At 43.6% G+C, this 131,462-nt stretch overlaps 1 protein-coding gene across 2 annotated transcripts; it reads right to left on the bottom strand.

Moving 5' to 3' along the window:
* Nucleotides 1–68,220: 68,220 nt before the first annotated feature.
* On the bottom strand, nt 68,221–115,908 carry NDFIP1 (Nedd4 family interacting protein 1). Of its 2 annotated transcripts, XM_025389382.1 has the most exons (8): nt 115,365–115,908; nt 90,787–90,874; nt 90,339–90,469; nt 86,862–86,949; nt 84,848–84,972; nt 82,066–82,132; nt 77,955–78,060; nt 68,221–70,914 (listed from the first exon to the last, which is right to left on the bottom strand). In XM_025389382.1, exons 1-7 carry the CDS (start codon nt 115,425–115,427, stop codon nt 77,957–77,959), a joined length of 666 nt encoding a protein of 221 aa, XP_025245167.1. In that variant the 5' UTR covers nt 115,428–115,908; the 3' UTR covers nt 68,221–70,914; nt 77,955–77,956. The 2 variants fall into 2 exon arrangements, with proteins under 2 accessions (XP_025245167.1, XP_025245168.1); XM_025389383.1 differs by lacking the exon at nt 77,955–78,060.
* Between the last annotated feature and the right edge of the window lie 15,554 nt (nt 115,909–131,462).

Here is a 131,462-nt window from a genome sequence, read left to right as displayed (position 1 = left end):
TTTTTTTTTTTTTTTTTGAGACGGAGTCTCGCTCTGTTGCCCAGGCTGGAGTACAGTGGCGTGATCTCGGCTCACTGCAAGCTCTGCCTCCTGGGTTCAAGCGATTCTCCTGCCTCAGCCTCTTGAGTAGCTGGGGTTATAGGAATGCGCTACCACGCCCAGCTAATTTTTGTATTTTTAGTAGAGACAGAGTTTCACCATGTTGGCCAGGCTGGTCTTGAACTCCTGACCTCAGCTCACCTGAATCTTTATCCCCAGCCCAGCAGAATCTCACTCATGCCAGTTGCTTTGTCAGTGGATGAGGAAACTCAAATATAGCGTCCACTGCAGGGCAGGACAGGTGTGGCGCTGCCCCAGAGGCACACAGTCCGAGGGAATTGTGAGACAGAGCCTCCCAGGGAGTGCATCAGAGAGGACTTCATGTGGGAGGCAGCCACTGAGCTGGGCCTCGAAGACTACTTTCTGCAGGGTCACCTGTTTAATCCCTAAAGAGATGCTCTCCACATCTCAAGGTAAAGCACCCAACGTCTTCACCTTCAACTAAATCCTGAGGCCCTTTATTTTCTTTTCAGCATCAAGGCTGAATGATGGGGCGGACAGTCTGCCTGTTTTCTCAGTCTCCTGGCAACCTAACCTAACAGATGTGTCCAGCATCAAATACTCCTCCTCACCCCCTGCCTTTGTCCCACAAGACCAGGAGCAGGCGCTGGAGTGCTCCTCCCTGGGGCTGGGCCACAGGCCTTAAAACTCTCTACTTCCTCCTCCTTGGGGGTACCCCTTCACCCTTTCCCGAACATCCTCCAGGCCTATGCACATGACGGAGAGCTGCGGGTGGGGTGTGGGGTGGGTGGCAGCGACAGGGCCGTGGAGAGGATCGGGGCTCTCAGGGTGCTTACTCAGATGCAGTGTTGCTCTTTGCCCACCTCCCCTCACGTCCTCCCGTGCCTCTCACAGAAGTGAAGATAGAACAGATGACTGGTGTAAGGAAGCCTGTGCCCATGGCCCAGGAATTCCTCCAGCCTAATTCACGGGCTTCGGTTCTAATGCACTAGAATTCTCCACTGGGCTGGGGCACCAAGAGGATTCTGGCCCGCAGCGGTCACACCTGCTGCTCACTTCCACCTCTCACATCTGCTGTGAGGCCCACTCCCCACCAGCTCCATCAGCCAGAATGCTGCTGCGGCTGGGGGTGCGAGGGAAGGGAGGCGGAACACTTCCTATCCCAGGGGCAATTTCAAAATCAACGCAACCCTTCCCGACCCAACAGCAAACCAACTGCTTGTTTAAGGAAATCAGTGGAATGTATGCAATTAATTACAGGGCAGATCTCAAGTCAGACTAAATACTGGAAATCAGGAACCAGAGTCCAAGTCCCTTTCGTGATCGGAAGGGGGAACTTCCCGATTTGATTGCAGAAAGCAATTTACTTCAATTAGCAGTGACATAAACAGAGTGATTGCTTAATAGGAGCACTGAATCTCTAAAAAATAAACAGCCTGAATTGCAACCTTTACCATTATATTAGTAGCATGGGATTGCTTTTCCCAAGACAGGTTTGATTAACTCTTTAGGAACCATCCTCACTCCTCAGCAGATCTCTTCAGAGCTCCTGAAAAGTCTTCACATCATGGTCCTGGCATTTGTCGTGCACCTTGGCCATACACGTTCATCAGTTTGCTTGTTGCTTTAACTTTCAAGTCTTTTAATCCTCTATAATCCTGTAAGATATGTATTATTATGCCCATTTTTAACAGATGGGGAAAATGAGGCTCAGAAAGTTCAAGGGAGTGATCTTTTCAAATACATACCTAATCATGTCATTCCCCTGCTTAATTTACCCTCAAAAGCCTTCCAAATCCCTCAGCAGAGCCTCCAAAGCCCTGTGTGATCTGTTTCTGGCCTACTTCTCCCACCTCTGCTCAAACCACTTCCCTATTTGCTTGCCATGTTTTATATTTTGAGGCCACTGCCTGTTCCGCAAGTGCGTCAAGCCCATTCCCATCTCAAGGCCTTTACATTCACTGTTCCCTGCGCCTGGAGCACTCTTCCTCCATTTCTAGAACTGACTTCTCAACTTCCAGGTCTCTGTTCAGATGCTACCTCCTCGGAGAGGAGTTCCCTGTCTGTCCCATGTTCCCCACTCCCTTTTGGCTTTTGACTAACACTTAGCATTATCCAAAATTATCTTGTTTGTTTATAGTTGATGTATTTCTTGTTTGTCTCCCTCCTGGAATATAAGCTCCAGGGCGGCAGAGATCCTGTCTCCTGTTTGTCTTGTTCATTTGCACAGGGTCAAGCATACGGTAGGCAGACAGAAGATATTTGCTTAATAAAGGAAGTATTGTCCCTGCTTTTATACAGATGAGGAAATGGAAGTTGGGAGAAGTTAAGGCCATTTCACAAGGTCAGACAGCTGGGAAGCAGCTCCAGGGGATTCACAGGATTCAGACATCGCTTTCTCCCACGTAGCTACACTACTTTTGTTCTGAGGACCCTCCTTTCCTCCTTATTCTCTTCCCCCACCACCTTCTCACCTCTACCCTACCACCCTAGCCCCAGAAAGTAGGCACTCATCCAATCAGCTGGGAGAGCATTAAAATCACAACCACAGAGCAAAATCTCCTCTTCCTGCTTAAACTGCCTCCTGTGGTATTGATGCTTCTCAGCTGGACAGGGTCCCCCTCATTGCAATAATGCGAATTCTGAAAGTTAAAGGTCTTAAGACCCCTCTGCCTCTGGCTCCCCACCTTGAAGGGTTTAGGTACTGAACTGGGCTCCCCTTGGGAAATATATCCCCAGACCTGGGCTGTTGAGGCAGTGGGAAAGATGTTTGGTGAACCTTTTGCTGCCCTGTGACCCCACCCCACCCACAGCCAAATCCTACCCTTGGCCCAAGCTCCCCACACTGCCCAGTGAATTGGGGCTGTAAACTGGAGAGGGAAGGCTGGACAAGCCAAGGTCAGTGGCAGAAGAAGGGCAATGGGAGAAGACGAGGGAGAGGGTGAACACTGAAGAATTTGAGAGATGTGTGAGCACCCCAGAATTGGGCTGTAGGGAAGTCGGCCTCCCTGAGCAGGCAGCTGGGTCGGGGCTGACCTGAAAGCAGAGGTCTGTCTGTCCCTTAGACACTGGTTGGCTTTGGGGCTCAGAATCTTCATCTGGTCCCTCTGCAGCATCACCTTCAGGAGAAGTTCAAGTACAGCTGTCATTGCAGTCCCAGTTTCACTGTCCGTTTCTTTTGTCTCCTTGAACAGGGCTTAAACCTCTCTGAAGCCACTTCCTGCTTGATAAGATCACATCGCCTACTTTGCCTCACATACAGATTTTTTTTTTTTTTTTTTTTTGAGACGGAGTCTTGCTCTGTCGCCCAGGCTGGAGTGCAATGGCGTGATCTCGGCTCACTACAACCTCTGCCTCCTGGGTTCAAGTGATTCTCCTGCCTCAGCCTCCTGAGTAGCTGGGATTACAGGTGCATGCCACCATGCCCAGCTAATTTTTGTACTTTTAGTAGAAACGGGGTTTTACCATGTTGGTCAGGCTGGTCTTGAACTCTTGACCTTGTGATCCACCAGCCTCAGCTCCCCAAAGTGCTGGGATTACAGGTATGAGCCACCACATCTGGTCATATGCAGATTTCAATAGCTTTATTTATTTATTTTGAGACGGAGTCTCGCTCTGTCACTCAGGCTGGAGTGCAGGGTGCGATCTCAGCTCACTGCAGCCTCCGCCTCCCAGGTTTAAGCAATTCTCCTGCCTCAGCCTCCCAAGTAGCTGGGATTACAGGCATGAGCCACCAAGCCTGGCTAATTTTTGTGTTTTTAGTAGAGATGGGGTTTTACCATGTTGCCCAGGCTGGCCTTGCACTCCTGGGCTCAAGCGATCCGCCACGCCCAGCCCAGATTTCAGTAGTTTTAAATAAGAGAATGAATGGGAAAGTGCCCTGGAAGGCTTAAAGTATAAAGTATACTAAGGAGGTACTTTTGTTTTAGCCTAAATAGGAAAGAAACTTTAACATTCATTTAACATCTGTCAGAGGTGGCATTTCCTATGCTTATTGAACAGGTTTGGAAACTGAGGCTTACAGAGCAACTTGCCTCCAGTACAGATCCCTGAAGTCTAGGTTTTAATCATTGTCTATGCTGAATGTATACAACTGGGACTAGATCCACTCAGACCGTGAAAGGTGAAGGGCGGTGGGTGAGGGGCGTGGGGTACAAGGCGCAGATGGGGAAGAGCATGGGCCACTACGGCCATGGAAAGGGCTTTTGATGATTTAGTTCCAGGTTACAATAAGGATACATTGAGACAGTCTTGCTCTGTAGCCCAGGCTGGAGTGCAGTGGCACCATCTTGGGTCACTGCGGCCTCTGCCTCCCAGGTTCAAGCAATTCTCCTACCTCAGCCTCCCCAGTACCTGGGATTACAGGTGCCCACCACCACACTCAGCTAAATTTTTTGGTATTTTTTTTTTTTTTTTTTTTTGAGACTGAGTCTGGCTCTGTCGCCCAGGCTGGAGTGCGGTGGCCGGATCTCAGCTCACTGCAAGCTCCGCCTCCCGGGTTCACGCCATTCTCCTGCCTCAGCCTCCCGAGTAGCTGGGACCACAGGCGCCCGCCACTTCGCCCGGCTAGTTTTTTGTATTTTTTAGTAGAGACGGGGTTTCGCCGTGTTAGCCAGGATGGTCTCGATCTCCTGACCTCGTGATCCGCCCGTCTCGGCCTCCCAAAGTGCTGGGATTACAGGCTTGAGCCACCGCGCCCGGCCCAATTTTTTGGTATTTTTTAGCAGAGATGGAGTTTTACCATGTTGGCCTAGCTGGTCTTGAACTCCTGACCTCAAGTGATCCATCTGCCTTGGCCTCCCAAAGTGCTAGGATTGCAGGCATGAGCCACCATGCCCAGCCAAGGCCAACATCTTTAAAAGCCTCCCTGGCAGCGTGTGCACATGGCCTGGTGAGAACAGGAAGTGCTGGGCAATGGGGCTGGGAAAGGACAGATTTGGGGTACACTTCGAAGTAGAACCAGCAGGGCCTATTGAGTGTGGGTGAGGATGACTAAGAGGACTAGCGGTTGGCAATGCTCTGCAAAGGGGTAAAGCAAAAGTCCAGAGCTGTTTCTTGCTGGGGACATGTAAAGAATTTAAGAAGATCCTGAACCAAGGGGATAAATGTGAAAAACTCTTGAAAATGGGCCTCATGTATGCCCTCAGAATAGGGATGTTCAGCACCTCTAGCCTGATTGGCTAGAGCCATTCCATTTCTTTCTTAAATTAGGCATTTATTTATTTATTTATTTACTGACATGGAGTCTCGCTTTGTCACCCAAGCTGGAGTGCAGTGGCACCATCTTTGCTCACAGCAACCTCCACCTTCAGGGTTCAAGCGATTTTCCTGCCTCAGTCTCCCGAGTAGCTGGAACTACAGGTGCATGCCACCACGCCTGGCTAATTTTTGTACTTTTAGTGGACACAGGGTTTCACCTTGTTGGCCAGGCTGGTCTCCAACTCCTGACCTCAGGTGATCTGTCTGCCTTGGTCTCCCAAAGTGCTGAGATTACAGGCGTGAGTCACTATGCCTGGCCTAGGCTCCTCTTTTGTCCCTTCACTGTTAATTATTCCCAGCCTTTTGGGTGAGACAGGATCTTTAGTCTTGGGATTCCAGTGCAGCAGGGTCTTCAGAAATACCTTAACATGGCTTTACTTAGACTTTGATGCTTTGATGCTATGGATGCTATGATGATCCAGTTAGATGTTGCCACTGATAATGACTGCTAACATTTTTTGAGTTCTTTACTACACCAGACACTGTGCAAGCGTTTTGTCTGCATTATCACATTTAATCTTCCTAACAACCTCATGGGGCGGGCGGGGCGGGGGGCTGTCTTCACCCCTGTTTAGAGATGGAGACATACAGGTTATATCATTGCCCAGTGTCAAATGGCCAGTAAGTGGTGGAGCTGGGACACAGACTCAGCCATTCCACACTATGTCGACCCTCCAACCCACTGTCTTACACAGCCCCCCTGGTGAATGCAGTCAGAGTGCATTTCTTGGTGCCTGGTATGCAGCAAGTGCTCCATGAATGCTGCCTCTTACTCAACAGGGGGAGGCTCCCCATGCAAGACTTCCCAAGCTTCAAGAGTTCCTGAGGATTGGCCCGTGACCACTCAGCAGTCAGGTCCTCCCCAACCCATTCTTGTTGCAAGTCCCAAATCTGCACCCTTACAAAAGCTGAGATTGAAACAGACAGTGGCTGGAAGGCTAGCCTTTCCCATAATTTCCCCTGCAGTCCAATCACGGTGGCTACCCAGAGCTCAGTGCTGGCTGAAAACCCAGATCTCAGCCTCCCCGGAAGCCGAGTGACCAAGTTGGCTCAAAGACTAATTTTGTTCTCCTTGTCCCCTTCATTCTACCCTCTGGTCCCAGCCTGAATCAAAACAGCAGGGGCCTGGGAGGTAGCTCCGGGTACCACTGGGACAAGCGCAACTCGGTTCCAAAGAAAATGATAGTATGAGGTCACTCATTATAATATTTAGCTCCCAGAAGAAACCGCTGCGGGCCCCATCCAAACCACAGACAGCTTTGGCAGCCCCAGCATCCTCTTACGGTTACATAAGCTTTGCAGGGAAATAAATACCAACTCATCTCGAAGGAATTTTAAGGACTAATAAACCTTAACCAGTCTGTGCAGAGAAGGCTCCCTTCTGAAGGAGGGGCTGCGGTGCTAGAGGGGAAAGATTGAGAGGGCTCTGGGGCAGGGCTGGGAGGGACACCTTGTAGGCCTGGCTGCAGGACATTCCTCAGATAGACTCAATCCTGCAGCCTCATCTGCGGGGCAAACATCTCCAAGGTCAGCAGGTCAGCCATGTCCCAGGCCACCTCCTTCTTATATACTATCAGGATCCACTCTCTAGTTTCCTCTTACAGGTAGTGAGTTACCTGTCACTGGAAGTATTCAAGCATATTCAAACATAAACTACACGGCTTTAAGGTACCATCTAGTTCCAATATTTTATTTTATTTTATTTTTGAGATGGAGTCTCACTCTCTCACCCAGGCTGGAGTGCAGTGGCACGATCTTGGCGCATTGCAACCTCTGCCTTCAAGGTTTAAGTGATTCTCGTGCCTCAGCCTCCTGAGCAGCTGGATTACAGGCATGCTACAACACCTGGCTAATTTTTGTATTCTTAGTAGAGATGGGGTTTCACCATGTTGGCCAGGCTGGTCTTGAACTTCTGGCCTCAAGTGATCTGCCCACCTCAGCCTCCCAAAATGCTGGGATTACAGCTGTGAGCCACCATGCCTGACCCCAAGATTGTATTTTATATTATGTTTTTCAGGTATAGGAACTACCCTTGGCATCAACAAAAGGCAGGATGGTACAGTAGCCTCTACCTCTTATTCATGGTCTCCCTTTCTGCAGTTTCAGTTACCCATGATACAGTAAAAGATTTAGAAAGAGGCTGGGCACAGTGGCTCACATCTGTAATCCTAGCACTTTGGGAGCCCGAGGTGGGCAGATCACCTGAGGTCAGGAGTTCAAGACCAGCCTGGCCAACATGATGAAACCCCATCTCTACTAAAAATACAAAAATCAGCCAGGCGCGGTCGCAGGCGCCTGTAATCCCGGCTACTCAGGAGGCTGAGGCACAAGAATCGCTTGAACCTTGAAGGCAGAGGTTGCAGTGAACTGAGATCATGCCATTTATACTTCAGCCTGGGTGACAAGAGCAAAACTCTGTCTCAAAATAAATAAATAAATAAATAAATAAATAAATAAATAAAAATTAGAAATAGATCACATTCACCAGCCTGGCCAATATAGTGAAACCCTGTCCCTACTAAAAATACAAAAATTAGCCAGGCATGGTGGCCCATGCCTGTAATCCTAAATCCTAGCTACTTGGGAGGCTGAGGCAAAAGAATCGCTTAATAATAATCGCTTGTGATAAAGAGAATACTTTATCACAAGTATGTATGTATAGCAAAAAAAAAAAAAAAAAAAAATTACACACATATAGGGTTTAGTACTATCCATGATTTCAGGTATCCACTGGGGGTCTTGGAATGTATTCCCTGTGGGTAAGGGAAGATGACTGTATAGATAAAATAATTTGCGTTGGGAACCTGAAAACCTGTCATGTTGTTTTAGCTGCTTCACCTTTATGAGCCTTGGTAAGAAAGAAATAACAATGACTCTCTTCTGTCTACCCCATCTGATTGCTGGAAGGGGCAGAGAAGTTGTAGATGTGTAAAGATGTCTTGCAAATCACAAAGTCCTTCGCTAGTAAAGGTGAGATGCCCCGGGCACCCAGAGGACTAAGCAGGGATGGGGGCCTTCTGCCTGTGGTGATAGGAAAAGCACTAGAAGCCCAGCCTGATCATCACTCCATGGTCAGGTTCTCCCACTGCCCTGTGTTTTCTGGAGGAAGCAAACCAAATGTGTTAGGGTTAAGACTATAGATTCTGAGGCCAGGCTCCCTGCGTCTGAATCCTTGATCAGCCATTCACTAGCTGTGTATCCTCAGGCAACTCACTTGGCCGCTCTGTGCCTCGGTTTCCTCTAATAATAATAAAAATAATAATTTGTATAATAATGGTACCGGTCAGAAGTGGTGGCTCACGCCTGTAATCCCAGCACTTTGGGAGGCCGAGGCGGGTGGATCATGAGGTCAGGAGTTCGAGACCAGGCTGACCAATATGATGAAACCCCATCTCTATTAAAAATACAAAAGTTAGCCAGGCGTGGTGGCGCACGCACCTGTAATCCCAGCTACTCGGGAGGCTGAGGCAGGAGAATTGCTTGACCCCTGGACGCGGAGGTTGCAATGAGCCAAGAGCAAGCCATTGTGCTCCAGCCTGGGCAACAGAGCGAGACTCCATCTCAACATAAATAGATAGATAAATAAATAAATAAAATAATAATAAAACAAAATAATAATAATAGCCTATCTTAAATAGTTATTAGGAGGATTCAACAATATTTATCAAGGGCTTAGAACAGTGACACAAAGCATGTTATGAATGTCTTCCCCAGTTAATTGAGTTAATTTTCTGTTAGCCCTGTCACTGATCAGTCCTGAGGAACAGAACACAAGCTGGATAAATTTTGTAAGGAATAATAAAAACAATGACTACCATTTAATGAGGTCTTGCTCTGTTGCCAATCACAGCTAACTGCACCCTCAACCTCCTAGACGCAAGTGACCCTCCCACCTCAGTCTCCTGAGTAGCTGAGACTATAGGTGAGCAACATCATGTCCAGCTAATTTTATTATTTGTAGAGACGGAATCTCACTATGTTGCCCAGGCTGATCTTGACCTCTTGGGCTCAAGCAATCCTCCTGCCTTGGCCTCCCAAAGTTCTGGGATTACAGACATGAGCCTTTTATTTTTAATTAATTAATTATTCTCTTGAGACAGAGTTTTGCTCTTGTTGCCCAGGCTGGAGTGCAGTGGCGCAATCTCGGTTCACTGCAACCTCTACTTCTGGGTTTCAAGCGATTCTCCTGCCTCAGCCTGCTGAGTAGCTGGGATTACAGGCACCCGCCACCACGCCCGGCTAATTTTTTGTATTTTTAATAGAGAGGGGGTTTCACCATGTTGGGCAGGCTGATCTTGAACTCCTGACCTGCCTTGCCTCCCAAAGTGCTGGGATTACAGGTATGAGCCACCTTGCCCAGCCAATTTTATTTTTTTTAGAAATGGGATCTTGCTCTGTCAACCAGGCTGGAGTGCAGTGGCACAATCACAGCTCACTGCAGCATCAAACTCCTGGGGTCAAGTGATCCTCCTGCCTCAGCCTCCCAAGTAGCTGGGACTACAGATGTACACTGCCACACCCAGCTAATTTTTACATTTTTTTGAAATGGGGTCTTGTTGTGTTGCCCAGGCTGGTCTGGTCTCAAACTCCTAGCCTCAGGTGATCCTCCTTCCTTGTCCTCCCAAAGTGCTGGAATTACAGGCGTGAGCTACCACACCCAGCCTACCCATGTACATTATCCTATCTAATCTCCATAGTAGTTCTTTGAGGGGGTAAAGGAGAGGGGACTAAGCCTCAGCGAGGTTATATCACTTGTCCAAAATCACAGAGCAGGCAAGTAATGGTGTCAGGTTTAAACCCAAGCAGTCTGGAATGAAAGCCAATTCTCTTAAGCTTATTTGAGGTTTGGGGTATCACCCAGGCTTCTGGGAGGGGTAGTAGGGCACGACCTTGGTGATCCTAGTTCCCGCAGTGAGGGGTGAAAAGAAAATGTCTGGATGATGTGTCATGAACACAATGGGTGACCCTCAAGCCACACCCCAGTGCCTGGCCATTCACAGGGATTCTGGTACCTCTAGTTTCCAAGGAGGAGAAAGTCCTGCCTACAAGGCCAGATAAGACAGCGCAGTGTCAGGGAACAAGTCTCAAGTCTGAGGGAAGTGCCAAGTGCAAGAAGAGACAGGATCTCATCTTAGCTGGAGTGGCCTTCCTCCTGGCCCCCAGGCTGTGGACAGAGGTTAGGGAACACACTTCCAGAATGTCTCTCCCAGAGAGTGAGCCTGTGTGGGCAGAGCAAACTCTCAGAGGTGAAGCAGCCTGCTCGAGTCAGCCCAAACCCAGGGAGAGGTAATGAGTAACTGGGCTCACCCAGATAAAGCCTGCATAACCAAGGCCACCACAGGGTTAAATCATCCAATGACCACGGGGCTGGAACAGGACCCCCTGACCCAGAGCTGGCCAACCACACCCCCAGAACACCAGGGCCAAGGTGCTTGGGCTCCACTGCTCTCTCCCCACCAGCAGCAGAGACCCTGCCGGGCCCTCCCGCAGCGATCTGATTGCCCCTGGAGGCTAAAAGCAAACGCATTGTGATGTCTAAAATTCTCACTGGTTGACAATGCCCATGGAAGAAAGAGAACCTGCTTGATCCTCTCTCTCCAGACTTCTGTGCTTCCCAGAACACACGGCCAAGAAGGCCCTAGAAAGGTGAGGCCTCACCCCTCTGCGTCAGGCACTGTGCTAATCACAGCCAAGCTTCTGGAGATGTGGGTACTGAAGGGCATGGCTAGAAGACCGTGTGACCAGGAGACCTGGTGGGAGATGGAAACCTTGGGAGCCTTTTGAAAAATCCTGAATAGATGCAGCTATGAAATCCCACCTGGTCTACTACTCATTCACCAGCAGGCCAGCAGGTGGTTTGGGCCTCCCGCCCTGGCCTGGGAAAGTGTTCTAGGCAGCCAACCAGGAGGCTCACAGGCCAGCTTCATTGGAACCCGCCAGCACCCCCAGCCCTCAACAGCAAGGCACTCGTCCCACAGACCCTCCCCCACCGCAGCAGGCAGGAAGCTGGCAGGCAGCTGGCAGCTTATTTTATGAACATCCAAAATCCAAGAGGAACCGCAAAACCACACTGGGCTGTAGACAACCAGTCCTGAATGAGGCTGAGGCCGAGGATGCTACTTGCCCCCTCCTTCTAGGCTGGGCTTCTGCTGGGCTCAATCAGGGTCACCTCTGCCCTGTGCAGAGCAGCAGTGGGAACCCGCTTTCTGTCCACTAGCCTCTCCTGACCCCCACAACTCCTCAATCAGCTCTGTGGGCTGGGAATACCTGCTTTCTCCCCAGGTGGACTTGAGAATGGGGGATGGGGAGAGAGGGTGTGGGATATGACATAGCTCAGAGGGTCAGTAACCAATGGAGACTCTTCACTGCCCATGACTAACTTCTGAGAAAGAGGAAGGCATCAGAGGTATGGGGAACTCTAGCAGCTAAAGATGGCATGAGGGAGGGAGGGAGAAATGTACCACTCACTGAGCATTATGTTGGGGAGGTTCTTGTGTCAGGAGACGAGTTGTACTGCATTCCTTTTAATGATGGTGGCTAATATTTCTGGGCGCCTTTTTCAGCTGTGAGAGTTGGAGGGGGTAGAGACAAACAGATGGCTGGACCAATAGCATTAGAACTTCTCATCACTTCTCTTTCTTCATCCCTGTCACAGCCTCAGAGGTGGTAAGGTCTTAACTTAGACTTTATTTTCTCCTAAGTGCAGCTCCCTATGCATTTTGCACCCCCATCCGTTATTCTTTTTCTACTGTGGTTCTCATTTCTCTCAGATCTTTGCCATCACAATGCCAGCTAGATTCCTTCTTTCTTTCCTTCCTTCCTTTCTTTTCTCTCCTTCCTTCCTTCCTTCCTTCCTCCCTCCCTCCCTCCCTCCCTCTCTCTCTCTCTCTCTCTTTCTTTCTTTCTGTTTCTTGAGAAAGGGTCTCACTCTGTCATCCAGGCTGAAGTGCTGTGGCACAGTCACGGCTCACTGCAGCCTTGACCTCCCCAGGCTCAAGGGATCCTCCCACCTCAGCCTCCTGGATTGCTGGGTGCACTATAGGTGCACATCACCACGCCTGGCTACTTTTTGTATCTTTTTTGGTAGGGACAGGGTTTGGCTATGTTGCGTAGGCTGGTCTGGAACTCCTGAGCTCAAGCGATCCTCCTGCCTCGGCCTCCCAAAGTGCTGGGGTTACAGGAGTCAGCCACAGTACCTGGCTCTTTTTGCTTTTTCATTATTGTTCTTCTCCACTAGGTTATTAACTCCATGAGAACCGATGTATTCTAAGTACTTAGCATAATTCCTAGTACATAATGGGTACATAATGAGTATTCAATTAATATTTATTGAATGAATCAAGAAATGAATGAATGCTAAGTTCAGAGGGAGATGTCAAGAAGCATAAGATAAGCTGACCCCTGTGGCTCACACCTGTAATCCCAGCACTTTGGGAGGTCGAAGCAGGAGGATCACTTAAGCTCCAGGGTTTGAGACCAGCATGGGCAACACAGTGAGACCCCACCTCTATTTAAAAAAAAAAAAAAAGCATAAGATGTGATTCCTACTTTTACTCTTACTATTTATGTAGTGAAAAGATGGATGTGTAGGGTCGGGCACGATGGCTCCAGTCTGTAATCCCAGCTTGGGAGGCCAAGGCGGGCGGATCACGAGGTCAGGAGAGTGAGACCATCCTGGCTAACATGATGAAACCCCGTCTCCACTAAAAATACAAAAAATTAGCCGGTTGTGGTGGCAGGTGCCTGTAGTCCCAGCTACTCAGGAGGCTGAGGCAGAAGAATGGCATGAACCCGGGAGGCGGAGCTTGCAGTGAGCCGAGATAGGTCACTGCATTCCCAGGCAACAGAGCAAGACTCTGTCTCAAAAAAAAACAAAAAACAAAAAACAAAAACAAAAACAAAAACAAAAACAGATGGATGTGTAGAAAGAAGTAGTCAGTAAGAGAAGTCATTCAACAAATGGTCTTGGAATAATGGTTTAAGGCATTCCTAGGCAAAATGGACAAACCTGGAGCCAAACTTCACACCTTATCCAAAAAGTAACTCAAAATGGATTATAGATCTAAATGTAAAATATCAAACTTTTAGAAGAAAACGTGGGAGAAAATCTTTATGAATAGGGTTAGGCAAAGAGTTCTTAAACCTGACACCAAAATCACAATCCATGAAGAAAAACATTAATAAATTGGACTTCATCAAAATTTAAAATTTTTGCTCTGCGAAAGACCCCACGGAGAGGATGAAAAGGCAAGCCACAGGTTAGGAGAAAACATTTGCAATTCACCTTTCTGACAAAGGACTTGGATCTAGAATGTGAAAAGAACTCTAAACTCAACAGGAAGAAAATAAATCCAATAGGCAAAGACTTCAACAGGCACTTCATGAAAGAAAATAAACAGATGAGAAATCAGCACAAGAAAAGATGTTTGCCATCATTAACCAATTGGGAAATGCAAATTATAGCCACAATGGCATACCACTGCACACCTATTAAACAGCTACAAACAACTGCTGCTAAAACAACTGCTGCTATACCAAGTGGTGGGGAGGAGGCAGAAACTGGAGCTCTCGCACGGTGGTGGTGGGATTGTAAAATGCTGCAGCTACCCTGGACAACAGCTTAGCAGTTTCTTATAAAATTAAACACACTTACCATATGACCCAGCAATTGAACTCCTGGGCATTTATCCTAGAGAAATGAAAACTGTAGCCAGGGCGAGGTGGCTCATGCCTGTAATCCCAGCACTTTGGGAGGCTGAGGCAGGCGGATCACCTGAGGTCAGGAGTTCGAAACCAGCCTGCTCAACATGATGAAACCCCGTCTCTATTAAAAACACAAAATTAGCCAGGCAGCTGGGCACAGTGGCTCACGCCTGTAATCCCAGCACTTTGGGAGGCCAAGGCAGGCAGATCAGGAGTTCAGGAGTTCCAGACCAGCCTGGCCAATATGGTGAAACCCGGTCTCTACTAAAAAAATACAAAAATGTGCTTGGTGTGGTGGCGGGTGCCTGTAGTCCCAGCTACTCAGGAGGTTGAAGCAGGAGAATCGCTTGAACCCAGAGGCGGAGGTTGCAGTGAGCCAAGATTGCATCATTACACTCCAGCCTGGGCAATAAGAGCGAAACTCTGTTTCAAAAAAAAAGAAAAAAGAAAAAGAAAGAAAAGAAAAGAAAACAAAACTATGTTCACAGAAAAATCCATGTGTGAATATTCAAATCAGCTTTATTTGCAATAGCCCAAAAGTGCCAACAACCAAATGTCCTTCAAGAGGTAACCAGATCAAAAATAAAGTGTGGGCCGCAGTGGCTCACGCCTGTAATCCCAGCATTTTGGGAGACCGAGATGGGTGGATCACCTAAGGTCAAGACTTTGAGGCCGGGCGCGGTGGCTCAAGCCTGTAATCCCAGCACTTTGGGAGGCCGAGACGGGCGGATCACGAGGTCAGGAGATCAAGACCATCCTGGCTAACATGGTGAAACCCCGTCTCTACTAAAAAATACAAAAAACTAGCCGGGCGCGGTGGCGGGCGCCTGTAGTCCCAGCTACTCGGAAGGCTGAGGCAGGAGAATGGCGTGAACCCGGGAGGCGGAGCTTGCAGTGAGCAGAGATCCGGCCACTGCACTCCAGCCTGGGCGGCAGAGCGAGACTCCGTCTCAAAAAAAAAAAAAAAAAAAAAAAAAGACTTTGAGACCAGCATGGCCAACATGGTGAAACCTCATCTCTACTAAAAAAAAAAACATTAGCCAGGCATGATGGTGCACGCCTGTAGTCCCAGCTACTCAGGAGGCTGAGGCAGGAGAATTGCTTGCACCCAGGAGGTGGAGGTTGCAGTGATTGCACCACTGCACTCCAGGCTGAGTGACAGAGCGAGACTCCATTCTCAAAAAAAAAAAAGAAAAGAAAAGAAAAGAAAGGAAAAAAGTTGGGAGCATCTACACAAGGGAATACTGCCCATGGGTGTTATGCTGAATTCCAAAAGCTAATCTCAAAAGATACTTGCTAATAACTTCTTTTATATAACATTCTCAAAATGACAAAATTATAGAGAGTGGTGGCCAGAGGTAAGGGATGGGGCGAGGGTGTGACTATAAGGGTAGCCCAAGGGAGTGTGGTGTGGTGATGGCACCGTTTTGTATCTTGATTGTAGTGGTGGTCGCACAAATCTATGCAGGTGGCAAAGTTTCATAGAACTCTGCACACATACAAAAGTTCATGTATAAACTGGTGAAATTCAAATAGGGGCTGTCATCTAGTTAATGTTGCCATACCAATGTCAACTTCCTGGTTTGTTAATGTGCTGTAGTTATATAAGAGGTTATCACTGGGGAAGCTCAGGGAAGGGTACAATGCATGGACAGGACCACTGTGGACTAGTTTTGTAACTTTTTTTTTTTTTTTTTTTTTTTTTTTGAGATGGAGTCTTTCTCTGTCGCCCAGGCTGGAGTGCAGTGGCGCAATTTCAGCTCACTGAAAACTCTGCCTCCTGGGTTACAGCAATTCTCCTGCCTCAGCCTCCCGAGTAGCTGGGACTGCAGGTGTGTGCCACCACGGATGGCTAATTTTTGTATTTTTAGTAGAGACAGGGTTTCGTCATGTTGGCCAGGCTGGTCTTGAATTCCTGGCCTCAGCTGATCCGCCCACCTCGGCCTCTCAAAGTACTGAGATTACAGGCGTGAGACACCGTGCCCAGGCTTATTTTTGTAACTTCTTATAAGTCTGTAATTATTTCAAAGTAACTTAGAAAAAATAATAAGGGCAGTAAAGACTAAAGCCCCCAATGTGCAAAATAAGTGTTAGAAGCTCTAAGCGCCGCGGGAGGTCTGGCTCCCAACCAGCTGGGAGTGGAGGTATTCATTAAGTACCTACTCCTCGTTGCATGCCAGGCATCATGCTCCACACTAGGGGGCATTCAAAGATACTGGTCCTATTCTCCAGAACGTCATAATGAGAGAGAAGGCAGTTGGGAGGAGGATGGAGAGAAATGACCATTGTTGGGTCCGGGACCCAGTAGACCCACTGAAAGCTGCATCTTGGTCAGGACTCCATTTGTTACCTGGACCCCCACATCCCCACCTGACAGGGGAGCTGTGATGACACTTCAGGTCCTTGGGTGTCAATGTCAACCCAGACCCTGTGTCTGATGGTCCTCAAATGTCTAGGTATTGTATTCCCACTTCCCTAGTGCAGAGTGACCTAAATAAATGGTCATAGGTCCTGTTGGGGGAAGCACCGGGGTATCCCATGCCAGAAACAGGAGTTTTACATACCATGGTAATACAGAGTTCTTCTTTCTGGAAACCCAACCACCTTTCTTTCTGGAAACCCAGACAAAGTTTCACCATATTGGTCAGGCTGGTCTCAAACTCCTGACCTCAGGTGATCTGCCCGCCTCGGCCTCCCAGAGTGCTGGGATTACAGGCATGAGCCACTGCGCCTGGCCGGGAGCCAAGTTCTATAGCAGTATCTTTGCCCTCAGCCCTGGCCTGCAGAGGAGAGCCACCACTGAGTGTTTATGCTGGTGCCCTTCTCACCAGCACATTGTGTCCTCTGAGCCCTTTCGTGGACCGAATGAATAGACAGACGTTCCGGCTGGACATAGCCTATCCATTTTGGCATACTCATCTCCTTGAGCCTTTTAATCCTTTCCTCCACCAACTGCCACAGCAATTCTGGCATTTCATCTTTGCTCGGCAGGATGATTACTTTCTCCACACCTCTGGGGCATCCTGGTAGTGATGCCTAGTTAGTGCCATCTCCCTGGATGCTGCATCTCAGGAAAGCTCTTCCCTGTGTGCTGCGACGTTCTGGTCCTCTGATCGGCAGTCTCAGGTCCAGGCCCCTGCGTACTACCCTGGCCCCTGTGTGTGCTGCCGTCTGGCTTGGTCCTGCCACCCCTGGGGAACAATCCCTTTCCTCCTGTATCAGGCACATCACATGCCCAGCTGGATCATGCTGTGACTTAACCTTATTTTTAGGCCTAGTGGCCAGGAGGGGAGGCGGGGGCACTTCCTGAGACACACATCAGGAGAGTGGCCTTTGCAGTGATCTCCGGCACAGGGACAGTGCTAGCTTTCACTCGCGTCGGGTGGGCTATTCTGCATGCTCAGAAGGGTCAGCTGAGTCTGGGAATTCACAGGCTTCTGGAGCATCCATATAGATGTCTCCATCCCATATATCTATATCACAGCCAGGTTTTACTCACCAGGGCCTTAGCCTTGATGTAATGAAACTGCTTCAGTGGGCATTTCATCCTGCCCTCTGCTGTAGGAGGTTAGAACGTCTTTGTATCCAAACAAAGAGGCCCTCTGGCTTCACATGTGCCTTTCAGTTGCCTGTCACTGGCCCTCAGCTGTCTGTTCTCTTTCTGAAGGACATCAACTTTCTATGCCATACCCTATCCTTATGGCAACTGTGAACTCCAGACCTCTCAAACACCTCATGCATAACACCTAATAGTGCTTTTCTCCCCTTCTTCACCAGGAGAATCCATAATTGGGACACTGCCCTGATCCAGGGGCTGCTGTGCCCTACCCTGCCAATGCTGGCCCCATGATAACTGGTCCAGCTCCAAAACCCACCTGTCAACTGCTTGCTGGGACCATTCCTTGTACCAACTATCACAAGTTGGGTTCTCCAGAAGGCAGAGGCTGATATGGAGCTGAGAGTGCACGATGTTTATTAGAGATCAATACCTGTGAAAGGACAGAGGTGCACAGGAACAGATGTGGGCAGAGGGGAAAGTCAAGCTGCAATGCAGACCTGTCAAATACAGGGCCAGCCCAGTGCAGGGCTCGGGAGCAAATGTCGCAGCAGTTACCCTTGTCAGGCTGAAGTGGCCAGGCCCTGGTGCCCTCGCCTCACCCAGCCACCAGATGGGGCTCCCCTAGGGAAGCCATGGGCTCAGGCAGGACAGTCCCTGTGGGAGCAACAGCTGGAAGCTCCCTGCTGAGAGCCCCGGGCTGGGTACCACGTCTTGCCTTAAGGGAGAGCTGGGTGATGATGGAAAATCAAACTCCTTTTGGCTGATGAGAAACTTCTGGAGAGATTTGAAGTATGGTTGTGATTTTAACAGAAAAAAAGAGAAGGGAGAGACCTCAATGGAGAAAGCAACTGAGGCTTCCTAAAGATGGGAGAATGAGAGACTCTGGGAAAAGGTGGGACTGTCAGGGTAGCCTCATCCTGGAGGCTGTCCTCTGGGCCTGGAGACACAGTGTGGGGTTGGGGAGGGGGCCTCATGGAGTCACTTGTAGCAGACTGGAAGCCTCTTGAGGCTCACCATCTATTTGTTTCTCTCTCTTGAAAAATTCTTGTGACTATTGTTGCATAAACCCCACAGAGAACTGCGGGTGCCATCCACAGAGGGCGGCTCCCAATACTGCCCCAGCTGGAGTCCATGGCACTAGCAAAGTTCTTAGAAGAAATATCTGGCACGTAGCATCACTGTTGGGAAAGCAGAGGGATTTGCCTCCTCAACCTCCTGCAGGAGGTCCTGGTATTCCAACTGGATGTCATCACTTCTGCTGATTTCTGCCCAGGAGGGTCACCACCCCTCCCCCAAAGCCCGACTGGCTGCAGGCAGAGCCCTAGGGGTTCACCCACCTCTCAGGAGCAAAAGGCCAAAGCAATGTGGTAAAGCCTCGCTGCACTGTTAACGATTTGAAACAGAGAAGAAAGAAAACCACTAGAATAACCCTTTGACCATCTACACACACCTCACAGTGTCTTGAAATCTACTTCATTGCTCATTTTGAAAGAACTGCTTCATTATTTATTTTGAAAGAACTAAAAATGAGGGTCCTCGCAGAGGAAGTAAAACACCCCTGACTTGAGAAGAGACTAACACAGAGGGGATTTTCTTTTTGCTTTTTACGTTTGCCTTCAATTGCACTTGAATCCAGATAAACACAAAGTCCCCTTGACACCCTCTTCCCCAGTTCCAGTCCCCTTCTGGAGGTGACCATGGTCAGTGTTTACCTTTCCAAATCTGTCTCTGTGTATGTACCTATCTGTATGTGTACAGATAAAAATAATTTTTGTGGCAGCATTTTTTAAAAAACATATTTCCATAATAGCCTGAAGCTTACATTTCTTTTTTTTTCTTTTTCTTCTTTTTTTTTTTTTGAGACAGTCTTACTCTGTTACCCAGATCGCGCAGTGGTACAATTTCGGCTCACCGCAACCTCTGCCTCCCAGATCCAAGAGATTCTCATGCCTCAGTCTCCCGAGTAGCCAGGATAAGAAGTGCGCACCACCATGCCTGACTACTTTTTGTATTTTTAGTAGAGACTGGGTTTCGCCATGTTGGCCAGGCTGGTCTCGAACTCCTGACCTCATGATCCACCCGCCTCGGCCTCCCAAAGTGCTGGGATTACAGGTGTGAGCCACCGCACCCAGCCAAAACTTGCATTTCTTACACATAAATATATCTTGGAAATCTTTCCATATTGGCAGTGTGGTGGCATTGGAATGCATCCATTTGGGAAGGCCGGATTCTATCTTCCCTGTACGTAGCCAGTTAGGGTAGACCAAGAGACGTTTAGGCTGAGATTTGGATCTCCTGTATTGCTGTTCAGCTGCTGGCTGCAGCTGCTCCACCTGCCCTGTGTCCTCCTTCAGCAGCTCCATCTCCTGGGCCAGGTGTGTGTTTGGCTCTGTGATGAAGGAAGGGGTCAGCTGCTCCCTCAGGACACTTGTACCAACAAGTTGGAGGTGGAGAGAGACTCCTATGGATCTTGTGGGCTCCCGCTGGTTCTCACTCTTCCCTACTTACATCCCTCTTCTCTTCCTGCCCTGTGGATGCCAAGCTCCAGTGTCAGATGAGAAGGTAACGGCCTTCCCAAGACAGTTTAGCCAGCTCCCCGATTGTTTAAAGTCAAATCCCCATCTCTCTCTCTCTCCCTCTCTCTCTCCCTCTTCGTCTCTCTCTCTCTCTCTCTCTCTCTCACACACACACACACACACACACACACACACACACACACACACACACACAGTACCCCCTAGTGGTTCCACTTCTCCAATTGAACTGTTGAGAACACATAATGATCCTTCATTCTTTATTCTGTTTAACCACCATGAAAATGGCAATGTGATTTAGCCTCTCTCCTATATGAGACCTTGGGAAGTTCCATTTTGTTCCTCTAACAAACCTTGCTGTAATAAGCACTCTTGTTCATATTTGTTTATTTTTTTAAACCATATCTATAATTAGCTCTCCAGAAAAATTAAACTTATGTTTCAAAAAGTTTGCATATCTTACATTTTAGTAGGTAGGTCCAAACTGCAGGAAGGCTGCCTGGAACCAATGTAGATAGGGAACATTGATGCAGTGGTTTTAGTCTCCTCCCCCCAACAAGGATAGAGAAACATTCAACAACAATCAATTAGTCAAGATAAGCACTTTCCTTGAGTTCAGCAGTATGCTTGGCACTACACGTATCCAACATAGGAATTCCCAGATTGTACAGTATGCTCAAAAAAGTCTAAGGGACACAGAGAGTGTAGTAGGTTGAATCATCAATCTCAATTCTTCACTGCTCTGTTGCAGCAGTATCACACATCCACACCTTTGCTATGGTCATGAGAGGGCAAAGTGTGGCATTCACCCTTGAATTGGGGTTTGGCCTTGTGACTTGCGTTAAATACTAATTACAGATTTCAAATATGAAGTGAGCAGAAACTTGAAATATGATTGTGCAGCTGGGCTTGCCCTACTTTTTGGCCATGAATAGAATATGCCTCAGGTGGCCGGGCGCAGTAGCCCACTCCTGTAATTCCAGCATCTTGGGAGGCTGAGGCGGGTGGATCACCTGAGGTCAGCAGTTCAAGACCAGCCTGGCCAACATGGTGAAACCCCGTCTCTACAAAAATACAAAAATTAGCCGGGCATGGTGGCATGTGCCTGTAATCCCCGCACTCCAGCCTGGGTGAAAGAGCAAGACTCCATCTCAAAAACTGAAAAATAAAAAGAATATGCCTCAGGTATCTGCTGATCCAAGGGGGATGAAAGACATGTGGTACAGACCTCAACTCAGCCACAGCCTGGAGCCAAGACCCACAGATGCTAGCAGAGAGCAGCGGAGCCCCAGCTGGCCTAGAGACAGATCAGAATCACACATTGCATTTAGTCATCATCTCTCTTCAGTCTCCTTCAATGTGAAACAGTTCCTTAGCCTTCATGGCCTTGACACTTTTGAAGATTACAGGTCAGTTTCTCACAGAATGTCTTTCAACTTAGTCCTCATGACTGGATCCTAGCTATGCATCTTTGGCAAGAATATCAGAGAAGTGATGCTATGTTCTTCCCACATCCTATCAGTGCATCTCCTGCCTTGCTTTCCATTTGTCCCATTGCTGATGACGTTCACTTTGATCACTTGATTAAGGTGATGTCTGCCAGACTTCTTCACTGAAAAGTTACCCTGTTCCCCCTTGAAATTAACAGATGTCTTCTGGGGAGACTATCTGAAGCTATGTAAATATTTATTTATTTATATTAGTGTGGAGTCATGGCTTCCTAAATTAGTCAATGGGTTAGAACCATTACTATCATAATTTATTTTGGTCTTTAAATCGTCCCAGCTTTGCTTAATAGAAGCCCCTTCAAGCTGGCTTCTGTGTTAACATATCCTCATCATTTTTTTAGCACTTTTTTGCTTTCTGACACAACAGGATCTTCCAGGCTTTTCTTACACTTTCTATGCCCTAATATGGGAATCAGTCATTTCTGCAAGGAGCCCTGTTCCTGCTATAGGAAAATGGTATTTAGAAGATCTGGGTGCTGGGTGTGTTCATTACTAGTGAGGTGTGTCACTCTTCCCAGGCCATCAGAGCTAGTGGACATTGCTATCTCATTTTATTTATCCATCCATCTACCTACGTGTTGAAAGTCATGAGTTCTGACACAGATCTCAATTCCAACACGACACTACAGGGTTCACTTAAGTTCTGTCCCTCTCCATAATTGTAACTCTCTTCTCTGACTCTGAGAAATCTGGCTCCCATTATTCCTAATATATGTACTTTTTGATCACTTTCCCTGCTGTCACCCATCTGCCATCATCATCCTTTGCCCTGGACACGCTTCTCACCTTCTGACACTCTGTGCCCAGCTGCTCTCTTGCATGGACACCTTCTTCATCTCTAACACCCACATGGGGATGTTCTTCTATCTTCTCGGACTCTGATCCTTCATGCCAGGCATGTAGACAACTTCCTCCCTCTCTGTAGACTCCGATACCTGCCGCCAGGCCTCTCCTCCCCATGCACACTCTTCTCTCCCACCCAGGTTCTGTCTTCCCACACGAGGGCACGCCCTTGCACCATGTGGACACCTCCCTCACCTTTCACAGGCTCTGACATCCTCCTGCCCAGATGCTTCTCCTCCCTGTCTACTCCCCATGCCAGGCAGTCTTTCTACGCAGACACCCTCCTTACCCCACTCAGGCTCCAACACCACATTCTGGACTACAGCAGTCTCTCCCAGGTGTACTAGGTGCCTGCCTTGCTTTGTCCTAATGGTTTTTAGAACCATTCTGGTCAGAATGGGATGGGAAAGCACAGGAAAGGAAGTAAAAAAGAGAGGGGAGAGAGCCAGGCTGCTAAGTGAAGAACAGACTGTAGGGAGGCAGGAGGAGAAGGAAGACCAGGTGAGAGGTTATCGCAGCAATCCCATCCAGATGATGGTGACTCGGGTGGTGAGAAGTGGTCAATATTCTCGGTACATTTTTTTTTTTTTTTTTTTTTTTTTTTTGAGGCGGAGTCTTCACTCTGTTCCCCAGGCTGGAGTGCAGTGGCACCATCTCGGCTCACTGCAAGCTCCGCCTCCTCTCGGTACATTTTAACGGTAAAGTCAGTAAGAGATACTGATAAAAACACTTGGGAATTCAACCCAAGGACGATTTTTGTTGCTGTTGTTTTGCTTAGTTTGCTTAGTCACGTCTCAAGCGGGTTGCAAATAGAAACCCACTCTAGGCCAGGCACGGTGGCTCACACCTGTAATCCCAGCACTTTGGGAGGCCAAGGAGGGTGGATCACTTGAGCTCAGGAATTCGAGACCAGCCCGGCCAACATGGTGAAACCCCATCTGTACTAAAAATACAAAAATGAGCCAGGCGCCGTGGCGCTAGTAATCCCAGCTACTCCGAAGGCTGAGGCAGAAGAATTGCTTGAACACAGGAGGCAGAGGTTGCAGTGAGCTGAGATCGTGCCACTGCACTCCAGCCTGGGTGACAGAGTGAGACTCCATCTCAAAAAAAAAAAAAAAAAAAAAGAAACCCACTCTAACTTAAACAAAGAGGATGACTTTGTAAGGATTCCAGTGTATCTCTCAAGCTCTCAGAATCCAAAGGCAGGAGGAGCAGCCAGGTCTCACGAGGAGTAAGAACCAGGACCCAGAGAGGAGCCCAGTGCTGGGACAGGCATCCTTCCTCTATCTGACTCTCTGGCCACATGGTCGTTCGTCAGTGCTGGTCCTGCACACCTGCTCTATTCTCCTCCCTGGTAGACCTCTTTCCTCTGTTCCCCATGCACACAGCAGAAAATGGTGATGATGACCCACGGCTCCTGTCTTACCTATTCCTGTTCAAAAGACCAGTGGGAACCAAAGAGTCTGATTCCTAGTTCCAAGTTCTCAGGAGAGAGGTTCTGAGTGGCCCAGCGTGGGTCAGTGGCCCATCTCCTATGGCCTCCTAATAAATAAGTCAGTAAGTCAATACCCTATGTAGTGACCTCAAATTCAGCACCACCTGGACAAGTCAGTCAGGAGTGACACTCCCTAACATGTATTCCTTAAGGGGCATTAGTTCCAGGGAAAAAGAACCAATGATATAAAGGGGCATGGCAGGAGGCATATGTTTCATGGTTCCACAGGTTTGGGAAAAGGTTAAATGGGGACAGGGTTACATGGTACAAAGCTGGCTCCTGGGCCCATTTTTTGTCTAGTTGTTATATAATATTTGACCTATGTATGGGATACATGTGATATTTTGTTACATGGATAGAATCCCTAACGATCACGTCAGGGTATTTGGGATAGCCATTACTTCCAGTATTTATCCATACATTGTTGCTAACTATAGTTGTCTTACTCTGCTATCATTGAACATTAGAACTTATACCTTCTGCAAGGCAGGCAAATCACTTGAGGTCAGCAGTTTGAGACTAGCCTGGCCAACATATTGAAAACCCATCTCTACTAAAAATACAAAATTAGCCAGGCATGGTGGCATGCACCTGTAATCCCAGCTACTCGGGAAGCTGAGGCAGGAGAATTGCTTGAACCCGGAAGGCGGAGTTTGTGGTGAGTTGAGATTGCACCAGTGCACTCCGGCCTGGGCCACAGAGCGAGACTTCATCTCAAAAAAAAAAAAAGAACTTATACCTTCTGACTGGGTGTAGTGGCTCAGGCCTGAAATCCCAGCATTATGAGAGGCCAAGGCAAGCAGATCACTTGAAGCTAGAAGCTTGAGACCAGCCTGGATGACATGGCGAAACTCCATCTCAAAAAAAAAAGAACTCATACTTTCTAATTGTATGTTTGCACCCATTGGCTCAACCTCTCTTTCCTGGCCCCATTCTTGATTGAAGCAGGGACACTTCTAGGGACCAGGGGTCAATGACCTCAAAAGTGTCACTTACCTATCAAATGCAAAGGGTTGAGTGGTGGTTGTGAAGTACATGGAAACAGATGAGGCACAATCGGCCTCCTCAAGCCAACAATCTCTGAAGGGAACTAAGAAATGCTACAGTGAGAAATGATCCAAGACAGCAAGGATTGTGTGGCAGGCGCTCTGGAGAGCATTGGTGACTTTGGGTCAGTGGCCCATCTCCTATGGCCTCCTAATAAATAAGTCAATAAGTCAATACCCCCATGTAGTGACCTCATGGAATGAAGCCCACTTCCCAGCAGGCTGCAATCAGCAGCATCTCAGTTCACAGGACAGAGGCGGGGCGGGCAGGGAGACGGGAGAGGAGAATTCTGGTTATTCTACTGCGGAAAATGCAGGCCCAGCAGAGACCCCTCGAGCAACACTGCCCTCTTATTCTGCAGGCAGTGGGCCTCCACAGGGCCTTGGATCCTCTCACCGCTGATTTATGGCTTGTGCAGCCAGCAAATTTATACCCTCTGAGGCTTTGTTTTTGTAGTATTGCTCCTCCAAGTGCTGGCTTTATACCTCAGACATATAAATCTGTTAGAGGGTGGTATATGGCCCAAAAAGTCTTTACCAGGCAGGTAAGATTTTGTTCTCATCTATAGATTCTTTCAGAGTCTCCCCAACCTGAGTCCCCTCTTTATGTATTCAGGCTGTCTTTATTCACTGGAAAAACCAGTCCAATCTACAGTGCCAGTGGTTGGGAGATGGGGCCTGTCTCCTTCCTAATGCCTTAAAATGTTCACGGAGCCACCCAGTTCCCCACAGGTTGGAAGGGTCAATCTCAGTCATCTGCAAGGGGATTTTGCTAATACCTTTGTTTTTTTGTTTTTTTGTTTGCCTGTTTGTTTGTTTGTTTTTTTAAGTAGAGACAGGGTTTCCACCATGTTGGCCAGGCTGGTCTTGAATTCCTGACCTGAAGTGATCCACCCACCTTGGCCTCCCCAAGTGCTGGGTTATTAGCTCTGGTTGATTCCACCGTCTCTAAGACCTTGGCCAAAGGGGCAATACAACAACAAAACAGATGTGGAATCCTGTTACAACTAATTTCAGTTGTCATTTAAATCTTACATGGCTAGAATCATATTTGCAGTCTAAAGCAATATGGTGCTAGGGTGAAGAAGGAAGTGTCATGCAAATTCTTGAAATTCCTGCTCATTTCCCCCTCTTCCTTTCTGAGTGTTGTTTGGTTGAAGGAAAGTTCTAGTGTTTGATGTAGGGATGGTGTGGCAGGGGCAGGGTGAATGAAAGATATTTATTTCTTGTGGCTGAATAAGCAGAGCTTGGAACAGACCCTCTCCCACTTCCAAGCCAAGCAGCACATCCCAATAACCTTCCCCAGGAGTGGCCTGCTTCTAGAAGAAGCAGGAGGAAGCCAGTGCTGGCCTGGTTCATTTGTGGGGAGGGTTTGTTGGACAAGAGCAATGAAGGACTTGTTCCTGGGGCTCCACACTGAGCTTGGAAGTGGTTCCATCATGCAGGCTCCTTCTTTGATTCAGGGACCATAGATTTTGGTCACAAGGAAATACTAAGATAATAAGAGTTCCTTGCTTTCCCCTGAAAGGGAATGGTTCACTCTAGGTCAGTGCTTCCAGAGTAGGTTTCATGCAAAACTAGTCCCATGAAATGCTCATCAAAAAGTAAGTTTGGGCAACACTGTTTACAACAGTTCCACCCTGGGATTAATATAGTAGTTTGTTCTGTGAAGGGGCTGAGAAGCCCAGTAGTTAAAACATTTGGTTAGGATGGGCACAGTGGCTCACATCTGTAATCCCAGCACTTTGAGAGGCCAAGGCGGGTGGATCACGAGATCAGGATATCAAGACCAGGCTGGCCAACGTGGTGAAACTCCGTCTCTACTAAAAATACAAAAAATTAGCCAGGCGTGGTGGCGGGCACCTGTAGTCCCAGCTACTCAGGAGGCTGAAGTGGGAGAATGGCATGAACCCAGGAGGCAGAGGTTGCAGTGAGCCGAGATAGCGCCACTGCACTCCAGCCTGGGCAACAGAGCGAGACGCCATCTCAAAAAAAAACAAGAGCGAGAGGCCGTGTGGAACCCCTGCCCAGGTTTAGGACTGTGCCAGCAGTCCCCTGTGTCACCAGCCAGCTCACACCCAGGAGCAAGCACAAGACAGAGAGAGTCTTCCCCCAGACTAAGATTCTCACAGGTTCCTCCCCAGCATACCTGCTCAGGCTGGGGAGCAGAGACCAGCCTCAAGAGATTGTTGACACAGTCAGGCTCCATTATAAGTTGCACTGGGTTGCATTAGCTTTTCTTCCTGCCACCCAGGGGGTAGCAGTGGGGTGGGGGCTTCTACCAGGTATAGCCTTAAACAAAGAAGCTGCACTTTCTATGCATACCGAGAGTGATGGGAACAAAAGTTACAGCTCTACTGTAAATAAACGGAGGTGTTTCTTTTTGTTCAATAATGATGCTACCTCTCTATGGTACACAGTGAGCTAATCCAGAGAGGTCTCAGTCTGTCTACCTGTCTCCTGGGAATAAAGGATTTCTCCTATAAATCGCTCATTGCTCACTTTAAGAGAATATTTTATTTATGTATTTGAGGCAAGGTCTGACTCTATCACCACTGAAGTGCAGTGGTGTTGATCTTGGCTCACTGCAACCTCTGCCTCCTGGGCTCAAATGATCCTCCCACGTCAGCCTCCTAAGTAGCTGGTACTATAGGCATGCACCACCACACCCAGCTAACTTTCTATACTTTTTGTAAAGACAGGATCTTGCCACGTTGCCCAGGCTGGTCTTGAACTCTTGAGCTCAAGCTAATCTGCCCGTCTCAGCCTCCCAAAGTTCTGGGATTACAGGAATGAGCCACTGTGCCTGGCGAATAGTTTAAATTATGAACAAACTGCCAAAGGACAGGTTGGTGGCTTCACTGTGCCAGTGGCCGTGGTTTTGCCTAGGGCCTAATGCATGGGCACTGGAATCAGAAGGGCCTGGGTGCAAACGCTGCTTCCACCATGCCCCAACTTTGCAACCTGGAGCTGCTAACTTCCTCTCCCTGAGGCAAGTGCACACCTGTAAAATGAGGACGACACTCAGCCCGACCTCACAGAGCCCTTGGGAGGTATCAAGTGAGGCTGAAGAAGTACTAAGTACAGAGCTTGGTACCTGTGCACAGTAATTATTTTTCCTCATCAGTGAGGGCCAGTTGTGGTAGCTCATGCCTGTAATCCCAGCACTTTGAGAGGCTGAGGCAGAAGGGCTGCTTGAGGCCAGAAGTTTGAGACCAGCCTAGGCAACATAGAGAGACCTTGTCATTATAAAATAAATAAAAAGAAAGTTTTTTTTAAAAGTGAGGATTATTACTATTACTATTCCCATATCTCTCTGCTGCATTGTAAGACGTGACTATTGAGTGATTGATTTTCTTTTTGAACAGCAGAACTCTTGTGTCTGTAAAAGTGAATGCTGTTCATTCATGCTCATCTCCAATGGGACTGAGCTGGACATAAGGAGCACTAAGTTTCACAAGCGCCTGTGCCCTGTCCCCCTGGGACTGCACTAAGCGAGGCTCGGAAGGACACTGTGCACTTTCTCTTGCTTTATCGTCAGGGTTCAGCACAAGGCCTGGGAACACAGTAGGGACTACATTCATGCTTTCCCAGTGGCACCCTGCCCTTGTTGGCAATGTTTTCTGGCTTTCAGATTCTGAGGCATCAGCTCTGGCGTAACCTCAGTGGTGACAAGCCTTCAACTTTATGTCTGGAAACCATAGGCCATTTGGAGCCCAGACGGCAAATAAGGCGAGGAGGAGCTTGTCCAATGATGCTGAGTGAGACCATTTTTGGTCAAAAGTGCAAGGAAGCAGTTCAGCTTGCAGGCCCTGTGAATGGGGGTGCCCCGCAGGGCAGAGAATACGCCAGTGCAAGTAAACCTCTGGAAACAGCGCGCACACCTCAGTGGTCAGCAGGTCAGCTGGCTGGAGGTGAGGACTGATATGTCTCTTTAACTCTGTGGCCTTAACTCGGGCTTCCAAGTCACGGTGGTGGAAAATTCTGATTGTTTCATTTTAAAGAACAAAAGAATAATTTGTCCTTAAATGATGTGTATGCAATGCGATTTTCTATTAAAAAGGAGTCTATATGGACTATCTCAGGAGGGATACGATGGAAACCGGTAACAGGGCCTGCCTCTGGGGTGGCAGTGGGGGAGGGGCTGGGGACAAAGGTTCCCGGGGCCATGTATTTTTCCCATACCGCATTGTGTACCTTTTAGATTTTATACTATTTGCATGCTATTGCCTATTAAACAATTATGAGCAACAGAGCAGGAAAAGCAGGAGGAAGCAGCAGCATTCCTTTCCTGTATAATAAATATTTAACCTAAGTTTTCTCTCTAAAAAAAAAAAAAAAAGGTAAACCATAAAAGGATTAACAGGAAGCGAGTGACCCCATTGGGCCTGTTAGCACATCCCAGGGTTACTCTCCCAGCCTGGCAAAATAGAAGTACATTTCGCTTCCCCAAACTATGTAGGCTTGTAGTTGAAGACAATAAATACCCTTACCCTAGACCCCCATGGATAATTTGCAATAATCAACTTTACAAATAATAATCCTGTAAACTACATTTTGAAAGAAAGTGCTCGATCCACCAACTCCTGCACTCCTCTCTTTGTTGCCGGTTCACTGCTCAGACACTTCCCCTTAAGGGCAACAGGGACAAAGAAGGGTTAGAATCCGGCCTTTTCATCACCTCCTCCATGAAGGCTGAGCTCTAAGACCACAACCCGTGACTGAAGCAAGGGTCTTGGATCATTTGTAATTGCTCTTGGATGACCCACAATTTTTTGTTTGCCAACACTAGTCCTGGGAGGAAGTGAATTAGCTTTAACTGAAGACAGGTAGGAGTCCCATATTCCTCCCACTGTAGATTTTACATTCTAAATGAATGACTGTGTGACAGGCACTGGGGAGGAACTAGGGACAGTCACTTTTGTCTGTGACATGCCCAGACAACCCCCTCTTCAGGAAGAGCTCCCAGGGTTGATTTGGGATCCACCCTACCACCCTCAAGGTGAGGCTCCAAAACACAGCTATGGGGAAGAACACACATCCTAGCCTAAGCCAATCACTGTTCCAGATTCCCTGGGCCACGGGGCTTGGATCAGGAAAGGAAAAATGGCCCCAGGGGAGCCAATGGGCCACAGAGGCCTTTCCTGGAAATGCAGAGCCGGAGACCGGCTCTCTCTCTGGCTGGACTTGGATCCTGAGTCTCAGGGGCTGCTGGTGCCGCCCCATCTTGTCTTCACAAGGAGACTACAGCAAGGAGAAGAGAGCGAAGAGAGAGTCCAGGGTTGATGCTTGTCCTCTTTGGGCCCTGAATCCCTTCCATTCTCATCCCCACCCTCAGGCATCCTTGTATATGATCCAATAAATTGCTTCTTTTATTTATTTTATTTATTTGTTTGTTTGTTTATTTATTTTTGAGATGGAGTCTCACACTGTCACCCAGGCTGGAGTGCAGTGGTACAGTCTCGGCCTACTGCAACCTCTGCCTCCCGGGATCAAGCAATTCTCCTGGCTTAGCCTCCCAAGTAGCTGGGATTACAGGCACCCACCAGCACGTCTGGCTAATTTTTTGTATTTTTAGTAGAGAGAGGGTTTTCACTATGTTGGCCAGGCAGGTCTTGAACTCCTGACCTCCTGTTCTACCCACGTCAGCCTCCCAAAGTGCTGGGATTACAGGTGTGAGCCACTGCCCCCCGCCAAACTGCTTCTTTATTAAGCCAGAGTGGGCATGGGCTTTTCTGGGTCTTATAACCAATATGGTCCTGTGTGACATACTAGTGTGCAAACTCTCGGAGACTGAAGCTTGAATTGAAAGCTGGAAAAGCAGTGGCACTCAATTTGACCAGTGAGCATCTTTGAATTAAACCCTGGACTATTCCTTCAAAGTCACCATGGCTTATATTCTTTCTTCTCTTGGGAACGTGGACTAGCAGAGGGAAAAAGCCTGAGATGTATGTTAATAATAGGCCATTTAATGGAAGTTTACCCGCCATCTTACTACCGGTAGTCCATCCCCTCCCACTAAAAGGGCATTTTTTGCCTAGCCCCAGGGCTTAGAGTTCAGAGCTTCCTCACAATTTCACTGAGGAGCAGGACATTCTCTTACTGGGAATCACAGGGTCCTCTGAAAGCACAGGCCAGTGTAAGTAAGGAATGAGTCTGAAGATAACACGGGGTTAATAATCTGCTTGTCAACACTTTTAAAGTCTCTCTCAAAGGCAGTTCGCAGGCAGCAGAGCTCGCTGATGAAACCCTGAATCAAGAGTCCTCATATGGGATATTTCCTCCCCTCTGAGCTCCCAACTATCATTCTGTTTCTTTGATGGTATAGGAAATTCATGGACTTATTCCCAAATTGAACTCTCAGTAGAACATACTGGGCAACATAGCACGATCCCATCTCTTAAAAATTTGTGTGTGGGCCGGGCGCGGTGGCTCAAGCCTGTAATCCCAGCACTTTGGGAGGCCGAGACGGGCGGATCACGAGGTCAGGAGATCGAGACCATTCTGGCTAACACAGTGAAACCCCGTCTCTACTAAAAATACAAAAACTTAGCCGGGCGAGGTGGCAGGCGCCTGTAGTCCCAGCCACTCGGGAGGCTGAGGCAGGAGAATGGCGTAAACCCGGGAGGCGGAGCTTGCAGTGAGCTGAGATCCGGCCACTGCACTCCAGCCTGGGTGACAGAGCAAGACTCCGTCTCAAAAAAAAAAAAAAAAAAAAAAAAAAAAAAATTTGTGTGTGTGTGTATGTGGAGGGGGTGCACACCTGTGGTCTCAGTTACTCAGGAAGCTAAAGCAGAAAGATCACTTGAGTCCAGGAGTTCAAGGCTTCAATGAGCTGTGATGGTGCCACTGCACTCCAGCCTGGGTGACAGAACGAGACCCTGTCTCAAAAAATTTTTAAAGTGAAACATATAAAAAGATGCTCAGCACCTCTAAAACTAAAAACGAGTTATAATTTTTCATCCATGAGATGGACAATGATGAAAACAATGGATAACATCCAACCCTGGTAAGGGTATGGAGAAATAACCGCTCTTGCATCCTGTTGAGGAGAGCGTGTATTATTAGTACACGGCCCCCTGCAGGTCCTCCTCTCCCTGCACATGCACACATGCTGCTCCCCACATCAAGAGACAGAGCTTGGCTCCCACCCCCCTTGAATCTGGGCTTGCCTTGTGACTGACGTTGATCAATAGAGTATGGCAGCAGTGACATTCTGGAACCATGCTGCGAGAAACTCAAGCCACATGGAGAGACCAGTAAGAGGGGAGCCAAAGGCGCTCCTGGGGATATTCCCAGCCCAGCACCCAGCGCCAGCCAGCACCAACTACCAGCCCCAACTACCAGCCCCAACTACCAGCCCCAACTACCAGCCCCGCCAGTGAGAATGTTCGGACCCTCCCTCTCCAGCACCACAGGAGGCGGAGCCGCCACTCAGTCCACCCACAGAAACATGGGGAATAATGAATTGTTGCTTTAAGCCATTTAATTTTGAGGGATTTGTTACTCAGGAACAGATAACAGAAACAATATTCATTGTTATCTTGTATGAAATAGAGAAAAAAATGGAAGCAAAAATCCATCAATAGGAGGATGTTTGCCTAAATTATAGTCCAGTCATACCAGAAATGCCGTGCAGCCATTAAGAAGATCGCTGTGAATCTGAATGAAGTGACAGAGGAAGGCCCCCAAGATAGGTTAATGAAAAAAGCAATTCTTTTTTTTTTTTTTTGGGACAGAGTCTCGCTCTGTCACCAGGCTGGAGTGCAGTGGCGTGATCTTGCTCACTGCAACCTCTGCTTCCTGGATTCAAGCGATTCCCCTGCCTCAGCCTCTTGAGTAGCTGGGACTACAGGTGTGCGCCACCACACCCAGCTAATTTTTGTATTTTTAGTATAGCTGGGGTTTCACCATGTTGGCCAGGATGGTCTCCATCTCTTGACCTCGTGATCTGGCCTCCCCAAGTGCTGGGATTACAGGTGTGAGCTACCGCACCAGGCCAAAATAGCAATTTTTAAAACCATATGCCTAGTATGATTTTGTTATGTAAAAATATGTGATTTGGGTAAACATATTTAAAACTATCAAAAAGATATACACCAAACCATTAACAGTATTTACTTATTGGGGAAAAAAAATGGATTTGGAGCAAAAAAAGGGTATACAAACTTTTACTTTTGATTTCTATATAGTTTAATTTCTTCTTCTTCTTCCTCCTCCTCCTTCTCTTCTTCTTCCTCTCCTCCTCCTCCTTCTTCTTCCCCTTCCTTCCTTTTTTTTTTTTTTTTTTTTTTTTGACAGAGTCTCGCTCTGTCGCCCAGGCTGGAGTGCAGTGGCATGGTCTCGGCTCACTGCTACCACTGCCTCCCGGGTTCAAGCGATTCTCCTGCCTCAGCCTCCTGAGTAGCTGGGACTATAGGCACCCACCACCACGCCCGGCTGCTTTTTGTATTTTTAGTAGAGATGAGGTTTCACCGTGTTGGCCAGGCTGGTCTTGAACTCCTGACCTTGTGATCCACTTGCCTCGGCCTCCCAAAGTACTGGGATTATAGGCATGAGCCACTGCGCCTGGCCGGCCTGCTTTCCTGCTTTCCTTCCTTCCTTCCTTCCTTCCTTCCTCCCTTCCTCCCTCCCTCCCTTCCTCCCTTCCTTCCTTCCCTCCCTCCCTCCTTCCTTCCTTCCCTCCTTCCCTCCTCTCCTCCAGTGAGCATGTACTCATGTTTTATAGTTTTATAATCTAATAAAAGAGGACAGATTTCCACACTTTTTCAACCCAGTCCACTGGCTTCCTGAGAAGTTAGGTTGAGCCGGGTCTCATGTTAGCTGTCCTTTCACTGAGCACCTATGATAAAACCAGGCACCCCATATACTATTTCCAATTCTCACAACCACCATGCATTATTTTTCCAATTTTAGAAATACGCCCGTGTGGGTTCAGAATGGATAGGCAATTTTCTAAGTGTCACCCAACTGAGTGGCGGAACCAGCGTTTGAACCCAGGTGGACCCCACTCCAATGCCCTGGTGCTCTATCAGGTAAGACCTGGGCCAGCCTGAAGGAGCTGATGGTCTGGCCGGGGACAAGAACTCACACATGGACAGGAATTACTGGATGCAATGACTGCATACAGGGACCTGGGTTCAAATCCCAGCTTCACTGCCAACCAGGTGTGAGGCTGTGGACCAGTGACAGCCTCCTGTGTCTTAGCCGTTGAGCAAGCATCTATTGAGTACCTCCTAGGTGACAGGTACTGCTCACGCCAGGTCCCCACCACCTCAGGAGGGAAATCCCTGCCCCATGGAGTTCATGATAAAATACTTGAGCCAGATACGAAACAAGTAACCAGATATGAAACAAGTAACCAGATAAACACATAATGTAACCACAGAGGATAATAAAAGCTAAGAAAAAGACTGCCAGGTGCAGTGGCCAGACATGTAGTACCAGCTACTCAGGAGACTGAGGTGGGAGGATCACCTGAGCTCTAGAGGTTGAGGCTGCAGTGAGCTGTGATCACGCCACTGCACTCCAGCCTGGATAACAGAGCAAGACCCTGTCAAAAAGGAAGGAAGGAAGAGAGGGAGGGAGGAAGAAAGGAAGGGAGGGAGGGAAAGAGAGAGAACAAAACATAAAAATGCCTCATTTTCCTGTCTGTAAAATGGGATATTGATGATGCCAATTTCATAGGACCTTGTGCTAAGTCAATAAAATATTTTCTGTCAGATGCTTAGTGCCAAGCTGGGTGCACAATGAGTAAATGGGAGTGATGGTGCTGATGTGCTAAATTGTGTTTGTACAGGCTGTGATAAAGAATTTTTTAAAAGGTGCATGACAAATATTTGCTAAATGAATGCAACAAAGAGCAAGCAGCTGGGCTAGAGCAGTCAGGGAGGACTTCCCAGAGGAGGCACCACAGGAGTCTCCGCTCAAAGCTGGACCACACTTTGTAAGGCAAAGGCCTCCACCCTGCCCAGGAGGTTCTGGAGTGTCCAAACACAAGACAGAGGCAAGGCAAACATGCCAAGCACCCTGCTAATGTGGTTAGTTTGGGCCTTATCTCTGAAAGGAGCTGGGTCTCAGACAGCTTGTCGGGGCTGACCGCAGGGCCTGCCGAGAAACCAGACTCAGAACATGCGCTTGCTGCTGCCACCACCGCGAGGGCGGTGGGGGTGGGGGTGCAGGAAGGCCTGGGGGAGTGCTGGGTTATTTGTTATGGGGTGAAGAGGAAGCTATAAGTGGTCCTCTGTCCTCCATTAACAGCAGGATGGAGTCAGGCTGGAGCCACTGGCTTCGGAGTCAGCCTTGTTTTTTAAACACACATGGCTGGCCCAGGCCTTTTAACCCCCAAACACCCCAGGGTTCCTGCAGGAAAAAAACAGTAGCCTTTGGTCTAGAAACTCTGCAGCTGGGGTGTAGCTTCGGGCATTTCTTTTTAGCTCAGAAACAAACAGAAGATAAGAATATTGTGATAAAAGGAACTGTACTTTTATAATGGATTATTCAAAGTCAGGGAGTCTGGGATGGTTATAATTCTTTATACTTCAGACTCTTTAATGTACATCCACAAAGCTAAGAGCAAATAATAAAAATGGATTATCCTTGTCTGCAAAGAAACACAAACTATTTATTTCTGCTCAATCCTCCCCCACCCACTCTCATCACCAAAAGTTGATGCAAAGAAATACAAACTATTTACCGCAAAGAAATACGAATGATTTATCTCTCTCAATCCTCCCCCACCCACTCTCATCACCTGAAAGTATGAGACCCAGAACCATTTACACAAGTCTATGAGTACTTCAGCCCCTCTGAACCGCCCCTAACCCTGTTCACTGGGACTCATTCTATAGCACTCTTCGGTGGGGTGAGGGGTGATTGTACCAGTGATTCTTAACTTTTTGGAGAAGTCCCAGACAATTTGGGAAGCTCATGAAGGCCATGGACCCTCTCCCTAGAAAGATGCACACCACAGATAATTGCGCACCATATTTCAGGGGTCCCGAGACTTCTCAGTCTTGGAACAGTACTTCCTTGATGCAGTACTTCCCAGGTCACATGGATTGGTAAATTTCTTCCAGCTCTCATTCTACAATTGATTTGTTCCCATTCTATACATGAGATAATCCTTAGCAATCAGAGTCTGATGATAAAAAAAATTCTTAGTGGCTCAGAAACACCCAGGAAGTGTTTCTAAGGCTCAATAGTTAGTAGGGCGAGAACGGTTACCACTGTGGGAGGACTAGGGTATTTGCGGCAAGCACCTGGATGGCAGCTCTGAATCCCCACTTAGCGGAATCCCCACTTAGACTGGTGACATGAGGATAGGTCCCTAGGACCCTTATGTCCAACAGGATTTCCATTGCCTTATACCCACAGATGGGCTGAGAAGGTGAGGCTTCTCCATCCCCCCAGCGCCCATCATGTTCTCATGAGGTCTCACTCTGAGGCTATGCTCAGACCCCATACTCCACAACGGGAGTCTGCAAGACCTTGCTGCTGAGCAGGGGGCAGGCTGGGTCTGAGAGTCCAGTCCAAATGGGTTTGGGCCCCAGACCTCGGAGAAAAGGCAGAAGTGAACACAGATTCACCATGTCCTCATCCAGCCTCGATGAACGATGACCCAAAAGCTGAAGCTACAGTTCACCCCAACCCAACCAACTACTGTGGGGGGTGTGGGAGGTTGTGTCTTCCAGAGCTTGCAGTTCTTTATCTATCAAATCGGGGTTCTGTACCACTTCCCCTCTCCCTGCCACACAAGAATCATCCCAGCACTTCTGGAAAAGTTTCCAAGGCAAAACTGCTGCCCCGAAGGCAGTCCCTTCAGGAACTGGGGTGATCCGGACAAAGCAATTTCGGGAGGCAGGAAGATTAGAATCCACAAGCCTTTGGTCAGGCTCAGTGGGAGCCAGCTAGTCCCCAAATGCGGGAATGATTACTAACAGACGATGGTCCCAACCTTACACATGTTCCACATCCACAAACTGGAAAAAAATGTCAAATTAAATATGAAACAGGAAGTAGAGATAAAGACCCATGCACACACTGCGCACAAACTCACACACACTCTTCTCGTTAGCACGGGATGAAAGCCAGTGGTGACAATTTTTAATTAGAAAGGAGGACTAATAGCCGCCTCCCAAGGCCAAGGCACTCGGCTCTGAACACCAGGCCAGAGTTAACTCTTGCAGCTCCAGGGCGGTGCCTCATTATAAATGGCCTCGCACTACAAAAATTAGCCGGGCATGGTGGTAGGCGCCTGTAATCCCAGCTACTTGGGAGGCTGCGGCAGGAGTATTGCTTGAACCCAGGAGGCAGAGGTTGCAGTGAGCCAAGGTTGTGCTGCTGCACTCTAGCCTGGGCAACAGGGCAAGACTCTGTCTTAAAAAAATAAAAATAAGATAAATGGCCCCTGCTGGAAGTGGTGGCTCACACCTGTAATCCCAGCACTTTAGAAGGCCAAGACGAGTGGATCACTTGAGGTCAGGAGTTTGAGACCAGCCTGGCCAACATGGTGAAACCCTGTCTCTACTAAAAATACAAAATCAGCTGGGCGTGGCAATGCATGCCTGTAATCCCAGCTACTCGGGAGACTGAGGCAGGAGAATCACCTGAACCCGGGAGGTGAAGGTTGAAGTGACCTGAGATCGCGCCATTGTATTCCAGCCTGGGCAACAAGAGTGAAACTCCACGTCAAAAAAAAAAAAAAAAAAAAAAAAAGATAAATGGCCCCACTGCTAGAGGAAGCTCATCAAAGTTTTCTAAGCCTTGCTTGGTTAATTGAAGAATCATTAAGAAATGGGTGCATGGGACAGGAGGAAGAAAGGAAGAGAAGAGGAGAGGAGGGGAGGGGAGGGGAGGGGAGGGGAGAAATCAAGGGGAGAAGAGACTCTCATGGCAGCATCAACCACTCCACCGGGAGAGCGCTGGTGTGGAGGTTATGTCCCCTGAAGCCTGAGATAGACAGGTTAGACTCCCAGCTTTTCTGTTCACCAATTGTGTGACCATGGACTTACCCATCCTCTTGGTTTCAGTTATCCTTGTCTGTGAAATGGAAATGATAGCATGAACTTGACAAGATTGTTGTTAGGATTAAATATGTATGAAAAGCACCTGTTTGCTTAGAACATTATAAGTTCTCCAAAATGATGGCTACTGCCTGGCCATTAAATTAGTTTCATCATTTTTTTTTTTTTTGAGACGGAGTCTCGCTCTGTCACCCAGGCTGGAGTACAGTGGCCGGATCTCAGCTCACTGCAAGCTCTCCCAGGTTTATGCCATTCTCCTGCCTCAGCCTCCCGAGTAGCTGGGACTACAGGCGCCCGCCACCTCGCCCGGCTAGTTTTTTTTTGTATATTTTTTTTTTTTTAGTAGAGACGGGGTTTCACCGTGTTAGCCAGGATGGTCTCGATCTCCTGACCTCGTGATCCGCCCGTCTCGGCCTCCCAAAGTGCTGGGATTACAGGCTTGAGCCACCGCGCCCGGCCCTCATCATTATTCTTTAGTCTTCTGCTTAGAACATTATAAGTTCTCCAAAATGATGGCTACTGCCTGGCCATTAAATTAGTTTCATCATTATTCTTTAGTCTTCTTCTGACCATGTTTGAGGAAAATCTTTCCTCTAAATAAATACAAGGGGATAAACTACCTCCTATAGATACTGATTTCAAAGTGTGGGGATGGGGTAGGGAAAGTAAGTAGTTGCCTTTTCCTTGAACAGATTCGCCACTCCCCCCCACCACCATCACTGTGTCAGCTGAGAGTGAAATGTGACATCCTGGATGGGCGGGTCCAGCAGCTGTCCTTTAGGGAAACCAGCCCACCCCCCCAGAGAGAAAGACAGCGAGAGCTCTAAAACAGGAGCTAACGCCCCATCCCACCCCAACCCTTTCCCTGCCCATCACTCCTGAGTAGCATTTGACTCCAGCTTAAGTTGCTGCTTGAACGGCAGCTTACTGACAGCAATGCAGGTGCATGCTTCCCCCTTCCTCTTTCCAAGTCTATCTGAGAAAGAATAGGCAGGGGAAAGTGGGCTCGAGTCTTTCTAAAACAAAAATGATCATTTTAGAGAAAATCGTTATCCTCCTGAAAGAGCTCTTCACATCTCAATGACCAGTTAGTGCATAGGATAGTGCTGGGCACATAGTAGGTGTGCATAAATACCTGTCGGGTATCCAAATGGACAAAGTGACCCAGTTCTCACAGTGGCTACTCCTGAGGCACTCACATGTCAATAATAGAGATACAGAAAGAACTCTACCCCTAGCCCCTGAACAAGTTTCTAGGTACAGGGTTACAATATGCAGTTAAATTATGGCTTCCAATACATTTCTGATTTTACAAAATCAGTTTTGAAAAGAATTTGTTTCTCTCTTCCCGATCAACTTTATTCACCTACTCTTTCTAAGACATTGGATCCAGTACCTGACACATAGCTGGTTTGTAATAAATAGGTGTGTAATAAAAAGTAATTAATAAATGCATTACTGATGTCAAGAGCCACACTGCTGGCCTGATGTAATTGTCAGGAAAATATGGCAGCAGAGCTCCAAGCAAGCCAGCCATGTACATTGTCTTCTATTAGCATCCTGTACCAGATAGTATCTTTCTAAATGAGCAGCACTGCTGGCTCATCCAGTGACTCAAGCCACATGGTTTAGAAAAGAACAGCCCATTTTTATTAGTAGCAGTAGAAACAGTGCCAATAATCGACATTTTGTGAGCATGTATTAGCCAGACTCCATGCTGGTTGATTTACATCTGATATATCTTTTAATTCTCACAACAATCTTACGAGGTAGGTTATATTATCCCCATTATACAGATAAATAAACTGCAGCTGAGAGAAGTGAAATGACTTGCCCACAGCTGTGCAACTAGTCTGCGTGCCTCCAGAGGGCTTTCTCATCACACCTGAGCTCTGACTCTCCAACCTGCCCCAGCTTTTCCCTGCATTCCAATCCCACCCACCCGTGTCCATTCCTCCAACACCTCCAGACATCTGCTCAAGCATTTTCCTCAGTCTGGAAAGTCCTTCCTATCTTTGCGAACCATGGAAAGGCTCTCTATATTAGTCCATTTTAACACTGCTATAAAGAACTGCCCCAGACTGGGTTATTTATTTATTTATTTTTAAGATAGAGTCTCATTCTGTCGCCCAGGCTGGAGTGCAGGGGTGCAATCTTGGCTCACTGCAACTTCCGCCTCTCAGGTTCAAGTGATTCTCCTGCCTCAGCCTCCTAGGTAGCTGGAATTACAGGCGGCCGCCACAACGCCTGCTATTTTTTGTATTTTTAGTAGAGACAGGGTTTCACCAGGTTGGCCAGGCTGGTCTTGAACTCCGACCTCAAGTGATCTGCTCGCCTTGGCCTCCCAAAGTACCGGGATTCCAGGTGTCAGCAACTGTGCCTGGCCAGGACTGGGTAATTTATAAAGAAAAAAAGGTTTAATTGACTCACAGTTTCTCATGTCTGGGGAGGCCTCAGGAAACAGAATCCTGGCGAAAGGGGAAGCAGTCACATCTTACATGGAGGCAGGTGAGAGAGCAAGTGTGTGAAGGAGAAACTGTCAAACACTTGTAAAACCATCAGATCTCGTGAGAACTCACCCACCATCACGAGAACAGCATAAAAGAAACTGGCCCCATGATTCAATCACCTCCCTCCCTTGTCGCATGGGGATTACAGGGCCCTCTCTCACTTAACATGTGGGATTACAATTCAAGACAGGTGGGGACACAGAGCCAAACCATATCAATCCCCTTATCTCTCAAGGCTTTGCCTAAAGTCTGCTCCTCTCTAAAGACTTCCCCAGCCCTCCTCCCAACCTGAGGCAGAACCACTGCTCCCTTCTCGGTCTGTAGTTCAGAGCATCATAGCACAAACTCACTGTGCTTGCAGGGAAGAGTCAGGATCAGTTCACCTTTGCACCTCCAGCACCTAGCACAGTCACCTACCTGCTACTTGGCAGAAATTCAATAAATGTCTTATAATTAGGTAAAAGCAAGCACATCATTCCCAGAATAACAAAACGGAGAACAAAACTTCCAACCCCAGGACATTCTGGTCCCGCCTGCTCCCTAAGAAGTAGCTGACTGCTGGGGTTGGGAGGGGAGCAGAAAGAAGCTTAGAATTAGGCTGAGAGCCCCCCCAGGCAGCCCTGGCAGGGGTCCAGCTCAGAGAGAGCCAGGTGGGGCTCCTACAGCAGGCTTTGTGATAGTGAGGGGCTAGGCAAGCTCAGACAGGTAAAGGCCATTTGGCTGTGGGCGGTCATGGCCCTGAGCCTGCAGACAAGGCCTGCAGCACTAGCCCTGCATGCCTTGCGGTCCCTTTGGACCACCAACACTCACTGGCCTCCTCTCTTGGTTTCTGTGATTCCACCTCAGAGAGTTCTTGCCTTTATCACAAGGAAGCCAGGAGAACAAGTTACCTCCTGGGCTTATCTTCAAGCCCAAGGGTATCCTTGCTGCTGGAACAGGAGTCTGTTCCCCCTGCAGTTCCGGCTTTTCCCGTTTGCTCATCTCTCATCAGAGAATTCTGAGCAGAGGAGAGAAGAAGTGGACGAAGGAGAAATTGTACCATGGAGACACCTGTGAAGGGCTGGACTGAGGGATGGGCTGAGGCAGGCATGGGGCTCTTCCTGGACAGCAGGGTTGTGGGGTCTGCTTGTTGCCTTCCAGTCAACAAGACCCTTGGAATTAAAGACCCTTGGAAATCTCTTCCAGCCCCCACATTCTATAATCTTTCTGAAGATTGGTCACATGTGCCTGTGGGCAGTGTAGCCATAATTTATTGTTCTGAAATTTTTTTTTTGAGACTGAGTCTCACTCAACTGTTGCTCAGACTGGAGTGCAGTGATGCGATCATAGCTCACTGCAGCCTCAACCTTGTGGGCTCAAGTAATCCTCCCACCTCAGCCTCCCAAGTAGCTGGGACCATAGGCATGTACCACCACGGCTGGCTAGTTTTTGTATTTTTTGTAGAAACAGGGTCTTGCTATGTTGCCCAGGCTAGTCTCAAACTCCTGGGCTCAAGCGATCTACTTACCTCAGCCTCCCAAAGTGCTGGATTACAGGCATGAACCACCATGGCCAGCCCAAAATACTTTGAAAATGAAAGAAGTCACAGGCATAAACCAGGCCTACCCCCAGGCAAATGGGGAAGTCTGGTCTTTCTACCTAAGGTATTGAGGACAAGGAATGTTTACCCAAATTTTGGTAGATCCAAGATTGAAACCTGGAATTACTGTTCAAACTTTTCCAAACGAAATGGCCACTTCTCAAAGAGAGTTTGACAATCCACTTCTCTGAGTAACATGATAAGATAGACGATAAATCGTAATAGCATGGATCCTTTGCCTAATGTCCCCTGCAGCTGCTCTTCACAGAGGCACGTGCCCTAGGGCATTTTCTGGGGGAAGCAGACACTCCCAGGGGAGAGCACAGAGATAATGCTAAATGGCCTGTTGTACAGAGCGATTCCCGGCAGTGCCACTCCTAAGGGGGAAGCGCGAAGGGCCTTTATCTCTTCCCAGGTGGGAGAGGGGAGGGACGAGTCAGCGGTCACTGATCTCCGGGTAGAGTCCCCTTGTGTCTTGTCTTTTGGGCTGACACCACATGCCTCTGGGAGTTGGGGGCTGGAGTAAGAGGGTGGTACTTACCGTGCTTCCCCGAGACCAGAATGTGGGCACAGGGTCCCGGTTCCCCTTTCCTCCTTCCCGCTGGCTCTGCCATGGGATTATTTTTCAGCATAGGGACAGGTTTCAGGGCAGCGCAGGGCTTAGGGGCAGCCCACTCTTACTTGGGGTGTAATTCAGTGAGCCTACACAGAGGCAGGGTTCCTCTCCTAGTTCCTCAGGTGAGGTGAGCGAGTTTCTGGGATGAGGCCTCAGGAACCCCCTCTGTAACCTTGAGACATCAGAGACAAGTGTCCATGGGTGACCAAAAACCCTTGACCTCCCAGGAAGGATGGTGTATGTGTGAAGCCAGAGACCAAAGCATCAGGTGTGGAATCTGTTGGGAGCACTGGTTCCCTGAACTGCAGGCAGTTTTGCCAGGCCCTGCACCACAGTCCATCAAATCCAGCCAACCTTTAACTTCAATACGTAGCTTAGCTTTGTGCCAAAAATAAACACTTGTGAAATCATAGATTTTGTAAATACTTTATTACACAAAGAAGATAGTGGCAGGGCGCAGTGGCTCACGCCTGTAATCCCAGCACTTTGGGAGGCCGAGGCAGGCGGATCACGAGGTCAGGAGATCAAGACCACGATAAAACCCCGTCTCTACTAAAAATACAAAAATTAGCCGGATGTGGTGGCGGGCGTCTGTAGTCCCAAGCTATTTGGGAGGCTGAGGCAGGAGAATGGCGTGAACCAGGAGGCAGAGCTTGCAGTGAGCCGAGATCGCACCACAGAACCTCAGCCTGGGCGACAGAGCCAGACTCTGTCTCAAAAAAAAAAAAAAAAGAAGATAGAAGCACTTGATATATATGGACACGTGTATTAAAAAATACGTGACTATTAAACTTAAAAAAAATTTATCCAGCCAGGCACGGTGGCTCACACCTGTAATCCCAGCACTTTGGGAGGTCGAGGCAGGCAGATCACAAGGTCAGGAGTTCGAGACCAGCCTGGCCAATATGGTGAAACCCTGTCTTCATGAAAAATACAAAAATTAGCCAGGCATGGTGGCGGGCGCCTATAGTCCCAGCTACTCTGGAGGCTGAGGCAGGAGAATTCCTTAAAACCAGGAGGCGGAGGTTGCAGTGAGCTGAGATCACGCCACGTCACTCTGGCCTGGGTGACAGAGTGAGACTCGGTCTCAAAGAAAAAAATAAATAAATATTTATCCATGGGCCTCCCAGAACCATCTCACCATTTGGGAAAACAGGTGTAGTGATCTGAGCTCAGGCACCAGCAGGGGAGGGGAGGGAGAGAACAGAGTGAGGCTGGGGAGTTGGGGAGTTACTCTCCCAGCTCCTTCTCTGTGGAGTCATCCTGGGCTGGCTGTGTCCCTCTTTCAAAGCCACAGCGCCTGCCAGGGAGGCCTCCCTTATGCCAGCCCTTATGGGGCCTGGTGCCTGTTCCCTCCTTGCTTCTTCTTCTTCTTCTTTTTTTTTTTTCAATTGAGACAGAGTCTTGTTCTGTCACCCAGGCTGGAGGGCAGTGGCACTATCTCAACTTACTGCAATCTCCGCCTCCCAGGCTCAAGCGATCCTCTCACCTCAGCCTCCTGAGTAGCTGGGATTATAGGTATGTGTCACCATGCCTGGCTGATTTTTGTATTTTAGTAGAGACAGGGTTTCACCGTGTTGGCCAGGCTGGTCTCGAACTCCTGGCCTCACAGGATCCGCCTGCCTCGGCCTCACAAAGTGCTGGGAGTGCAGGCGTGAGCCACTGCGCCCTGCCAAAGATTTTTTTTTAACTGCTGCAATACATTTAATACCTTGCTAACACATTGTTCTGATGATTACCTAAAAATGGAGAAGTTAAAATTTCAAAAGTGACACATACCTTGTAGATAGTAATTAATTTGTCTCTCACCTTCTCTAAACTATGTCTTTTACCACCTGGTAACAGAGCAGCATGGTGTGAAGGGAGAGTGGGCTTTGATACAGACGGAACCAATCTCCTAGACTGAAGAACTGTGTGGCCTGGGGTAAACTGTGTAAGCTATCTGAGCTTCGGTTTCCTCATCTGAAATATAGAATGATAATGTCTCTCTGTCTTCCAGAGATATTAAAGATAAGTGCATAATAGTAAGTGACGAATAAAAGATTGCTATCAGGCCAGACAATATATTGGAGCTTATTTTTACAAGTCTTTTTGGGCTGCATTGTCCTCTGCTTGGTTTCTTGTGGGTACATGTCTCGCCTCCCAAACTAGACAGTGAGCACCTTAAGGCTGCCTTCTGTCCGCTCAGCCCGAGGACGCAGCCCACCAACAATGCTCCATGAATGTCAGGTAAGCAGTACATTGATGCACCTTTTGTCCATCGTTATTATATGAAGAGGGGAAAAAATAAACAAAGACTGGAAACATTTTTCCATTCAGGAAGAGGTTGGTGACACCAATGAGCCTTCCACAAGCAAAGTGTCAACAGGAGAGATAATGACACTACCACTTCCAAACGCCCTTCCAGCTCATTCCAAAAATGGAAAAAACACAGGATCTGGAGATGAAGCCCGCTGTTCTCACCTCCCTCCACAACCCAACCCCGGGCACCAGCCCGGAATGGAAAACATTCCATATAGAGGCTCAGGAGCATGGTCTGTCCCAGGCAAGGCCCTCGGACCCATTTCTAAAGAGTTGAAGAGTCACAGGAGAAAGAGGAAAGGGAGGAAGAGGAAACCTCAACCTTTCAGTTACATTCACTCTTCTGCCTCGTAAAGACCAAACACATTTTCCCAACTCCTTACTCCTTACTTATTGGAAGGCCGAGAAGGGTAGATTGCTTGAGCTCAGGAGTTCGAGACCAGTCTGGGCAACATGGCAAAACCCCATCTCTACAAAAAACACAAAAATTAGCTGGGCATAGTGGCATGCACCTGTAGTCCTAGCTCCTCAGGCAGTTGAGATGGGAGGATCACTTGAAATTGGGAGGTTGAGACTGCAGTGAGCCAAGATCACACCACTGCATTCCAGTCCGGGCAAAAGAGTGAGACTCTGGTCAGGCATGGATGCTAGAAAGCTCTTGGGTAAAACTGGTCATTTTGTGGTTGTGGGATCAGATATTCACACAAGGCCAAAATATCACCCTCCAAAGGCCACCTCCAGGTCCCTGGCCCTACCTGGCTGTTCTGTCCTTAGGCTACTACTTTGTCAGTGCTATGCCCTATTTTCTCCAGCCGTCAGCTTCTAGGCTTTCCAGTTTTCTCCATGGATGATGGGGCAATGAGTTGCCAGGCCGATGGGATTCAGCCCCAAGACCCAGACAAGGGGGAAGAGAGAGCAGTAGGAGGCCCCCAAATCAGGATAAAGCCTCATTTGTGGGCACAGCAGTGCTGCCAAGGCTATTTCCGGGTCAGGCCTGCTCCCTGCACATGTCCTGTGGGCTCTGACAGGATAAGAGCATGACAACGGCTGGGCCACAGTTTATTGCTACACACCTGGGTTTCCCCGACTCTCCCTACCAGCCAAATAACCCCTCGAAGACCTGGTGCAACTGTTATTCTGATTGAGGGAGCAGATGAGCAAATTGAAACCTCAGAAGCAGCACCTGTTCCCAAGGAAATACCCCTCCCCCACCGTTGGCGCTCCTGCTGGCCAAGATTTCATTTTCAGTGTGGGCAGGCTGCTCAGTGCCATGTTTTCCTCCTTCCTCCCCAGGGATGGTGGTAAAAATGCATGATTTCCAGGCTCCCACGTGGCTGCAATGACTCCTTGTGTTTTTTCACTGCATACCCTCATTGTCACAGTTTTGGCGTCCTATAACCTGCACATACTGCCAAAATCCATTCTTGCCTTCCAAAGCTTTTTCAAATTCTGATCAATCAGGTCAAAATTATTAGTGTCACAATCAAAAGAGTATCTGAAAATTTAAAGCTGAAAAAATTTGAAAAGCACAAAACTTGAATTCTATCCTTTTTTTTTGAGACAGAGTCTCTCGCTCTGTCACCCAGGCTGGGAGTGCAGTAGCACAATCTCTCTGCTCACTGCAAACTCTGCCTCCCAGGTTTAAGCCATTCTCCTGCCTCATCCTCCTGAGTAGCTGTGATTTCAGGTGTGTACCACTACACCTAGCTAATTTGTGTGTTTTTAATACAGACAGGGTTTCGCTGTGTTGGCCAGGCTAATCTCAAACTCCTGGCCTCAAGTGATCTGCCTGCCTCGGCCTCCCAAAGTGCTGGGATTACAGGTGTGAGCCACCACGCCCAGCCTCTATCCTTGTTTTTAAAGCTATACTACAACTTTCTGGTCTTTTTATTTCTTGCTGTTTTTGTTGACTTTTTTTTTTAAACAAAACAGGATCTCACCTTGTCGTCCAGGCTGGAGTACAGTGGCACAATCACGGCTCACTGCAGCCTCAACCTCTGAGCTCAGGTAGTTCTCCCACCTCAGCCTCCCGAGTAGCTGGAACTATAGGTGTGTACCACCATAGCCCACTAAGTTTTTAAAATTTTTTTGTAGAGATGGGGTCTCACTATGTTACCCAGGCTGCTCTTGAACTCCTGGGCTCAAGCTATCCTCCCATCTCAGCCTCCCGAAGTGCTGGGATTATAGGCATGAGCCACTGCACCCAGCCTAAAGCTGTACTCCAACTTTCTATAGTGTGTACTCGAGTTTGAGGCTGAACAATTCTGAGGTGATATGGTTTGGATCTGTGTCCTCACCAAATCTCATGTCGAATTGTGGTCCCCAGTGTTGAAGGTGAGACCTGGTAGGAGGTGGTCGGATTATAGGAGTGAGTTTCTCATGAATGGGTTGGCACCATCCCCTTGGTGCTGTTCTCCTGACAGTAGGTGAGTTCTCACAAGATCTGGTTGTTTAAAAGTGTGCAGCACCTCTCCTCTCCCTGCCCCTGCACTCCCGCTCTCCCACACCTTGCTCCTGCTCCTGCCATGTTAAGACGTCTGCTCCCTCTTTGCCTTCCACCATGATTGAAGGCCTCCTGAGGCCTCCCCAGAAGCAGAGGCTGCTATGCTTCCTGTACAGCCTGCAGAACTGTGAGTCAATTAAACCTCTTTTCTTTATACATTACTCAGTCTCAGGGATTTCTTTTTTTCTTTTTTTTTTTTTTTGTGACAGAGTCTCACTCTGTCACCAGGCTGGAATGCAGTGGCGCAATCTTGGCTCACTGCAACCTCTGCCTCCTAGGTTCACGCGATTCTCCTGCCTCAGCCTCCTGAGATACTGGGACTACAGACGTGCACCACCACGCCCAGCTAATTTTTGTATTTTTAGTAGAGACAGGGTTTCACCATGTTGGCCAGGATGGTCTTGATCTCTTGACCTCGTGATCTGCCTTCCTCAGCCTCCCAAAGTGCTGGGATTACAGGCGTGAGCCACCGCACCCGGCCCCCAGGCTCAGGTATTTCTTTTTTTTTTTTTTTTTTTTTTGAGACGAAGTCTCGCTCTGTCGCCCAGGCTGGAGTGCAGTGGCCGGATCTCAGCTCACTGCAAGCTCCACCTCCCGGGTTCACGCCATTCTCCTGCCTCAGCCTCCCGAGTAGCTGGGACTACACGCGTCTGCCACCTCGCCCGTCTAGTTTTTTGTATTTTTAGTAGAGACGAGTTTTCACCATGTTAGCCAGGATGGTCTCAATCTCCTGACCTCGTGATCCGCCCGTCTCGGCCTCCCAAAGTGCTGGGATCACAGGCTTGAGCCACCGCACCCGGCCAGGTATTTCTTTATAGCAATGCAAAAATGGACTAATATATATGAGGTTACACATTTATATTGATGGGGGTGTAGGAAATACTACCCCAAAATATGGCACTTTGGCGTACTGAGTATTTGAAGCTGAAAGAAATTGAGAAAATCTCAGAAGCAGAAGTCTTTCTGACCTTTTCTCTCTCTCTCTTTTTTGTTTTTTGAGACGGGGTCTTGCCCTGTCACCCAGGCTAGAGTGCAGTGGCGCTATCTCGGCTCACTGCAAGCTCTGCCTCCCGGGTTCACGTCATTCTCCTGCCTCAGCCTCCACAGTACCTGGGACTACAGGCACCTGCCACCGTGCCCGGCTCATTCTTTGTATTTTTAGTAGAGATGAGGTTTCACCTTGTTAGCCAGGATGGTCTCCATCTCCTGACCTCATGATCTGCCTGCCTTGGCCTCCCAGAGTGCTGGGATTACAGGCGTGAGCCACCGCGCCCGGCCTCTGACCTTTTCTCTTGAAGAGCCTTATTTGACAAGTGTTCTGCCCTACACCTGGAAGAAAGGACTATTACACAGACAGGCCAAGAAAAATCTGAACAAACAGGCCAGTTTGTTACCTTTAGATCATACCCTTTTGACCTCCAATCATATTTCTGCACAACTGTCCATAAAAATACAGTTTTCAACCAGGTGCGGTGGCTCACGCCTGTAATCCCAGCACTTTGGGAGGCCAAGATGGGTGTGTCAATTGAAGTCAGGAGTTTGAGACCAGCCTGGTCTCAAAGTGAAACCCCATTTCTACAAAAAATACAAAACTTAGCTGGGTGTGGTGGTGCACACCTGTGGTCCCGGCTACTTGGGAGGCTGAGGCAGGAGAATGGCTTCAACCCTGGAGGTGGAGGTTGCAGTGAGCCAAGATCACGCCACTGCACTCTAGACCGGGTGACAGAGAAACTCCATCTCAAAAATAAAATAAAAAATAATAAAATAAAATAAAAATACAGTTTTCCCTGGGTCTTTGGGTCTTCATTTCTTTATTTCTTTCTTTTTTTTTCCTTTTTTTTTTTTTGAGATGGAGTTTCACTCTTGTTGCCCAGGCTGGAGTACAATGGTGCAATCTTGGCTCACTGCAACCTCTACCTCCCAGGTTCAAGTGATTCTCCTGCCTCAGCCTCCTGAGTAGCTGGGACTACAGGCACCCGCCACCACGCCCGGCTAATTTTGTATTTTTAGTAGATACGGGGTTTCTCCATGTTGGTCAGGCTGGTCTCAAACTCCCGACCTCAGGTGATCTGACCACCTCAGCCTCCCGAAGTGCTGGGATTACAGGCATGAGCCACTGTTCCTGGCTGGGTCTTCATATTTGAATGCTCCTGTGTCACGTAAAACTTGGGTTAAACACATTCGTTGTTTTTCTATTGTTAATCTGTCTTTTGTTATAGGGGTGTTGGCCATAAACCTTGAGATAGGTGAGGAATATATATCTCTTTTCTTTCCTTATTCCTTTTCTTTCCTACAATATTCATTCAAGATACTCAAAATAAGAAAGTCAGTTCAAAATAATAAACTTTTGAAGTTGTGTCTTACCCCAAGATACAAACAGTTAATGTACCTCATTAGTTCTATTTTTTATTGTATGAATTCATACAAAACTATTCTGACAATGATCAAGGATGCTTCCAGGACCTGCTCTCACAGGTTCCCTCACCCCCACCAGCTTTTGGCAAAGATAGTTGTCTAAATAACACTAAATAGTGGCTTTTTTTTTTTTTTACGACCACCTTATTTTATCTTTTAACTTTATCTGAGTCTTATATACAGACCTGCACAACTGGAAAGCTTTTACACATGCTTCAGAATGCGGCAGTATTGCACAATGGTTTGGAGCACGTTCTGTGGTTAAACATGGGATGGAATCCCAGCTCCACCTGGCTCAGTTGTACGGCTCTGAGCAAGTGACTCAACATTCCTGCACATGGGGATCCCCACTGGAAAATGGAGATGGTAACAGGTACCAGCCTCATACCTGGGAGGCACTCACTTCATGCTCACTGCTAGGTTTCTTCTGTTTGTCCTGACCTTGCAGCTTTCCCTAATTGCAATTCCCTGCTACAAACATCACAGATGGAGAACACATGGAGGGAACAAATGTTAGGTAGCCTGCTGAAACCTAGGGCCAAGTTCACCAGTAATCCTGCTAGATTTTAGCATCATAACACCTCTATCTGGCATGGCCCCACCATCAAGGCCCAGATGACCAAAGACACCCAGGAAGGGAATGAAGACTTCTGTTCTTTAAAGCTGTCCTTCTGTCTGTACTTCACTGCCCTCAGCAAACTGCCACTCCATAGCCATATAATCCTGACCCACTTCCTCTGCTTCCACAGTCAACATCTTCTGAGCACCACAGAGGAACCGAATTTGCCCTTACTCCTGGGGTGCTCTCCATGTTGTCCTTGAGGTGCCTCGGGCATGGGCCACCAGTAAGGATTCACCCAGTGAGGATTCAGCTGTCACCTGGAAACTCAAAGTCTTCTCCCCATTGAAAGCTGTTGAGCTCACCTGAGCGGGATCAAGCCAGCTGACATCTGCCCTTTCAGCTAAAAACCAGCTTGCTGCAATAATCAAGATATTTCCACAACATAACTTAATGGGGAGGGGAGGGGGCATTAATCACAGATCATTAAATTATGGTACAGTCATGTGTTGGAATATGACTCAGCCACTTGAAATGATGTGACTAGAGATTATGAAAAAAGATGTTCAAGACAAGTGGAGTGAAACAAAAAGCAGAGTCAAAAGAGTTTGCACAGGTGCTCTGGACTGAATTGTATACCCCCAAATTCATGTGTTGAAGCCCAGGCCCCCTCAACGTGACTGTAATTGGAGACAGGGCCTGTGAGAAGGTGATAAAGGTTAAACAAGCTGGGATCCTAATCCCATAGGGTTAGTGGCCTTATAAGGAGAGGAAGACACATTGGAGCTCTCTCTCTGCCATGTGAGAAGGCCGCCATCTGCAAGCCAGGAAGAGAGGCCTCACCAGGAGCCAAATCAGCTGGCCCCTTGATCTTGGACTTCACAACCTACAGAACAGTGAGAAAAGAACTTTCTGTTGCGTAAGGCACCCAGTCTGTGGTATTTTGTTACGGCAGCCCAAATTGACTAATGAAACAGTGAAATGCAACTTAAAAGTTAAAAAAAAAAAAGTCCCCTGCATGTGTGTTTATCTGTTTTCTACCTGTACATATATGCAGGCGCTGAAAACAGACTAGAAGTAGATACACCAAAATGTTCACGGGGTAATCAGCGCATGGTGGAGTTAGGGATAATTATTTTATTCTTCATTTTGCCTATCAGTATTTTCAATAATGGCTACACATTACTTTTAGAGATGGGGGAAATTAACTCTAGAAGAACGTTAAGCCTTGCCTCACCCCCCGCGTCCTCTTTGGCTTGAGTCACATCTCACAGAGAGAAAGACCAAGGCACGCTGCACCAATGAGCTCCCCCAAGTCATGCTTCCCTTCCCATGTTGTGCTGGCATTCTTTCTCCGAGGAAGAGAATGAGTTTCTAGACAGCAGAGCGGGCCCTTCTCAGGGCCAGGATGGTCCTGGCAGGAGTCTTTCTCTAACACGTCACAACATGTGTTTCTAGTAACTCTGTTTGTGGCTGCTTTCTTCTCTTATCACTCCTCCTCCTGTGACCTTTGCTGGTTGCAGACTTACCGACTGGAGCCAGGTGGATTTGTTTGATTTTTGTTGATGGTTATTAGGAAGAGGAAGTGCCAGAAGGGATTACCTCAAGTTTAAACCTATTTCCAGCAGAGTCCCAGGGCCTTTAATTACACATCTTGGGTCTGTTTGGTAAAGAAGTGGTCAAAGATGTGCTTTTTATCTCCCTAGGAATCTCCTGCGACTGGCAGCATTCCATTTGTGCCTGATGTTCCTGTAAACTCCAGCCACAACTCCTGCGGGGAGGAGGGGCTGTTGTGGAGAATGGGATATGAAGTTGAAGCTGGCGAGAGACCTTTTTTTCCTTTTTTTTTTTTTTTTTTTTTTGAGACGGAGTTTCTCTCTTGTCACTCAGGCTGGTGTGCAGTGGCGCAATCTTGGCTCACTGCAACCTCTGCCTCCCGGGTTCAAGCAATTCTCCTGCCTCAGCCTCCCGAGTAGCTGGGATTATAGGCGTGAGCCATCACACCTGACTAATTTTGTATTTTTCGTGGAGATGGGTTTTATCCATGTTGGTCAGGCTGGTCTTGAACTCCCGACCTCAGGTGATCCGCCTGCCTCAGCCTCTCAAAGTGCTGGGATCACAGGCGTGAGCCACCATGCCTGGCCACATATCTGGGAGTTAAAAGCACCATATCTGGGAGTTCTTGGCCAGGCCATGTCATTTTGGGTACTGACAATAGAGGAAGATTAGAGCTGCACCAGAGAGAGTTGGAATTTTGTTTTCTGGACCGCACTATTGCAGTCCCCAGAAGAGTGTCACGGGTCAGACACTGCTGAACACAAGGATGAGGACAGTTGGAATGCTAAATGCCCAGCCCAGCCCACCCAGCCCAGTCCAAAAGCAGACTGTTTTTCCTTTTCCTTTTTTCCATTTTTTCCTCAGTGAAATAGTAACAGACTATAGGGAGGCAATAGCTGTGTCTGGGACTAGCAAGACACCAGCTCAGCTGCGCAGCAGACAAATGTCACTTTTCTGATACAGGTGGCCCTAATCAGAGAGATCCTACTACAGCTGGTGCTCAAAATAACCTTTTCCACACTCTGATTTACCCAGGCAGGTGAAAGAAGACGGACTCCAGCATTCTGTTCCCCAGAGCATCAGTATGTTGCTCTTCTTTATCTAACTTGCTGGTTAGAGGGATTGCCAAATTATAAAGTTGGTTAAGGTCCAAAATTAAAAAGTTTAACATGTAAAATGCAATTTTATTGGGGAGGATAATGAGGATGCTTTGTTACTGAGGGTCTTAGCCTATTTTGGAATAACAGTGAGGTTAAGAAATTAGGAACGATTCCTCAGCTGCTTTTATTAAAGACATAGCAAGGTAGGTCAAATGCACATACAATTTCAGACAATCAGACTCGAAATTTTCCTTCAGCTTATGCCCCAGAGGGTATGGAATTTAGAGAGGAACGCTGAGTTAAAATGGAAATATGAATAAGTAGGCTTTTCGTTAGAGACCTTTTTTATCCTAGGCTGAGGGACCTTACTGCACAATTCTGCCCCTGGAAGGTTATTTCTTCCATAACCCTCAATATCCCAGCAATATCCTTTCAGCAAAAGCACACAGAGCACAGATTCTTGCCCCAGTGCCTGGAATCCTTCAACCCCCTCCAGGAGAGCTAAGCAACATTCTTTTTCTTGGCATCATTGCCTCATTAGAGCAACTAAAACAGGTCCTGAAAGATACAGGGCGTGGCCTCCACCGTAAGAGTGCCTTCCCTGGAGTCAAACCCAGCCTCCTCTCCGATGCTCTTAGCACCACTCTTCACGACCCTAGCCTGTCCCTGTGCCAGAAGGGCTGCCTGGGGTGGGTGGCATGAGGGGGTATTTTAGTTTACCCACAGGTCTGCTGCAATATAGATATGTAGTCTTTAAATCATACATGAGGGTTTTTTAAAGCATGGCACCAATATACTGATGACACTCTACATGATATGAAGCAGTATTAATACATAGTATTTTTTTTTTTTTTTTTTGAGATGGAGTCTCCCTCTGTTGCCCAGCCCGGAGTACAGCAGTGCACTCTTGGCTCACTACAACCTCCACCTTCCGTGTTCAAGCAATTCTTCTCCACAGGCACACACCACCACACCTGGCTAATGCATTTTTCATTTTAATGGTTACGTAGTTGGTTTAGTGTGGATTTGAGGAAAAAAATAGCACATCAATGGTTATTCCATAGCTATTATTTAGGAATGAGGGTAAGAAATAACATTTAATTAAAAATTTTAAATGGTAAGTAACTTAATAGCATAGGTGATATATAAATAGGGCAAAATTCATGAAGGCTTCACTTTGGGGAAAAGATGTGTCCAGTTTGGGAAAAAGCCACCTATCCCACTCTGTGCCAGTTAGAGAAATTAACCAATGTCTATGAAACACTCGAATAAGTATATTAAAATGCCAAAGGCAGCCTTCCACAGTGCTAACAGATATGGAATCAGAAAGTTGAAGTTCTGATCATAGCTCTATCATTTACTTAGCTCTGTGATCATGGGTAAATTATAACTTTTTTAGAAATAAAAATTCCTATATTCATAAGATTTTCTGAGAATTAAGTGTGATAATATTTATAAAGTATTTAGCACAGCACCTGGCATATAGCAAGTGCTTAGAAAGTAGGAGTGATTATAATTGATGCAAAGGCCTCATTTCTAAGGTAGGCTACCCATGTATTTGCCCTGAAGATTACCCTCAAAGAAGATGCAGCCCAAATAGTACAAGAATATTTAGTCCTTTGATTCATAGGCCAGCTCCCAGAGAAATAGGAATGCAGAGACATTTGCAAACCCCAAAATTGCATACAATTTTAAGACATTAACAGGCCCCCAACTGACACCTCCTTTAACCATAACTATAGACCTGGTAAACTAAGTTGGAGAACCAGGGTAACAAGAGGTATCTCCAACTACTTCCACCATAGGGAGGCCTGGACTCATCCCACCTTCTGGGTGCATTCCTAAGCCAGACTGGTTCTCTCTGGGTGCCTCTTGGTACACAGGCTATCACAGCTTTATCCTCTATGTGGGGCAGAATGCAAATAAGGTCTTGAGGGCCCCTGACACCCTCATCCGCAGTAACTGGCTTGTTCTCCCTGCCCTGGCTCAGTGTAGTACAGCCCAGCCTTGCAATTTAACTCAGTGCTGATGGAGTTGGGTAAACTCGAGTGCCTAGCAAATGTACCTGGAAAACCATGGTCCCTGATAAGCTGCTGATATGGTGTGCTTGTGCTTCCGCCAGTTCTATTTAAACACTGATAGACCCTTGGGCAAACAAGACGCCTTTTGTGCTCTGAGCATCCACAGCTGCCATCCTGAGCCCAATCTGGACATGAGCAAGGCTCACAGTGGGTGGAAGTGAAGGTGGGGAAGAGACAAACTTTTCCTGCATTTTATCAAATATACGCACACAGGCAAAACCAAGCTGATCTTCAACCCTGGGGGTCCGAATCTTTCCCCACACTCCCTACCCTACCTCACAGTGACCTCTCAACAATGGAGATTTAGAAAACATTTTCTAGAAAATGCACTGTAGATCAAGATCATTCAAGCAGGACATGTGGGCTAACCAAAGCCATGACCCACCTGTCACACTAGTAGGAGACAGAAGACTCAACTCACAAAGGAAGGGAAAGCTAATGTGTTTTCCTGCATGCACTGATGCCATCAGAAAGGAAGTTAAGATCAAGCCCAAAGAAACTCCAAGAAAATAAGACTGCTTTGGAGCCTGAGGACAAGGTTTTTTAATTTTTATTTTTACATGACAATTTGAGTTTTGGCTTACTCTGTAAGTAGCGTTTGTAAAGTTATACTTTTTTTTTTTTTTGAGATGGAGTCTCACTTTGGAGTGCAGTGGTGTGATCTCTACTCACTGCAACCTCCACCTCCTGGGTTCAAGTTTCTCCTGCCAGAGCCTCCCAAGTAGCTGGGACTATAGGCATGTGCCACCATGCCCAGCTAATTTTTGTATTTTTAGTAGAGATGGGGTTTCACCATGTTGGCCGGGCTGGTTTCAAACTCCTGACCTCAGGTGATCAGCCCACCTCGGCCTCCCAAAGTGCTGGGATTACAGATGTGAGCCATCAGGCCCAGCCTGTAAAGTTGCACTTTTGAATTTAATTTTTTTCTTGAATATTAATGTGGATTAGAGACTTGCTCATGACAATTTAGTTCTGGCCAAGCAGTTTGGTTATCACCTGGGAGGTTGTTACAAACGCAGAATCACAAGCCCCAGTCTAGACCTCCTAAACTAGAACCTGAATTTTATCAAGCTTCCCAGGTAGTTTGTATGCATATTAAAGTGTGAGAAGGACTAGATTCGAGCATTTATCTATAAAGCTACTAGAAAGGTATACTGAATAACAGTAAATGATTATAGCTTCCTTTCAGATTTGCAACAGATTTTGATCTAAATATTGAGTATAAAAAAATAAAAGTTCAATTTAAAGGATGAGACTAATAACAATCATGACTTCTCAAATCTAAGTGAATATTTCCTACAGATAACTCAATATATATGACCTCAACTGGGTAGCTTTAGTCACTCTTTGCTAACATAAACACATGCTCTTCCCATGAAGGTTCACATCTGTATACATTATAATTGCTGGCATTTTAAGAGGCTAATGAAACACTCTATTTTGCGCTATTGACAGAAGGCAGATTTCTAAAAATCAGAGTTAAGATGTTCCATAATAAACATGGGTTAACTTTGTAAAATAAAAAGAGGAGGGGGCAGGGGTGATGGTAGGGGGAGAAGTATTGGTTAGTGGTCAAGAGTGCCTTGATTTGTATTCTTGCTCTATCCACTGTGTGACCTGACCCGTTACTGCACCTCTCTGGGAGCCAGCTCCTTTAGTGTAAAACAGGGATAATAGCGCTGTTGCTGTTCAGTTCTGGAGGGTTAAGAGATTCTGCATGAAAAGGACTGTAGCAGCACTTGAACACAATAAATATTGAATACATGTAAGCTATTAATATGAAATTAGAATTGAAATCCTGTCTCGAGATACATTTTGCTTAATTGAGAGAACTTGCCCTGTCTCTGTCCAGCACTTGATCTGACTCTTAGCTAGAAAGATGAATACTATCAGCTGTGCCTATCTCACTGGCTTAGAGAAAGGATTAAAAAAAACCTGCAGTACAAGCTGGGAGTGGCGGTGGGGGCACTGAAGCCATGCTCCAGGTGAGGTGGGGAGGCACACTGACGGAGGGGTATGAGCCCACCTCATGGGGAACATGCACAAAGAAGAAAACATCTCAGGCTGCTGTGGGAAGGCAGATGTCCTGTGCCTGCAGTCCAGAATCCCCCCCAGTTCCCACCCTCAATAAAGGGAACCCTGTGGGAAGAGAAAGGAATGTGTTAAAAGTGTAGATCAAGAAGGGACAGGAGAATAAAAAGAAATGGAAGCAGGTGCACACACAGGAAAGATGATGAGTGTTCTATTGTTAAGAATTCATGCTCTAACAACACAAACCAAATTAATCCCAGCCTCCCCACTTAAGAACGGTAAGGGGCAAGTCAGTTAACATGAGTCTCCATTTTTTTAAAGTATAAAACAAGGATCATAGTTTTATATCCTACCTCAAAGGATTGGGGAGATGATTAAATGTACCTGTGAAGAATAAAGCAGAGTACTTCGCACATGATAAATGCTCAATAAATGGTATTCATTACTGTCCATCTATGATATGCATCTGCAACACAAAAATATACATGTTTACTGTAGGTTTAATCCCAGGATCAAGGAATTTGACGTGAACTTCCAATCAACAGAGAAACCAGGTCTCTTTTGGATGCCCTATGGATGAAAGAAGACCACGGGTATAGGAAGCCTTTGTCATAATTGTTGCAAAAGTCTAATTAGTCCTCTTAGCAATGAAGCAATGGAAAAAAGAGGTATTAGAAGTTGGCTTTAAAAACACCATCATCGAGACCGGTTGTGGTGGCTCACACCTGTAATCCCAGCATTTTGGGAGGCTGGTGGGGGGGGTGGGGCGGATCACTTGAGGTCAGGAGTTCGAGACCAACCTGGCCAAAATGGTGAAGCTCCATCTCTACTAAAAATACAAAAATTAGCTGAGTGTGGTGACGGGCGCCTATAATCCCATCTACATGGGAGACTGAGGCAGAAGAATCACTTGAACCCAGGAAGTGGAGGTTGCAGTGAGCTGAGAAGGCAGCATAGCATTCCAGCCTGGGTGACAAGAGGGAAACTCTGTCTCAAAAAAAACAAAAACAAAAACATCATGCGGCATTTGTCAGAACGAGCTGAAAAGCAGAAAAAGACAAGATAATCTACAGTGCAACAAAAGACTATTTACAAAATTTAACATCTGACATAAATAGAACGGCTTAAGAGACCTCATCTCACTGGGCTGTGCCAGTATGCTAGTACTACCTATGTAAAAATAAATTCACAAAAACAAGTCTGAAAAAGAACAAACAGTTGATTTTCGGAGATAGTAGGATTAGAAAGTGACTTTTTAGATGTGCTCGTAACTTTTGCAAAATCAGGGCATTTTGAAACCCCTGTAAGATTGAAGGAGGAAAAAAAATGTATAATGGTCTAACAGTTTTAGGCAAAGTAAGAGATGAGTTGAGTGTTTACCTAGGGCAGTGGTTTTCAAGCCATTTTTTTCAGCTGCAGAACGCTTTTTATAAAACAAAACCTGAGATCCCAAATAAAGTACTGTGAGTAAATTCATTTATATATTGTTTTAGTATTTGTTCATGTCTGTAAATGAGAGCACAAATAACCACACAATTGAACACACATTTGAAAATATATTTTATTACATGATTAAGGCTGTTTTTTAAAGATAAAATTCCAAATAAAAGCTTACAGAATCCTAGTGTTTTGTGGAAGGTAATTCAGAAGCATCAAAAGGATTATGAAATTTGGGACTAGCCAGGTGCTTCTCCATGGAGGCCCGAGGGTTGTCACAGATTCATGCAGATGCCATTGGAAGTGATCTGTGTAGTAAGAGAGAGCAAAGAGCAGAGGATACCCCAATGCTTTCTGTTTAATGGCCAAGCCAAACTAGTACTGAAGGGGCATGAAGTGGTGAGCCTGTGAACACTGTGACAAATGCCACAACTATGAAAAGCTCCCCAGACCCCCCAATAAAGGGGAAAACAGGCAGGCCCTATCTGGACAGGCTTGGATTGGCAGGGCTGGGGTGGGGGGCACAGACACAGGCTGGAACCATCTATCCAGGGGCATTCAGGAGCATTCCCTGGAGAGCTTCAGGAAGAGAAAGCAGGTATGTGGTTTTCTTGTTGGATGTGGCTAGATGGGATGCGAAGATAGAAAGTAACTAGGGTTAGGCCGGACGCGGTAGCTCACGCCCGTAATCCTAGCACTTTGGGAGGCAGAGGCGGACAGATCACCTGAGGTCAGGAGTTAGAGACCAGCCTGACCAACATGGTGAAACCCCGTCTCTACTAAAAATACAAAAGTTAGCCAGGCGTGGTGGCGGGTGCCTGTAATCCCAGCAACTTGGGAGGCTGAGGCAGGAGAATCACTTGAACCCAGGAGGCGGAGGTTGCAGTGAGCCAAGATCGCGCCATTGTACTCCAGCCTGGGTGACAAGAGTGAGATTTCATCTCAAAACAAACAAACAAAAAAACTAAAACAAAACAAAACAAAAGAAGTAACTAAGGATCAAATGGCCCATGGCAAGATTTGGAGATGAGAAAGGGAAAGTGGCCACTGAGAAAATGGCCCTATCTACAGCTGTGTAGGAATTTATGACGGAGAAGTAACAAGAGTGATCTAAGCAGCAGTGGAAACAGGGGGATGGGGAGGTGTGGAGAGGCCAGCAAAGAAGACATGGAAAGGGCAAGGAAAGTAGCAGAGAATGTAAGGCCAGTGCAGAAAGAAACAAAGCAAAGGATAAGAAGTTCAAAGGCTGCTTTGAAGACCTAAATCCATACAAAGATAGTATATGGCAAGTCTTGTAATGTAATACAAATGGACTAAGCAAAAAAGAGGCCAGAGTTTCAGCCTATAGAACTCAGGAAAGGAAATGAGAATCAAAGTTTATTGAATTTATAGAGTGTTTTGATGTTGCTGAGTGTTGAAAAATTATTTGCCAGGGGAGGGAGACTTTGGTTGCTTGGTGGTAAAGAACGCAAAATAATCCCTTTTATAGTGATCTGTGAAGATGAAATGAACATGTATATAAGTTCCTACATAAACATATGATAGTTACCAGAAAAGCAAGAGTAAACCGCATTCTCATCTGGGCTGCAGGAATTTAGGAGGATAAGAACGGTCTGATTTATCAGGGATGGCCTAATGACATTTAGGAAAGAAGGAATGAGGAAAGGCAGGGTTTATGACAGCTATATGGTCCTAAGAAGGAAATGAATTCCCTTGATTTGAATTATAGGTTTGGGCTTTTCATGTCGTGCCCTTAGACCCAATACTCTAGCTGATCAGCTGTGAAGAGCTGTTAGCTAGATGCTGGGCACTTTACCTCCCTAAAAATGGCCCTGTGAGAAAATATTCCAGCACATGGATTAGAAAATCAAAGCTTGGATGCGGCATGCAAATGACCCAAGATTACACAACCAGTAAATGGGGAGCGAGGGCTCAAGCCCTAGGCTAACAGTCACAAGTCCCCTTGGCAGCTGGTTTTCTAGGTCGTGGCTGCATAGAACCCTGAGATGTTCCCCCTCCATCCTTTTGGCCCTTTTGGGGGTGGCCTCTTCAAGTGGTAGTAGTCTCTCCTTTGAGGGCATTTGGTTTTGCAAACATCTTTAAAAGTGCCCTTCTGGTGAAAATTAAGTTAGCAGCAAGCTTGAAAAGTGTAAAAAGCTTCTTCCATCACTATGCAAACAAAGCAGAAAAACATTACATATTAAGATTTCTTGGACAGGAAAGAACATTGTCTCCTACCAGTCTCCTCCCAGACTAGAACCTCCTTGTGTTCAGGGGTTGTCTTGTACAAACCTTTGTATATACTACATCCAGCATAAGGTCATGTATGTCATAACTGGCTAATAAGATAGTTTTTATCAAACAAAGGCCCAAAACAACTATATGCAAGAAGGCAGAGCACAATTATTTATAATATATAGAAACTATATTTTTCAAAGTAGAGCATCACTTCTAACACAGGTGATTATACAAATTCTAACTGCAATTCTTTCTGAGGGGAATAAAATACTATGGATGGAGGCAAAGCCAAGGATACATAGAATTTGAAGATGTAGGGAACGTTTCTTGGCTTCTCTTCAGCTGTCTGATGTCACCAAAGAAGTGGGCTGGCTTGGATAAACTAATGACCTCTGTTTGGCCCTGTGTTCCTAAAAATTTTATGGGAAGGTCACTAATAAACTAAGTGTGTAAATGCTCCACCATCTAGTTAAAAAATAACTGCTACTGGAGCTGACTTATACTACACATTTTCTGCAAAACACATTTACTTACCTTTCCTTCTAATAAAATACACCCAGCAATAAATAAAAGGCAGTAAAAAGTATCCATGGCTTGCTATTAAACTTGAAATATTTTTAATGACAGGTTTTAGTATACTGTTTTTGGAAGGATCAGGTATTTGAAAATAAGCACCCAATGAGGACATGAGTAAGATTGGCACCAAGGTACAAATATAATAATTTGTCCCAAGTACAGTGTCTGTACTCAGAGAATTTAAATGTCTACCCATGAGAGATCAGATTGCACTTTAAAATGGTCAATACACTTCTAGCAATGAGTCACTTGTATAAAAATGTCACTATAAAGCATATTATAGTCTTTTTGGGTTTTTTGGTTTTTGTTTTTTCAAGTTTAAACCACAGTCTAGGCCGGGCGCGGTGGCTCAAGCCTGTAATCCCAGCACTTTGGGAGGCCGAGACGGGTGGATCACGAGGTCAGGAGATCGAGACCATCCTGGCTAACACGATGAAACCCCGTCTCTACTAAAAAAATACAAAAAACTAGCCGGGCGAGGTGGCGGGCGCCTGTAGTCCCAGCTACTCGGGAGGCTGAGGCAGGAGAATGGCATAAACCCGGGAGGTGGAGCTTGCAGTGAGCTGAGATCCAGCCACTGCACTCCAGCCTGGGCGACAGAGCGAGACTCCGTCTCAAAAATAAATAAATAAATAAATAAATAAACTACAGTCTAGTGGATTTAGTTCTTCATGTTTTTGCCTAAGTGCTACAATGGCAAGGAAAGAGGCTTTGGAATTTCAGAATTTTTTTTTTTCTTTTTTGTAAAGAAAACCTCTCAAGAGGGTATCCAACTACTTTTTGGAGACATAAACATAGGTAAAGCAAAGTGACCCAAATAAAGGAAGAATGAATATATATATATATCTTCATTCTTAAATATATTCTTCAATTTAGGCCAATTCTCTTTTACGAGCTCCTTGCAATTAGCTGGCAATCTTATCCTGTGGGTCTGAAGGATTAAAGCAGGAGCAAAGAACAAAAGGAACTGATCTGCTCCACTCCTCCATCGGTCCTTTCTGAACAAATCAGACTTCATCTCCTCCAGCGCCTCCTTACCACCTCATCTTCTTTCCCCTACCCATAGTCCCTTAGGGGAAGGGCTGTTAACATGAGAAAATGCTACATAAATGAAATTCCTTCAGAATCAACATAGGTTTGAAAATGGTTCCAGAAACTAGAGGTGTTTTTTTTTTTTTTTTTTTTTTTTTTTTTTTTTTTTGAGACGGAGTCTCGCTCTGTCACCCAGGCTGGAGTGCAGTGGCCGGATCTCAGCTCACTGCAAGCTCCGCCTCCCGGGTTCACGCCATTCTCCTGCCTCAGCCTCCCGAGTAGCTGGGACTACAGGCGTCCGCCACCTCGCCCGGCTAGTTTTTTGTATTTTTTAGTAGAGACGGGGTTTCACCATGTTAACCAGGATGGTCTCGATCTCCTGACCTCGTGATCCGCCCGTCTCGGCCTCCCAAAGTGCTGGGATTACAGGCTTGAGCCACCGCGCCCGGCTTTTTTTTTTTTTTGAGACGGAGTCTCGCTCTGTCGCCCAGGCTGGAGTGCAGTGGCCGGATCTCAGCTCACTGCAAGCTCCACCTCCCGGGTTTACGCCATTCTCCTGCCTCAGCCTCCCGAGTACCTGGGACTACAGGCACCCGCCACCTCTCCCGGCTAATTTTTTATATTTTTTAGTAGAGACGGGGTTTCACCGTGTTAGCCAGGATGGTCTCGATCTCCTGACCTTGTGATCCGCCCATCTCGGCCTCCCAAAATGCTGGGATTACAGGCTTGAGCCACCGCGACCGGCCCTAGAGGTGGTTTTTATGGTTTTCTCATTTTGGAATTCTGGGCAAAGCACAGCTTTTTTGGATCACTGAATCTTTAAAAAAATATGTAGCAGTAGGTAATAAGCCACCCAAATTAAGTTTACAAGAAGTTTAGATGTACTCCTTTCCCTCTTGCAGAAAATTGAGGACAATGCTCCCAGTAGGTCACTACATTAAAGGAAGCATAGCCTGGGAATGGCACACATGACATCTATTGAACTTACTGTTCCATCTGTCACTGACATGGGCCACATACAAATCTCTAGAGCTCTTGGGGTCTTTAAGGGGCCTGCTAATCCATTGCTTTTCCTTTACCCTTAAGTCATTCCAAATAGGAGGATCTATTCTGTGTTTAAAGACTTCCAAGGAAGAGTCCACAATCAATTAACCAAATACTTAGAAATTAATTTCCCTGTGGCCTTTCCCTATTGCTCTGAATGCACATTCCTTCCTATAGTCCTGCCGTTCTGAAGAGGAACATATTGTGGCCATGAGCTTTGAGACCTATATAAGGACAAAATAATTCTCAATCTCACCCAACCATCAATTCCATGATTTTTTTTTTTTTTAAGATGGAGTCTCACTCTGTTGCCCAGGCTGGAGTGCAGAGGCACAATCTTGGCTCACTGCAACCTCCGCCTCTGGTTCAAGCGATTCTTCTGTCTCAGCCTCCCAAGTAGCTGGGGACTATAGGTGGGCACCACCACATCCGGCTAATTTCTGTATTTTTAGCAGAGACAAGGTTTTGCCATGTTGGCCAGGTCTCAAACTCCTGACCTCAGGTGATCCTCTCACCTTGGCCTCCTAAAGTATTGGGATTACAGGCGAGAGCCACCGCACTCAGCATTCATCAAATTTTTTTTTTTTTTGAGACGGAGTCTCACTCTGTCGCCCAGGCTGGAGTGCCGTGGCACGATCTTGGCTCACTGCAAGCTCCGCCTCCTGGGTTCACGCCATTCTCCTGCCTCAGCCTCCCAAGTAGCTGGGACTACAGGTGCCCGCCACCATGCCTGGCTAATTTTTTTTGTTTTTAGTAGAGACGGGGTTTCACCATGTTAGCCAGGATGGTCTCAATCTCCTGATCTTGTAATCCACCAGCCTCGGCCTGCCAAAGTGCTGGGATTACAGGCATGAGCCACCGTGCCCGGCAAAATTTTTTAATGAAAAATTACTTCATAATTTTTTTTTTTTTTTTTGAGACGGAGTCTCGCGCTGTGTCACCCAGGCTGGAGTGCAGTGGCGCGATCTCGGCTCACTGCAAGCTCCGCCTCCCAGGTTCAGGCCATTCTCCTGCCTCAGCCTCCGAGTAGCTGGGACTACAGGCGCCCGCCACCACGCCCGGCTAGTTTTTTTTGTATTTTTAGTAGAGACGGGGTTTCACCATGTTAGCCAGGATGGTCTCGATCTCCTGACCTCGTGATCCGCCCGCCTCGGCCTCCCAAAGTGCTGGGATTACAGGCTTGAGCCACCGCGCCCGGCCTACTTCATAATTTATAAAGTGTAGATACAAATGTACTGCACTCAACCTTCTATGGAAGTGAAGATGAGAGATAAGTACTTACTTACCCATTATCCTTGCCCTCATTTGGAAGCTCTGTGGAACTGCTATAGAAACTAAGTCTATCTATAATTCAATGAGGTGGACATTGGAGAAGAAGAAAAAAAAAAAAAATATATATATATATATATATATATATAATTCCAATACCTAAATCTAGAGAACTGCTAAATCAGAGAAGAGCTTACGGACAAAAACAGGTTATACAGATTCAACTCACTTCACACATAGTCTCAGGGACAAAATATATAATTAACCAAAAAGAGGAAAAAAAGATGATTTTTGTCCTACAGACAACCATGCGTATACAGATCTAGGGCTTGAGAGTCACTGAGTCAAACCTAGAAAAATATGTACTACTAATTTTGCTTCTTCAGGTCACCTGTGCCCACTATTTTCATCAACTATACAGTATCAAAGCATACCAGTAATAAATAAAAATACATAAAAAGTAATAAATAGTTGGTGAAAATGTTGATCCATCTGATTTCTCTGCAATCACTGATTTATCTGCAATCTGTTAAAATATAAACTGGAAATAAATCAAATACATGAAAATCTTCAGTGTTGATAATCAGAGAAAAAAGCAACATATTAAAATGACATCCAAACAGAGGAACTGCCAAATACGGCCTATGAAATGTTCTGTCAAAATAAAGATGTGGAATCAGGAAGCAGATGGCAAAATTCTTTCTAAAACCCCACTTAAGTAGCATTTTAGGCATTTCTGACGGTTCTGCAAATGAAAAGAGGGAAGTTTCATCAAGAATAACTCTAGCCCAGTTATGATGATAGGTTGCTCCAATCCTCTCCAACTTGGCACAGGAAGTATCTGGCTTAAATGGGGGAGGGGAAGTGAGAGGCAAAGCAGCTCTCAGCAGGGGACACGAATGCAAACCCAGCTATGCAAGGTGAAAATCACTCTAGCTTTGGCATTTTGGATGAATTTCATTAGAATCAGGCTGGGTTTCATAACCAGAAGGCAGAACTTCCTTAGTTTTATGCTTTTTCTAATAATGCTTTGTCAGGGAAATCATCTTCTCTATTTTAGAGATTTCTTTTAGATTTTTGACCTATTTTCTTGTTTCCCAGGCTGCGTATATCACTCGTGAACCTTCCAGACAACTGAAGAATGACAATGAATACTGCCATCTTCCCAGAGCTCCAGCACTAATCTTTGTTAAGACTTAGAGGAAACCACTTTTCTCAGTTTTGATGTCTATGAATCTGCAATCACTAATGAATGGGGAAAAGTCTGTGAAACATTTCCTACATAAATGATTAAAATTAGCTGCTTTTAGAGCAGAATGAACAACATACAAAGCAGGTTGGACGACTTCTATTTCACACAATTGCATCTCAGTTTCTGACCTAGGTAAAATCCTGCATAAATGCAAGAGAATCCTCTATATTCATATGTTCTGTATTCAGGTTTAAGAGATGTGAATTTACATTTACATTTTATTAATTCATCAACTGATAAACTTAAGAATTAAAACTCTCAAAATCAGAAGACAATGCTTTTTGGTAAAGAAAAAAAGAAACAGGCTTTAGTAAAAACAGGTATAAAAATTAACCCAAAGCCTTTGAGTAACGTATTTATCCTACAAGTAGAAAATTCCGAGAATAACTGGAGGACTGAGGGGATTAAAATGCCATGCAGTAGATGGACTATTTCAGATTTTATAGTCAGGGAAACTGGCCTTGGGAGGACAGCTCTCAATTCATATACTTTACATAAGAGCAGTTCTTTCCATAGGCCATAAAGTTGTAGGTGATACAATAAACTGGGTTATAAAATAGCTTCTTTTTAGAATGGAGATGATACAAAATCAATTTCTACAACCATCATTTCCTCCTGAAAACCTCTTTTACATTCAACCTAAACTTACTCTCCCTTTTGGGAATTCCCAGTGTATTTCTATGAGATGTCTTCCACGTTAATAGCAGGGCCTACAAAGAACCAACGTGCAGACGCTACTTGTCAAAGAGCGCTTTCTGTAGGTAGTCTAAAAGAACACAACTATACACATACACAAACGTGTACAGGTAAATGCAAAAGGAAAAAGGAGATGCAAGAGTACTGTACTACTGCTTTAACAAATGCTCTCACCCAATCCACCTTATCCATCTTATAGGCTAGAAATACTATTTAGGCTTTAAAATATGCAAAAAAAATTTTTTTTAAATATACAAACCATCTGTGGAAGCATATTTTGCCTTCTGCTATGACCCTCATCATCCCTCAGATCATATTCTAAAAGCCTGAGAGGTGAAAATCTTCTAAATAGCTGAACCACCCACAGAACCTGAAAATTATACATTTTGCACATGATTAACCTATATTCACCACTGAGGTTTAACCAAGAACCAGATTCAGGTAGGTAATAGGGGTCACAATTACTTTTTCATAAAATATACCCTCCTACTGGCCAGGTGAGGTGGCTCACACCTGTAATTCCAGCAGGCCGAGGCAGGCGGATTCCTTGAGCCCAGGAGTTCAAGACCAGTCTGGGCAACACGGCAAAACCCTGTCTCTACTAAAAATACAAAAATTAGCCGGGTGTGGTGGCACATGCCTGTAGTCCCAGCTACTCGGGAGGCTGAGGTGGGATGACTTGAGCCTGGAAGGTGGAGGTTGCAGTGAGCTGAGATCACGACACTGTACTTAAGCCTGGGCTACAGAGTGAGACCCTGTCTCAAAAAAAAAAAAAAAAAAAAATCTATTCATCCATCTCTACAAACACACATACACACACCCTCCTACTTTACATAAATGTACAATTCTATGTCTATTCTTAGCATGTTTTAAGTTAAAATTAGATTACTGATGTTTACAAGCACGGCCAAATGATCTTTTTCATTTTATGTCAGTGTTTACACACCAACCCTTCAGCAGGTTGGGACAATGGGAAGAGGGCATTGGACTGGATGTAAAGCCTGAGGCCAGGGGTTTAGTTTTGCTGGGGTCTAGTTTTGTCGATTCTCACCTCAGAATCTTGCCCCCTCAGGCAATCACTCAAATTGAAGTATCACTTCTATTGGTCCTGATACTCCACTTCAGTAATTTATTTCTTCCTTTGAATGTAAACCATTTATAGCTAAGTAGAGTATATTTTAGTAAAAGAACACAGTGAAGACCAAGCAAAACTTCATCTGTACTAATAATGACTCACGGTGGGCCAGAGCTCAAGTCAGATTTGTAGTAAGAAAGCAAAGGGGGAAAAAAATCATTTACTTCACTAAAAATTTTGTTGTTTCTTTAAAACTCTAAACAAAATCGATCCTATTAGTAAAGATATTCATTCTTATTGTTTTTTTAACAAGCAAATTTTAATAATGCCTTTTATTTCTATACAAAGCAATGTAACTTTCTGAAAAAAAAAATGACTATACAGAACCCTTTAAACATAGGAGTACAGAGTTTCAAATGGCAACAAGAAGTTAAGAAACACAGTCCACTGTGTCGTTACGGGTGAATCCTAGTTGTCCTGTAGCCCAAGGTCCAAGCTAGTTTACTCCATAACCTTAATAACCACGGTTCCTATGAATACCTTTCTAACACCATTTATTATAAAATCTCACCCTTTATCCATTATCAGTATTAACGTATCCAAGTGAGAAAGAAAATGGGAGAGAAAAATGAGAATCAACAATGCAGCATGAACATTTTCATCCTGAATACCAGTAAGGACTCCAGATGATATATGGTGCCAACTTTATGTGCCTCAAAAGATTTTAACTTTCAGAACATTTAAACGATTAAAGAGAAATCATCCTCTTGACTAGGTATTTTAAAGCACATCAAACTGTAGGTTTACATTTGACAAAGTCTTATGGACTACCAAATATGTAGAAATAGGAATTCCAAATATTTCAGTTCGTTGAATATACAAAACCAAATAAGGCACAAGGACCTGAAGAATAAACACAAAGCTAGTCTACAATGTTTGAGTTAATGTGATTTAGGACCCTTCTATTTTGTTCTGCAAGATAATTTACATAGTTCTCTCTGCTATATGTGTCCACATCTATTCAGATTGTTACGGACCTTTTCATTCTGGAACTTAAAACATTATAGGCCATACAAAATTCCAGACTCCATTGTTGATATAATCTGATTCAAAATGAAAAAAAAAAAAAATCTTCAAAGAAGCTTTCATAAAACTCCCTCCTCTATTATCAAATATAACTTCTGAACAAGAACACACTATACTATTATTCATAATAATCCATAAACTGGTTGGAAGGATCATTGAAATGTCAATCCAGGAGGCTCCTAATTTTCCTGTTTGGCTTTCAAACAACCCACAATTCTGTGCATTATATACTGACATCCTAAATGACTTCCTATGCTGATTCTGGATATTCACACACAGCAGATGAATGGACATTTGCAGCTATCAGACTGTGCTGGTGCTGATTTGTGTAGTAATTTGACCATCTTGGTGTATTTTTTCTTTATATTTCTTAAATAGAAAATAAAAAAAATCAAATGGCTGATATCATAAAAACCACTGGTCTCTAAATGTAACATGGAGACAAGAATAGAAATCAGGAGAAATGAGGAATCTTTAATTTCAACTGACTGAATGCTCACAGGACTCAAACTAGTTGGTGCATTCAACTGAGAAAAAGAACAAATGAGAACATGCAGAAAACACTGGAAATAAATCATCTAAAATTATGTCTAAAAATTGAAGCATAATTAGGAATTCCAGAATGATTTAAGATCTCTACAACTCCTCTCTACTTTTTTAGTCCATTATCTTTTACAGAACCAATGTTCATATACATTTTTAGGAATGTATTTAGTAGGATATGAAAGAAGAGGACTTCTTGTGCTGAAAATGAAGAAAAAAAACCTGATCCAACATTAGCTTTTTAATCACATCTACTGAATTATTCCCTAAGATTAGAAAAAATTGCCTTAGCAATCAACAAATGCAAGCCAAGAAATTAAGCACTAATCTACAGTAAAAGGTGCTACACAAGAGATATTTATTAATGTTCTGTTGTATTTACAGTTTTAACATAGCAAACCAAGATGAATTACCACTTGGGCAGAAAGCACATCATTCTACATTATAACCCACTGGTTTCTGCTAACACATTGTAAAAGCAAGTAGTACAGTATGTTAGGGATCATCTCAAAAGTTCCAAGCTACTTCTTTGCTCCTAAGTACCTAATCCTCTCCTTACTCCCAGCCTTTGGCCTAATCATCAGGAGATAAAAGGAAAATAAGGGGGGGTGGGGGTGGGGATGGGGGTGAGGGACTCTAATTATAGAGTGTCAAGAATTACATTTTAGTAATTAAGTTTCATTTGTATCCTAGTCCTTTCTATTTTATACAGTGACAACACGTTTAGAATCCCTTAGGTACAACAAAGTATTGCAAAATTGTGAATACAGGCTATAAAAAATTAACGCTTATTATTTACCAATTAAAGACATATTTTTGACCACACCCTTAAATGTATTTTTGCACTATGATTTTGCTTCCAGGTGTTCACACAGAATTGAATAAATTTCTAGATTAATTTGAACAGCAAATATGGATTATGTGCAAAAACACAGTAACAAAAGTTTAACTTTTGAGAAAACCCCTTTAAAATGGCCAGCATTATACATATCTTACAATAAAATATTTAATTCCAAGTTCACTTTGAGATGGAGGATGAATAAAGCAAGACTGCCCCCTACTGACTACAGGGACATGGCTCATGCTACTTAAAATGACTACAAACAATATATAAGGCATTATTAATACATCACAGACTTGATTGCAAGAGCTTTTTCAAACATTAACCACTAATGATTCAATGATTACAGAATTCTGCATTAACTATTAAAATTTTACACCTAGGAACAAATAGAGAGAAATGATCTTTTCAACAGTACTTTATTTTTTTAAAGCAGGTGATTATTCCTCTGTGTTCTGCATCTTGATTCACTTCCTGCAGGTGTTCTCTTGCTTCTTGAGAGAGAATTCATAAATGCAGGAAGGCCTTTGCCAGAAAACATCTGCCAGAGAAGGATATTGAATATTGAAACTCTAGTTAGCTTGTTATTTTGGCTAAGAGAAGGATGTAGTCACAAAAGAAGGCAGGATGTTTGGAGACACAAGTGCATTTTAACATAGTTTTAAGATTACTGTATACTGACATCATGGTATTCAATAAACATTAAAATTTCAGTTCTTAAAGTTATCAAGGCCTCTAGAACTAGAAAAAAACTGGAATGCTTTTTCTAAAAACTCCTGAAGTCAGGAGTCTCTCTTTCCAAACCTCTTAACAAAAGAATAGAATGGAAGCAGTGCTACTGCATCCCACACTTAACCCTGTCAGCAGTGACTGTAACTTGGGACAGAGAGCATAATCCAAGTGCACAGGTAATTTTCCTAATATACCTGAAGCTACTGTTTACCCTAACAATTCCACTAGATATTGCACAAGGAAGATTTCCAGTAAGGATGTCAACGATGTCATGCTATACCTCAATTGAGCATGGCAAAATTAGAAAACAAGGATAAACTCACAGGTACCACAAATACTTTTAAAAAACAAGTTTTCCAAAAAAGTCATTGTATTTTGGGGGCATGTTTCTCTTAAAATAATATATGTAGTTTCAAACTGATTTTAAGAAAAGAATGTATCCGACTGAAATATATGCTCTCAAAATAATGCCTATGCATTTTACTAAATGCAGTTTTCATCTAATACTTTGAGGCATTTCTGTACTAGCACATTGTTTTGGTTCTCATGAAAACAACTTGCGAAAAACTACAAGTAATTCCCTATATTAACAATAAAAGAAGAAATATTAACAACAAAAGAAACACTAAAGAGATACATTTACTGCTTAATAAATATTTATTGAGAAACTATTTTGTGGTACTCAGCAACAAGTAAGAGTTGGATGGGCTCACATATAGGTCCATAACTTACTTTTCTATCCCCCAGATTACTGTAAAAGCCACAGGAAACTCTTCTGTGTCTTTTCTTTCTTTTCTTTCGAAGACAAGAGTCTGTCACTCAGGCTGGAGTGCAGTGGCGCGAGCTTGGCTCACTGCAACCTACACTTCCGGGGCTCAAGCCATACTTCTGCCTCAGCCCCCCAAGTAACTGGGACTAACAGGTGTGCGCTACTATGCCTGACGTCTTCTGTATCTTTTCTGATTAATTACTGCATAAATATTTAAAAGGCTGCCAAAATGGAGAGACACTACAAACACACTGGAGGAAATTAACATATTTTAATATTATCAACATTTTTCCAAACTATAAATTCACTTGTATTGTGAATTGAAGTAAACCACTGAAACTGATACAAGGACATCTTTTCTTTAGATTGAGATATAAGAGACTGAAAGACCTCGGAAAGCACAGAGACAGAGACAGAAGAATATAAGGAATTCTTTTTTTTTTTTTTTTTTTTTTTTTTTTGAGACGGAGTCTCGCTCTGTCGCCCAGGCTGGAGTGCAGTGGCCGGATCTCAGCTCACTGCAAGCTCCGCCTCCCGGGTTCACGCCATTCTCCGGCCTCAGCCTCCCGAGTAGCTGGGACTACAGGCACCCGCCACTTCGCCCGGCTAGTTTTTTGTATTTTTTAGTAGAGACGGGGTTTCACCGTGTTAACCAGGATGGTCTCGATCTCCCGACCTCGTGATCCGCCCGTCTCGGCCTCCCAAAGTGCTGGGATTACAGGCTTGAGCCACCGCGCCCGGCCGAATATAAGGAATTCTAAAGCCAAGTAGAAGCAAAAAGAAAATTGGCAGATGAATATTAAATGAACATTTTTGCAATGAGGCCAGACTCATTATAAACATAAGTAATTTCTGTTTTATCAGTTTAATAGATGAAAACTGATGAAACAGTGACTAGTAGGTCAAAATAGAGTTTGCAAGAATATGCAATATGGTACAATTACCTGGTCACTACCTTAGTTTATGATGCTTTAGCAGAGGTAAACAGCTTTAATAGATTCCTCAAAGTCAAAGCCTGCCACCCAACAAACATTAAAAATCCCTTTGCTCGTTCAGTAAGAAAAGCAAAAATTAAATTAAATTAAATTAAAATCTCTCAAGAGGACCTAGATAGGTGACCAGTGGGTAATCTCAATCACCATACAATTTCCAAATGAAAGACTGCTAGCAGGCACTGCTGTCTGAGACTTGGAGGCTTGAATGGCAGTGTTACAGAAATGCTGGCAGTACGCAAACTGAAGGACAAACAGATCTTAGGGACTCTGGACCACATTACTAAATTGTAGATCAGATCACTTTGTAAAATAAAGGAATCCAGTAGCCTACAGATCATTTAATCCCAACAGGAAGACAACCAGTTCTTCTTGGAGATATTATGTAAATTTTGTTTAGCAAAAATTCTACTGGAAACACCATTTCTACTATCTTGCTATCTTATAACACAGTCCAATAAGTAAATCTTTACCTTGAGATGAATTTCCTTTAATAAAAGAGATATTAAGGAATAGGAGAAAAATTACAGAAAAGGAGAAATGAAAGTGTCTGTTATCACATGGAAAAAAATTAAAATATTTGATGCCTAATAGGTACAGGTCACTAGGTCACTTTTTAAATTATGAAGGCCCTAGTTCATTAAGGCTAGGGCTCAAAAACCTCCTCTTTTTCCTTCTATTTCAGATGTAGTTAAAATAAATAATTTTAAAATACATTATGCTTCGTATGTACAAGTGCTTTTGGTACCACACAAATAGTGTTATAAGACACTATTATAACCAATATATAACCAATCAACTGTGTTACCACATTATTACTGTAGCTAACTCCTCATTCACCTGGCAGCATCAGAGGAGGTGGTAATCCATAAAAATGTATTTTCCAGTGAACTGGTAAATAGGAACAAGTATAAACACTTTACATTTTTTACCATTTCAGGTACAGATGTTTATAACAGGTTATCTGTTTCTTCTGCCTCCTTGGTCACATACTTTTTTTTTTTTTTTTTTTTTTTTGAGACAGAGTCTTGCTCAGTTGCCCAGGCTGGAGTGTAGTGGCATGATCTTGGCTCAATGCAACCTCCACCTCCTGGGTTCCAGTTATTCTTCTGCCTCAGCCTCCCAAGTAGCTGGGATTAGAGGTGCACATCACCACGCCCAGCTAATTTTTGCATTTTTAGTAGAGATGGGGTTTCATCATGTTGGCCAGGCTGGTCTCAAACTTCTAACCTCAGGTGACCTGCCCACCTCGGCCTCCCAAAGTGCTGGGATTACAGTCGAGAGCCACCGCGCCCTGCCCAGTCACATACTTCTTGATGGCCACTGTGCACACCTTTAGCAGTTCCTTCTGGCATTTTGTTATGAAGTAGGAAAACAGATAACAGCTTATTAATACATTTTCCCTCCCTTAAGCTTAAACGGACTCTGAAAGGGAACCTGAGAGCTGCCCCTATGATAGTAGTACATGAGCTCTAATGTTTAGCTTTTGTAACATCTACTTGGCTGATTAGAAAGAGGTGTTTCAGGATCACTTCAAGATTGGTTTATTTGTACTATATTTTAGGTAGCCTGACTAGAAAAGTCACTATTCTTACACCCTTTTGTAGTAAATTGCCAAATCCTAGTACAATATGGAAAGTATTATTTTTCTGTTATGGTGAAGTTATTTTAAAAATTCTGTATCTGTATCTTTCCAGCAAAGTTATTTTAAAAATTCCCTACCTGTGTCTTTCTTCAGCTATCTTTTAACTGGTGACATCTCCATCAAAGAAGTAGAAGTCCATAAAAGAAAATAAAGCTTTTGGGAACACTGACCCCATCTTCTAAAGTTTGTGTTCTCTGATTGGCCATTCCCAGCTTTCTACTTGCATAAACTCTGTATTATGATCCTTTTGATGACTTCAGGTTGACAATGTCGAGACAGGCAATTTAGCAGAGGAGTCACTAATTTACCAGTGATTTTCCTCAGCAGGAGTTAGCCTAGGTTTTTTTAAACTACATTTTCCCTCTCCCCTACCCCTATCTCCCTAGAAGAATCACTGTACATGACAGTTAGAAATAAGATCAAAGTTATCCTTTAGTAATCTGACTGCCTGCTAGGCAAAAACTCAACAACCTTCCGACAAAATTCAGAGCTCACAATCTCTACAATATGATAACCGACAACGCTGCAACAAAGAAACGACTGGCCAGGTATGTAAAAACAGGAAAATGTAACCCAGAATCAAGAGAAAAAATCCATCAATACAAATAGACTTATCTATCTTGATGTTGGAATTAGCAGATAATGACTTTTTAAAAACTGTGATAAACATAATAAAGAATCCATAGGGAGGAAAAAAAATAAAGCTTTCATACTTCACATGACAGTTTCCTAGTATGTCTTCTAACAAAATTAAACTAAATGTCCTCTGAACTAGAGAAAGAAAGGATTCTACATCTGGATCTGGACATAGTTCTTACCCTTTCAATGGACAAAGGGAACTCAGTCCCATAGGATATTATGGCTTTTCAGGTTCCCTCTGGGGATCCCTGGAAAATTAGTGAAGTCATTAGAATTCTAAAGTCTGCTGTAAGTTCCTCAAATCCTTAATTTAGAGCTCTGAATTCTCTGGGTGTGCCAGGAATGATTTCAAATAAACCAGGGTATCACAGTTAAACAGAAAAGCAAATAAACTCTATTATGCCCTCCAATGGAGTGCATTCATTTACCTGAGTACGTTTCTGACAACTCTTAATGTATACTCCTGAAGCACCCGCAAGTTCATCACTTCAATCTCCCTTAGCAGTTCCCACAACATTATTATTACTAAGGACTGCCTACTTCAAATCACAACCCCACATGCATAGTTTTAAATTTAGAACATCAAAAAACATTTCAGAAATTTTAGAAAATCCAAACAATAACAACAAAATTTTCAGTAAAGTACCAAACAACACAGGAAAACCGAGACGTTCAGGCTTTCTGTCAACTGGACTGCTATTTCTTATGCTTAGAACCAAGATGAAGAAGGTATGCAATCCCCTAATAAAGATCCAAATTTCCTTCTAACTGAAGGATGAAGAGAATAGGCAGAGGTGTGATCTCAGTCCATTTAGAAATTCAGAGCTAACATTAAACTACACCTACAGAATCGATGACTTTTTTTTAAAAGAGAAAGAAATCTGTCCCCTCAGTATATTTTGGGTGTCAATGTATCAGGGGGAAAATATTAGGTGATTTCAGCATCCTTCATAAGGAGGACTTGTAGCAATCCAATAGTACTAACGTTTGAATCCTTGATAGGTAAAAGTTAAACCTAAGGCTAACTATAAATTCCAATCAGATATATAGATGAAAGATGACAATGGTAACTAAATAAAACTGCAAAGAATATCTAATAAGCCTCTTATGTTCCAGACATAAACAAAGACACATCGTAAGCATTAAGGCCCAGGCCAGTGGTGTGAATGTTCATCTACATCCAGACTGTGTGTGGCTGAATTCAAATTCATGACATGCTACACATTTTTAAACACGCAAAGATTCCTGTTTTTTAGTAACGAATACTAGTATATATTTCTTTGAAGAAACTAACTTTAAAAGCAGTTTAAGCCTTCTTTACTTACATACATTTAATTATCCATGTACAATGCTTATTATCTGACACATGGAAAACTCCATGAATGTTAATTTTAGTTTACTATATATACAATGCTTGAAAAAATGTTTGTTATATTCAAGATGGTCTCATTATATTATTCTGTTGCCTAAAGTTTTCAATGCTGTTCTATCACTTGGAAAATGAACTATCGTAGATGCTTTATTTTCTTGAAACATACCTCCTGAGACCACCACAAATCTTCAAAATTGAGAATCTGATTATTAGCGTATGATTGCCTATATAAACTGATACTCTGAGAGTACAGAACAAATTCGTGTTCCACGTGGGCTTAGTCTTGCATTGACTCAACATGTCATGGGCTCTATCAATTTGATGGTTCTACTAAATGGACTTGGTGCTCAAGGTTATTTCAGAAACCTGTTTCAACCTGACTTTTTAGCCTTGACCCTCAGTACTCCTTTATGCCCCAAATCAAACTACTGTCCTTTGAACAAGCTCTATACTTCCCTATTTTTGCTCTTCACTCTGCCTCAGATGATTCTGAAATTCTTCCCCACACTCTCCACTATCATGTAAAGTTATCTGAACTACTACACCTACCCTTTACAACGCTTTGCCTAAGACCTTCAACTGGACTGGCCTCTAGGTGGTGCTCAAGGTTCTACTCTATGATCAACACAGTCCCCAAAAGTCCCAAGGAACAAACAGCCAAGTCCAAGAAAGTCTATTAGAACTTGCTACCAAAGAGAGCTCTCTCTGGTGTACTCTTTCTCAAGATTCTCTACCTCTTCCTTTAGGCAGCCACTGATGTAAGATGGAATGTCAGCCTCTGGGGAAAATCATGTGTGAATCAAAGAGCCTTGCCAGGGCTTAGTCCTCCTGTTCTAGGCAAGGGAAAAGGTCCTTTCTCTTGTTTTCTTGGGTTTGACCTTCCTTACATTAGAGTGGTATCAGAATGTCAACCTGAAGAAAGCCATCAGGAAAGCCTCAATGACAATTTTAAGAGATGGAAGACTTGGTGGGCTTGTCAGCAGCCCAGATAAACGGAGTTCTTAAAGTATTACACAGTCTCTCCAGGTTCTGGGATTTAGGGGCAGAGACAAGTGATTAGGCCTGAAGGTTTCCTTCTGAATGTCATCCTCTGGAACTGGTACAACAGTAAGCAGGGGATTCAGGATGCTGGATTCAGTCAAGCAGCCAAATATCCTAGCTTTCTGATGACTGCTAAGACCCCTGCCTCTTTCACACTGTCAAAGCACAAAGTAACAATTTCTCCTATGGCAATTTTTCTAATTTGACTTTGTCAATAGCTTTTTGTAAAAATCCCTGTTACCAGACAAGAAACTGCTAAAAGGCAGGGACTGTGCCTTCCTTCCCTTCTCTATATCCCCCTACCACAGATACTTACTCTAAAACTGAACAGAAATCTACAATGTAGCACATGGTTACACTGGGACTAGAATAAATTTTTTTTCTTTAATACCTTTAATAAATAAAGAGAACTCTGGTCCTGGGGAGATTTGAGAAAGTTTCTGGCATCTTCCGAACTTTTGCATAATTGATAAATCCTCTGAGAAACAGGAGAAAGCCTAATTTAAAAAAGAAAAGTATGAATGAATTTATAATTTCCATGGTAAGTCCCCTCCCCAGAAATCCCTCTCCTGATAGCAATACATTGTGTTATTTTTCTGCTAAAGGTAATCAAAGCATGAGCAATTTCCTCCAGAATCTGCAAAGGATTTTCATACCAAATTATTCATCCTTCAATGAGAAGGTATAATGCAAGAATCAATAGTGTCTTTTGCACATTCAGAATTGAATTGGTCTAAAAAGCAAATAAGAGATGCGGCCAAACATTTACATACGAAAGTCTCATTGAGAAACATATTAAAATCTACCTACTGAGCTCCAAAAAAGCATGCCAATATAATTAACTCCAAACAACAACAACAAAAGAGATCATAACTGTGATTTTCTCAAGTAAAAAGAAAAAATGTAACCTTCCTTGTCATGAGCTGTTTTTTCTGTGGACAGTATATAATGTTGTCCACTAGATGTCAGGATCCCCTCATCTATTACAGCAATTCTCATCGTCTCAACTTGAAACTCTAGTTCTTTTTTTTTTTTTCCCCAACAGGGTCTTGCTCTGTTGCCCAGGCTGGAGTGCAGTTATACGATCACAGCTCTGTAAGCTTGAACTCCTGGGCCCAGATGATCCTCCTGCCTCTGCCTCCCAAGTAGCTAGGATAACAGGTTCACATCACCATTAGCTGGGCATCAGCTAATTTTAAAATTTTCTGTAGAGATAGGCGTCTCGCTATGTTGCCCAGGCTGGCCTTGAACTCCTAGGCTCAATTGATTCTCCTGTCTCAGCCTCCCAAAGAATTGGGATTATAGGTGTGAACCACTGCACCCAGCCTATTTTTCTCTTCTTAGTAAGACTCTTTTTTGTGTGACGACACCAGAATCTATAACATTCACAAAACTTTGTACCTCTTAAAACTGTCAGCAGAGAGGTGATATGCACCTCCAGTGGAAACTCGGATACTCTTCTTGGCCTTCTTCTTTCAGAGATGGTCTCTGAGCCCTTAGCACATTTTTTTAAAAAACACTTTTACTGGGATACTCGGTGGCAGAAAACTGTACTTGGACAGTTGAACTGATTTTTAGTAGTTACCAAGAGCTGTCAGCTCTGAGCTTGGGGAACATCATTCTGTTTGGCACCCAAAGCAACAAGTGAGTATTGAGCAGGGGTTACCCCTTCAAATACTAAGCTGGGGTATGGTGGTGGGATCTTACTGAACTGGAAGGCACATGACCTATATGGAGGAGACAGCAACAACTCAGCTTTAGCCAAAGGGTGCCATGGGGAATGTAGGCTAGCTTTGCTTGATATTCCAACTTGTAAGAAAAGTAAAAACATTCAGATGTTTTATGTGAAATAATTTTGATTTTTAAAATGTTGGCAACCAATTAAGAAAAACTTTAACAGTAACTGTGGAACAAATAAACTATAGGCTAACTATAGCTCATGAGCGGCCAGCTTAGGAGCTCTGCATACAGCTCTGCAAGAGCCATGAAACTGGTTCTCTTCAAAAGGGAAGTTCCCAAAATGACCCGAATATTGGGTATAAATGCTCATAAGTGTATCCAAACCCTTATTACTATATATATGTATTTTGAGATGGAATCTTGCTCTGTTGCCCAGGCTGGAGTGCAGTGGCACGATCTCAGCTCACTGCAACCTCCGTCTCTCAGGTTCAAGCCATTCTCCTCCCGAGTAGCTGGGATCACAGGCATGAGCAACTGCACCCAGCTAATTTTTGTAGTTTTAGTAGAGACGGGGTTTCACCATGGTGGCCATGCTGGTCTCGAACTCCTGACCTCAAGTGATCTGCCTGCCTCAGCCTCCCAAAGTGCTGGGATTACAGGCATGAGCCACCATGCCCGGCCAAACTCTTATTTTTCGCATACAAGCAAATGGTACATAGCAAGAATGATCAATGATAAAGTATTATAAAACCACCTCCCATGAAACTTTAATATAGAAAGAGAATCAATCCATTAAATTTCCTTAAATCATTTATGCCATAAGCAATCAATCTGAACATATGCTTAAGGGCTCTTCTTTGGTCCATTCAGGATTTGACTTGGGGAAAGAGGGGTGGTCAGCCTTTCTCTTAAAGGTACAGTTTAGAAAACAAGCAAGCCAAGGAACTATTTCTTCTAAATTATTCTCCTGTTGGTCATTTTTATTATTAAAGTTCTCAATAATCAAGAGAGGAAAAAAAATTACTATTTCTCTTTCCTTAGAATTCTAATGACCATTATGCACATGTACCCTAGAACTTAAAGTATAATAATAATAAAAAATAAATAAATTAATTAAAAAAAAAAAAGAATTCTAATGACCAATCATAGAGTAGATTATGCTGTTGAGGAGGTGGTAGACGGTGTGATGAATGATTTATATTTTCTAAGTAAAATGTAGGGTCAGCAATGCAAGGCTCTGTTAGTCTTGGCAAAACAGGTCCTGAACGGTTTTGTTTTTAGAGACACACTGTCTTGCTGTCACCCAAGCTGAAGTGCAGTGGTGCCATCATAGTTCATTGCAGGCTCCAACTCCTGGGTTCAAGGGGTCCTCCTGCCTCAGTCTCCCCAGTAGCTAGGACTACAGGCACAAACCACCATGCTTGGCTAATTAAAAAAAAATTTTTGTAGAGATGAGGTCTTGCTATGTTGCCCAGGCTGGTCTTGAAATCCTGGCCTCAAGGTGAAATCCTCCTGACTCAGACTCCCAAAATGCTGGAATTACAGGTGTGAGCCACCATGCCTGGCCCAGGTCCTCAATTTATTAAGCACCTGTCAGGCGTGGGTGCCAGGATGTGCTAGCCAGACCCATTAGCAGCACCACCAACAAGAATCTTAATTAAGGAGGCAACAAGAAGCAAAACAGGAGATAGGAGAAACTGATGTCACAGAAACACAGTGAGGCAATCGCATCGTCTTTAACAGCCACAAGATGGCCCTGTTATTCTTTTGTAGAAATGACAGAAGTGATGGTGGTCTCTCTTACTGTATCATATATATTTTCTTTACAAATAATCAAGAAGCCAACATTGAAATAATTTACTCCAATGTTCATCTCTTTGTTTTAATGTCTAGGAAAAAAATATTTAAAAATAAATGTTCAGAGTAAAAAAAATAATCCAAAGACCAGAAACCTGAAATACCTGGTATATATATTTAAAAAAAAAATTCCGGCCAGACATGGTGGCTCACACCTGTAACCCCAGCACTTTGGGAGGCTGAGGCGGGTGGATCACCTGAGGTCAGAAGTTCGAGACCAGCCTGGCCAACATGGCGAAACACCGTCTCTACTAAAAATACAAAAAATTAGCTAGGTGTGGTTGCGGACACCTATAATCCCAGCTACTTGGGAGGCTGGGGAAGGAAAATTGCTTGAACCCGGGAGGTGGAGATTGCAGTGAGCCGAAATCGTGCCATTACACTCCAGCCTGTGCGACAGAGCAAGACTCTGTCAAAAAAAAAAGAGTCCTCTTGCCTATCGTAAAATAATTCTTATTTCCACCAATGGTAAACTAAAGAATTCTGGAAATCCAGTGGTGGTTCTTTCAGAAGTTATGTCTAGTGAGGTTATATATCTTCTGTTTTCTACTGATAGACCCACCAAAGATGGGCCACCTGCACTTACAAGTTAGTTCAACTGGCTGCAGTAAGCCTATAAGCAATTCTGGTTTGAGTTTGTGAATGCTGTGTGGCAACAGCTCACAAGGGGAAAAAACTGACAGATTACAGAGTCATCAGTATACCCCACTGATCACATGGAGGAGAAGAATGTATGTATAGGTTAGGAAAAACCTACAACCACAAATAAACTGTTTATTACTCTGCATGTTACTCTGACGGTAACGAAAGACTATTCTTTAAGAAAGCAACATTTTAAAAATGTTTATTAACAATTATTAACATATTACTATACAGTAATCAAGATGAACATTTACTAAAAGTAATTTTACTTATAAAATTTAATGTAATATTTTCTTGCCTTTTCTTACATTAAAAACACTTACCTAAAACCAGGAACACCCACCAGAGCCAGTACTGACCATCAAAATATCCAGGGAAATAGGTGGAAAACTAAAAAATAAGGCAAAACACTTTATAGCAGCTTAACAGACACAATTTCTCATTTTAACTTAAGGGTACACAAAATCACAAAATGCAAGACTGATTCTTTTTTTTTTTTTTTTTTGAGACAGAATTTCCCTCTTGTTGCCCAGGCTAGAGTGCAACAGCGCGATCTCGGCTCACTGCAACCTCTGCCTCCCGGGTTCAAGCGATTCTCCTGTCTTAGCCTCCTGTGTAGCTGGGATTACAGGTATGCATCACCATGCCTGGCTAATTTTGTATTTTTGGTAGAGATGGAGTTTCTCCATGTTGGTCAGGTTGGTCTCAAACTCCCTACCTCAGGTGATCCACCTACCTTGGCCTCCAAAAGTGCTGGGATTACAGGCATGAGCTACTGTGCCCGGCAAAACTTATTTGTTCTACCAATGCCATCGCTTAGCCTTTAGAATAATTTTAAAATATAAGTGAAAGTATTTTACATATTACTGGCTTGAAATGGTTACAATAAATGCAAATCTATTTCCTTTCAGAGAAAAGCAATTGTTAAATATGATAGCTTTTAGCTTTATGAACTCCTTATTTTGAAAGTACACAAAAATTTGTTTTTTAGAAAACATTTTTTCCCCACATATTTGCTCTTCTAGAAATGTGTTTCAATAACGATCGTTTTACTTTGCTTATTCAGTGCCAAAAGCAATTATTATTATTATTAATTTTAAGAGACAGGATCTCACTATGTTGTCCAGGCTGGATTTGAACTCCTGAGCTCAAATAATCCTCCCACCTCAGCCTCCTGAGTAGCTGATATCATTGCCTTCTTTCTAATGAGGCCTGACTTTGTTCCTACTCCTCCAGCCTTGTCTTGACTTTGGAAGCTTTATCATGTATACCAGGGTAATCCCCTTCCTTTGCTGGCAACTGGTTTAGGAATGGGCACAGGATGCCATTCTGACCAATGGAAGTTGAGGGCTTCTGAGAAGCTTTCCTGGCTCTTAGAGAAAAAACAGTTCTTTCTAAAGGTGGTAGAAAAAAAATTTTTTAAATAGTTCTTTTTCTTCTCTTGAGCACTGCTGTGTTTCAATGTAATACTGATACATGAAACTGCCATCTTTTAACCCTGAGGGCATGGGGGGATCTGTGCCAATATGCTGATAGGTCAGCTGACCTTGATAATGTCAAATAGCCACTGAATTAACTAACCTCCTTGTCAGGGACTTGTTTTCAGGGGAAATAAACTTTCCCCATTTAAAATAACAATTAAAAATTTTTTTCTAGGCCATTTTGAGCTAGGTTTTTGTTACTCACAGTCAAAAGCATCCTAACTGATACAAGTTAATTCATTTGATTAATTGTTTTTTTTTTTGAGACGGAGTCTTACTCTGTCACCCAGACTGGAGTGCAGTGGCACAATCTTGGCTCACTGCAAGCTCCCCCTCCTGGGTTCACGCCATTCTCCTTCCTCAGCCTCACGAGCACCTGGGACTACAGGCCCCCGCCACCACGTCCCGCTATTTTTTTTGTATTTTTTTAGTAGAGACAGGGTTTCACCGTGTTAGCCAGGATGGTCTCGATCTCCTGACCTTGTGATCTGTCCGCCTCAGCCTCCCAAAGTGCTGGGATTACAGGCGTGAGCCACCGCGCGCAGCCCATTTAATCCACTTTGTAAATGCAGTTGAAAATTTAGTTAGAAAAAAAAAAAAAAGACTGGAATTAATTTTATTTCTCTTTTCCTTGGAGGCTTTGGTGTCCAAGAGTTTAATGTAGTTTGAAAATTAAAATACAGCATTTTATTTGTTAATAAAGTAACAATTAAGATTTAGGGAAGGAATGAAAACCTCTTTAGGGCTTGAGTTCTTAACCTAAAGTCCATTATTATAGATGAGTACATATTAGCTATGTGGGGGAAAAGCTTATAACTTTCATCAGATTCTCAAAGGATTCTAGAACCCTAAAAACGTTAACAAATGTTTTATAATAAATAAGGTGGCACTACTTAGAAAAACTACAGTGGTCAAGCAACACCCATTAGTCAAGTATGCCAATTTAAGATGGATAAATTGTTTTTGTTTATAAGGTTGATGATAGCAATAAATGTATCTGAAATCAGAGGATACTTTAAAAGCCTAGATCTTTTACAACTTTAAATTACTTCATGCAAATTTAACTAACTGGCAACTCTTAAGTCACTAAAGACATACATCTCTATAATTTACTTCAGAGGTAGGCTCCTAATGGAGCAATACTTGTTAAACAGTTTTGGCTCCCCAAACATTTTGGCATAAGCAATCCTGGAGGGGAGAGGGGAAGAGAAGGAGAAAAGAAAAGAAGGAAGAAGAGAGAGAGCTAGATTAAAACTGTAACAGAAATGAGAGGAATGGCTGCTTTTGATGAGACATCAAAGGGGTAAATATCCTTCCTTTTATTATAAGAACAACTAATTTCAGAACATATACATTATCATATTATAAACATTAAAAACAAAGAAAGCAGATGGTGAACAGTATTAATGATAGACCAGTATTCAATAGCTTTGACAACAAAACTTGTGTGCATGAACCATTTGCAAATGATTTTGGTTCGGCTTCATCATGAAATCACAGACAAACTAAAAATCATTTAACACGTTGAAATAACTTTTAAAAAAGCAAACGAAAAATCAAATATTCAAAAATATTCTAATTATTGTCCCTCTGTAGAGCCCATCTTTTCTGTTGTACAACTTACCCTGACAATCAGGATCCACTTAATTAGAGAGAGACCAAATCCTGAAATGGCCCCATACCTTCCTGCAGCTGAAGTGGTCAGGCAAAAAGACAGGAAAAACCCAATCCAGTTAAAGAGGAATGCCACTGCAAAAGCAGAGGAGGGGAAAGATGTTAGACATGTCCTGTTACCCAAGAACAAGAGTGCCTTATACCTGCCTCTGTTTTAATGACTTTCCAAAGGATAAAAGCCTGTCCTCCACAACCCTCACCATACCTCCTCTAAAACAACCATTCTTCTGTCTTTCCCCAAAAAGCAAACAAGAAAAATTCCTCCCTATCAGGTTTTACACAATTATGTCTACTGTTAGTTACTTTCAAAAACGCCTTAACAGGCTGAGCACAGTAGCTCATACCTGTAATCCTAGCACTTTGGGAGGCCAATGTGGGAGGATCCCCTGAGCCCAGCAGTTTGAGACCAGCCTGAGCACCACAGTAAGACCCATCTCTACAAAAACTGAAAGAAAAAAAAATTAGCTGGGCACAGTGGTGCACACCTGCAGTCCCAGCTACTTGGGAGGCTGAGGTGGGGGGAGCACTGGAGCCCAGGAGGTCAAGGGTACAGTGAGAAGTGACCACACCACTGTACTCCAAATTCAGTCTGGGCAACAGAGCAAGACCTTGTCTCAAAAGGAAAAAAAACAAAAAACAAAAAACAGCAAAAAACAAAAAGCAAACCTTAACAGTCTTCAAACTATATACTTACAACCTCTGCTTTTTTTTTTTTTTTTTTTTTGAGACCGAGTCTCACTCTGTCACCCAAGTTGGAGTGCAGTAGCATGATCTTGGCTCACTGCAACCTCTGCCTCCCAGGTTCAAGCGATTCTCCTGCCTCAGCCTCCTGAGTGGCTGGGACTACAGGTGTGCACAGCCATGCCCGGCTAATTTTTGTTTTTAGTAGAGACGGGGTTTCTCCGTGTTGGCCAGGCTGGTCTTGAACTCCTAGCCTCAGGTGATCCGCCCACCTCAGCCTTCCAAATTGCTGGGATTACAGGCATGAGCCACTGTGCCCTGGCTTTGACCTCTGCTTTTTTTTTTTTGAGACGAAGTCTCGCTCTTGTCACCCAGGCTGGAGTGCAATGGCACGATCTCAGCTCACTGCAACCTCCGCCTTCCGGATTCAATCGATTCTCCTGCCTCAGCCTCCTGAGTAGCTGGGATTACAGGCACCTGCCACCACACCCAGCTAATTTTTGTATTTTTAGTAGAGATGGGGTTTCACCATGGTGGCCAGTCTGGTCTCAAATTCCTGACCTCAGGTGATCCGCCCACCTCAGCCTCCCAAAGTGCTGGGATTATAGGCGCGAGCCCCCATGCCCAGCCTGACCTCTGCTTTTTACTCTGTGTGTTATATATATAGTCCAGTAAATAAAATAAATGCATTCAACATTAAATAAGTGCCCCCAAATAATCTGATTCAAGTCACTCGTCCTCCTGTTCTCTGAATTTTGACAACTTATATAACATCACCTCTAAAAGCATTGCATTTTCTTATCTTTCTAATACAACAAATAAAGGAAATGGTTGCTCACTTATATGTGAGGCACACAAAAAGATAAATGCAAAATAACATGAAGGGAGAAAATCAGGCTGACTTTGATCTGTCAGAAAAAAGAAGCTTTCAGAGCAAAATTCATCAAAGGCATTTAATTCCTATTCTACAGATTAAGGATGAGTAGCAGCAATGCAAAAGGGCCCCATAGACCTGGAAGATGAGGCTTAGCTCATGTAAAAATGCAGCATCCTCATAACAGCTTTAATTATATTTTCCACAGATATTCATGAAAACAGAAGGCAAAGAGAAGGGATATTAGAACAAAGGTATATTAAGCTTTGAACATTCCAGTAAAAGGCACCAAATAAATATAATGTATTAATACATTAGCTCAACTAGTTATTTTAATTCAGTCAGATTCACCCATAATCCAAAGCACTCTGGTTTGGAAGGGGTGGTTCTGCTATGCATACATACTTACTGAAAAAAGTTAACATGAAAATCCCATCATTTCCTATCCTCAGCTGGTCAGCATCATCAAAATCATCCCGACCCACAAAATCCTCATCCTAAATGAAAAGAAAAAGAATTATTTCTAGGCAAAGGGAAGATATAAAGAAAAATGAAGGTGTAAATTTGAGTAGCAAGGAAAAAAGTTATTGCTTTGGCTCAGTTCAAAATTATGAGCATTAAAGGCTCAATGTGTGTTTAAAATTCCATTTTGCATTATTAATATATAATTAGAAAAGAAGCAAATATTTTTTCTATCCCCAGTGTTCAAAATGAAATTTTCATCTGATAACCTAAGTTCTTTAACAATACACTTCAAACATTTAAAAGTTCACAAAGAACTATTTACTCTTCCTTTAAAAATATATACCTCAAAAAAAGACAAAAGACAAAATGTACTTACACATTTGGTTTAAATTCTAGAATATCAGTAATCAAGGACCTGTTTAGGACCTAAAATATTAGTAATCCAGGGACTATTAAAGAGATAAAATCAGCCAAGTGCGGTGGTGGCTCATGCCTGTAATCCCAGCACTTTGGGAGGCGGAGGCGGACGGATCATGAGGTCAGGAGATCAAAACCATCCTGGCTAACATGGTGAAACCCCGTCTCTACTAAAAATACAAAAAAATTAGCCGGGAGTTGTGGCGGGCACCTACAGTCCCAGCTACTCAGGAGGCTGAAGCAGTAGAATGGCATGAACCCGGGAGACGCAACTTGCAGTGAGCCGATATACCACTGCACTCCAGCCTGGGTGACAGAGTGAGACTCCATCTCAAAAAATAAAAAAAAAATTTAAAAAATTAAAAAAATAAATGCTTTATGAGGCTGATATAGGGGAAAAAAGAATAGTACGATCATACACGAATAGTCCACAGAACTGCCCACTGCTCAACTCCATAATCATGTATTTGTATTGGCATACAAGATCTAAAACAATCTCACTTCTAACCTTATCAGCAGATAAGACCTCTTCCATCCTAACTTGATAACATAATATTGCAGATCTAGAAATAACATGATCCTGAACAATACCAACACATGTAGGCTATCTTTTTAACTGATGTAGGTATGTGTTGAGATATTTAAAAATAATTGAATATATACTTAAAAGTGATAGATCTGTACACAGTTCAATGAGGGCTCCTCAAATGAAAAACATTTTAGGGAATATCAAAACTTGTTGTACACAGAAAAGAGTCTCGAAGACCCAAATTGTTAACAGTGGTTTCCCTGGGAAGTGGTAACTAGAGAAAGGGAGGTCGGTGGCAATGGCAGCTTCCTTTTCTAACTTAACGTACTTCCTCTATTGTGTGAAATTTCTATTAAAATGAATTGTTTTATAATTAATTTTTTAAAACATTAAATATCTAGTATTCTTACTTCATATTAGCAGAATAAGGTTTTGCCAAAATTAAAAGCTAACTCTGTTTTTTGCGTAACTACTCAAAGATATACTCCAAAAAACACATGCAAGTAACATCTAATAATATTACAAATGCCTTCTTCCTGTCCTCTTGGTATCTCTTCTACCATGATTCCTCCTAGAAATTGTTGCCAAGTTAATGTTTCCAGAACACCACACAAGTCCTCTCATACCCCTGCTCAAAAACTCTGAAGGATTCTCTAAAAGTTGGATATAGAAGTTTAAATACCCCCGTCTAACATTCCAAGGATTCTATAAACAGTTCTAGTCACAACTTTGTATCTCCCTTCACAAACTCTGTGCTCATACAAAGCCAATTACTACATACATAGAACTGCCCTCACCTGGCTGGATTCACATCTGCTTTCTGTGCTTTTTCCCTCTGGAATGTTCTTACTCATCAAAACTCCGGGCCCACATCAAATCACATCTTCCCCTATGATCACCCAATAAAAAGTTTCAGTTCGTGATGCCCCCTGCTCTTAAGTGTCTTAGTTATCAGTATTTGTGGGCCCCTTACCGTAGTTGGATTTTAGGCTTTTGAGTAACAATGAGGAACAGTGCCTTATACAAAGCTTTTTGCCTATCCACTGTAAAATACACTGCATCTTAGATTTTAAAAGTGCTTTAAACATGTCTGCTGAATACTAGAGCCCTTTAAGAAGTTCCTAAATATATACCTGTATCAAATGAAAGTATTCTGAAGAGTTCTGTGATTTATCAGACTAATTTCCATACTGATCTATTTACCATATATTGCAACAGGTCTGCAGAGTACAGTGAAACAAACAAGGACTTTGGATTCTAGAATATCTGGGTTTGGCTTTCACTTCTGCCATTTATCAGTCGTATGACTTTGGGAAAATTACTTTATCTCTCTGGACCTAAATTTTCACATCTGTAAAATGGAGATAATATAATCTCTACCTTTCAAGGTTACTATGAAGACTGGAAACAATATACAAAATACATAAAACCATCAAGCACAGTACCAAGCATGTTGTTTGCTTCCAATATACGGCAGTTACATTATGATTGTCTTGCCCTTAGACACTAGGGTTCTTAGTTTCTCCCTGGCACCTATAAGAACTGAACACACATCATCACCATTTAGGATCATCCTAGACTGCGCTCATAAACTATTTCTGCCAAGCAATGATTTTAGGAGCTCTGCTCCTCACAGTAGGTGTGGTCTGTAAACAGTCTACTATCTTCAAGCCAAGAGGGGAACTTCTGGGCCTATGCCATCACACTGCCTAGACTAGGTTTCTGTTCTTGCTCATCACTCACTCCAGTTTCTTGCTAGAATAGAGCCTAGAGAGGCTTGATGGTCGCCACATTTCTGGGGACTTACCCTGCTTCCATTCTCCCAACATCTGATCCAATGCCCTACCTGCATCAACCTCAATCTGGATAAATATTTACAGAATGACAAATACAGCACTTACATATCTGACATCAAGAACCAAGAGTGCCCAATAATCTCCACTGGTTTATATGGCATCCCAATCTCCACCTCCATGAATCTACGTCAAGCTAGATGGAATCTGAACTCACTATGTCCCCACAAATGACATGATCTGGACTGCTGTTAAGAATGGAGTTCATCTAAATCAATGTGAAGATCTCTTTTATGAGTTTAATTCTATAAATTTGAACATATTTATTATCTTCCTAGACCTCCTTAGCAGCTATCCACCCAACAGCAAAATATTAAGTGTGCAGAATCAAGGAAACGTTACTGTGCTCCTGCTTCAAGATACTTCAGCCATCCCAGGAGACTTGAAAAAGTAGTGGCAATAGGAGAGATAAAGGAAAAATGAGCAGGTTTGACTAGTAATTTACCTTGTCATTTTTAGGAAGAGATGAGTTTATTATCCCAAAAGCAAATATACCTGATTTTTTAAATTAGCTCTACTTTCACTAATCAATACAATCATAAGTAATGAATCAAAATTGGACAATGAACATAACTTAATTCCCATAGAGCAGCCATCAAGTAACATGGCAAATTATACTCACTCTCCCAGGAACCAAAGGGATAGTAGCTTCGGCCTTGGTCCGCTCCGCTTCATCATAACTGGGCAGTGTTGTAGCTACATTGTAAGATGGGGGCTTTGGAAACCCAGACTCATCCTTGTAGTCAAAATATGCTGCAGAATTTTAACAGTCACAATTTTTTGATGATTAGCTGAATTGAAATAAAAGGAGTTCCACTAACTCTAGCAGACAAAACCCAGCCATTCCCTTAAGAGTACATATATAACAATTGAACCAAAAGACATTTCTAGATGAACGTCTAAGAGACTGGGGGTGATTTTTAAATGTATCCACTTCTCAATTATTTAAAATCCAGACTCGCTTTGTAACCTTTCTTCCGACTGGTTCTGAAACTTTTTTTTTTTAAACTGTAATGTCAAAGCGCAGAGTGTTTTTAAGGATTCCGTAATCACTTTGCCCTGTTACCTACCTGCGCTCTCTGCAGAAATGCTGCTGTAAGGTGGAGGAGCATCACCGGCAGCCTGTTCAGGTTCTCCAGACTCTTCTTCATTCTGTAACTAAATAAAAATTTCGTATTTTAATGCAAGCATAAAGCCAATTAGAAAGATAAGAACCCAAAAACTGAAATAAATAGCCTTTCTAGAAAGCTATTTAGCAATGTATTTTGAAAACCTTGATACACAAATCCTTTAAGAATTCTACTCCCAGGAAGTTATTCTATGAAAATATTCAAAGAGGCAAAAAGGGTACATATAAGTGTTGTGTCAGCAAAAATTAGAAACAACCTAAATTCCAATCATAGGAGACAAATAAATTATAGTACATCTCACAAAGGACTACTAAACGGCCATTAAAAATTAAATTTTGCCATCCTGGCCAACATGGCAAAACCCCATCTCTACTAAAAATACAAAAATTAGCCAGGCATGGTGGCACACTCCTGTAGTCCCAGCTGCTCAGGAGGCGGAGGCACAAGAATCATTTTAACCCGGGAGGCGGAGGTTGCAGTGAGCTGAGATGGTACCACTACACTCCAGCCTAGGCAACAGAGCGAAACACTGTGTCAAAAAAATACACATTAAATTTCAGCCAGGCATGGTGGCTCACACCTGTAATACTAGCACTCTGCGAGGCCTAGGCAGGTGGGATCGCTTGAGATTAGGGGAGCTTAGGAGTTCAAGACTAGCCTGGGCAACATGGCAAAACCCTGTTTCTAAAAAAAACCAAAAATTACCTGGGAGTGGTGGCATGCACCTGTGGTCCTAGCTACTCAGGAGGCTGAGTCAGCAGGACGGCTCGAGCCCAGGAGGTCGTGGCTGCAGTGAGCCGAGATTGTGCCACTGCCCTCCAGCCTAGGTGACAGAGTGAGACCATGTCTTTAAAAAAAAAAATTAAATTTCATTACTCAAATAGGTATTTATGGTGTACTATTATTACATGAAAATAGCTAAATTTGCCAAACAATATGCATCATATATTCCTTTTTAAAAAGGCAGACATATAATGGAAAAGAGGCCTAGAATGAGACATTTACAGTTCAACACTGTTATTTCTAGGTAATAGGAGTACAGGGGAATTTTTCCTTTTTGTTGTGTATCTGCATGTTCAAATATTTTGTAGTGAATATTTATCACTTGTATACTTTTTTTTAGAGAGACAGGATCTCATTCTTGCTGCCCAGGCAGGAGTGCGGTGGCACAATTATACCCTGGCTTTTTTTTAATTTATTTTTTGTAGAGATGGGGTCTCCCTGTGTTGCCCAGGCTGGTTTCCAACTCCTGGCCTCAAACGACGTATACTTTTTTAAAGTTAGAAAAATAATCTGTTAAGACAAAAGACAAATCACAGACAAACCATGTTACCATTATATTTAGCATGCACACCAAATTAAATCTTAAATAATTGAGACATTTATGAAAACATAAAATTCTCCCTAATTCTACATATTATCTGTCAATCGATATCCCTTTTCCCTATCTCAGCAACTTTTCTGCCAATCAAATCTTCAATTTATTTATTTATTTTTTATATTTTTGAGACGGAGTCTCGCTCTCTCGCCCAGGCTGGAGTGCAGTGGCGCGATCTTGGCTCACTGCCAGCTCCGCCTCGCAGGTTCACGCCATTCTCCTGCCTCAGCCTCCCCAGTAGCTGGGACTACAGGCACCTGCCACCACGCCTGGCTAATTTTTTTTTGTATTTTTTAATAGAGACGGGGTTTCACTGAGTTAGCCAGGATGGTCTCAATCTCCTGACCTTGTGATCCGCCTGCCCCAGCCTCCCAAAGTGCTGGGATTACAGGAGTTAGCCACCGCGCCCAGCCTTCTTCAATTTTTTAAAATAATTCACACCAAAAGTGTCTGCTGTTGCTAGTCTGTATAGCCTACACAAGTCATCTTCACAGAATAAAGACATTTCATTTGCTTTTTCGAGTCCAGTGTGACAATGAACTATATTAATTTAAAAGATGAGCTGACTGGGACTAGGAGTCAATCTGGAAATTAGTAACAGAATATTTAGTGATATAACTGATGTAGGGGTCTAGTCCTGGCTTCAGTATCATCAGGATATACAGAGCCAACTGACATACTTGTAAAATACATACCACCTCTAAACCATACTGCTATAAAGAACTCTATCTTGAATTGAGACAGAAAAACAGAGAGGCTGAGGTGTACTAACATGAAGTAAGGCTCCATAATCCATTAAATTTTTTTTTTTTTTTGAGATGGAGTTTCACTTTTGTTGCCCAGGCTGGAGAGCAATGGCGGGATCTCGGCTCACTGAAACCTCCACCTCCCAGGTTCAAGTGATTCTGTTGCCTCAGCCTCCGAGTAGCCGTGTGCCACCAGGCCTGGCTAATTTTTGTATTTTTAGTAGATGTTGGCCAGGCTGGTCTCAAACTCCCAACCTCAGGTGATCCGCCTGCCTTGGCCTGCCAAAGTGCTGGAATTACAGGTGTGAGCCATTGTGCCCAGCCATAATACATTAAATTTTAAGTGATCATCTCAATCTCAAATACTATTCAAAAACAGATGTCAATAAATTTTTCTGACTAATACTACAAAAGCTTCAATTTCAAATGAATTCCTGTGTCAAATTCTCATCAGCATCTACCATCTGGGTACATTTTTTCGAATCCTAGTAATCTAATATTAAACTTAAGGTACGCCCAAAATAACTGTATTGTAACCTAAGATAATTTTTCCTTTTAAACAAATACATGTGGTCAAAATAGCTGCAGTAAAGCCAAATGCTCCTGGGACACTGAACTAGTGAATTATTTAAAGAGAGTTCTTGGGACAACAGTTCACCTAAAATACTGGTTTTAACATTATTTGAAGCTCTTGGCAAGGTATTCTTAGCCCCCTCATACCTAACCACTCTTGTGCTGTGGGAAGGTCACCAAAAGAAGCAGAAGAGTCAGCAGCAAGAACAGAGGCACATACGGACTTTTCGAAAATGTTCCCTTAATATACTGTAGCCAGTAATGAACTTCATTTAAATCTAGCTTGGTTTATATCTAACCCGTTTTATATTTCCTGAGCTTGGTGTCAAAGTAATCACATTACCTCTGCATAATTTAGGTCTCAGAAAGGAAGCATGACAATTCTAAGAAATACAGAAATCCAAAGAAGAGGTTAAGAGGTCTTCTATGACAATATTTATAAGATAGGCTGCCTGTCTCCTGGCAACTTGGAAACGTTAAATTCGATCATCCCCCACCACAGTAAAAGATGATAGTGCAAATAAATTCCAGCCTTCTTAGAAACGCCAATTTTCACTTTGATAAGGAAAAAAGAAACACTTCTATGTGAAGAGTTTGCTCCATTAAAATTCACTACTTTAGAGTAGTGTACTTTTTTCAATTAAAAAAAAGAAAAAGAAAAACAATTTAAAACACCATTATGACTATGGTATAATCCCAAGACCTCACTATACAGGCTTCCCACTCTGGCTTATTTCTATAATGCTGGTGTTAAGATTAGGCTCCATCAAGAAAGCTGTTTAAAACAAAACACTGCAAGGTAGGGGGATTGGGGGGAGAGGAAATCACCTTCAAAAAGAGGTATTTAGTGACCGCCATCTGCATGAATAATAACTTGCTGAACAATGGAATTCTTAAATATACATCTTTTTACACTTCGGGGGCAACAAGTCAGGCATTCACTAACAAGTGGAGGAACACGTGCTCTAGAACTAGAGTGTACTATAAAATTCATTACTTGGTTCCAAAACTTATTTTTAAGATTCCCCTTTTCTGTCCCTGGGAACTCTTCTGTGCAGCCTCCCTGCCATGTCCCTGGAGCTCAGGGATCTTCGGGCTTTTTCCTGACACTTTCTGAAAGAATACGTAGCATTGTCACTTTGGGGTTAGAGTTGGAAAGATGCTCAGTCTCTTCTATCAACTGGCCAGTGGAAGCCTGAGTCCCATTTAACTGTCACAGAATCTGGGTTGTAGGGGATACTCAGAGAGACAGATCTGGGAACTTCTGCTCTCAGTACACGGAGATGTTGGGCAAGGATAGAAGGGATATCCTTTGAGTGACTGTGATAGATAATAAATAGCTGTTGGACACTAGATTTTTTTTTTCCTGTCATATAATTTCTGTTAAAATTCTGATCAATTTTACTAACCTTCAAATATGATTTTATTTTTAATTTTTTTAATTTTTATTTTTTTGAGACAGAGTTTCACTCTGTCACCCAGGCTGGAGTGCAGTGGTACGATCTCGCTCACTGCAACCTCTGCCTCCTGGGTTCGAGTGATTCTTCTGCCTTAGCCTCCCAAGTAGTTGGGATCACAGGCATGTGCCACCATACCTGGCTAATTTTTGTATTTTTAGTAGAGATGGTGTTGTGCCATGTTGGCCAGGATGGTATCAAACTCCTGATCTCAAGTGATCCATCTGCCTCCACCTCCCAAAGTGATAGGATTACAGGCATGAGCCACCACACTCGGCTGAAATATGATTTAAATGGCATTTTTTCCAAATAGAGCTATACAATTACCTACACAGGCCATATAAAGTAGAGTTTAATACACAACTACCTATAACTACCTATGCCTCCATCACTAAGAAATAAATAATCCAATCACCTGAGAATTCAGATGACCTTTCACTTTCTCACACCCAGAGTGTGCCCTTATTCTTGTCCTGATTACCTTTTCTCCTCTCTATGTGCTGAGCAGACTAGAATGGCTCCCCAGAAGAACCCTAAAACTCTTCCATTGTTCCCACTTCAGATATATCACAATCTGCCATGGTACCTTTGGCCTTGATGACCTTCAATTTAAAAAAAACATTTATTTACAAATAGGTGCTACTAAGGTTTTGTTCTCAAGTCACACCTGTAATCCCAGCACTGTGGGAGGCCGAAGTGGGCGGATCACTTGAGGTCAGCAGTTTGAGACCAGCCTGGCCAACATGGTAAAACCTCATCTCTACTAAAAATACAAAAATCAATCAGGTGTGGTGGTGTACACCTGTAGTCCCAACTACTCGGGAGGCTTATGCACCAGAATCGCTTGATCCTGGGAGGTGGAGGTTACAGTAAGCCAAGAGCAAGCCACTGCACTCCAGCCTGGGCGACAGAGCGAGATTCTGTCTCAAAAATAAATAAATAAATAAATAAATAAAATAAGAGGGTTGTTTCCCCTCCTTATCACCTTCCTCTGTATCTAGGTACTATTGGTATTAAAAATAAATATGACATTTTTATGAATCTCCAACACAGAAATCATATATAGTTCTAATTCTAATAGAAACAAACTTGAATTTAACAAGTTTAAGACATTATACCCTACAGATTTAAACTATTATTTGAGTCCAAGAAAGCTTCATCACTGCCCTCCTCGCTAAGTAGTTCTAAAATGAGTTGTTTTTCAGTAATAGCAGAACTGGGGCTAGGATTAGGGATAAGCAAGGGGCAACATTTATAACTGTAGCAAATGGCAGGACCTAAAGGCACTTAAAAGTCATTCTTGGATTCTCTATATTCACTAAGAATGGGAGAACAACAAAAAACCCTACACTAAACAAAACCCATAAATCCTTATGTATAAGAAAAGGTATCCACATATACCTCAGAATTCATACAAACAAAGCACATGAAAAATAATGCTGAACTATCCAGTGAGTCTATAAAGTTGCAAGTATTTTCATTACTTCATTTTTTTTTGGTTTGGTCCTACTCAAACAGCAAGAAAATTCTTGTAAGTTTCAAGTCCCTTCCTTAAGTTATTAAAAATAAGTATCAGAAAGTTCTGGGTCAATGCCTGAACTCTAGCTTTAAATGTTATTTACCAATTCTATCTTAGAGTTAATTTCTAAAACTTTTTCCTTAAAATCTAATTTTTAAAGCTCTCATTACCAGCCCACTACTGCATCGTCCCTAAATCCTACCAAAACAAGACGGTATAATTACAAAGCACATTTCTTTTGGCAAACAGCTGAGTATGCTATTTTACTGTTGTTCAGAAATAATCATTAAGTTTGTGTGGCCTGTACATTTACTTTATATATTGTAAATATAAACTCTGTCATTCTAACATCACCAAATTATTTACATTCAAGAAAAATTCTCTAATTATTAATTAGGAGAAGATATTTTAAGTAATTCTGACAAGAGAAACTAAACAATAAAAAGGCAACCCAATTATAAAATGGGCAAATGATTTGAATAGACATTTCTCCAAAGAAGATATACAAAAGGCCAGCAGACACAAAATGCTCAATATCATTAAGTCAGCAGGAAAACATAAATCAAAACCAAGACTCAATACCACTTCATGCTTACTAGGATGGCTATAATCAAAAAGACAGACAATAGCAAGTGCTGAGTATGTGGAGAAACGGCAACTCTAATACACTGCTGGTGGGAATGCAAAATGGTGCAGCTGCTGTGGAAAAGTTTGGCAGTTCCTCAAAATAAGTTAAACACAGGCTGAAAACACACTGGCTCAGCCTGCAATCCCAGCACTTTCAAGAGGCTGAGGCAGGAGGATCACTTGAGGCCAGGAGTTTGAGACCAGCCTGGGAAACACAGCAAGATCCTGTCTCTACTAAAAATGTAAAAATTAGCCGGGCATGGTGGCACACCTGTGATCCACCTACTCAAGAGGCTGAGACAGGAGGATCACTTAAGCTGAAGAGTTCAGCGCTTCAGTAAGTCCAGTCCAGTCTGTTGCTCAGTCTGAGCAACAGAGTGAGATCCTGTCTCAAACAAAAACAACAACATAGATTTATATTAACATCAAGCAATTCCACTCCAAGGTATATACCAAGAGAACTGAAAACAAGTTCATACAAAAACTTGTACATGAATCTTCACAGTAGCATTATCCATAATTGCCAACAATGTTCATCAACTTACGAATAGATCAACAAAATGTGGCATACCTGTACAATGAAATATTATTCATCCAAAAAAAATGAGGTACTGACACATGCTGAAACATGAATGAACCTTAAAAACATTATAGTACAAGAGGCCGGGTGGAGGTAAACCCAGCATTTTGGGAGGTCGAGGCAGGCGGATCATGAGGTTAGGAGATTGAGACCATCCTGGTTAACACGGTGAAACCCTGTCTTTACTGAAAATACAAAAAAATTAGCCGGGTGTGGTGGGGGGCACCTGTAGTCCCAGCTACTTGGGAAGCTGAGGCAGGAGAATGGTGTGAACCCAGGAGGCAGAGCTTGCAGTGAGCTGAGATTGCACCACTGCACTCCAGCCTGGGCGACAGAGTGAGACTCCATCTCAAAAAAAAGAAAAAAAAAAATTATAGTACAACAAAGAAGCCAGTCACAAAAGGCCATATATTGAACGCTTCCATTTATTATAAAATGTCCAGAAAAGGCAAAATCCATAGAGACAAAGTATATCAGTGGTTGCCAGGGGCTAGAGAAGGGGGAGCAACTGACTGCAAATGGGTCCAGGTTTCTTTTTGGGGTGATAAAAAAATGTTTTAGAATTAGGCAGTGATAATGGTTTCACACCTTGTGAATATAATAAAAACCACTGAATCGGATGGGCGTGGTGGCTCACACCTGTAATCCCAGGCCAAGGTGGGTGGATCACGAGGTCGGAAGTTAGAGACCAGACTGGCCAAGATGGTGAAACTTCGTCTCTACTAAAAAGACAAAAAAAATTAGCTGGGCGTGGTAGCACGCACCTGTAATCCCAGCTATTTGGGAGGCTGAAGCAGAGAATTTCTTAAACCTGGGAGGTGGAGGTTGCAGTGAGCTAAGATCGTGCCACTGCACTCCAGTCTGGGTGAAAAACAAGACTCCATCTCAAAAAAAAAAACACCAAAAAAACAAAAAAAACCCACTGAATCATACACTTTAAAAGTATTTTCTAATTTTTAAAAGCAAACCTATATAAACATAAATTTTATTTAAAACAAAACATTCCTCCAAGTATTATTCTCCGGCTAAATAAATGTCCATGCCCCTCAATGGGAAGGAATGGGTCCTGATCATACCAATATACCCAGAACTTAACACAGAACACACATGTGTGAATGAATGAAAACAAACAAGAGGAAGAGCACACTGAATTATAAACTACTTATAGTAAAAAAAAAAAAAAATCCTTAATGTTCCCTTTTCCTGAAAAGAAGAATTATTAGGATCAAGAGGAAAAATATCACTTTTTTCCTACTTCAAGAGTTTGAAAAAGATGACTTTTTTTGTTGCTCTTGTTTTTTATGAGATGAAGTCTCGCTTTGTCACCGAGGCTAGGGTACAGTAGCATGATCTTGGCTCACTACAACCTCCACCTCCCAGATTCAAGCGATTCTCTTGCCTAGCCTCCTGAGTAGCTGGGATTATAGGCCCCTGCCACCACACCTGGCTAATTTTTGTATTTTTAGCAGAGACAGGGTTTCGCCATGTTGGTCAGGCTGGTCTTGAACTCCTGACCTCAAGCTATCCACCCGCATTTGCCTCCCAAAGTGCTAGGATTACAGGCGTGAGCCACTGCACCCAGCCAAGATATCTTTTAAAAACCAAATCTTCGGCCAGGTGCGGTGGCTCACGCCTGTAATCCCAGCACTTTGGGAGGCCGAGGCAGGCAGATCACGAGGTCAGGGGATTGAGGCCATCCTGGCTAATACGGTGAAACCTCATCTCTACTAAAAATACAAAAAATTAGCCGGGCGTGATGGGGTACCTGTAGTCCCAGCTACTCGGAAGGCGGAGGCAGGAGAATGGCATGAACCCGGGAGGTGGAGCTTGCAGTGAGCCGAGATCGTGCCACTGCACTCCAGCCTGGGCGACAGAGCAAGACTCCATCTCAAAATAAAGAAAAAACAAAAAACAAAAAAACTTCAAGTTGCTCATGCAGAACCAAAAAAAAAAAAAAAGGAAAGAACCCACCAAACCAATCACCAGATTCAGACTATCCTCAATATCTCTCACAGAAAAGATAAATGCAAATCCTCTTAATAGCAAAATGAAAACACATTTAAAAATCAAAATTTGCCAAAAGTGAAGTAATCAGAATAATGCTTTAAAAAGTCAATACAATAACAGATGAAAAGAATACCCTAATTTTGCAGTAAATCCCCTCAGAAAGGCTAACCGTTTGTAAAGCTTTCTATTTAAAATTTTTGTGGTTATCATCACTGTTAATATGTATCAATATAACTGATGAGTACAACTTGGTTTGGAAAGAGAAAATGATTTATGTTAGAATGAGTCCTTAGAAATGAAAGCACAAATACTGTGACCTACGATCATCAATTTTGTGGGGTTTTTTTCTGATCTTTCTATTCTTTACGTAGGTCCAAGTAACAAGTAAAGGCATGCCATCCAAAGAGAAACGCAAGGAACTAGGAGAAATCAACCCTCGTCCCTGAAGGCACTAATTAGCCAACCATGGCTATGGTAGTAGCGAGCACCAGAAAATTATCATCAACCTGCCAACCCCTGGGATCTGTGTCTGACATCCAAGTACTTCTAGTACTGATGGCTCCACCAATATATCGCCAAGCAAATAATCCTGTGTTTTCTGACACCCAGCTTGAGAAAAACCTACAGCCAAGAGCCTTTGAGGTAAATGGCAGGCCCCCGATGGGTCATGATCTTACAAAGACTAGGGAAATAAGGAGGGACAATTGTTCAATATTTCCAAATAGCATTTTAATAGCAAGTCTCTCTGCTCATGAACATATAGGATTTTAAATTAAGAAGTAGCATCTACACAATTTATAACCAGTTCATATCCTCAGTAATGTGAGTTCTTCCTTTTCTCCGCTTCTTGGTTCCATAAGAAAATTCAGGCTTAGTTCAGAGCTCCAGGGCCCATTTGAGAAGGATTTAAAGCCCTAGAGAAAGACAAGTTGAAAAGGAGACTAAGCACCTGGCTCCCTGACTTTGACAGAATAGCAGGAATCGGTCATCTTTTGTTTACAGAGTAAACAATACTAAAAATAGTGGCTGTATCAGACTCATTTTAAAATAATTTATATAAAATCTAGTCCATAATTTAAACGCAAAGGTGGTAAATACATTGTTTTAACCCCCCACCACCCCATATGTAGATTTTATCTAAGATATGTTAAAGCTCTAAAATAGAAACATAGAAGCAGAAACAAGCTCCTAATTATTTGTCATTTAAAATGATACATTAAGTAGCCCCTTCCAAAGGGGAAAAAAAAGTCACAACAGACCATGGACTACAACTGGCATCTATTCAAGAATTATTTTATGGCTGGACGTGGTAGATCACACCTGTAATCCCAGCATTTTGGGAGGCTGAGGTGGAAGGACTGCTTGAGCCCAGTTCAAGACCAGCCTGGGCAACATAGCAAGACCCTGCCTCTTAAAAAAAAAAAAAAAAAAAAAAGAATTCTAGATTTCAAGAACAATTTTAAAAAATCATTTGTTTGGGCCAGGCAAAGTGGCTCATGCCTGTGATACCAGCACTTTGGGAGGCCAAAGTGGGAGGATTACTTGAGGTCAGGAGTTTGAGACCAGCCTGGCCAACATGGTGAAACCCCATCTCTACTAAAAATAGAAAAATTAGCTGGGTGTGGTGGCACGCCCCTGTAGTCCCAGCTACTTGGGAGGCTGAGGCACGAGAATCACTTGAACCTGGGAGGTAGAGATTGCAGTGACCTGAGATTACCCCCACTGCACTCTAGCCTGGGCAACAGACAAGACTCTGCCTAAAAAACAAAACAAAACCAAAACACACACACAAGAACTCTACTATTCATTCAGAAGACACCATCAGGAAAATGAAAAGAAAATCCAAAGAGAGGGAGGATATGCTTTTCAGAAAATGGACTTATATCCAAAATACATAAAGAACTTCTTAAAATCGGGCCGGGCGCGGTGGCTCAAGCCTGTAATCCCAGCACTTTGGGAGGCTGAGACGGGCGGATCACGAGGTCAGGAGATCGAGACCGTCCTGGCTAACCCGGTGAAACCCCGTCTCTACTAAAAAAATACAAAAAACTAGCCGGGTGAGGTGGCGGGTACCTGTAGTCCCAGCTACTCAGGAGGCTGAGGCAGGAGAATGGTGTGAACCCGGGAGGCAGAGCTTGGAGTGAGCTGAGATCCAGCTCACTGCACTCCAGCCTGGGCAACAGAGCGAGATTCTGTCTCAAAAAAAAAAAAAAAAAAAAAAAAAAAAGAACTTCTTAAAATCAATAAGGAAGCCATTCAATAAAAAAAGGGACAAGACTTGAATAGACATTTCACAAAAAAAGATATCTAAATGGCCAATAAACTTACAAAACAGTGCTCTATTTCACTAGTCATTATAGAAATGAAAATTAAAACCACAGATGATGACCAAAATAAAAAGCAGAAAATACCAAATGTTATCGAGGATATATAATAAACAGAACTCTCACACTACACTACTGATGGGAGTATAAACCTGTACAAGTACTTTAGAAAACTTTGCCAATATCAACAAAAGATGAATTTACACATATCCAGCAATTCCACTCCTAGTTATATGTCCAACAGAAACATTTACATATGATACCAAAAGACATATAAGGAGGGGCAAAGCAACAGTATTCATAAAACTGGAAATTACTGAAATGCCTATCTACAGTAGAAGAGGTAACTAAATTGTGGTATTTTCACAAAATGAGACAGCAGTGTGCATGAACAAACTGTAACCCACATGGGTAAATTTTGCAAAATCATGTTAAGCAAAAGAAGCCAGACTCAAAACAGTATTTACTGTATGATCAGGTTCATATAAAGACTTTTTTAAAGAACAGACAAACTAAACATACCAGTGAGTATGCCCTGGGAGGAGAGTGACTGGAAAGGCCCTGAAGGGACCTTTTGGAGTGCTGGTAATTCTGTTTCTGGATTTAGTATGCTAGAGTAGAGCATACTAGTTAGCTGTGCAAGTTCAGTTTGTGAAAATTCATTGAGCTGCACATTTATGATTGTACATGTTTTTATACATATATCATACTTCGCTAACAATTCAGAAATGGGAATAGAAAAACACTGTATGAGGAATAGTGATGATGCAGACTGTGAGCCCTCTGTGGACTGAGACCTTTGCATGGTTTATCAATGCATTCACCCCAGCACTTACCAGTGAGTGGCACAGCATGGATACATTAGTGAGTGTTGGCCAAAATAGGCATGGAGGTGGATTTCTAACAGAAACTTACCTGAAGAAATAGCAGCTATTCTTAATACCATCTTAACTTACCAGTTCACATCTATGAAAAGTATTCATATTACTTTACAAATCTCCAAATAAATTCACAGGCTATGCATGTAGCCATACACACATGACTGCTATAACTGTAGAGAGGACAGTGATGATGGTTTCAGGAATGGAGAGTGGCAGTTATGGTATCCCCATCACTACTTAGCACAAGGAGTGCATTTTAAACATGGAAGAATTGAGGAGAAACGTGGCCTTACAAAGCAACTAAGGCAAAAGCAGCTCTCTCCTACTGACTGGTCTAAAAGAATACGTGTAAAACAAACAAACTTTCAAAAAAGATTGCTATGATTTGGATGGTAGTCACAGGTCTCTGATTTATTATTATTTTGCATAAGGTACATATATACTCTGTATCCTTTCATATGCATCCATAATTTCACAATAAAAATGAAAAGAATAGTATGGCTCTATAGTTACCAATTTTAAAAAGAAATAACAGAAAAGAAACACCAAGGGAGAAACAGACATCTCCAACCTTTATCTCTTTAGAAATGAGCAGTGTTTAACATTTAGTATTCAATCTACAGCACTTAGCAATAAGTGCTCAGATGTTCAATTAAAGTTTATATATGAAGGAAAACTTATCTTGATCACAATGTAATTCCTACAATATTGTTTCTTCTAAAAATAACCAATTGGCATATCCCAAAAATGGAATATTCCACATTGAAAAGGCAGTGAAATCAAATGTAGACACTGAAAGACAGTGACAGAGCCATGCCTAGAACCCAGGCTCGCATGTTGACTGCAGCCTGCTCAGCTCTGATAGTGAGAAGTTCCAAAAGTTATGCTTGCTTATTAGCCTAGAGTAGAGCATACTCAGGCAGACATTATGGGTGGGAAAAGGTATTCTATTCAGGAGAGTCCACCTTGATTCAGGCCTGGTCATGAGGTCCTCTCTTCCTGCAAGAACAATGAGAGCCAAAAAGTAGGTACATCGAGCATTTAATACCTTTCCTATTAAACTATCATCACAGAATGTTTCGTTCTACAAGTATTCAACTGCTAGGTTAATTTAACAACACTCATTAAATGTGTCAGGCCACAACTGATGTGGGGTCTGGGGACAGAACAGTGACTTGGCTGGTGTTTTTGGCCTCACTAAGTCTGCAAGTTTAGCAAATGAAACACAAATAAGTAATTACAATTACTGTATAATGTCCAATTAAAGATTAGACACTTGAGTCTTATTCCTCCTGAAACCCTCTTAAATATAAATGTGAGTAAAATGTTGCTTGTTTAAAGACAAAAAACTTACAAGCAACAGAAAAGGAAGCAGCAATTAATTTCTGAAAGCTAGAAGCGGGATGACAAGTGGTAACTGACTTAGCAGACCCAAGAAAGCTAAATCCTAAACCAGAAAGCCAAAAAACAACTGTTTTGTATCCCCCAAAAGCTCAAGAACGGTAGCACCAGGTACTGCTAGAAGTAGAAGTGAAAACGAGATTTATAAACAGAAGAGATTGGGCACGTTCAGGGTGGTATGGCTGTAGACGAGATTTATAAACATAAAGTTAGTTTGGGCCGGGTGCAGTGGCTCATGCCTATAATCCCAGCACTTTGGGAGGCCAAGGCGGGCAGATCGCCTGAGGTCAGGAGTTTGAGACCAGCCTGACCAACATAGTGAAACCCCATCTCTACTAAAAATACAAGAATTAGCAGGGCACGATGGTGCATGACTGTAATCCCAATTACTAGGGAGGCTGAGGCAGGAGAATTGCTTCAACCCCGGAGGCAGAGACTGCAGTGAGCTGAGATCGTACCACTTCTAGCCTGGGCAACAGAGCGAGATTCCATCTCAAAAAAAATAATAATTATTATTATTTGATAACAAATAGCTAAACAAACACTGAATTCTATAGAGAAAGGACTGTGATGATTAAAGGAACCTGGGTTTTATCTGTAGTGCTTTCAATTTTTATAGGATTGTATTTCATAGTTAATCAAAATTTAACAATGAGTCTAAGATGAATTCGGTAATAGATAATGAGCGTTATACTATTCTTGCAACCTTCTCTAAGTTTAAAATTATTTCTAAAAAAAATTTTCTTTAAAGGTACTTTAAAAAGAAAGCAAACATGATCATTAGAAAATTTGGAAAATAAAGAGAAATCAGTCCTACCATTTTTCGTAAAATGCGTTGTTTAAAAGGAAAAAATAAGACAGTATGCATTTGTGAAAATTTGTAGAACTTGATAGCACAAAGAAAGAATCTTAAGGCATGCAAATTTTTAAAATCCACTTAGATGGCTGGAGGATGTATGCAAAATGTGACAAAACAAGATAAGTGTATTATAAATGTTTGAAACAACCTCACTCAAGTGGGTGGAGGAACAGGTGCTGACCTAAGGAACATTTGGAAATAAGTAGAGTTTTTAAGACTAAAGGCAAAAGGAACTGTACATACGCTTTGTCCTGCAGTGGTTATAATACTATTTCCCACAGGGGTGTGGGTTAACAATTCTGATACAACTTACACATGTATATCAGAACTGAAGAATTATGTAAATGGATGGTGGAAGTGAGCCAGGTTTCTCAATGTTGGAGTGGGAGTTTATAGATAAGGGGAGTAGGCTAGAGCGACCCATATGGTAATAAATTAGAGGTGGAGATACTAGTATGAACTTATGTTCAGCTTAATATAGATAGATGGTACACACAGAAATAGTTACAGATGTGCGTACCCACAGATTAATATACAGACATATATAGTTCCTTGCTCTGTCAGCTTAGAAGGCCTAAAAGTAATGACACCCTAGTAGCAAGGAGCACAGATCTTGGTTTGTAGTATTATTTTTCAATAAAAGGAACCTCGGCTCCTTGGAAAAATGCCTGATTCTAGGATAGTGCAGGAAATATATAAGACGAGCCTAGTGCCAAAATGTATGGAAGTGGGTTAAAAAAAAAATCCACAATGATGGAGGTATGCAATTTAAGTAATAAAATAAAACAGTTACTGGATTATAATTAGAAGAATAAAATATTTATGAGTCTATACAGATATAAACACTAAACAAATTATCAGAGAAGAGACAAATGTCCCATGCAGGAAAATTCCAAATAATTCATGTCAATGCTTTGCCCTCAGCGAGGTGTTACATAACTCCCCACTCCTTATGTGTGGACTATGTATAGTGACTTCCTTCCCAAGAGTAAGTATGGAAAGAGGGGTAACAAGTATCTTTACAGAAGAGAAAACTGACAAACACTACCTCAGCCAGGTGATCAAGGTCAATGTCAACAATGATAAGTCATGCTGACGGTGTACATTCTTGATATGATGTGAAGAGAACAGCACTTTACTTGTGGTCTGCCCCCAAATCCACAACCCCAGTCTAATCATGAGAAAAACATCAGACAAACCCCAATTGAGGAACATTATACAAAGACCTGACCAGTACTCCTCAAAACTGCCAAGCTCATCAAAAACAAGGAAAGTTGGAGAAACTCACAGCCAAGAGGAGCCTAAGGAGACAGGACGACTAAATGTAACGTTACCACATTATATCATCCTGGATCCTGGATGGGATGCTGGAACAGAAAAAGGACATTAGGTAAAAACTTAGAAAATCTGAATAAAGTACAGACTTTAGTTGATAACAATGTACTAATATTTGTTCAATAATTGTGAAAAATGTACCACACTGATACAAGATGCTAATAGGGAAAGGTGGGCATAGGGCATATAGAAACTCTCTACTGTCTTCTGTGTTTCTGAAAAATTCAAAATGTTTCAGCTGGGCGTAGTGGTGTATGCCTGTGGTCCCCGCTACTCAGGAGGCTGGGGGGGAAGGATCGCTTGAGGCAAGGAGCTTGAGGCCAGCCTGGGTAGCAACATAGCAGGAACCCATCTTAGGGGAAAAAAGTTTCAAAAAGTAAAGTCAAGGCCAATGTCAACAATGATAAGTCATGTTGACAGTGTGCATTCTTGATATGATGTGATGAGAGCAGCACTTGTGGTCTATTTGAAAGTACAGATTTATTTAAAAAACATTTAAAGCGAAGGAAAGGTTAAGAAGAAAGCCTGAAGATGCAGGGCTGCAGTGAGTCGAGATTGCGCCGCTGCACTCCAGCCTGGGTGACAGAGTGAGGCCCTGTCTCAAAAAAAAAAAAAAAAGCTTGTAGAACGCACACCAAATTTGAGGAGCAGTTACAGCTCTGGGAAGAGATAGGAAGGAAAGGGAAACCAAGTTTTTCTTTAGAAAGTTACTGTCTGAATCTAGCACATGAAGAATGTATTACTGTATAATACAAAATGTTTAATTCTAAACACCACATTTAAGCATTGAATGATAAAGAAAATGAAATCATTATTAAACAGGCACCATTCCCTAAGCCCTTATATCTCTATTCATAAACTGTCCAGTCTCCAGACAGACCTCCAACTTGTATTCAAGCCTCTGATTATGGTAACTACTAATTAATATGGCTGAGATAAACTAATTTAAAAGACAAAAACAGAAAAACTATCAAAGATTATGCTAAATTGCTCAGGGATAAGAAATATATTACACATATGGGCTGGGCACGGTGGCTCATGCCTGTAATCCCAGCATTTTGGGAGGCAGAGACAGGCAGATCACTTAAAGCCAGGAGTTCGAGACCAGCCTGGACAACATGGTGAAATCCCGTCTCTACTAAAAATACAAAAATTAGCCGGGCATGGTGGAATACATCTGTAATACCAGCTACTCGGGAAGCTGAGGCACAAGAACCTCTTGAACCCGAGAGGCGAAGATTGCATTGAGCCGAGATCTCACTACTGCACTACAGCCTAGGTGACAGAGACAGACCTGTCTGAGAAAAAAAAAAAGAAGAGGAGAAAAGAAAAGAAAAGAAAAGAAAAATACATATGAAGGTAGGCTGGGTATGGTGGTTCACACCTGTAATCCCAGCACTTTGGGAGGCCGAGGTGGGCAGATCATTTGAGATCAGGAGTTTAAGACTAGACTGGCCAACATGGTGAAACCCCGCGCCTACTAAAAAAACAAAAATTAGCCGGGCATGGAAAGAAATATACATATGAAGGGAACCGCATTAATCAATAAGAAAATATTTCACTAGGAATGTTCTTAAACTTGATCAGTGCTAGTATTTAGGACATTTAATATAAATTATGTTATTCAGAAAAATAATGAGTAAGCCTTATTGTAAGAGCAGGATGTGCTAAGTGTTATCAGGTTATACTTGCTTTACTACCGTACTTGATCAAGTTAATAAGACATATCACACAGTCATCCGTCAGTATTTGGTGGGAACTATTTCCAGGACTCCCCACAGATACCAAAATCTGAGGATGCACAGGCCTCTGACATAAAATGGTATAGTATTTACATATAACCTACCTCATGTACTTTAAATCACCTTATAACACTTAATACAATGTAAATGCTACGTAAAATAGCTGTTATAGTGTATATTTTACTTGTATTATTATTTATTATTGTATTGTTATTTTCCCCATTTTCAATCCACAGTTGGTTGAATCTGCAAATGTGCAACCTGTGGATACCCAGAGCCTACTCTGACTCATACCCCCACCTAGTCAACCACTAGAAGCAATTACCACTGGAAAGTATGTCAAACCCAAAAAATTTCATACATGATATTTGCCAGTTGCCTAGCTTATTGGCAACAATGACTTGAGAAAAAGATAAACCATCAAGCCAATTTTCAGTACGAATGGAACAGAAGTATTAAAGTTGCTTTATCTAAATTGTCCATTATTATAAGAATATAGGCTGGGCACAGTGGCTCACACATGTAATCCCAGCACTTTGGGAAACCGAGGCAGGCTGATCACTTGAGGTCAGGAGTTCAAGACCAGCCTGGCCAATATGGTGAAACCCTATCTCTACTAAAAATACAAAAAATCAGCTGGGCGTGGTGGCAGGCACCTGTAATCCCAGCTACTGGGGAGGCTGAGGCAGGAGAATCGCTTGAACCTGGGAGGCAGAGGTTGCAGTTAGCCAAGATCGTGCCACTGCCCTCCAGCCTGGGCAAGAAGAGTGAAACTCTGTCTCAAAAAAAAAAAAAGAAAAGAAAAAAGAATATAATTCTTCTAAGCTATTGTACTTGCTCAAAGATAAAATAAGAACATTTTAAGAAACCAAAATAATTATTTTAAAGCCCTAAAAACAAATAAATCTGAGGATGTCACTTGAATCTCTTTGAGCCTTTTTTTCTTTCTTAATAAAAATAGGAAGTTACTCTCATGGTAGGATTTACTTTATACCCTAGCATAAAATAAAGAAATATAATTGATGTCTAGCATAAAACAATTTGAAGTTATGTGCAGTCAAACTACTGGTGGAATCAGCTTAGAGCAAAATTCCCTAGAGCAGTTCAACTGGGCCTTGGTTTCTGCCTAAACCAGGAAGCGGTGCCCTGTTTTCAGAACACAGTATGATTAAGCCAAACAAATCTTGCCTAACAAGTGGTCACCCATGGGATCAGGTAAGAAAACAAGGATAGATTAACAGGAATCTATCACTGCTACAAAAAAAAAAGGATGAGGCTTGGTAAGAGTGAGACCAATCAATACAAACGACAGTTAGTTATGGATCCACAGCCCGACACTGACAAATCCTGTTTCCACACTCCTCACAGATTACAAGAGAGCTCTCATGATATATTCCTCAAGTGATATCTTCTTGAAGTATCACACCATTTGTTTTCTTTTAAGAGTTACACATATAAACATTTATCAATATATGATTTCTAGGATTCGTTTCAAAATAATGTGGTGAGTAAAAATGAAATAATATTGGCCATTCATTCACAATTGCTGAAGCTAGGTGATGGTGCAGAACCTTTCTTATACTACTCTATTATTGTATGTGTTTGAAATTTCCATAGTAAAAGTTGAAAACGTAAACATCATGAAGAAATTACTCCTACAACTCAACAATGAAACAAAAAACTCAATTCGAAAATAAGCAAAGAACTTGAATACTCATTTTCTCTAAAGAAAATATCAATGGCCAATAAGCACATAAAAAGATGCTCAACATCACTAACTATTAGGGAAATAGGGATTAATACTGCAATGAGATACCACTTCACACCCATTAGATGGCTACTATCAAAAAAACAAAAACAAGAGAACAAGTATGTTGAGGATATGGAGAAATTGGAATCCTTATACATTGCTGGTGGGAATATAAAATGGTGAAGCTGCTATGGAAAACAGTATGGGAGTTCCTCGAAAACTTAAAAATAGAATTGCTATATAACCCAGCAATTCCATTTCTGGGTATATCCAAAAGAACTGAAAGCAGGGACTTGAAAGATGTTTGTAGACTCATGTTTTTTATAGCAGCATTACTCACAATGACCAAAAGGTAGAAGCAAACCAAGCATCCATCAACAAATGAATGCATAAACAAAATGTGGTACATATATAAAATGGACTATTACTCAGCCTTAAAGAGGCAGGAAATTCTGACACATGCTACAACATGGATGAACTCTGAAGATATTATGCTAAGTGACATATGCCAGTCACAAAAGGACAAATGCTATCTAATTCCACTTATGAGAAGTACCTAGAGTAGTCAAATTCACAGAAAGCAGAATGGCGGTTTCCAGAGGCTGGAGGAGGGGGGGAAAGGAGAGTTATTGTTTAATGAATATGGAGTTTCAGTTTTGCAAGGTGAAAAAGTTCTGGAGACGGACTGGTTTCACAACAATGTGAATATACTTAATGCCACTAAACTATATACTTAAAAACGGTTAACATGGTAAATTTTATATGTATTTTACCATAATAAAAAGTTTTCAAAGGAATAATGTATCCGTCTTCCTAATATTTTTATAAATTTTCTTTGATCACTGACCATGTAGACCACAAATACAGCAAATAACTTAAGAAACTCTGACATAACCTAAGAGGCATTCTGTGATATAATTATAACGTCTTTTGAAACTGAAAAATAAGCAAAAAAGCCACATGAGCACTATTCATTCCTTCCTCCAGGATCATTACTTCATCTAATAATTTAACATGAATATGGTTTGACCTATCAGAGATGAAATTCTTACGCTCATCAAAATATTCCTCCATAATCCTGAGAGAATTTATCCAAAACTATACCATTTCAAAAGCTGCTCTACAATGTCATCAAACTATAATACAGAGTATTGGTGATGCTTACAAATGGGCAACTTCTTTAGCAGGTAATGAGGCAAGTCCAGAACTAAGCATTCTGTAATCTGTTTGAACCTACATGGCAGTGTCATCATCACCCACTTACATTGAATTGAAATCCAAGTATCCTAAAATACTTGGAATGAACTGGCAAAATTCATGCACAGATCTACTGCAGAAGATCTGCGTTCATCTACGGATGAACGGGAGTTAACGTCCTCAGAGAGAGAAACACGCAACAGGTTTCTCAGCACTCAGTATGGGTCTACTTAGGTCTTTCTAAAACAGTGCTTCCATACTGTCTGAGACACAGTCTCAGTTTCAAAATGAAAACAAACAAACAAACAAACAAACAAAAAAACAAAATAATGCCACAGGGAACCTATAAACCAAGCCTCTTTTTTTTTTGGGGGGGGGGGGGGGCAGAGTCTCGGGTGGGCAGAGTCTCACTCTGTCGCCTAGCCTGGAGTGCAGTGGTGCAATCCTGGCTCACTGCAACCTTTGCCTCCCAGGTTTATCCTGCCGCAGCCTCCCGAGTAGCTGGGACTACAGGCACCCGCCACCACACCCAGCTAATTTTTTGTATTTTTAGTAGAGACAGGGTTTCACCATGTTAACCAGGATGGTCTTGATCTCCTGACCTCATGATTCACCCACCTTGGCGCCTTTGTTTTTTTTAAGACAGAGTCTTGCTCACCCAAGCTGGAGTACAGTGGTGCGATCCCGACTCACTGCAACCTCTGCCTCCTGAGTTCAAGTGATTTTCCTGCCTCAGCTTTCCAAGTAGCTGGGATTACAGGTGCACACCACGCCGTGCTTTTTTTTTTTTAGATAGAGTCTTGCTCTGTCGTCAGGCTGGAGTGCAGTGGCACGATCTTAGTCCACTGCAACATCTGCCTCCTGGGTTCAAGTGATTCTCCTGCCTCAGCCTCCTAAGAAGCTAGGACTACCGGTGCATGCCACCACTCCCAGCTAATTTTTGTATTTTTAATAGAGATGGGGTTTCACCGTGTTGGCCACGATGGTCTCAATCTCTTGACCTCGTGATCTTCGTGATCTGCCCACCTCGGCCTCCCAACAAGTGCTGGGATTACAAGCATGAGTCAACTTGCCTGGCCGTTTTTCGTTTTGTTTTGTTTTGCTTTTTTGAGACAGAGTCTCACTGTGTCGCCCAGGCTGGAGTGCAGTGCACAATCTCGGCTCACTGCAACCTCTGCCTCCCAGGTTCAAGCAATTCTCCTGCCTCAGCCTCCCAAGTAGCTGGGATTATAGGCGAGTGCCACCATACCTGGCTAGTTCTTATATTTTTAGTAGAGACAGGGTTTTGCCATGTTGGCCAGGCTGATCTTGAACTCCTGACTTCAAGTGATCTGCCCGCTTTAGCCTCCCAAAGTGCTGTGACTACAGGTGTGAGCCACCGCACCTGGCTGAGCCTAGCCTTTCTGCATAGTCTGTCACTACTATGCTAAATTCAAGTTGTCCACATATTACGCTACCAATAAAAAGACTATAAAGACAAAACTGTGTTTGCATTTATGAATCATACAGTTTTCCATTACATTTACTTGGTGAGAAAACTAGCTCAATTTGATTAACCAGATCAAATAGAAGTCAGAACAGCCCTGTGTGACAACCAGAGTATCATGTTCCTATCAAGTTGCCTGGACAATTCACCATCATTCTATAATTCAAAAGCCTTTTAAATATGTATATTCTCTGACCAGGCATTTCCATGTCTAGTAATTTATGCTAAGGAAACGGCTGAAGATGTATGTAAAATAAGTTTCAGTCAATGAAAAAAACTATAAACATTCTCAGTGACCAAAGATAGGCAATTAGTTAAATTACGATTCATCCATACAATTACATGCCATACAGACATTAAAAATATTTTATATAGAAAATGTTAATAACATTGTGTGAAGAACATTACAAAATAGAAATATGAACCCATTTCATTATTTATCTAGTATGCCTTTGTAGATACATGTGAATGATACACATATGCAAATGTATGAATGCACATGTCTGAGAACAAGATACACATGAACACGTGCAAAAGTATGTGCAAGTATGATCAGGGGCTCATAAAACTGCACACGAATGTACAAAGATATGTCTGTACATGTATATATGGGTACATAAGAGAATACATACGCATGTGCATATATCTGCTAATGCATACACCTATATTTGGACTGTGAGCCTGTGTTTTAAGTAGGTGAGTGTGTGTATATCCTTGTAATCACTACTTAGCAGCTTGTGACCTTGAGGCAAGTTACTGAGCCACTTTCAGTCTTTGACAATGAGAACAAACCCTGGTTCATAAGGGTTTGGTATGGATTAAATTTTTTTAAAAAATGGACGTAAATTACTTAGTACTGTGATTGTGGCATAAAAAAATCAATATTAGCCTTCCTGCATTCCTTATCTGTACACACATACACTGACCTATAACATAGCTATAAACCCACAAGAATGCACATTAAAATATTACCTTCGGTTATCTAGTTGGTTTTTGTTTAGGGAAGGTATTGCAGTTTTTGGGCTTTCATCTTCTACAATTTTTCTAGGAAGATTTTTTTTTTTCGTTTTTTTGATACTTCAATTCTGCATAACTAAAAAATATTAAATGCCACACTAAGGAATACATGATTTTGACACTCCAGCAATTTTTTTGTATTCTAGCAGTATATCGGCATTACCTAATAGCTCAAGAAGATGGCAGTACAAAGAAAAACCACAGTTCTTCTGCTGGTTCGCCTTATCCAAGTCAGGATGAAAAGGATGAAATCAGATGACAGTATACAGTATGGGTGATTTGCAAACACTGTTTGCAAGTCACTTTGCAAAGATGTCACAGTTAAGTGACATCTGTTATTCCCATTTTATTAAAGCAGTAAGGAACCCACAGGCTGCCCAAGGTCATACAAAAAAAAGCATGTGCTAGATCCATGTGCTCTGAAAAGATCTAAGGATTAACTGCATTGCCACAATTTGGGCCGTGTTTATAAAACCAAGAAGCGAAATTCTTAACTAGTCATTTTAGGAGTCCAATCCTGAGTGGGGGCGGACTGCAACACATGGCTGATTATAGCAAAACAAACCAGTAACCAGCCGCACCAGGGTTAATCTACGTTTTCATCGTACTGGCTTTCCTTATTTCTAAAATATAAAATTGTAGATCGTCTAAGATAGGACATTTTATTTGATAAAAGCAGGATTGACATCTGTATGCACCGAAACCATGTGAAACATGACAAACACAAGCCGTTATTTGCGGTTCCAGGCAACATCAGTTTACCACCTGGCTCAATTCCCACAATTACGATATGTTAGATTAACATTTCTAAAAATCCTGCAGAAGGTCTCTAAATTTCCTGGGGGAACTTAGCTACAGACGGGGAGTGAAACAAGCAGCTCTTTTCCCTGGGGCCTCAATTTATAAATCAGACCCGAGAAAATGATCCAATCATTCCCTATACATTTCCTCCTCAGCTATGCCATCAAATCTCTTCAAACGTCACTTCCAAGCATTTAAAATACAACCGGCACACGCCCTGCAGACTTCATCGTAGCCCTCCCTTTTGGGGCATCACCACAGCCAAACATCGCCTCTTCCAAATCTACTGCAAACTGCGGGTTTGTCTCTTGCTTCATTTTTTACTTTTGTCTTAAAACGGAGGCGAGGGGGAAGGGTTTCGACAAACTAGGCTCTGAAACCCTGAGCAATAGCATCTTGCTGTGGGGAGCTATCGGCAGCAGCAGAGATTTTAATCTTTTCTCACCACCCAGTTTCCGTTTCTTGCTTTTTTCTTTCTTTCTTTTCCAATGACATCAAACCAAAGGTGGAAAAACGAAAAACGAATGCCTCAGATCGATGCCGCCTATGGGTCTCGGGTTCTGACTCAGGGACCCGCCCGCCCTGGGAAATGCGGGAAACGAGGCCGGGAGGAGGGCTTTCCACCGCCGGAGTCCCACCCGGGGTCGCAGAGGGGCAGGCCGGGCCCGCGGCAGCCTCGAATCCGAGCCCGGGGCCCGACCCGCCCCTCCAGGCCCAGCGCGGCCTGCCAAGCCCCGGCGTCGAGTTGGCCGCGGGCCGGCCCGAGAGGCCTGAGGCGGCCAGCGGACAGGGCAGAGCCGGGGGACGGAGTCCGGGGCGGGACTTGGGCGCCGCTTACCTGCTGGTACCGGCTGCCACAGGCCGGCTCGACCGCCGCCAGCGCCGCCAACGCCAACGCCATGGCGCAGCCGGCAGCAGGGAAGGAGAGCGAGCGAGCAAGCTAGCTAAATGGGCGCGGCCGCTGCGGCCTGGGAGCGCTGGGAGGCCGAGGGGGACGCTCCTTGGGTGGGTCTCGATGGCCGCCGCTGCTCCCGGGCGAGACGATCCTCTCAGGCTGTAAGCGCCGCCGCCGCCGCCGCCGCCGAGGCTCCGACGCGGCCCCTGGGGAAGAGGCGGAGACTACGACGGCGACGCGACGCCGCCGCCCCGCCCCCGACTCGCGCCGCCCTGCCCGGCCCGGCCCGGCCCGGCCTACCCTAGCCCTGAGCCACCGCCCAGAGGTGCCCCGGCCCGGGTGTAGTTGCTCCGACGACCTGAGCCTCCGAGGCTCAAGTGTTGTATTCGATTCCACTAAAAACGAATTACTAACAGGCCAGCCTAAAGAAAGGGCGATGGTGCTGATGAGCACCTCGAGCCAAGCCCTGAGCTTCACTTACGTGCCCTCATCCAGCCTTCAGCACAACCACCCTGACACAGGAACCACAGCACCATTCTCCAGGTCGTTGGCAACCAGAGAGGTTGACAATCTTCACAGCAGCGACCTGATCCCTGGTGTCTGGCAGCAGAATCGTGGTTCTTATTCACTCCCTTCTTTTATCTGCAATACTCATAAACCAGGGGTCAGCCAGCGACAGGGAGGGGGCAAAATCCGGTCTGTCACCGTGACTGTGAAAAGTACGTGAAATTCAAGTTTCAGTGTCCATAAATAAAGTTTTATTGGAACACAGCAGCACCTTTTTGTTTATTATGGCCTGCAAACCCTAGAATACTTGCTATCTGACATTTTACAGTCAATGTTTGCTAACCCTAAATCCTTGAGAACTGCTTGGATCTCAAATGCTACTTAGGGTGGATGATTATAATAACATCCTCATGTTTATGCAGTTCTTTAGTATTTTAACAGCCTCATCTGCGGAATCAGAAACCATATTTTCCAAAACAGTTCCCTGAGTCGGTGACTTGGAAGTCAAAACTTGAAGGGTTTGGCCATGCTAAAGGCTTTCCCGGCCACAGGAACAGGTGCAAAGGGTGGTCCAGAGAGAGATTGCCTTGTGGAAGAACAGAAAGGATGCTGGCATAGCTGCCATATAGGAGATACAATTATCAGTGTTTCACAGATGAGGAAGTTATGCCCAAAGAAGTTAAATATCTCACCCAATGATACAGAGCTACTAAGCGGTGAAGCTGGAATACAACTCCAATAAGCCAGCTTTCTTAACCAGTATTGCACAACTAAATTATAAGCTTTGTGAAGACAAGAGTATTTGTCTTTTAAATCTTATTACCTCCCAATGGCATCTAGCACAGTATAGTTATATAGCAGGCTTGCAAGCTTTGTTTCTTTCACACCCAGCCATCTGCAATTGCTTCTACCCACATGTCCTACAGAGAAAAAAAAAATCTTCCATCTCTGAAGCTTGTTGCAATTCCCATTTCTTCTTCATTGCCTTTCCAAGTTGGCAGTGTAGAGGTTGTATTAATATGATTATTGTCTTAGCTTCTAATTTTGAAGTTTAGTTAATTATGTATTTTAAAAGAGAGCAGTGTTTCAAACACACCCTGAGGTTTCTGTATATATGAGAAAATTGTAATCAATAAAAACTCTAGATGTTTACCATCTTCACTTTGAGTTCTCTCTCAGTATCCAAACTTCTCCATATCTGTCGCTATTTCCAAGTATTAGTCTCACATATTAACATGCTGGAAGAGTGAACAAATGTAGCAACATTCCAAGCTCTGAAGTCTATTTAGAGGCTCCTTACTCTGTCCCTCAGTTGTTGTTTTTAATCCAGAAAAACAACCTTTAAATGTAATCAGGTACAGTGAATCAAACGTAATGTCCTGCCATGTAGTCTTGTATAAAGGGTGCAAAAATCTAATTTGAAATTTTTAAAAATTTCAGCAGTGGAAAGTAGAAATCCAGACTTCTTTGTCCAGATTGTCTAAATTTGCATGTAAGAAATAATAAAAAAGAATTTGTCCGCTGGGCACAATGGTTCACATCTGTAATCCCAGCACTTTGAGAGGCTGAGACTCGAGGATCACATGAGCCCAGGAGCCAGGAGTTTGAGACCAACCTGGGCAACATAATGAGACACAATCTCTGGAAAAAAAAAAAAAAGAAAGAAAGAAAGAAGAATTTGTCAGCCTGCCACATACGGCGATTGGAGCAACAACTGCAATCTTTAGGCATGTCTGCAGTGCTGTGGCTTTTGTGGAAAAGATGTTGCCACCCTTCTATTTCTTTCCTAAATTACTTTCTCCCTCAACATCTATATGCTCCCTGCATGCGGACACAAATATTTATCATAATATAAATAACAGGCTTTATCATAGAAATATTTTCCATTGAAAGTAAAAGAAAACTGATCTCCAACTTCCAATCTCTTTTTCCTATGTCCTCAACCAAAATGTTTTGTAGTCACGGTAAGGATTTTGGGGTTTTTTCTTGAGTTCCCCAAAGCCTCTAATAAGTAAATTGAGATTATTTGCCTTGATTCGATGGGTGGATAAATTGGAGAATTGAGAAATTGAGTCACTGCTATATTAGGCCTCCAGCTGGCAGGCAAATTGTACAACGAAGGGGAAAACTGAATTTCTGGCTCACAGATCCATGCCTAGTGCAAGCCAAGCAGACAGAGAAGATAATCCAAGGCCATAAAAATTGTGCTCTTTGGCTTCATCTCGAGATGTTGTCAAGAGAGTTTCCACAGAGAAAGTTATTAATTTCAGATTGCTGCACTTAGAAACTTATTTCCCCACAGAGTAACAGTAATACTTTCCATGTGCAGTACTGCATATGTGAGTTGCTGACTCTGAATCATCCCTCCTGAGAGAGAAGAGAAACATGGACAAGTAAGAGGATAGCTCATGTCCGTATGCCTTTCCCCCCGCAATATAGATACAAATCTCCAGGATAAATGTGGCCTTCTGTCTTTCATGTCCACATGAGGCTTGACCTAGGTAGTGCGGAGCTCAGTAAGTAACCAAGAAGGGTTTGTTAAATGTGTTAAATTCAGACAAAAGCCTCATTAGTCTAATATCTCATTTGAGGCCTTGAACTTCTCCAGCTAGTCTTTACAGGGCTCCAATTAAACCATGAAGTTTTATTTCTAATGACTTACTACTAATTTTAATTCTCACTACATTACCATAATGTCCATTAAGAGCAAAAGGTAATATCTTCATATTACAAATAAAGAAATTATCCATTGATAATTACTACTGTTATGGAGCACTTCCAGAATCTTGGACCCGATGGTACATCATCTGCTTAATCTTCATAACAAACCCATTCTGCAGATGAAGAGACTCAGGAAATTCATATAACCTACTCAGCTTTGTGAGTAGTGGAGTCGAAACACAAACTGGGATATGTCTGACTCCAAAACGTGAGCACTGCTTTGGGTGTGGAGAGAAATACCAGATATAAATAGACAGGAGATAGAAAGTTCTAATCTTGGCCGGGCGCGGTGGCTCAAGCCTGTAATCCCAGCACTTTGGGAGGCCGAGACGGGCGGATCACGAGGTCAGGAGATCGAGACCATCCTGGCGAACACGGTGAAACCCCGTCTCTACTAAAAAATACAAAAAACTAGCCGGGCGAGGTGGCGGGCGCCTGTGGTCCCAGCTACTCGGGAGGCTGAGGCAGGAGAATGGTGTAAGCCCGGGAGGCGGAGCTTGCAGTGAGCCGAGATGGCGCCACTGCACTCCAGCCTGGGCGACAGAGCGAGACTCCGTCTCAAAAAAAAAAAAAAAAAAAAAAAAGAAAGTTCTAATCTTTGGAGTCTTCATGATGAAACAGAGATGATAGTAAACAAGTATTCAAGATATTTATAAAATATAAAACTTATAAGTTAATTACAACTGTGTTGAGCTGTATTAACTAATGCTGAGAGATAGTGAAGAGGATTATGTGGCCAACTGGGATAATCAGGTAAGGATTGGGAAGAAAGGGTTTTGAACGAGAAAAGGGCTTTGTTGGCCAGAAGCAGTGGCTCACACCTGTAATCCCAGCACTTTGGGAGGCCGAGGCAGGAGGATTACCTGAGGTTAGGAGTTCAAGACCAGCCTGACCAACATGGAGAAATCCCATCTGTATTAAAACTACAAAAAAAAATTAGCCAGGCATGGTGGCACGTGCCTGTAATCCCAGCTACTCGGGAGGCTAAAGCAGGAGAATTGCTTGAACCGGAGAGGTAGAGGTTGCAGTGAGCCGAGATCGCGCCATTGCACTCCAGCCTGGGTAACAAGGGTGAAACTTCATCTAAAAAAAAAACAAAAACAGAAAGAAAGAAAAGGGCTTTACTGTCATGGGAAGAGAGAAAGTTGTCAACCTAAAATAACAACAGAGAGATTCTCCAAAGACAATGGGTTTATTTGGGAATCCTCAAGATTGCAATATGGAATATGTGTGCACCTCATGAAGGGCCATGAATGTACCCAGAGAGGGAAAGGAAGGCAAAGTTTTTAAAAGCAAAATGAGCAAGGTTACATAAGTTGTTTTGAAACTATTAACCTTGGCTACAAGGATCAATAACAAGGGTGGCATCACTCCAAGGCTGAACAGAGAGTTGCTAGGCAGATGTCCTTGTAGTATTCTGTGTGTAAGGTTGTAGTGGCCTTGTTCAAGGTTGTGGTTTTCAGAAAGTGTAATTTAAAAATAGATTTTAACATAGACATGTGTGCATGAGAGCCCCTCCTTTATGGCCTCCCGACTCCTATTTGTTGGGCTATGGCATAAGCGACTCCATTTTGATTCTTACAACTTTCACAAAGTCATGAGTATAATTGTACAAAAGCATAGAACTTAGAGCAAAAGCTTAGAACTTAGCAAACTTTTAATGTTAAGGAATAGATAGAAATATTTCAGTCTTTGTGGACCATAAGCTCTGTTGTAGCTACTCCACTTCGCCATTGTATTGTGAACACAGTCATAAACAATGCCAAACTGGCATGACTGTGTTCCAATAAAATCTTATTTATATCATTGAAATGTGAATTACATATGATTTTTTATTTTTTATTTTTTTATTTTTGAGATGGAGTCTCACTTTGTCACCCAGGCTGGATGGAGTGCAGTGGCACTTTCTTGGCTCACCGCAATCTTCACCTCCTGGGTTCAAGCAATTTTCCTGCCTTAGCCTCCAGAGTAGCTGGGATTACAGGCACCTGCCACCACGCCCAGCTAATTTTTGTATTTTTAGTAGAGACAGGGTTTTGCTATGTTGGCCAGGCTAGTCTCGAACTCCTGACCTCAAGCAATCTGCCCACCTCAGTCCCCCAAAGTGCTGGGATTACAGGCGTAAGCCACCGTGCCCAGCCTCAACATATGTGTCATGAAATAGTATTCTTCCTTTGATTTTTTTTTCCAATTAATTAACAATTTTAAAACTGGGCTGGGCACGGTGGCTCACACCTGTAATCCCAGCACTTTGGGAGGTAGGGGTGGGCAGATCATGAGGTCAAGAGATCAAGACCATCCTGGCAAATATGGTGAAACCCCATCTCTACTAAAATTACAAAAATTAGCTGGTGTGATGGCACAAGCCTGTAGTCCCAGCTGTTCAGAGGCTGAGGCAGGAGAATTGCTTGAACCCAGGAGGCAGAGGTTGCAGTGAGCTGAGATCGTGCCACTGCACTGCAGCCTGCCAACAGAGTGAGACTCTGTCTAAAAAAAAAAAGTAAAAACTGGCCAGGCACAGTGGCTTATGCCCGTAATCCCAGTACTTTGAGAGGCCGAGACCAGAGGATCACTTGAGGCAAGGAGATTGAGACCAGCCTGGGCAATATAGCAAAACTATCTCTCTCCAAAAAAAAAAAAAGAAAAAAAAAATTAGCCATTAGCCAAACATGGTAGCAAACACCTGTGGTCCCAGCTACTCAGGAGGTTGAGGCAGTGGGATCACTTGAACACAGGAGTTCGAGGCTGCAGTGAGTTGTGATCACGTCACTGCACACCAGCTCTACACAATAGAATTAAAAAAAAAAAAAAGTAAAAACTCTTCTCAACTCTCAGGTCAACTGTAGGCTGGACTTGGCTCCTGGGCAGTAGTTTGCCAACCCTTAGTTTAGTAGCAAGACCAAAGAAGTTATATGCTAAGAGATTAAGTAGAGAGCTTAAACCAGAAACCAATGCAGAACACCTACTGGAAAGGGAAAGGAAAGAGAGAGGAAGATAAGAATTTACAAAAGATCCTAAAATATAAACAGGTAAGTGGCTTTTATGAAAAAGTGAGTCAGAGGCCGGATGCTTTGGCTCACACCTGTAATCCCAACACTTTGGGAGGCCAAAGCGGGCGGATCACCTGAGGCCAGGAGTTCCAGACCAGCCTGGCCAACATGACGAAACCCTGTCTCTACTAAAAATACAAAAATTAACTGGGTGTGGTGGCACAAGCCTGCAATCCCAGCTACTCGGGAGGCTGAGGCAGGAGAATTGCTTGAACGTGGGAGGCAAGGGTTGCAGTGAGCCAAGATGACGCCACTGCCCTCCAGCCTGGGGGATAGAGCAAGACACCGTCTCGAAAAAAAGAAAAGAAAAGGTGAGTCAGAGGAAAGGGGTTCATCAAATAAGAATCCAACATGGGACTCCTGATTCCTTGGTTTACCTTCTTGCCACTGGAATTCCACAGATTCATTTATTCAGCAAACATTAATTTAGCACCACTATAGATAAACACTGTGACTTTATGCCTAGAACCTGAAACTATCTAAAAAATGGTCTCTCATTTCTTCTACAAAATGAAATGAAGAAATGCTGAAAGTGGTTATTTATGTATTCTAGCTACATATGCGTAAGCTTCAGTATGTTGTATCTTTCTTTTTTTGTGTGAGGCAGAGTCTTGCTCTGTCACCCAGTCTGCTGGCACAATCTTGGCACACCGCAACCTCCGCCTCCTGCGTTCAAGTGATTTTCCTGTCTCAGCCTCCCAAATAGCTGGGATTATAGGCATGTGTCATCACACCTGGCTAGTTTTTGTATTTTTAGTAGAGATGGAGTTTCATCATGTTGGTCAGGCTGGTATCAAACTCCTGACCTCAAGCGATCCACCCGCCTTGGCCTCCCAAAGTACTGGGATTACAGGCATGAGCCACTGTGCCCAGCCATGTATGTTGTATCTTTAGCTAATTTCATCTCAAAGTATTTTCTTTTTCTTTTTCTTTTGTTTTTTTTTTTTGAGAGGGAGTCTCGCTCTGTCACCCAGGCTGCAGTGCCGTGGTGCAATATTGGCTCACGGTAACCTCTGCCTCCCAGGTTCAAATGATTCTCCCACCTCAGCCTCCTGAGTAGCTGGGATTGCAGGTGTGCACCACCACGCCCAGCTAATTTTTGTATTTTAGTAGAGAAGGAGTTTCACCATGTTGGCCAGGCTGGTCTTGAACTCCTGACCTCAAGTGATCCACCCACCTTGGCCTCCCAAAGTGCTGGGATTACAGGCATGAGCCACCATGCCTGGCCTCAAAGTAGTCTCTAATTTCTCTTGTGATATCTTCTTTTACCCACTGGTTATTTAAGAGTGTGGTCTGATTTCCATATATCTGCAAATCCCCCAAATTTCTGTTATTTATTTCTAATTTTATCCCATTGTATTTGGAGAACATACTTTGCATTATTTCAATCCTTTTAAATGTATTGACATTTGCTTTATTGCCTAGAATATCAGGTCTACCCTGGAGAATGTTCCACATACACTAGAGAAGAATATATATTCTGCTATTGTTGGGTGGAGTGTTTGTTAGGGAAGTTTAAACTTTCCCTCTGAGGGTTCAATAATTGAGTCTGTTGAAATAAATAGACAAGCCGGGCGCGGGGGCTCAAGCCTGTAATCCCAGCACTTTGGGAGGCCGAGACGGGCGGATCACGAGGTCAGGAGATCGAGACCATCCTGGCTAACCCGGTGAAACCCCGTCTCTACTAAAAAATACAAAAAACTAGCCAGGCGAGGTGGCGGGCGCCTGTAGTCCCAGCTACTCTGGAGGCTGAGGCAGGAGAATGGTGTGAACCCGGGAGGCAGAGCTTGCAGTGAGCTGAGATCCGGCCACTGCACTCCAGCCCGGGCGACAGAGCCAGACTCCGTCTCAAAAAAAAAAAAAAAAAAAAGAAGTAAACAGACAAAAGACAGATTAACAGGAGAAGAGGCTATTAACTTGCAATCCAATGGGAGTCACACCAAGTATGAAACTCAAAGAAGGACCTGACAGATGAAGTTTAAATACCCTCTTCACAAGGGAGATAGATGCAATTTTAGAGGAAGAGTGATATGGTTAGGTTTTGTGTCCCCACCCAAATCTCATCTTGAATTCTAATCCCCACGTGTCAAGGGAGAGACCAAGTGGAGGTAATTGAATCATGGGGGCAGTTTCCCCCAGGCTGTTCTCATGACAGTGAATGAGATCTCGTGAGATCTGATGGTTTTATAAGGGGTTCTTCCCCCTTCACTCAGCACTTCTCCTTCCTGCTGCATTGTGGAGAAGCATTGCCTTGCTTCCCCTTTGCCGCCACGCCACGATTGTAAGTTTCCTGAGGCCTTCCCTACTATACTGAACTGTGTGTCAATTAAGCCTCTTTCTTTTAGAAAGTACCCAGTCATGGGCAATTCTTTATAGCAGTGTGAAAATGGACTAATACAAAGAATAAGTAATTTTTAGGGGAGATAGATGGGCCCAAAGAACAGACAATAGCCTGGGACAAAGGTCCTCTGAGTTCTGGGGAAGGTGGTGACAAGTTATGGGAAGGTGAGGGAGCAGAACTGCAATACAAAGATTGTCTTAGTATGCGAATAAGTTCTCTCAGGCAATATGAAAAGTCTGCTTGGGTGGGTGTAGTGACAACCTTTTGTTTCTTTTTCCTGATTAATCTTCTCTAGGCAATGAGATTTTATTTATTTTTTTATTTTTATTTTTATTTTTTTGAGACACAGTTTCACTCTGTCACCCACTGCTGGAGTGCAGTGGCATGATCTTGGCTCACTGCAACCTCTGCCTCCTGAGTTCAAGTGATTCTTATGCCTCAGCCTCCCGAGTAGCTGGGATTACAGGCACCCAACACCATGCCTGGTGAATTTTTGTATTATTAGTAGAGATGGGGTTTTGCCATGTTGGCAGGCTGGTCTTGAACTCCTGACCTCAAGTGATCCACCCACCTCAGCCTTCCAAAGTGCTGGGATTACAGGCATAAACCATTGTGCCCGGCAGGCAAAGAGATTTTAAACAGTGGATTGAAGGCAATTGTGTTTCTTTTGAAAGAACTTCCTTCAGTGAGATAAGGGACCTTCAGAGAGAGCCTGTCCCCACCCTTGTGGGGAGAAACAAGAGAAGGTCAGAGAGACCCTGATTCTGAGGTTGCTTCTAAGGCTTTCGATTTCCTTTAATTCAAAGTACTCAGTATTCAAATAATATGCCATACTTTGGTGTATTATTTTCTGAGCCCCAACAGTTCTATAGATATCTATTAGCTTTAGCTGGCTTATAGTACGGTTTAAGACTTCTATTTCCTTGGGAGTCTGAGGCGGGCAGATCATGAGGTCAAGAGTTTGAGACTAGCCTGGCCAGAATGGTGAAACATCGTCTCTACTAAAAACACAAAAATTAGCCGAGTATGGTGGCAGGCATGTGTAGTCCCAGCTGCTTGGGAGGCTGAGACAGAAGAATTGCTTGAACCCGGGAGGCAGAGGTTGCAGTGAGCCGAGATCGTGCCACTGCACTCCAGCCTGGGTGACAGAGCGAGACTCTGTCTCAAAAAAAAAAAAAAAAAAAAGACTTTTGTCTTTTTATTGATCTTCTACTTAGTTGTTCTCACCGTTTTTGAAAGTGGGTTGTTGAAGTCTCCAACTGTTGCTGTTGATTGTCTATTTGTCCCTTCAATTGTGTCAGTTTTGCTTTGTGTGTTTTGCTTTGTGTATTTTGCTGCTCTATTTTTAGGTGCATATATATTTATAATATCCACTTATTTTATGCACTTGATCCTGAAAGGATTTAGGAGGTTACCGTGTAGCGAGAAATCACAGATTAGAAGTAGATGAGAAAGAAAAAGCAAAACAAGAGTAGCAACATAAAATAGACTTTGTCTTCTTGTTCACTTTTGTTGCCATGTGAACAGAGCCTGTCACATCACAGGTCTTTATAGAATTAAAATAACACCAAGAATAAGGTTAACACAAAAATGAAGTTATACACTACAAGTGTACTGTAAACTTGGCATCCAATTAAAGTGGAGACCTGATTGGTTATACAATTGATAGTGATCCAGAGCTAAATAAAACAAGAGATGATACCAAGAACAATAGAGAAATTCCTTCCAAGAGTTGTCACTAACATTCAATTACAAATATGCCAAAACGGACTCCTCCATCCTAAACAGAATATATGCTTTAAGTTTGGGAATTTCCCCTTCCCAGGAGTGATGCAATAGTTAGTCCACATGGGCTGCCACATGTGATTGTGCAAACTGTGTACTGCCCAACTCCAGGGTATCCATCACATTGCAGTCTATGCAAACAACACCCTCTCCCCAACCACACACACTCTGCATTGGGTAATATACAACCTAGGCTCCTACAAGAGTGACTCCATAAAATCATTGAGTGATTCCTCCTCTGACAAATGGCTTAGTGTTCACTGTATATTTAGGGATTGTAAAAGAACAGAATATGCCACCCCAAAATATACCTCTTTGGCATAAGGATTATTTTGAGCCGATTATTTTAGGAAATAGCAGACATGGGAGAATCTCTGAAAACAGAGAAGTTTCCCATTTGAAAGGGAAATTTACATTTATAAAGGAAACCTCCATGTGTAGGGATGTCTTTCTCTGTACTAGGAGGAGAAAGATATTCTAAATCACAAGAAATTCTTATCAATGGAGAAGGCACCAACTTATATCTGCATGACAAAGCTTATCCTTGTTTACTGTACATTTCCTGGTTCCTTCTCATAATTTACCTCCACCACACAATTCTTTCGTTGACTTAGCTGAAGATGGTATTTAAGCCTGAGTTCTAACCTACTTCTCTGAGAGTTACTCATTTCCCTGACCTCCCATGTTTATATGAGATATACCTGTTAGTAAACTTCTGTTTTGTTTTTCTAATATTTCTTTCTCTTCTTTTTTTTTTAGAGATGGAGTTTCGCTGCGTTGCCTAGGCTGGTTTCAAATTCCTGGACTCAAGTGATTTACCCACCTTGGCTTTCCAAAGTGCTGAGATTACAGGAATGAGCCAAGATACACGTTAGTAAACTTCCGCTTGTTTTTTCTCTTTTTAATCTGTCTTTTGTTACAGGAGCCCCAGCAGATAACTTAGAAGGGTGGAAGGAAAATTATTTTTTCCTCCCCTACAAGTGCTGTCGGTGGCCCAGAAATGAGGAACAGCGTCGTGTTCATCTACAAGGAAATTAAGTCTCATCTTTGGGCACAATGTTCCAACAAGTTGTCTTAACCAAGTGCCTTGAAAAAAGAACAAGGTGAGTAGAAAAGGTGCTTCACTTCTCCAAGCTCCCACACTGATTCATAAGATAAGTCAAGGGCTTCTCACATTTCCTAGGATGGTAGTTTTCTCACTGCATTTAGAGAGTATCAGAAGAAACACAATTACACACGGGAAATGCTAAAGCTAGGAGCTCTGCAGTGTGTCGGGGAGACGCAATATGCGTTAATTATGACGCAGAAGAGAAGTGACCCTCGGGGGCCTTAGTGGAAGAAGCCGTGTTGGCTTGCACTCCGCAGCAGTTTGTGGGCATGCACGCTGGTTACTACAAGTCTTCAGGGAGCTCTGTTCAGGTGACTCAGCAGGCCTCAGGCAAAGTACAAGAGAATCTCTAGTTCTAAATAAGATTACACCAGGACCAGAAAATAATACCTGAGTTTTTGGGTTTTTTTAGATAGAGTCTTGCTCTGTTGCCCAGGCTGGAAGCGCAGTGGCACGGTCTCGGCTCACTGCAACCTCTGCCTCCCAGATTCAAGCAATTCTGCCTCAGCCTCCGGAGTAGCTGGGATTACAGGTGTAAGCCACAATGCCTGGCTGATTTTTTGTATTTTTGTATTTTTTGTATTTTTAGTAGAGACAGGGGTTTCATCATGTTGGCCAGCCTGGTCTCAAGCTCCTGACTTCAGGTGATCCTCCTGACCTCAGGTGATCCACCTGCCTCGGCCTCCCAAAGTGCTGGAATTAGAGGCATGAGGCACCATGCCTGGCTGCTGAGTTTTTTAAAGTAGTATAGAAATCCTGGCCCAGTTATTCATAACTTCTGTCTAACCTTATCGCCAAGTTGGCACAGTCCTTTGTCACATCTTCAGTAACTAAAGCCCACAGAGAGCAGCAAAGACAAGCCCCCTTCTGTGTCAACTTCCTCCCCTGGAGTAAGCACTGTTATGATAGAATCGGGGTACAAAGTGGGTGGGCGCAGTGGCTCACACCTGTAATCCCAGCACTTTGGGAGGCTGAGGCAGGCGGATCACCTGAGGTCAGGTGTTCGAGACCAGTCTGACCAACATGGAGAAACCCCGTCTGTACTAAAAATACAAAATTAGCTGGGCATGGTGGCACATGCCTGTAATCCCAGCTACTCAGGAGGCTGAGACAGGAGAATCGCTTGAACCCAGGAGGCAGAGGTTGCAGTGAGCCGAGATCGAGCCACTGCACTCCAGCCTGGGCAACAAGAGCGAAACTCCACCTCAAAAAAAAAAAAAAAAAAAAAAAGGATCAGGACACAAGGTAAGATACCACCTGGCAATGAGGCCTTCCCCAAGTTCCTTATGACAAAACAGGCCATGAAACCTTGGATTTCCATTTCTAACAGAATAATAGGCCTCCTGCTTCATGGCTGAAGGAGGCTGTGTTTTTGGCTCTTGATACACCAAACACCCTCTTGCCTTTACTTAGTGAGCCAGTGTCACTCCATCAGCAAGCATGGCCAGATTAGTTTACAGCTGCTCCAGAACACCGGCTTACATTCTCCTTGATGTATTTCACCATAAAAAGTTGTAAGGCACATTTTTTATTGTTCAATGCCCTAACAAAGGGGCCTCTGACATCATGGACCCCAGAATGCTGTTTGAATAACACATGACTTGAGTACTTACTTTAAGTGAGGGACTGTGGCAAACAATTTATATTTATCATCTTTTTTTATTACAATAAACACATGAGGCAGTGTCTTTCTATCTCTATTCTATGAGTGAAAGAACAGGTCATATGGAGATTAATCATTTTGTGTGTGTTATTATTATGTTTTATTATTTTTTTTGAGATGGAGTCTCACTCTGTCACCCAGGCTGGAGGGCAGTGGCACAATCTTGGCTCACTGCAACCTCCGCCTCTCGGGTTCAGGTGATTCTCCTGCCTCAGCCTCCTGAGTAACTGGGATTACAGGTGTCCACCACCACACCCAGCTAAATTTTGTAGTTTTAGTAGACACAGGGTTTCACTATGTTGGCCAGGATGGTCTTGAACTCCTGACCTCAGGTGATCCACCCGCCTGGGCCTCCCAAAGTGCTAGGATTACAGGCATGAGTCACTACACCTGGCCTGTGTGTGTGTTGTTAGAAGATTAGGGCTAAGAGGACTTTATTTGGTTTGAGTCTTCATTTTACAGATGAGGAAACTGAGCTCGAAGGAGTTAAGTCACTTGCCCATAATCACGCAGCCAGGAAGTGGCTTTAGGGTGGCACACATCATCCAGCTCTCTGTGAGTCTGCGGCCTAGCCTTTCATGATTTGAGGGTTTGTGCCACCCCCAAGTATTTTGTCATCCTGCAACCAAACTATGCTAAAAGGTGGGGCGGGCACCACACCGCATCAGATTGAAGTCAAACTTTGTGCCTCAGAACATACAGAGTCCCTCTAGCCCGTAACAACTTTCTCTTCAGGAAACCTGCCAAGTGCTTGGTTACCTTTTGAGTTCTTCCTGGGTGTCAGAGAACATATCTAAAAATAGATCTGTCCCCAGCTCTCCCAGAAGAGGCTTGTAACTTAAAAATGTCACTCCCTCCTCCCTTCCAAAACACAGATTTCACTGTTCCTTCCTTCCAACCCAGGAGCTGCCTAAGAATATACCTTCCTCTTACCTGAAGACTAGACTTCCTTCTTCAGGAAGGGACAGCAGTGTCTCTTGCTAGGAAGGAAAGACCTTTCATATTAGCTTTGGCAAAAATTGCTTTCTCTAAAGCAGAATGACTTCAGGGAAAAGGGTGTGGATCTTGGCCTGGTCTTTTACCTCCTAAAGATCGGCGAAATGGGACAATGTATTTTATAAATTGCAGATACCAGGAACTATCATGTGTCTCTGCGTGTGTTCCTTGATTCTTCAAAATTGCAGTGGGTGGAAGGGAGACTTCTCTATCGATACCTCTGGTGACACAGATTTTCCAGCCACAGAAACCCGGGGAAGTTTTTCCTGGCGTGGGCTTTCCGTGGGTAACTCCTTGTGTGCTGAGATGATATTAGAATGATTGCAGAGAGCAGGCCTGAGGCTGGGCTGGGCTCACACGAGCTAAAATTGAGTTTGAAGCAAGCCAGCAGAATTGAGGAGACAAAGAAAAAGAGCCTGTTCACTCGTGAGAGTCTCTCCCAGTTGATTCTGTACCTTGTTAACCTGGAGTTGATCTCAACTCTAAGATAAGACGTGTTTGCTAGCTTCTTGTCAGTACCATGCAATGCTTGAGCTCCACTGAACACTTTGTCATGTTAGAGGTGTTTTCAGTTGTCTTTATTTTATTCACGTATTCACTCATTCAGTAAATAGATATTTACTTCTTACTCCATTGGCAGCTTTCTCTGTTTAAAAGACTCCATTTGCTGTCCACATATAGTGAATATAGTTTGAAGGTAAACAAATTTTGTTTAAATACAAAAGGTAAAGATGTGCCCATTTCTATTGTGCTCTCTCTGCCACCCTCCTTTCCCCCAGCCATAAACTAGAGGTCACTTTGGTGATAGTTTCTGTTTCTGGGAATCACTGTGCTCCTGAAAAGCACTATTTTTAGAAGGCCAGAGTACTCTTGGTTTTTTTGTTGTTTTTTTTTTTTTTTTGAGACAGACAGAGTCTCACTCCCATGGTCCAGTTTGGAGTGAGTGGTGAGCCACAGCTCACCGCAGCCTCGACTTTCCTGGGCTCATCAGGTGATCCTTCCACCTCAGCCTGCTGAGTAGCTGGGACTACAGCTGCACACCACCACAGCCGATTCATTTTTTGCATTTTTAGTAGAGACGGGGTTTTGCCAAGTTGCCCAGGCTGGTCTCAAACTCCTGGGCTCAAACCATCTGCCCACCTCAGCCTCCCAAAGTGCTGGTATTACAGGCACGAACCACTGCACCCGGCCTCCTTATATATAACTTTTTTTGTCCATCTTTGATTATTTCTTTAAAATGGATATCTATAAATGAAATTACTGTTTTTCAGATATAGTCCTTTTTTAGATTCTTGATCTACATTGCTAATATGTTCTCCAGGGAGATGGTACTGATTAATATTCCCACCATCAGGCCACACCACTACTCATTTTTCCACACTCTTACCAATGTTGGTTATTGGCAATTTTTTAAAAGTCTTTGCTAATCTGATCAAGTGTGGTGGCTCACGCCTATAATCCCAGCACTTTGGGAGGCCAACATGGGAGGATTATTTGAGCTCAGGAGTTTGAGATGAGCCAGGACAACATAGACCCTGTCTCTATTTTAAAGAAAAGAACAGGGCCGGGCGTGGTGGCTCATGCCTGTAATCCCAGCACTTTGGGAGGCCAAGGAAGGTGGATCACGAGGTCAGGAGATTGAGACCATCCTGGCTAACACAGTGAAACTCTGTCTCTACTAAAAATGTTTTTAAAATTAGCTGGGCGTGGTGGCATGCCCCTGTAGTTCCAGCTACTTGGGAGGCTGAGGCAGGAGAATCCCTTGAACCCGGGAGGCAGAGCTTGCAGTGAGCCGAGATCGCGCCACTGCACTCTAGCCTGGGTGACAGAGTGAGACTCCATCTCAAAAAAAAAAAAAAAAAAAAAAAAA

This window comes from Theropithecus gelada, chromosome 6, assembly GCF_003255815.1.
Source record: "Theropithecus gelada isolate Dixy chromosome 6, Tgel_1.0, whole genome shotgun sequence".
Lineage (NCBI taxonomy): Eukaryota > Metazoa > Chordata > Mammalia > Primates > Cercopithecidae > Theropithecus > Theropithecus gelada.
This window is presented reverse-complemented; position numbering and strand designations above follow the sequence as displayed.

Coding starts and splice junctions, on each gene's coding strand:
- NDFIP1 (XM_025389382.1), bottom strand. CDS start 115,427: ATGGCGTTGGCGTTGGCGGCGCTGGCGGCGGTCGAGCCGGCCTGTGGC. Junction 90,875..115,364: donor GTGGCAGCCGGTACCAGCAG/GTAAGCGGCGCC, acceptor ATTTTTATTTAG/TTACAGAATGAAGAAGAGTC. Junction 82,133..84,847: donor AGTGGATCCTGATTGTCAGG/GTAAGTTGTACA, acceptor CTTATTTTTTAG/TTTTCCACCTATTTCCCTGG.